The following is a 144,179-nucleotide window of genomic DNA, read 5'->3' on the forward strand; positions in this document are numbered from 1 at the left end:
GCGCAAAACTAAAAATTGTCACAAAACACGTAAAAAATACATTACAAAGTACACTTACACTCATAATAACACCATCTAATAAAAAATATTAAAAAAATTATTCCACGCAAAATTTACAAGGGCTCAAAGATATGAACTCTCAGGTGTTAGAAGTAAAAAGATTCAAAGGGCTTTAACATAGCGATATATACATATGCATCTCTAAAGATCTATATGTATGAATATATAGAATATCCGGAGAAAAAGCAGGCACTCACTGGACTTTGTAAAACATCCTTTTATTCCCAATACAAGACAGACAAAATGTTTCGGCACATAACACCTAAACCACCTAACACAAATTAAAACTAGCATTCCTTATATACATACAGAAATAAACAAATTTACCGCCAAACCTTCAAGTACGTGTTCAGGATGATATGTGACATCAGCACGTAACAACGTAATACTCGTCACGGCGCAGTTAGCACCGTAGCCATAACAACAAACCAAACAAATACGGAAGGCTGCGGCAGCATGATCACACGTCATGTACGCTTTCACCAATGCACATGAGCAACCAAACACCAAACAAAAGGTAGCTCAGTGGTTGTCATAGCTACAGCTATATACAACTAGCGCCCAGTGTTAGCGGACTGACATATGATCATGTCTATTGAATCAATGAGATGATCGCGTTGTAGACTTTAACACATTACCCCTTTGGGACAGAAAAACACATTTTAGTGGAGATTGAATAAAGCTACAATATCGTCTATCAACACGACATAGAGAGCAAGAAACATTACTACATAAAACACATATAAAATTTGAATACACACAATAAGCGACATGCTTGAAACAAAATCACTTGCTTCAGAAAAGTACAAATCGAAATAAAGCAATAGTTGTCACTGTTATAGCTAGATTCAGACACTTTTCAAGATCTTCTCCAAAGCATCAATGCAGCAAAATGTGAACATCCACATTCAAGAAGACTCTATATAAATAAATATCCCTCAAGCCTACAGGGAGTATGTTAGAAACCCAAATCAACAGCGAGACCCCACAATTTCATTACGATGTGTAGACAGTTCACTTTATTATAAGATAGTATCAAATCAATAGAATGGGCTAAAGTCCAAGTATGTGTTTAGACCTTTTGGTGCCAATGTGTCAAGGCGATAGATCCACCTGCTCTCACGTTGTAGAAGTCTTTTGGCCCGATTTCCTCCCCTAGTTGGAAGGGGTTCTTGATCAATGAGCATACTGTGTATACTAGAAACAGAATGCTTGTATTCAATGCAATGCCGGGCTACCGGCTGATCCAATTCACCCTGTTTCAGGGCCTCCCGTATGGCACACCTATGGTTGGCCATATGTTCACGAAAGGTGGTAACCATTTTGCCCATGTATACCTTAGAGCACTGACAAATCAGGATGTATATGATATAGGTGCTGGTGCATGTCAGGCGTTGATGGATTTTTTTTTTTTAAATATATTTTTTTATTGAGGTATCAAACAATAATACATCATCAGTACATATGTCCAGATATCAATCACATTTAACAATGAAAGAGAGAGCATCTTTACCATCCTATTACATTAGGTAGGTTAAGTTGAAATCTATAAGGTACTAATAACAAAAACCGTGAGTGCAATATCCCACTCTCAACTATACTAAGTAGCTGCAAGTGAGAGCTTGATCTGTAGAGGATAACAAATCAGCAGTTCTAGTCATGAGGGTATAGATTCAGGCATAAATTTTAGGGATATATCTGGGATATGAATTATAAGATGTATAATATATATGGCTGAAAGTGAGAAGGGAAATCTTACATATGGTAAAGATAACTAACTGGAACATATATTAGAGTTACCTCTTTTTATAACCTAGAATTAATACAGGTATGAATGGTCCCCAACTCACTATTTAAGTCACATGGCTGTTTATCTATTCAGAGAGTATTGTGGCGCGGAGGGGGATAGTATCATGGGTTAATTTTAAGGGGGGGGGGGGATTCAGCGGACCAGAGCCGCTCAGGTTAAGAGAAAAGAGAGGGAGAGAGGGAGGGGGCGTGTCCGGGAGCTAAGGGGGGTATAGTATTATCTCTATGATGTGGATATTAGTGTGGTCTCTATTGAGCTAATAATAAACTAATTGAGATAGGCTGATGGGCAGCTAAAGCACCTATAGTATGAGGAGGTCATAGTGTAGGCCAGGAATGGATTGGCTGGATATTAGGAACTGAAATAATGGAGCTGAGAATACGGTGGGTGGTAAATATATGTGTCATAACACTGGAATCTACATGAAGGTGCAACCATATAGACCAGGTAAAAATTGTCTAGTGAGGGTGATGGTATGTAATAGTAGAAGTGGATATCAAAATACGTCAGCTTATATTACTGTAGAGAGGTTGTGTGCTTCAAGTGAGTCGGTGATTAAATAGGTGATGGGGTGATAAATCAATATCTTCCTGCTGGAGATTTAAAGTAAGCTTAAACTTGCCATTTATGTCTCGTGTCATAAAATGCTAAACTTGTCTACTGTAAATAAAGATTTTAACAGGTTTACATGATAAGAGGGTCCTTATTCGAGGATTATTGTCCGGACCAAAGTCAGATGTAAATAGGAGCAGAGAGACTTATCATAAAGCTTTTTATGTAATCTATATCACTCAATAATATTATGTTGCCTGTACCTAGTCTGCAAGTAATATTTAAAGGTTAAACGATACATGGAGCTATCAAAAAGCAGCGGAAGACATTTTATAACATTGATTACAAATAACAGAACATTACTCACTACATTAGATGTATACCGTTTTTTCAAGCCTTATACTGAAGCGTGCACTAAAACCAAAAGCAGCCGAAAAGGATGCAAGGGAAATTATGTACAGTCCCTTAGCTAGGTCGTGCTCGAGGCTCAGATCTTTATCCTCTTAAGCAAACGTTTGCGAGGCTAGCATAACAATATAACCCTGGCAGGGAATTTAGGATGAGGGTTAAAAGTTATAAAATAAAGAGGGTTAGGGCATCCACTAGTGTTGCATCCCTGGTATGTCTTTATAAGCACACAGTTAACGAACATACTAACGATAGGGGAGTTATCTAGCAAGGTAACATCTATAAGCTGCTATGCAGAATTGCCAAAGCATGGGTACTGATAAAAGGGCTAAAAGTCCTGTTTTGTAGAAGGTTTGTATCAAGTTTTCAAGAGTATTATTAAGGCTGCTGCAGTAGCTAGTATCTCTCTAAGTAAGTATCTTAATCACCTGTAACAAGATATTTGACTACTCTGCGTGCTCTATAATGGCCTTTAAAGGGAGCTACTTATATGTTGTTATCTCTCTAGTGCAATGGAAAAAAGTGAAAACATATATATTGAATTACAATCATCCATAGTCAGCCCAACCCATGTGAGGCATATGCATTAAATTGAACTTCAAAGAACACACTCTGATCACCTTAGTTAAATAGTAGTGTGTGAATACTAGATTAAGTCTGCTGGGGTCCAAAATATAACAAATTATAACAAAACATAAAGTATATACATTTGAACATTTAAATTAGCATTTCTATGCGTAACCATCCATAGAGACCACATCTCAGAAAAGATATTCAAACTAAGTTGAACTTTGGTAGGAGAGTTCTGGGCATCCCTGTTAGACTGTGGTTCATAATTACTAAGGTCAAACTTTTAGGGCCCAAGATATATCGCAAAACAGCTAAGTGTGATAAACATCTAACGCTGCCACTGCAGGGAAGGAGCGCATCTCCCATTGTGAGATGTAAGATAGAGAATAGTGATGAGGTATTGCTCCAAATATGCTGGGAGTTCTCATGGGAAAGTGTCCAGGTGTCTTGCGCTGTAGTAGGCATAAATAGCGCTATATAATACTGAAAGCGTATTACTTAAAGCCATACCAACTTAAGCTTAATTGACACTATATCTATGGAGTGTACAGAGTCCATATAGCCCGGTCAGTGAACTGCTCGGACCCACTTGAGTTCACGGGGCTTCGGCAAAAACATAGTCATCATAGTCAACCAATTCCAGACCTGGGTCCGTCTGAATCTACTGACTGAGCAGCCTGCAGATTGAGGAAGACTGAGCGGAGCTTTGGACCTGGGGGGGCAAGTACGATTACCGCTAGGGTTGTGAGCAGAGTTACCAAGTCGGTGTCAGAAGTCAAGACTGAGTTCAAGGGATCTATAATCCAGTTGCGGCTAACAATTACGGGTCTCCGATGAGATGCCAGAGATAGCAGAGGAGTTTCCCCAACCGGGCGAGGAGACGGGCTGGTTTGTGAAGGTACAGTACTCTGCCTGGTGATGTGCCGCTTTTCTCCAGAGCTTTGAGTGAAAGCTGCGGATGTCTGCGTGACCCCACACGAAGTAAGTGAACTGACTGGGAATGGTGTCTTATGTATGTCCGCAGACCCCGCAGGCTGATTCAGACTTGCTCCCGCCTTCACTCTCCGAGACATTGTAAACTGCGCTGCCTCTAACTGTTCAGTACGTAACGGTTCAGTAGAGGGTCTCGAGCTAGCAGGCTGCTTGATTTCCATTTTCTGAGTAGCATGTCTCAATATCTCAGAGAGTTCGCCAAATTGCAGATCCATCTTGTGGGTTATATTTATTAGCATGAGGTGCAGCATCTCGTAATTCTCCTCCATTGTAAACAAATGGTTGACGAAGTCAGCTCTAATGGAGAGGAAATCTTAAGGCCGATAGTACTAGGCCAACACTTCGCCTTCGTCTAGATTCACTTCAGTTAGGTTGATTTCTACAATCTTGGTATCTGTGTGAGCGGTAATACCTCTGGGATCAAGAATAGATTATTTAAATGATATATTTACAGTCAATGTATAGGTAAACGACAGATTATCTCTGAAGACATTAAGAGCTTCTGTTTTTTCAGTCCATCATGGCTGCCGTCCGGACACGCCCCCCGCGTTGATGGATTTTAAACCTGTGGTTATTATGAGGGTGCTGGAAGGTATCTCCCCTCAACATACAATTACAGGTAACACAACTTGCACACGGGCAACATCCCTTCTTTGTGGATTTCAGCCAAGTATCCTTTTTGTAGTGTGTAATTGGGTCAGCCTTAACAAGAATGTCCCTCAGATTCCTCGCTCTGTGATAGACCATTCTAGGCGCCACCATCTTTTGAAACGGCAAGGAAGAGTCACTTTCCACCACAGGCCAATGTTTTCTTACAGCTCCAGTAAGATTTTCACACATAGGAACATAAGTTGTAATCATATTCAGTTGTTCATTAGGCTGTCTGTTCGGAATATCAATATTTACGTTTTTTTCCGTTTGTAACAGCCTCTCCTGGACATCACGTATCTCATTGGTGGCATAGCCTCTTTCTAAAAGTTTCTTCCCCATTTCTTCCATCTGGATCTGCATTTGGGGTATCTCGCTGTTGTTTTTGACTACGCGAGTGAGCTGTGAGGTGAGGACACCCTTCTTTTGGTGCCTGGGGTGAAAACTTCTAGCATCAAGAAGTGAGTTGCGATCGGTAGGTTTAGTATATAACGATGTGCCGAATCGCAGTTCACCGCCTGTACCAACCTTAAAGATATTCAAATCCAGAAAGTGTACACGCATACGGTCAAATTCCAATTTGAACCTAATTGGACTTGCCATGGAGTTCAAAACGGACACCCACTCACGCAACATAGCTTCATTACCACGCCATATCAGGAACACGTCATCAATATAGCGAGTATAATACCTCACATATGGATGATCAAAAGGTTTCATAATTTCTTGCTCGTACCAAGCCATGTAAATATTTGCGTAAGTGGGTGCCACGTTCGAACCCATGGCTGTCCCCGCTGTCTGTAAATAAAAACTGCTCTCGAATTTGAAATAATTCTTCTCTAAACAGAGAGAAAGTAATTCACATAGAAATTCTATTGGTGGTCCACAATAGTGTATATTATCAATCACCATGGACCTGACAGCCTCCACACCTCCCAGATGGGGAATAGAGGCTGTCAACGTCTATGGTAACCAAAATGTCATTCATGTGTAGGTCAGGGAATCCTAAGAAGACTCAGTGAATCCTTGAGATAGGATTTTGTATTTTTGACTACATTCTATAAATGTGAGTCAGCATAGATGGCCAGATTGGTGAGCAGTGAGCCACGGGCAGAAACAATAGGTCTGCCCGGTGGATTAGTAAGTGTTTTATGAACCTTTGGGAGCAAGTACAAAACTGGTATGATGGGATGATTGGTAGTCAAAAAAGATTGTTCATTCTCAGTTAATATGCCCGCTTCGAAATTGCGTTGCAGAAAGTTATCAATACTCATCTGATACTTAGTGGTAGGATTACCACTCAATTTTGTGTATGTATTGCTGTCAGAGAGTTGCCTAAGAGCTTCATTACGGTAATCAACATAATCTTGAATAACTATGGATCCGCCCTTTTCTGCTGGGCGGATAATAATATACGTGTCATTGCTTAGGTCTTTGAGTGCTGTGGACTCAGCCATAATTAGATTAGGGTACAGCTGGGTTTGTGGTGTAGCTTTGATGTTATTAGTCAATATTCGTGTGTAACTTCTAATTGAAGTGTGAGTATTTGGGGGCTAATAAGTAGAGGCTTTTTTGAAGGGTTCATGTTGATATGTTTGTCCCCTGAAGTGGTCCCTAAGTTTTAGCTGTCGCTGAAACCTGTGTACGTCTACAAGTTTGTCAAAAGGGTCAAATTTAGGAGTAGGAATATATGATAAACCCCGATTCAACAGGGAATTATCAGCATCACTGAGAGGCCTACTACTAAGGTTAAAGACAATATTCACCTCTTTTTTGTTTGTGTGAGATCTATGCCCTCCCCTTCTGATCTTTTGTCTTTTTGGCCTTTTTTGGCCTGAGGCATTATGGGAGGTTTTTTGGTGGAGCTTGTGGCTACCCCTAAAAAAGAGGAAGAAGAGTGTGTAGTTTGTATATTGTCAATGGCTTGTCCTTCGTGTGCTGTCCCCTCTGTACTAGAGGTATCACCTCCACTACTATCCACCACACTTAGAGTGTTTCTAGAACGCAAATTTCTGTGGCGTCTATTTTGTGGCATTTCAACTTTACCATATAACCACTTGTATACTTTTTTCTCCCGATAATCATTTTCCACATTATGCAATTTTTATTTTTAAATGCAATTAAATCACTGTGGTATTTAGTTACTAAGCCTTCCAATTTAGCCATCCAATCCTGTCCCACATCCTCAGTAAGCATGTGCAGACTATGTAGTTTAACCATCTCAATTTAATTTTTAATCTTGGTTTCTAACCTAGTCACTTCTTCAATAACTAAAAGTATGAGATCATATGCACATTTGTTAAGTATGGAACACCATCTTCTACAAAAATCAACATTTTGTCTGCCTAGAGTCTGTATATTCTTAACCCTAAAGCCTCTAGGGATAAAAAAATTTCTGTGATAACCAGACAAAAATACAACATGTAAATGATAATCTATCTCTTTCCTGCGTAGATTGAGCAACGTTATTTCTGTCTTGTATTGGGAATAAAAGAATGTTTTACAAAGTCCAGTGAGTGCCTGCTTTTTCTCCGGATATTCTATGTACTTCATAGCAGCGCACCTTGGCATTTCTAACTGATGGGGTAAGACTGTGCTGTCCTGTCTGGACTGTATGTATGAATATATATATATATATATAATTCTTTAAAATTATGGGGGGAGATTAAAAACTGAAATTAAAATCCTCCATGTCTCAAAATTAAATCAATGTAAATATTTGCATAGGAAATTAGCACACCTAGGCAAGAATCCCCAATCGCTTTTTCCCCAGAAATAACTCATATACAATGTTACCAATGCACAAGAGAATTCTGGGTAAGCTATGCAAATTAGATATGCAAATTCTCAGGGGGTTTTTTGCTTCTAAAATACTGTTTTAACACAGCTATCCTTTTAACAGGATTATAGCAGCAAATCAGAAATCACTCCTAGACAGCCTGTTTTGTTCTATTTGGAACTCATCAGTAGGAGATAGATTTCTGGTTGCTGCATTGATAAAGCTATTTTCAAGGTTAAACCAAAATTCATTAAAATTATGGGGGGAGATAAAAAACTGAAATTTAAATCCTCCATGTCTCAAAATTAAATCATTGTAAATATTTGCATAGGAAATTAGCACACCTAGGCAAGAATCCCCGCTCACTTTTCCCCCAGAAATAACTAATATACAATGTTACCAATGCACAAGAGAATTCTGGGTAAGATATGCAAATTAGATATGCAAATTCTCAGGGGTTTTTTTGCTTCTTAAATACTGTTTTAACACAGCTCTCCTTTTAACAGGATTATAGCAGCAAATCAGAAATTACTCCTAGACAGCCTGTTTCGTTCTATTTGGAACATATAATAAAAAAGGAGCAATGCATAATACATAAATGAGTTTTACCACAAATATCCTATATTTAAACAATGTCAAACAGGTTGTTAACAAATAACTTATATTTGAAATTTAATAGAAAATATTAGTATCCATATGGGAATTAAGACCCAATGGAATTCTGGTGTTTAAATAAAAAAATCTAATAAACCTCACTCTGATCAAGTAATCTTTCTCTATCTCCCCCTCTTATGGGCTTCGGTATGAAGTCAATGCCCTGGATATGGAGTAAACCAGTATCAGAACCATGATGGTCTCTAAAGTGTCTCCCCACAGGAGTCTTAGTGTCTGGATCCTCTATAGATCTTAAATATTGTAAAAAACGGTCCTTCATAGAACTTTTAGTAAGTCCTGTATACTGTTTATCATAGGCTTTACATGTAAGAAGTTAAACAACGTGAGTAGTGTTACAATAATACAATACTTCATTTTGTAGACCTTCCCTGTGGCAGTGGAAACCAATGTTTCTCCCTCTTTGACATAGTTACATGTCTTACATATCTTAGCTCTGCATTTATAGCAGCCTTTCTTTCTAGTTAGCCAATTGTGACTGGCCTCAAGTTTCAGAATCATAGATGGTGATAAGACATTTCCTATGGTCTTTGCTTTTTTAGATACAAAATTGCAACCATCTTTCAACAATTGTTTAAGAAACAGATCCTCATGTAAAATTGGTAAACATTGATTTATTATTCCACATACTTTATGATAATCTGTACTGTAACCAGTTACAAAACAGGGTTTACCTCTACCCTTAAAATTTTTACTTCTATCTTTGTAACCATTTTTTTTTTGTAGTTAAGAAGAGATTTTTTAGGGAGACTATCAACCTTACTCAGATTTTGCTCTAGTATCTGTTGAGTATAGCCTCTATCTTTTAACCTATTACAGGTCTTATTAAGATGTTTAGTACAAATTTCTCCCTGCATACAATTCCTCTTAACATGTATAAACTGCCCTTTAGGAATTGATTCAAGTAAATGTTTCAGATGACAAGAATCATATCTCAAAATGGTGTTACCTGATGTTGCTTTCCTAAAGAGCTAAAATTCCAATTTTTTTTTAAAACTGTTCACCTGTAAGGATATATCTAAAAATAATAATCCTACAGCAATCTTGTTCCAAAGTAAATTTTAGATTCATGTTATTACAATATATATATTCATGAAAACTCTTTACACTCTGTTCCCCTCCACTTCACACCACTATCAGGTCATCAATATATCTACCAAAAAAATATAATGTTTTCCTTGAAGGGGTTTCTATCCCCAAAGACATGGAACAGTTCCCAAAACCCCATAAAGAGGTTTGCATATGAGGGCGCAAATTTAGCCCCCATAGCAGTTCCACATCTTTGGAGATAGTATCGAGTAAGAAGATATTCAATGGACTGAATAAGAATTAACTTTAAATCCTTATCATATTCAGAAAAAATATCCAAAAAAACTCAATTGCTTTGATGCATAAGTGGTGTGGAATAGAGGTATGGTATAAAAAAATGAAACTATCAGTAGTAACAATCTATAATCCTCTTTCCATTCCAGATTTTCAACTCTATTGATTAATGAGGTAGTATCTTGAATGTAGCCTAAAAGACCCCTTGCTATTGGCTGCAAATATAGATCAACCAATTCTGACAGTTTTTCATTGAGAGAGTATATCCCTGTGATGATCGGTCCTCCAGGAGGTTTAACCTCATCTTTATGCAATTTAGGTAAATAATAAAAAATTGGAATAACCGGTTTCTCCACTAGAATAGACTCTCCCATAGCTGCAGATAATACTCCTCTGTGTATGAACGTATCCAGAAGATCTTTTAATATGGATTGATATCTGACTGTGGTATCAAAAGGAAGCTGCTCATAAACATCTCTATCAGAAAGTTACCTCATAGCTTCTGAAATGTAATCAGTCCTATCTAACACCACAATATTTCCTCCCTTGTCAGATTGTCTTATAACAATATTCACATCTCCCTGAAGGGATTTCAGGGCTAACCTCTCATCCAATGTAAGATTATATCTAACTCTGTGTTTACTTAATGTTTGTTTTTTGTCATCTAGTTGTCTTAGTTTAGTTTCAACTACTGACTGAAAAAATATCAAGGGATTTACCTCTCGAATGTACTGGATAGAAGTTACTTTTACCTTTAATATTAGAAACATTAATCATAGTTTTAGTGGGTCCTTTACAATCAACTTTACTAATGCAACAAACAAGGTAAAGAGAGCTCTGAATACTTTGTTTAAAAATCCTCAAATAATCTTTATTCTTTACAACAATATGCTCAATAGAACAGGATAAAAACAATCTGGCAACATTTACACAGCGCTCAGGGCTGCAGTACAGGATGGTGGTCACTAATGCTGATGCGTTTCAGCTTCCTTCACCGTAGTCATAGTTTAATTAGTGACCGTCATCCTTTCAGTTTAAGACAGAGTGAATCTCACACTATTGGTTAAAACAAAACCACACCTAACCAATCCTGCTCTTTATACAAAAATATTTTATGAACGCCCCCTAAACACCTTCAATCAGATACTGAATACCCTACTGCCATAATACTTGTTACTTGTGCAATGATCAGAGAAGCAAATACAACACAAGTCCCTAAAAGAAAAAGCTAATACGGAATTACCTGCCAATCCTCAAAGTCAGGGAAGTTGGCTTAGTGTTTAACTTTAAACATAGTTGTGTTTGCAAGCTTTCCATAATATCAACTTTACTACCCTCATTTTCACAAGCAAAGATTCCATATCACAAACAGTAGTATAATCTCTGAAATCCAAAGTTACACCCTGTTTGTTCATGGAAGCACTTTCTCCAATGTCCTGGGTGTTATTAATACCAAAAAAATGTTTTTTCAATGAGAGATTACTCACAAATTTGTTAATATCCAGGAAAGTAGAAAATAAACTAAAACCACACATAGGAGAAAAACCCAAACCTTTATTGAGTATATTGTATTCTGCCTCTGATAGTATCCTACTTGATAAGTTAACTACATTTTTCAGACTCAATTCTGTTTGTTTTGAAACTTCTTCCTTTGTGGGTAATGGTTTTGCCTCCCCCCCCTCACCTGCCCATATATAATTTCCTTTGTTGGGATCCTGAAAGTACTTAGTTAGTTAAACTTATCTTCTTCCATAAGTATTGACAACCATAAGATTTTGGTTACTTGATAAATGACCATTCATTTACTGGTTTCATAAACGATCCTTAACCCTCTCTTCAGTCACGCACATATATACGCTCTTAATAGGCAACACATTTCTTTCATAAGAACAAGCCTTACACAAGCCCAGCTGCTTACCGGCTCCTATCTATGGTGTTTCTTCAGTGTTGACACTTACAGAGTGGCTGGTCATGTGATCGGTGCAGGAGAACCGCCTCTAACACGGCGGTAAATTCAAATAGTGAAAAACTGGGGGTGTGTAGATATAGCGCCTTGACCCCTATTACCTGTAGCTTCAAACAAAGGCTACCTAGCCAGCCGGTGAATAAGAAATTATGTATGTGGTGTGTTCAAAGTGCCTGAATGCAAGATGGGTGTATAATCAATATCTATGGTACAATAGCTCTTTGTTTTGACACTGCAAATGGTTAAAATATCCAAAAATAGGTAGGAATACTGTTTATTACATACAATAAATTAGTGTGGATCCACACTTTAAAAACTTTAAAACCTTTGACTTCTTAAAGGGACAGTCTACACCAGAATTTGTATTGTTTTAAAAGATAGATAATCCCTTTATTACCCATTTCCCAGTTTTGCATAACTAACACAGTTATAATAATATACTTTTAACCTCTGTGATTATCTTGTATTTAAGCCTCTGCAAACTGCCCCTTTTTTCAGTTCTTTTGACAGACTTGCAGTCTAGCCAATCAGTGCCTGCTCCCAGATAACTTCTCGTGCACGAGCACAGTGTTATCTATATGAAATACGTGAACTAACACCCTCTAGTGGTGAAAAACTGCTAAAATGCAATCTGAAAGAGGTGGCTTCAAGGTCTAAGAAATTAGCATATGAACCTCCTAGGTTAAAGGGACACTCAACACCAGAATTTTTGTTGTTTAAAAAGATAGATAATCCCTTTATTACCCATTCCCCAGTTTTGCAAAGCCAACACTGTTATATTAATACACTTTTTACTTCTGTGACTAAGTTGTATTTAAGCATCTTCTGACCGCCCCTAATCACATGACTTTTAGTTATTTTGCATATAGTTGCATTTTAGCCAATTAGTGCAGTGTCTGCCACTAGCCACGGGCGTGATCACAATGCTATCTATATGGCCTACATGAGCTTTCTCTCCCCTGCTGTGAAAAGTAAATAAAATAGAGACGGCCTTCAAGGGCTTAGAAATTATCATATGCACCTTCCTAGGTTTGCTTTCAACTAGAATACCAAGAGAACAAAGCAAAATTGTTGATAAAAGTAAATTGGAAAGTTTTTTTAAAATTACGTGCCCTATTTGAAAAATGAAAGTTTTTTGCTTTCAACTAAGAATACCAAGAGAACAAAGCAAAATTGGTGATAAAAGTAAATTGGAAAATTGTTTAAAATTACATGCTCTATCTGAATCATGAAAGTTTATTTTGGCCTAGACTGTCCCTTTAATAATACTAATGAGATTGTATGTGTAAATTACACTCTGATAGAGGTTCCGGAATTGCAATTAGTGAAGGTAAACAATTGTATTAAAATTGTATCAATGTGTGGGCGTTATGTGAAAAATGCGCATGCAAAAACATAAAAATATAATAAAAATTAAAATATAAAAATATATATAAAAATGTTATTAAAAGATTGAAAAAAATTATATATATAGTGCAAAAATATTGTGCAAATGTATGAAACAAATATATATATATATATATTATTATCGGTTATTATTATCGGTTATTTGTAGAGCGCCAACAGATTCCGCAGCACTAGTATATATATATATATATATATCTATCTATATATATATATATATATATATGTATATATATATATATATATATATATATATATATATATATACAGTATATATATATATATATATATATATATATATATAATGGTGAAAAATGAAAAAAAATCAAATAATGTCGCAATCCAAGTGAATTATTTCCAAACAATATATAATGGAAGAGAAAAGTAAAAAAGTAAAACTTGTTTCCTGGTGGTGAGACGTTCGATGATGGTAATCCTGTTAAATCATGGTGATCTCTTTGTTATCCATTTTGAATCCTAATGCAGTGTCCTGTAAAAATATAAAAAATAGTGTACAACGGCCAAAATGTAGGCCTTTATCAAGACTGGTGTTATTTAGTGGTTGGCAGCTATACATACAAATTCAAAAACAAATGGCATAATTCGGGCGCCAAGTTAAACCGGATGTTGTAAACTGTAAGTGGGTAAATTGTTATAGCACTCGTTTTGTATATAAATACATTTTACATAAAAATATACCAGGTTAAAGGAAATTTGCTCTAAAAATTTTACGCTAAGTAGATACATGCTAATATCAAAGAAAGACTGACTTCTCCGTTCACGTTCAAGTCCAGATTCAGCTCATTCATAAATATCTGTGATTAGCTGGAGGACTCAGGCAAGCTGCTATTTGATTGGTGGTCGGTGCATGGCTAGTAAACAAACCTCTACAGCTGATCACTGGGTTTGTGTGCCGTATTCAACATTGCACCAGCAGCTCACAAGAGCCCCCTGCAGACTCGTGGCCAATGGGCCACCAGCAGGGGGGTGTCAATCAACCCGATCGTACTCGATTGGGTTGATTTCCGGCGATGTCTGTCCGCCTGCTCAGAGCAGGCGGACAGGTTATGGAGCAGCTGCTTCATAACTTCTGTTTCTGGTGAGCCTGCAGGTTTGCCAGAAACACGGGGTATCAAGCTCCATTCGGAGCTTGATATATAGGCCCCAAAATCTTAAAAGGCAGTGCGGCGCACTTTATGCACCATTCATTGCCCAGACACACTTCAACTTCTTAACAAGTTTATAGTAGTTTTCCCAAAGGTATAACAACTGCTCTCATTCTGTTTTGGCATTTATTAGCATCTTGGCCTCTACACTTCTAAGCATTGTATATTTCCCATTCTGCATTCTGAATTGTTACAGAATCAACTTCCCTGCAACCCATTGTGGAATTATGCAATGAGCACAAATAAATGTAAGAACATCGTACTGAGAATGTGAAATATCTGCCATTCTAGCTGTAATGTATCTGTCATAACACAGTTGAACAACAAATAATACACTTTCAAGCACTTTAGCTTTTTAGAAACGTTTGTTTCTCTCATGTAAACTGTTTATTGAAAAAGAAGCCGAAGAATGTTCTAATCAGAGCCTCGGGCGCCGCAACTGCCTCTGGGAACCTTACCATGGGTCTCAGCCCGCACGTCTTGAAATTCTCTGTCGGGGAAATTATCTATCTATCTATCGAATCTATAATAAATAGATAGATTCAATATATTATTTCCCAGAGAATTTCAAGACGTGTGGGCTGACACCCATGGTAAGGTTCCCAGAGGCAGTTCCGGCGCCCAAGGCTCTGATTAGATCAGAGCACTCTGGAGCATATCTGCCCTCGGCCGAAATTGGAACATTCTTTGGCTTCTTTTTCAATAAACAGTTTACATGAGAGAAACAAACTTTTCCAACTTTAACTACACGGAAGCAGTTAATGTGCACATTACCTAGGTAAAGTGCAGATTCTGCACTTTAACTGAGCAAATCAGTTAATATGCAGATTAGCTAGGTAATGTGCACATTAACTGTTTCTCCACTTTAACTGTAACATATATATATATTTGTTTCACATTTTTGCACAATATTTTTGCACTATATGTATAATTTTTTTCAATCTTTTTATAACATTTTTATATATATTTTTATATTTTTATTTGTATTATATTTTTGTTTTTTTGCACGTGCATTTTTCACATAACGCCCACACATTGATACAATTTTAATACAATTGTTTGCCTTCACTAATTACAATTCCAGAACCTCTATCAGAGTGTAATTTACACATACAATCTCATTAGTATTGTTAAGAAGTCAACGTTTTTAAAGTTTTTTTTATTTTTTCCAGTGTGGGTACACACTAATTTATTGTATGTAATAAACAGTATTCTTACCTATTTTTGGATAGTTTAGCCATTTGCATTGCCAAAACAAAAAGCTATTGTACAGAGATATTGATTATACACCCACCTTGCCTTCAGGTGCTTTAATCACACCACATACATAAATTCAAATAGAAGAAAGAAGACTCCGCACTCAGAAATCAAGTATATCCATTACTTGTAGTATAAATTTTCAAAAATGTATTTGTGCAGTTAAAAACACAGGACCCGGGGGCGTTTCCAAGCCGCAGCCGAGACCAGAGGCTAAAATCAACAGCTCCGATGGCATGCTACATAATATATGAGTTGTCACACGACTAATATGCCATCCACTAATAATAATTTGATCCTCCAATAAAGGTGAAGGTCAGGAGTTGAACGATACCAATATCTTTGAAATCAATTTATTAGAAGAACCAATCCGACTGAGATTGTGTTTGCGGATCTGAGACGCATTTCTAATATCTTCCCTCCCTGGGTCTACATTCAGCTGGGTAAAGTCACCTCTCTATTGTTTCACAATGGAGGAGTCCCATATGAGTATACTTATACTTTTGAAGGAGCTTGAGGACAAAGTAGACGAGAGATTCAACGATCTCCTGGCCATGGCCAGAAACACATGTATACAAGATGGCGCTCGACAAATGGCGAGTTGCAGATCTCCCATTACGGAGCAGACCAAGAGGTTATACAGCACTAAACAGCACTTGACAACAAGGGAGGAGAGTCTGGACATAGCTTCAGAATATCACACAGAGATTGGCAAAGATAGGGGACTGGATAATCCTCTAGTTATATACTATTATATACAGTATATGTCAGTGCAGGGCTGGGTATTTCTTTAGCGTTTACAGGGGTCTGTTGTTTCTTACTCTATACAACAAAATACAGATTCTTATGTTGCAGAATAGTCCACAGAGTGCAGAACTTATAGGTACGCTAGACTGGGTAACGGATTGCAGAACCTGCTTTTTTCTATTATATCATAAAAGCTAATCATACTAGATATCTAGCTCCCATATTATTACATCAAAATGACAGGTTTTTACCTACAAATAATTATATTCTTGAAGCCTAAAATGCATACATTGGTATACTGTTTAACCTAACTCTTCTGTTCTGACTATTGTTCATACTACTGTTTGGTTTGGTTTTGCCTCTATAACCTCACTTCTCACCAAGTTGCTATCTGTATATATTGAACCTGAATAAGGTAGCCCAGCTCTCCGTGGTAACCATTAGTTCTGTGGGTCAACTTGAGACACTGTTGAGGGGCTTGTGGATAGTTGGGGTTTTACAGTAGAGTGTTGGTTACCTGTCACTTTAGACTCCATACACTGGGGAGGCTGCAATTCACCCCATACCTTCTAGATAATGGGCCTCAGACTTTGCCAAATGTTACAATGCTAGAGTGAACATAAGCTGTTTGAACCAAGTTAATCTATAAATGGAAATGCCTCTATGGAACCCCTCCCCCCCTATTCAGTGGGTGCTAGTACACTAACTAATTACATAGACTTATAGCTCATGTGTCTAATCATAAGTTTACCCAGACTTCATATCTATAGTTACCCCTCTATCAACATATGCCAAACTCCTTCACAAACCAATATAATCCATAGCGGTATTCACCCGCTAGTAACTGTATCGCTCATTACTAAAAGTATGTTATTATACTAAAATGTGTAACTACTAGTATCTTTCTAGAAGGCAGTATATCTAAATAAAGAGGTACCATGATAATTTTGATAAAATATAGAAAATGAGGTCTCAATGTTATATGTTTCTTTGGAAATTTGGTTGACTATGCTTAAGCTTTTTATATTATGGTTTATATTTCCGTAATGGTTGATTATGTATCAGTACATATATTTTGTTTTATTGTGATGTATAAAAACCTCAATAAAAAATTTGGATTTAAAAAACACAGGATCCACGAAAAATACACAACAAGTAAAATCACCACTTGTAGCGAACTGCTTTATGCGTTTTGGGCTCCTCCCAGCCCTTGCTCACCAGCTGTATGCTAATGTCTGAAATGAGCACCTTTATAGAGGTATACCAGTTCTGTTAACCCTTTACTGCTCTCTCTCATAAAGCACATAGAAAAAATACATGCAATATGCACTTTTGAAAACCTATATATATTTATGGTTCTAAAGCCAAAGGCCTAGATTTAGAGTTGGGCAGTAGCCGTCAAAACCAGCGTTAGAGGGTCCTAACGCTGGTTTTTACCGCCCGCTGGTATTTGGAGTCAGTCAGGAAAGGGTCTAACGCTCACTTTGCAGCCGGGACTTTTCCATACCGCAGATCCCCTTACGCCAATTGCGTATCCTATCTTTTTAATGGGATCTTCCTAACGCTGGTATTTAGAGTCGTGGCTGAAGTGAGCGTTAGAAATCTAACGACAACACTCCAGCCGCAGAAAAAAAACAGGAGTTAAGAGCTTTCTGGGCTAACGCCGGTTTATAAAGCTCTTCACTACAGTGCTCTAAAGTACACTAACACCCATAAACTACCTATACACCCCTAAACCGAGGTCCCCCCACATCGCCGCCACTCTATTATAATTTTTTAACCCCTAATCTGCCGCTCGTACACCGCCGCCAGCTACGTTATCCCTATGTACCCCTTAATCTGCTGCCCCTAACATCGCCGACCACTATGTTATATTTATTAACCCCTAATCTGCTGCCCCCGCTATCGCTGACACCTGCATATTATTATTAACCCCTAATCTGCCGCTCCGTACACCGACGCAACCTACATTATCCCTATGTACCCCTAATCTGCTGCCCCTAACACCGCCGACCCCTATATTATATTTATTAACCCCTAATCTGCCGCCCCCAACGTCGCCTCCACCTACCTACAATTATTAACCCCTAATCTGCCGACCGGATCTCACCGCTACTATAATAAATGTATTAACCCCTAAAGCTAAGTCTAACCCTAACCCTAACACCCCCCTAAGTTAAATATAATTTAAATCTAACGAAATAAATTAACTCTTATTAAATAACTTATTCCTATTTAAAGCTAAATACTTACCTGTAAAATAAACCCTAATATAGCTACAATATAAATTATAATTATATTGTAGCTATTTTAGGATTAATATTTATTTTACAGGCAACTTTGTAATTATATTAACCAGGTACAATAGCTATTAAATAGTTAATAACTATTTAATAGTTGCCTAGTTAAAATAATTACAAATTTACCTGTAAAATAAATCCTAACCTAAGTTACAATTAAACCTAACACTACACTATCAATAAATTAATTAAATACAATACCTACAATTATCTACAATTAAACCTAACACTACACTATCAATAAATTAATTAAATACAATACCTACAATTATCTACAATTAAACCTAACACTACACTATCAATAAATTAATTAAATACAATACCTAAAAATAAATACAATTAAATAAACTAACTAAAGTACAAAAAATAAAAATATATTTACAAACATTAGAAAAATATTACAACAATTTTAAACTAATTACACCTACTCTAAGCCCCCTAATAAAATAACAAAGACCTCCAAAATAAAAAAATGCCCTACCCTATTCTAAATTAAAAAAGTTCAAAGCTCTTTTACCTTATCAGCCCTGAAAAGGGCCCTTTGCGGGGCATGCCCCAAAGAATTCAGCTCTTTTGCCTGTAAGAAAAACACATACAATACCCCCCCAACATTACAACCCACCACCCACATACCCTTAATCTAACCCAAACCCCCCTTAAATAAACCTAACACTAAGCCCCTGAAGATCTTCCTACCTTATCTTCACCTCGCCGGGTATCACACCGATCCGTCCTGGCTCCGATGTCTTGATCCAAGCCCAAGCGGGGGAGCTGAAGATGTCCATGATCCGGCTGAAGTCTTCATCCAAGCGGGAGCTGAAGAGGTCCATGATCCGACTGAAGTCTTCTATCAACGGCATCTTCAATCTTCTTTCTTCCGGATCCGTGTTCATCCTGCCGACATGGAAAATCCATCTTCACCGACGACTTCCCGACGAATGACAGTTCCTTTAAGGGACGTCATCCAAGATGGCGTCCCTCGAATTCCGATTGGCTGATAGGATTCTATCAGCCAATCGAAATTAAGGTAGGAAAATTCTGATTGGCTGATGGAATCAGCCAATCAGAATCAATTTCAATCCGATTGGCTGATCCGATCAGCCAATCAGAATCAAGTTCAATCCGATTGGCTGATCCGATCAGCCAATCAGATTGAGCTCGCATTCTATTGGCTGTTCCTATTAGGGATAACGTAGCTGGCGGCGGTGTACGGAGCGGCAGATTAGGGGTTAATAATAATATGCAGGGGTCAGCGATAGCGGGGGCGGCAGATTAGGGGTTAATAAGTGTAAGGTTAGGGGTGTTTAGACTCGGGGTTCATGTTAGGGTGTTAGGTGCAGACTTAGGAAGTGTTTTCCCATAGGAAACAATGTAGCTGCGTTAGGAGCTGAACGCTGCTTTTTTGCAGGTGTTAGGTTTTTTTTTCAGCTCAAACAGCCCCATTGTTTCCTATGGGGAAATCGTGCACGAGCACGTTTTTGAAGCTGGCCGCGTCCGTAAGCACCGCTGGTATCGAGAGTTGCAGTGGCGGTAAATATGCTCTACGCTCCCTTTTTGGAGCCTAACGCAGCCCTTCTGTGAACTCTAAATACCAGCGGTATTTAACGCACCCCTTTGGCCGCAGAACTCTAAATCTAGCCGATAGTTAAGCTATATTTTAATATAATAATACTTTGTAGACACTATTAATTTATAATACATAAGATATTCTCAAATAATATATGTGATAATAGTATAAGCATGGGACTGATAATTTACACATATGACACTCATGATGATATTAATGTAAAAACAAAGTGTAAAGTCATAATACAAAATCAAAAAGGAGCAATGCATAATACATAAATGAGTTTAACCACAAATATCCTATATTTAAACAATGTCAAACAGGTCGTTAAAGGGACAATATACACTAATTTTCATATAACTGCATGTAATAGATACTACTACAATGAATAAGATGCACAGATACTTATATAAAAATCCAGTATAAAACTGTTGAAAAACTTACTTAGAAGCTCTCAGTTTAGCTCTGTTGAAAAGGTAGTTGGAAAGCCCACTGCAAGTGGCAAATAAGACACTCCCCCCTCCCCCTTCTATTGCATATGTAAAGACCCTTTACACAAACAGGAGCAAGCTGGAGAAGGTAGCTGACGGTATTCTCATAAAACTTTGGGGCTTGGTTAGGAATCTGAAAGATCAGAGCAATGTTATTTAAAAATAAGCAAAACTATATAAAAAAATGTAAAAAAAAACTTTATGGGCTATATAAATAGATAATTTACAAAACATTTATGTAAAGAAAAAAATAGTGTATAATGTCCCTTTAACAAATAATTTATTTTTTAAATTTAACATAATATATGTATAAATGCATTAGAGCCCTTTGCAGGTAAAGGGACATTAAACCCAAAAATTTTCTTTCATGATTCAGATAGAGGACACAATTTTTAAAAAGTTTCCAATTTACTTCTATTATAAAATGTGTTTCATTCTCATGTTATTCTTTGTTGAAGAGATACCTAGGTAGGTAGCGTGCACATGCCTGAAGCACTACACGACAGGAAATAGTGCTGCCATCTAGTGCCCCTGCTAATGTATAACATTGTTGCAAAACTGCTGCTATATAGTGCTGTAGACACGTGCACACTCTTGAGCTTACATTTCTGCTTTTCCACAAAGGATAACATGAAAACTAAGATAATTTGATAATAGAAGTAAATTAAAAAGTTGTTTAAAATGTTATGTTATATCTAAATCATAAAAGAAAAAAATGGGTTTTATGTCCCCTTAAGTAGATGTAAACATTAAAAAAACGTATTTATGCAATACTCATATTTAAATAAAGTGTTATACTGCGTATTTACTTTAAATTACAATGTTCTGCACATAGCAAAATTTGTTATAAGTATTTATAAATAGATATTCGTATATTCTGTATACATCTATACCTATATCTAATCATCTATATATAGCTATAGATATATATTGTACCAAAATATCTTCAGATATATAAAGAAATATGTATTTATAAATAATTAGAACATATTCTGCTATGTGAAGTTCATTGGAATTTGAACATGAGAATATGCGATTGGGTTTGCGTGCAAATTGAGTGTTAGGTTTTTTTCCATTTTTTTCTCCATTAACTTTGATGGGGGAATAGCTTATCTCATGCGCAATATTGTAAGTTTGGGTTTTGTGCATGTCGGGTGCGCGCGAGCATGTTGTTTAGTTTCAACTCATAATACCAGCGCAATCTGACACGTGCAAAAAGTTTACTTCTACCGCAATAAGCGCTATAACGAAAACGCTAAATAGTGCTCCACTTGTAATCTAGCTTTGTTTGTTTTATAGATAAAAAAGCACAATGAAAGACAGATATAGATTACTATATCTAATAAAGCAAAATAAGGACACTTTCCTATAATTACAATTTTAAAGCAAAAAGTAAAGTGAGAGAAGGATTTCATCTTGTAGAAAAAAAAAGGGAACATAGCTGGGCATCTTGTGAGTGAACAAAAACTGTACTTCTGATACAGAAAGAATATCTGAAGGAAAGTAAGAGATAATGCAACTGGGACGACTAAATTAATGAAAAAGCCTCTGATGGGAACATATCTATGAAGACAAAACAGCTGATCTACAGTATGATTTAGACCTGAAATTTTCTCTGATTTTAAGAGAATTCTTTCTGACCTGTATTCAAAGACTTTATACTCTTTAGTACAAGTCCTGTATGTTAAGTGGTGACACAATCATACCCAAGATCAAACCTGGGTCTCTTGTCTGTGAGCCACTAGAAGGTTTAAAGGGACATTATACATCTCAAGATATTAATATAAATTGTTTATTCACATAAAGTAAAACAGCTTTCATATTTTATTTTGTTCTCCTTTCCCGTAATTTTATTCTGAATATTGCAGGCTTTCAAGTTTATGTTAAACATGGAAGTGCAGACATAGCTGTATTCCGCACAGTCATTGGTTGCACACCTTAGTAATCAGTTTATAACTATTCCTAATTGGCCTCAGCAGAAAATGTAACCTTAGTTACAATATAATGGCACCCACTGCTTTATGGTCATTAACTTTACACTTATTTTGTTCAATATGTAAACAACTTGCAGCCAAGTGTTCTGGGTCACAGCCAGAACACTTTGCTTCAAGTCAGGATACTCAGATTAAATCCTTAGCATGGGAGGATAGTGACAGTGTGGAGCTTAAAAGCTTTATTTGCACAAATGACCCCCAGAGTGGATAGTCCACAGCCAAATGTTAGTTTCTAACTATTTTACTTTTTTTCCTAGCTTTATTTTTTAATAATAAACAATGAATACTATGGTAAGTCTTTGCAAGAGATTTAGTAGTGGATTCTAACCAAAAATGGCCCGCCTCCTAAGCTTTACATTCCTGCTTTTTAAATAAAGATATCAAGAGAACGAAGAAAATTTAATAATAGGAATAAATTTAAAAAGTTGCTTAAAGTTACATGCTCTATCTGAATAATTAAAGAAAAAAATTGGGTTTAGTATCCCTTTAAGCATTAATCAGCTTACTTTGATTGCATGTATTGGACTGAACTCAACGCCATTAGGTATTTGTGTGATTTGAGACAGTGTCCTTGTGATTTGTGGGTAGGGTACACCTGATCATTGAATTTTTTGCATTTTTTTTTTCAATTGGAACATCCATTATATCTCCATTATCTCTAAAATTAGAGCAAATCTAATATCATTGGCAATAAAATCAGTATTGACCTGTGTTATTGATATAAGCTTTGGAAAACTAATTAAAATGCAAATACAGTAAAGTTGAAAGGTGGAATAGATGACAATTTTGCAGTCAAAAAAGTATGTTTCTATAGTTATACTTCATGAGCTTTAAAATAACAAAAACTGATTCACTCATATTATTTTCTAAGACTTTAATATTTGGGGAATGTAACATTGATTATGCATCAGTAGTTTAATTGAGAGGTCTGATGCTTTATACATACAAGGTTTCAAAGTTTCTGCTATAAATGGTTAATTAAAAGCCATAGTCAGGGTAGAAAAAATGAGGGCTAAGACCATCTGTAATGCAGAAACATTTTTACATCTCCATAGAGTCTTCCATATTCCTTTCAGAAATATAAGTTAATGAATCTGCAGGACAGCCTTATTCATAAATCAAGAATTCTTGGATTCCTTACAGCCTTTGTCCTTACTCCCTCTAATAAATGTTTAGTCCATGTAGCAACAAACCATTCTGTGATAAATTAAGCAGTTTAAATGAAGTTTTGACAACAGCACCAAAGCAAGAAGTCTCCCTATTTCCAAAGTCTTTGAAAGCATATGACACCCGAATAAACACATTATATAAAAATGTATACTTACAAAAGGTGTCCTTAAGTCTTCTAAGATCCTGTTGTCTGCCCCACTGCAGAGAGTTTAGGGGGAAAAAACTAAATTGAAGAAGCTTGTTCAGTTGTGTAGAAAAAAACCCCGGATATGATGTAAAGTTAAAATGACACTATAGGGACAGCTTATATTCCTATGTTTCAGTTAAAAGAGGGCATTTCAATAAGTATTTCATTTTGAAAAAAATATGGGATAGATAACGGGAAGAGCAATAATCTTATAACCCCTAACCTAAGTAGAGCTAACTCTGCTTGACTTAGGTTAGGGGTTTTTAGATTAGGGGGTTAGAATGCAAGTATGGGTGTTAGTTTTTTTCCACTTTTCTCTCTTCATTGAAGTCAATGGGAGAGTATGTTAACACGGTTGCAATATTCTAACTTCTGCTCTTTGCACGCGTCAATATTTATCGCTTGCGAGCCTACCTGAAAGAGCAGAAGTTATAATATTGTGTCCGCGTTTACATACTTGCCCATTGACTTTAATGGAGAGAGAAAAGTGGCAAAAAAAACTAACACCCATACTCGTATGCTAATCTAATAACCTCTAAGCCACCTCTTAGCCATCACAAAGTAACCCACTACACTATTAACCTCTAAACCTCCACAACACCCATCTCAAAGTAACCCACTACACTATTAATCTCTAAACCGCCACACCCCCATCGCAAAGTAACCCACTAACATCTAAACCCACTAACCTAACACCCCCTAAGTTACCCCAAAACATACTAACCTTACCGTTAAAATAAAACCTAACATTAGTTAAAAAAACAACATTACTTAAAAAACAAGCAAAATAAAACATTATTTAAAAATAAAACCTACCATTACGTTCCTAAAAAAAACTACTATTACAAAAAATAAAAAACAACCATTACAAAAAACAACAAACAAATGACCAAAAATAAAAAAATAAAGAATTATGCTTATTCTAAAACCCCACTGAAAAAAAACCCACCCTAAAATAAAAAGCCTATACTAACACTTAATTACAGATATAGCCCTTAAAAGGACCTTTTGTAGGGCTTTGCCCTAAAGTGTCAGCTCTTTTGGTGAAAAGCAAACCAAAAAAACTCTTCAATTAACCACCTCCCCTCAAAAAACATCTATTTAAAAATCCTGCAATTAAAAGTGCCCTTTGGCTGGGCATTGCCCTTAAAAGAACAGAGAAGCATGTTCTTAGTAGCTAGTGATTAGTAGGAAGTACAAAACTAATACTGCAGTTTTCAATTTACTTTTAAATAGCTTTTACTTAACATTAACAATCAGCATTTTTAAATGCTTCTCTTAAATATGCATAATACATATTGTTTGATTACAATGTCCCTTTAAAGAAAAATACACTTAATTAGTAGAGATTGTGGAATAAAATTAATTGAAAGAGTTTATTAAGTTGTCAGTATCACCATCCATAGTTGTCATGAGTGGCCTACCAGATACGGATACATTTCCTACTCTTTATGTGAATTAAAAAAGATCATTAGCATACTGTGATATCTACCATCACGAATATTTTTCCATTTACAATATACTTTTTACTTTATTACAAGAGAGCAATACTGGGTATAGGGATTTGGAACCTTTTTTTTAAACATTATTATAGTTCCTCAAAGTACACGATGGGTCACTCATGGACCCATTTGGTCATAGATTACACAAAGAGGAAGTGAAATTATGAATACGGTAACTTTTGGACCCTGAAAAAGTACTGTAAATATTAGGCTTGTGTGATATTATGCATAATTATAGTATAAAATAGCATATAATATACAAATCGCATGAACTCAATATTGGATAGTTAGCAAAATAGTCCTAACACAACTTCTTTTTTAGGACACACGGCCCAAGTGTACCTCAAAGTCCATCACCGCAAAGAGACATGAGGAAAAGAAGGGCTTCAGACAGAGAGGAAAGAGAGGAGGGAGTAGGAGATCCAAAAAATCATGTTTTTAAATAAGCCAAGCCCTAATTTGGGTATTTTTAATCTTAGCAAACAACCTATAAAGAAAGAACACGAGGAGATATTGAGTAAAGGACTATCATTTGCCCCAAGTAGTAGATTGAATAAGTTTGGAACTTATATTGACGCACACAAATTCATTAGGAAACTCACAGTGAAAAGATAGTTCTTAAAGTCAGGAGCAGAAAAGTTAGCAAATAAAACACTGACTAAAGATAATGACTATGTACACACTGACCTAAGAGAAAAATCAATTTTCTATCCGAAGCAGGATAAGGGCCCTATAGTAGAGACATTTTAAAAGTTAATTTTAAAGGATATTGAAAACCTGTCTAAAGATAAAATTAATAAAACATATAGCAATTTGACTAAAAAACAAATAAAAATTATCAAGGACCTGATGATATAATCATAAAGCCCGCCGATAAAGGTGGAGGCACAGTAATTCTAGAAACCATTGATTATCACAAAATATGTGATAATATTTTGAAAGATACTGATACATATAAGAAATTAGGAAATAATCCCACAAAAAGGTATATGGAAGAGTTAGCTAGTCTATTAGACTCAGCAAAAGATAAGGGAATACTTAAAGCCAAAGAAAGGAGTTACCTGTTGCCCAAATTCCCCAAAATTCCACTATTATACTGTTTACCAAAAATTAATAAATCTTTAGACCGCTGCTTCATAACTGCTGTTTCTGGCGAGTCTGAAGATTCGCCAGAAACACGGGCCCTCAAGCTCCATACGGAGCTTGATAAATGGGCCTCAATATGTTCATTCCATTCATTATAAATTATAGTAATAATAGATTTCTACTGGAAAGAATTTTAAATAGACATTGGGGGGTTTTAAAAAATGATGAACAAGTAGGACCCGTTTTACCATCTAACCCCCAAATTGTACAGGGAGTGCAGAATTATTAGGCAAATGAGTATTTTGACCACATCATCCTCTTTATGCATGTTGTCTTACTCCAAGCTGTATAGGCTCGAAAGCCTACTACCAATTAAGCATATTAGGTGATGTGCATCTCTGTAATGAGAAGGGGTGTGGTCTAATGACATCAACACCCTATATCAGGTGTGCATAATTATTAGGCAACTTCCTTTCCTTTGGCAAAATGGGTCAAAAGAAGGACTTGACAGGCTCAGAAAAGTCAAAAATAGTGAGATATCTTGCAGAGGGATGCAGCACTCTTAAAATTGCAAAGCTTCTGAAGCGTGATCATCGAACAATCAAGCGTTTCATTCAAAATAGTCAACAGGGTCGCAAGAAGCGTGTGGAAAAACCAAGGCGCAAAATAACTGCCCATGAACTGAGAAAAGTCAAGCATGCAGCTGCCAAGATGCCACTTGCCACCAGTTTGGCCATATTTCAGAGCTGCAACATCACTGGAGTGCCCAAAAGCACAAGGTGTGCAATACTCAGAGACATGGCCAAGGTAAGAAAGGCTGAAAGACGACCACCACTGAACAAGACACACAAGCTGAAATGTCAAGACTGGGCCAAGAAATATCTCAAGACTGATTTTTCTAAGGTTTTATGGACTGATGAAATGAGAGTGAGTCTTGATGGGCCAGATGGATGGGCCCGTGGCTGGATTGGTAAAGGGCAGAGAGCTCCAGTCCGACTCAGACGCCAGCAAGGTGGAGGTGGAGTACTGGTTTGGGCTGGTATCATCAAAGATGAGCTTGTGGGGCCTTTTCGGGTTGAGGATGGAGTCAAGCTCAACTCCCAGTCCTACTGCCGGTTTCTGGAAGACACCTTCTTCAAGCAGTGGTACAGGAAGAAGTCTGCATCCTTCAAGAAAAACATGATTTTCATGCAGGACAATGCTCCATCACACGCGTCCAAGTACTCCACAGCGTGGCTGGCAAGAAAGGGTATAAAAGAAGAAAATCTAATGACATGGCCTCCTTGTTCACCTGATCTGAACCCCATTGAGAACCTGTGGTCCATCATCAAATGTGAGATTTACAAGGAGGGAAAACAGTACACCTCTCTGAACAGTGTCTGGGAGGCTGTGGTTGCTGCTGCACGCAATGTTGATGGTGAACAGATCAAAACACTGACAGAATCCATGGATGGCAGGCTTTTGAGCGTCCTTGCAAAGAAAGGTGGCTATATTGGTCACTGATTTGTTTTTGTTTTGTTTTTGAATGTCAGAAATGTATAATAGTGAATGTTGAGATGTTATATTGGTTTCACTGGTAAAAATAAATAATTGAAATGGGTATATATTTGTTTTTTGTTAAGTTGCCTAATAATTATGCACAGTAATAGTCACCTGCACACACAGATATCCCCCTAAAATAGCTATAACTAAAAACAAACTAAAAACTACTTCCAAAACTATTCAGCTTTGATATTAATGAGTTTTTTGGGTTCATTGAGAACATGGTTGTTGTTCAATAATAAAATTAATCCTCAAAAATACAACTTGCCTAATAATTCTGCACTCCCTGTATATAAAAAAGCACATCATTTAAAATCAATTTTAGCACCCACTGAAGGTAGAAATAAAAGCAAAATTAAAAATATGTCCCAGATTGATCGTAGAGGCAATAAATTGAATGGATTTTTTCCATGTTTGACTTGTAAGTTGTGCAAAAACTCAAAAAAACAAAGAGAATTTAAATCTAACATTAAAGGGAAAACTTTTAAGATAAATGATTTGATCAGATGTTGAGATAAATTTGCAATATATATGATACAATGTCATTGCAGGAAACAATATGTAGGAGAATCCGAAAGACCCCTACGTGATCACATTCACAAACACATATGGTCTATTGAAAATCACCATTTAGACAGAAACAAAGACCTCCCTGTACCTAAGCATTTTGTTACCTGCAATAATGGGAATCTAGACTACTATTCTTTTGTAGGTATAGAAAAACATAAGAGCAATTGGAGGGGCGGTAATGCACAGATGGAACTCCTAAAAACTAATTACAGTTGGGTTAGATATTTTTTATATAGCTTAACTGATTAAAGTCAGGTTAGATATTCTTTAACATTTCATCTCTATTCATATGCCCTTTAAATAACTCCTTATTAATAATGTATTTATTTATTTTAAATTATTCCATTCATTTTTTACGAAATAATAATTAAAATTTTTATTATGTAATAGAATTGATAAATTCTATTTTTGTATATATTTTATGTCATAAGATATATGATATTAGCTCATAATGGTTACTGTGAGATATTGGCCTATATAAAAACTATCTATTTATTTAATACCTGAGATAGAGTAGTATTAGAATGTGTCTCTGTATTTCATTTATCCCTCCAAGAGTTTGTTACGGCATAACATATTGTAGCAAATTGTTTTAGTAGTTTTATAGTTGTTATGGTTTCAAATTTTAATATTCCTATAAGTATGTTTTCGTATGTGTAAGACGCTCCCTCTGCAGGAACCTATGAGATCAAGTGATCTGGTTTAAAATTCCTTTCTATTCTACTATCTGGAGCTTGACAAAGGCCCTGTACAGGCTGAAACACGTTGCTCTGCCCCCCAGCTGTTTTCTACGTGTTCCCTACTGGCTTCCGTTGTTTGTTGGATCCCCAGAGCTATTTGAAAACTCTGGTATCGATCTAAAAAGAAAAGAGGTACTCCGGTACAACCACTGCTCACAGAGGGATTTAAACTCCTTGCCGAAAGAAAAGAGAAAATCTTCAGCATAAGAGAACCATTCCGGTGTAAGTAAGAGTGTACACCTTATATGTGGTTCTTTTTCTGCTTTTGTGATTTGGGATCATTCTCATTTCAGCTTCTCCTGACTCCAAGGGAAACTTACAGTTTTCTGGATTTCCAGTGACTATAATCAGACCTTTCTGCTTTTACCTGCATTTGAATGTGAATGTTAATGTATTTATTATCATTGGATCATCTTTGGATGCTATACATATAGCATCAAGTACGCCTGATCAACGTATTTTTTGCTGATATTATGTGGATATGTTTTATATATTTTGTATGTTTTTTTCTAGACTGTCTAATTAATTAATAAATACATTTTTGCTACTTCTAGCATTTGTTTAGGCCTTTATATTACTAACTATATCTTATTGAGTCACTGTTATTGTCATATTTGACACATATTTGAAACATACACTGTATTTAGCTATCTAGCTGTGTTAATAGAACAATATCATATTTTAGTGACTATTTTAAGCTGTGGTAACAGTGCTGTGGGTTTAAGTATCCTTCTCTTTTTGATTGGGATCTTAATTATCATTGTTAGACTGTTTTTTGGAGGTTGGGGAATCTCCTTTTCCCACTTGCCTAATAATATTTCTTATATCAGCGCAGAGTGACATAACCTCTTTTTCTATAATATTTAACAAACAAACACGAAGATTTAGGAAATGTATGCATACATATAAAAATTGTGTAATGTGGGGTGGCGTGTCTATGCAGTGGCCATGACTAGTCGCAGATCCTGAAGTGCCTAAAGAAAAATTAGCTTTTTATGAAAGTTGAAAATATTTATCTTATAAACCTCCTACGCAACTATTTCTATTTTACTGGCAGAGATTAATGCTAAGGCAGAGAGAGGTTTTCTTGATCTCACAGCCACAATAAAACATGACCTCATGGAGGAAGACGCTGGAAACATCGCCCAACATGTGGTCACCACATCTGCGCCATTCTCACCTCTACTGACGACAGTGCTGACTACAGATCCTCCAACAGAGCTTATGGTGTCGTTCTCAGAGACTCACCACGAGACCCTGGAGCTCCCCCTGTCTACAACTGATGTGGCATCTGAGGAACATCTACAGCCCGTGCAATACCCACCAGGAGAGCTCCGGGATGTGACTACTACCCGGTTTGAGGTGGCCAATCATCCGGGCGGAGGTCAGCAAGCACCGACATCAAGCTTACCAGAGAAACCCATGACAGATGGAATTTTAGACTCCACCTGCACTGTAAGAGCTGTGACCTTTGGCGCTATATATCTCTTGATATTACTAAAGACTCAATGCCGCGATACACAGCTCCTCACTGGTCATGGCATTCAACCTCACTCTGGCTCCTGGCTGTTTTCGAGCCCCATATGTGGAAGACGGGGTCACTTCTATCCACCATCATGGTTGCCTTTTGTGGGACCGTTACCAGTATAGAATGAACTCCCTCTAACGCAGACATAGCGATTTGAGACCTAATTACCCAAAAACTATGACTAGCCAGCAGGCGGTAGGCTGTCGGAATCAGACTCAGGGCTAATAAACTTATATATTTTGGCCTTAATATTACTAGACAAGTTGCACCTTTTTCCTCCTATTTGTATGACACTCATGATGGCCACAGGCCTGATTCTCCATATAATAGGAGGAAGTTGTTCACTGTTAGTTTGGTCACACTGCACTGAAAACCTTAGCCTACATTATGTTCAGCAGATGTTGTATGCTACATTATATGTATTATGCTGTACTGTTAAATGTTTTATTCAGCCAGAAGTCACCTCTATAATGTTGGTATATCCTTTAAGTATTCTTCAATGCATGTATTTTTATGGTTCTATTCATGTTTATAATCCCTTTTCCCACTCCTAATATGATATCTCAGATGTTTGTGGACTGCCCTATGTGAACCTGCTAAACCCCTGGTCATCTTCCCTAGCAGATTGGAGAGTCTCATCTTTATTGCCCCCAGGCGACGCAACCACATATAAACTCTCCCCATACCAGATTGCACATATTTTTGGGCAACATTGCATGTTTAACTATAGTCAGCCATTTTTATCCGGTATCCTCTACTGCCTATTTTCCTCTTATTTTTGCTATCCAAGCTATAATAGCTCTTAATTGTATTTTATTGAGTGGACCTTATGTTTTAGATAGGCAACTGTGAGCACAAATGGACATATTTGACGCTATACCCAGAAATCTCTGTAGATGCATCTACTTACAGCACATCTTGCCGAACTGTGGGGTCATATCTTATGTATATAGCAAGATTAACCTAGGCCACAGGTTAATCCCATCAATTTTAATTTGAGTTATACACAGCCCACTTGGGGAACATTTAGATAAGATTCTGACTCAATTTATTGCCATAAGCCCCTACAGCTTTCTACCCCTGCTATATCATTTAAAATCAATTATACAACATGCATAACAACCTACTTCACCACTATTGACACATAGACCTTGTTAATTGCCCCACATGCATCATTATATCTTTAGAACATATAACCCCCAGTATGTACTCATCTCTAATTTAGTATACCCCTAGTGTTCACTCTATTTTAATAGGTGACTTACGGCTGAGACATGTATTACATTTTTAGTATCTCTTCTCCCTACACCATAATAAGCCAGGTTGCTCCACATTATCCTTATATCCTCCAGATTATGTTCCTATATGTATAAGCAAAATAGGACCAGCACACATTGCCAATTGTCCAGTATAATTATGTCCATTAGAGAGTGGTGCCCACCTGGAGGACCTCCCTTCCCAGGGTCTTGGTAAATAAAGTACAAAAAGAACACACAGGTGGCACTCAAATCAGCAACAGTGCTTTATTTGATAGAGCAATGTTTTGGGGCTTCTGCCCCTTTATCAAGCTAACATACACTGAAGCAAATCAAACGTTTATGCATGAAGGTGACCATATGTAGCTCTTCCTTGATCAACACCTACTAAGCTCAGTTACACTTTACTAATTTAATATACTTTAGAGCTGCTCTTGTCCGCTGGTTTATTATCTTATAACTAATATCTGATGATATCAATTAAGCTACTGTTCTCCACATTATATCAGCCTATTATTTCTAATTACCATCGGATACAATACTATTTCAATTGAGCAAAAAAAAAAAAGATGGAAAAAGAGAAAAAGAGCTCATATTACGATTATCCTAGTTAAAAGTCTTACTGTATGTACTGGTTGGAATGCTGCCTCTGTTTTGTTCTCTCTTTTTTTTTTTTTTTAAACATATATCCCTTGTAGCAGGTTATAATATTACTATTTATACATTTGGAATACAAATTGTAGTGCAATGGGTATCCCTTATTGTCCCTTTCATACTCTAGGAAATGAAGTATTATCCTATTACATTTATTTTCTCCTACAGATGTAAACTATATTTTCACTATATAACATTCCCATAGCATTAATCTATATATGAGGTGTAGTCACTGATTTCCTGTCCAATGGCTGTAAACCAGCCCTTTTTTAAAGTAGGTTGACTTAGCAGTCAGTAGGTCTATGAATACGGCACCAGCCGAAACGCGTAAGATCTGTCAACCATTTTCTCCCTGTTATGAACTGTGTTCATTAATTTTAATATTTTTTTTTCTTTATTAATTTTTTATTAGAATTTTCATAAATAAATCCAATACAGAATATAAAAGTGCAATAACAACGCTGTGATTACATATTGTTTGACATAGCAATGAAAGAGCAAACAAACTCAAAGTCATGTGTCCATTCTGGTAATTCAACTGCTGTGATCTGAGTCCTCTTTCATATTCCGCTAGGCTCATTGCTCCTCGAAACTTATTAGAATTACTACCTCAATGTGACTCTGATGCTTGGTTTAATCACGATCACAGCGTTAGTATGAGTATTAACATGTGAGGAACATATTTAAAATAACATAAATATAAACAAGAAACATCTACCTACTGCAGAGCATGTCTATTCTAATTCTTTACCTATCTAGTATTTGGGTTCAGCTATTCAGGTGATTATAGAACTTATTGTCTTCACTATATGTATTTAATGTTGTTTAATAGCTCTGAGATAAGACTCCAAATAAAACCCCATATCGTTGTATAATGCCATCTGGTTTGTTTTAAAATAATAGTATCTTTCTAACAACAGAGCTCCCTTCACCTTCTCTCTCCACTCAGCTATTGTAGGGATCTTGTCAGTTCGCCATGCAGCTGCTATGAGCTGTTTGGCTGAATTAAGCATAATATGTCCGATATTCCTTCTTATTTTACATTTGATATTACCTAGCATATTGAATAGGCAACCTTGAGGGGAAAAGCCAACATCGCATGCTAAAGCCAGTTTTATCTCATCTAGTATCTTCCCCCAATATGTGTTTATTTTAGGACAAGACCACCAAATGTGACCCATAGTACCCTCTTCCTTCTTACATCTCCAACATTTTTCATTGGCTGATGGGAAGAGATGTTTCATTCTATTTGGTGTTAGATACCAACGAAACAACACTTTGTAGTTTGTTTCTAATGCTGCAGTTGTGTGTGCTGAGTGAGCTATGGTCCTAAATATATTTTCCCATATCTTTGGGTCTTGGGGTCCCAGTAGGTCTCTCTCCCAACCTTTCACATAGTTATGGGGATTGGGTAGTGTGGCTGAGAGCAATAGTCTATAAATAGAACAGATAATCCCTTTCTGTTGAGAGCTAGATAGACACATTTGTTCAAATATCTTCAAGGGCCTTGTCATCATTGTTCTGTTCCTGTGTGTCATGATATAGTGCGTGTCTGGTGATATCTCATCCATTGACCAAAAAACCGGCCACCTACATCTTTTAAGTCAGCAACAGGTAGTAACTTCCCTGTTCTGAATAATATTGTGACTGGAATATGTCCTTGTAAACTGATGTCACCCCCTGTATTATGGTTCTGGCCTTCTAAAAACTCCGGATTGGCTAGGATTGGTGTCAAAGGTGAATGGGCACTGGAGATTCCCTTATACCTGTCTCGGACAAATTTCCAATCCGACATGGTCGACACTACTGTGGCAGTGAAGGTGTTTTGGGGTTTAGATAAAACTGTAGGTAACCAGCACAAACCCCCTAGTTGTGGTATCCCTGAGATGTCATGTTCCAATTGTACCCAGTGTTTAGGGTCACTACCATTATTTCTACTCCATTCTAATATTCTTTGTAGGGAAATAGCTTGTTTGTACAATAATAGATTAGGGACTCCCAGTCCTCCCAAATCTTTATGAGCATACAGTGAGGCCTTGGATACCCTTGGCGGTTTCCACTTCCATATAAAGCTGTGAATCATTTTTTTTATTTTTTGTATGTATATGAGAGTGTGTGGTAGGGGTAAGGTTTGTAATATATACAAGACTTTTGGTAAAAGTACCATCTTGACCGTATTCACTCTCCCTATCCAAGATATATTCTTAGACATCCAGGACGAGGCCTGGTTAGAAATTGTTTTTAATAGCCTAGTGTAGTTGATTGTGCGAATTGAGTCCACACTGCTTGTTAAATGTATACCCAAGTATTTTATGGCTTTCGTCTGAATCGCGAAGGCGCACTTATTTTGTATAATAGTGATAGTGTTGGGGATTATATGTAGTGGCAAAAGCTCCGATTTATTAGTGTTTACTGAAAAATTTGATACTTCCCCATAATCTTTCAGTTCCTTCTGCACCATGGAGAGAGACCTCAAGGGACTTGACAGAGACATCAGAACGTCATCTGCAAACATGGATAACTTATATCCTCTGTTTTCAACGATTATACCTTTAATGTTTTCATTTAGTCTAATTTTGCATGCAAACATTTCTAGTGATAATACAGGGAGTGCAGAATTATTAGGCAAGTTGTATTTTTGAGGATTAATTTTATTATTGAACAACAACCATGTTCTCAATGAACCCAAAAAACTAATTAATATCAAAGCTGAATAGTTTTGGAAGTCGTTTTTAGTTTGTTTTTAGTTATAGCTATTTTAGGGGGATATCTGTGTGTGCAGGTGACTATTACTGTGCATAATTATTAGGCAACTTAAGAAAAAACAAATATATACCCATTTCAATTATTTATTTTTACCAGTGAAACCAATATAACATCTCAACTTTCACAAATATACATTTCTGACATTCAAAAACAAAACAAAAACAAATCAGTGACCAATATAGCCACCTTTCTTTGCAAGGACACTCAAAAGCCTGCCATCCATGGATTCTGTCAGTGTTTTGATCTGTTCACCATCAACATTGCGTGCAGCAGCAACCACAGCCTCCCAGATACTGTTCAGAGAGGTGTACTGTTTTCCCTCCTTGTAAATCTCACATTTGATGATGGACCACAGGTTCTCAATGGGGTTCAGATCAGGTGAACAAGGAGGCCATGTCATTAGATTTTCTTCTTTTATACCCTTTCTTGCCAGCCACGCTGTGGAGTACTTGGACGCGTGTGATGGAGCATTGTCCTGCATGAAAATCATGTTTTTCTTGAAGGATGCAGACTTCTTCCTGTACCACTGCTTGAAGAAGGTGTCTTCCAGAAACTGGCAGTAGGACTGGGAGTTGAGCTTGACTCCATCCTCAACCCGAAAAGGCCCCACAAGCTCATCTTTGATGATACCAGCCCAAATCAGTACTCCACCTCCACCTTGCTGGTGTCTGAGTCGGACTGGAGCTCTCTGCCCTTTACCAATCCAGCCACGGGCCCATCCATCTGGCCCATCAAGACTCACTCTCATTTTATCAGTCCATAAAACCTTAGAAAAATCAGTCTTGAGATATTTCTTGGCCCAGTCTTGACGTTTCAGCTTGTGTGTCTTGTTCAGTGGTGGTTGTCTTTCAGCCTTTCTTACCTTGGCCATGTCTCTAAGTATTGCACACCTTGTGCTTTTGGGCACTCCAGTGATGTTGCAGCTCTGAAATATGGCCAAACTGGTGGCAAGTGGTATCTTGGCAGCTGCACGCTTGACTTTTCTCAGTTCATGGGCAGTTATTTTGCGCCTTGGTTTTTCCACACGCTTCTTGCGACCCTGTTGACTATTTTGAATGAAACGCTTGATTGTTCGATGATCACGCTTCAGAAGCTTTGCAATTTTAAGAGTGCTGCATCCCTCTGCAAGATATCTCACTATTTTTGACTTTGCTGAGCCTGTCAAGTCCTTCTTTTGACCCATTTTGCCAAATGAAAGGAAGTTGCCTAATAATTATGCACACCTGATATAGGGTGTTGATGTCATTAGACCACACCCCTTCTCATTACAGAGATGCACATCACCTAATATGCTTAATTGGTAGTAGGCTTTCGAGCCTATACAGCTTGGAGTAAGACAACATGCATAAAGAGGATGATGTGGTCAAAATACTAATTTGCCTAATAATTCTGCACTCCCTGTATAAACAGGAGAGGGGACAAAGGGCATCCCTGTCGGGTACCATTTCGGATTTCAAATTGTTCAGAGAGATTACCATTTATTCTAATTTGGGCCATGGGAAAGGAGTATAGAGCCATAATTTTGTTTATAAATGCTGTTGGTATATTAAATTTAGTGAGTACTGATTCCAGAAAGGTCCAATCTAGTCTATCGAACACTTTCTCAGCGTCCGTAGACAATAACACTGAAGGTATTTTGTTCTTATTGATGAATTCTATAATATTTAAAAGTTTCACTGTATTGTCCCGTGCCTCCCTCCGCGGCACAAAACCCACCTGGTCTGGGGAAATTAATGATGGGAGAAGAACATTCAGCCTAGTGGCCAAAACTTTGGCAAAAATTTTTAGATCAAGGTTCCGTAAAGAAATAGGTCGAAAATTAGCTGGGCTTTTTCCCGGGTTTGGGAAGGACTGTGATAACTGCTTGTAACATTGTTTCCGGCAGAACGCCCCCATTGTCAATTTGTTGAAAGGTGTTTAGTAAGTGGGGTGTTAATAGATGTGATTATAATTTGTAGTAAGAACCCGAGAGAAACTGTCGGCGATACGTGTCCGGAGTTACAGCGTACCGTCGCAACAGTGTCTCCTTAACTAGCTCATACTGTGTCACTTCCTCAGCACCCAGAGTACGAAAGGCTTCCAGGGCTCGCCCGGATAGTTTCCCAGACAATATCGTGGGCCACTCTCTGTTGGGAATCTGGTGCAGGGCACATTGCCTTTCGAAGTCCGCCAAATATTCATCAATCCCTGTCTCGCTCTCTAGGAAGGGTCGAAATGCCGCATAGGGTATCTTGGGCCTCCCAGCATTTTCGACAGGGATGATTACCTGCGGGGCTTCAGCATTGCGGTGTGCGTTCGCTAGGTTGAGTTCGTGGGCTCGAGTCTCTCATATATCCTCGTCCGCCTCCGCCATCAACTGCTGTACCAATTCCATGGAGGGGTTCGGCCCGTATAATGAGAGCCTTTCCCGAACAATCCTGGTTTTTCCGTCACTAATCGTGGTCGGTGTTTCCGCCATTGTGAAGCTCTGATCCAGTTCGGTCAATTCTGCGATCAGCTCTCTCCTCGGCCGGTTGCTGGCGTACCCCCCTCTGCTTTCAAGTAAATCCTTTAGGGTTGTACGCTTCAATTTTTCGTAAGCGCTCTCCATCCGTTCTGTACCTCTCCTAGGAAATCCAGGAAAATCCCGCCGCTGCCGCCAAATGTTACGGTTACCCTTAGTCTCGCTGAGAGATGGACCGCTTAGTAGCCTGGATCCCTATTGCTAAAGAGGGGAGAAGCTGCTTTCCATAGTATTCTATATGAGTCTCTCAAATATAGAATAATCTCCCTTAGCTGCAGTACAGCTAGGATACCCTTCTGCCCACAAAAACGAGTCAACGCTGCGATTGAGGGTCAAACAAGAACTCAGGACTGGGATGCCCAGCCTGCTTTTTATTAAGGTTACATGCACACAGGGCACTCCCAGGGGGAGAGGGGGGGAAGCACAAAATCCCCCATCACACATTTAGATAGAGAGCACTGTCCTTTGACAGGCCACAATAGGATTACAGTACTTAAGATAACAAGTTTACAAGTTCATCTTATCAATTAGCAGTCTGGCTCCAGAGGTGATTAGACAATGGGATTTGTTATCACTAAACTTAGAGCTGAGGCCAGCAAACGTGTATTTAGGCAATAGTTTCTAAAAGCTGAAAAAAAAGAGTTAACTCTTTATGAAATTATACTTGTTACGGTTTTCTTGGAGCCCTTCTTAGGCGCTGGCTTGCTGGTTCAGGCATTGCTGCTGGGAAATAAGCTCTTCACAACAAAATAACTAATGCTTCTGTAACAGCCCCCATTGTCAATTTGTTGAAAGGTGTTTAGTAAGTGGGGTGTTAATAGATGTGAGTATAATTTGTAGTAAGAACCCGAGAACCCGTCTGGGCCAGGGGCCTTCTCAGGTTTTAGTGATTTTATTGCCTCGCTAATTTCCTTATAGCTTATTGGGGCCTGCAGCATCTCGCTATCTTTTTCTGAAATTGTCGGGGCCTTAACTTTCTCTAGATATTTGTTGCATTTACTTTTGTGATCTATTTGGGACCTGTTAGGGAAGAGGTTATATAGTGTGTGGTAATAATTTTTAAATGCGTCTGCTATCTGTTTGGTATCTTTTACTCTTACCCCTCTGGAGTTATTAATTGTATGAATATAAGTTTTTGCTTGTTTGGTTTTAATCAATCTAGCCAACTGTTGGCCGGGCTTCCCGGCCTCACTATAAAATTTCTGTTTTAGTTTGAAAGCTATTCCTTGAGCTTTGATATGTAGCTGAGAAGTTAATTTAGATCTATAAAATTCTAATTGTTGGAAAATAGAGTCATCTTGTGGATGGAGTTTGTGCAAGTAATCCAGTTGTGGGATTTCCCTGGCAATATGCTGGTATTCCTCTCTCTGTTTTTTAATTTTTTTGGCTCTAATTTTGATCAGTATGGCCTAGATTTGGAGTTCGGCGGTAGCCGTCAAAACCAGCGTTAGAGGCTCCTAACGCTGGTTTTGGCCGCCCGCTGGTATTTGGAGTCAGTGATTAAAGGGTCTAACGCTCACTTTTCAGCCGCGACTTTTCCATACCGCAGATCCCCCTACGCCATTTGCGTATACTATCTTTTCAATGGGATCTTTCTAACGCTGGTATTTAGAGTCGTTTCTGAAGTGAGCGTTAGAGCTCTAACGACAAAATTCCAGCCGCCTGAAAATAGCAGGAGTTAAGAGCTTTCTGGCTAACGCCGGTTCATAAAGCTCTTAACTACTGTACCCTAAAGTACACTAACACCCATAAACTACCTATGTACCCCTAAACCGAGCTCCCCCCACATCGCCGCCACTCGATTAAAATTTTTAACCCCTAATCTGCCGACCGCCACCTATGTTATACTTATGTACCCCTAATCTGCTGCCCCTAACCCCGCCGACCCCTGTATTACATTTATTAACCCCTAACCTGCCCCCCACAACGTCGCCGCCAGCTACTTAAAATAATTAACCCCTAATCTTCCGACCGCAAAGCGCCGCCACCTACGTTATCCCTATGTACCCCTAATCTGCTACCCCTAACACCGCCGACCCCTATATTATATTTATTAACCCCTAATCTGCCCCCCTCAACGTCGCCGACACCCGCCTACACTTATTAACCCCTAATCTGCCGAGCGGACCTGAGCGCTACTATAATAAAGTTATTAACCCCTAACCCGCCTCACTAACCCTATCATAAATAGTATTAACCCCTAATCTGCCCTCCCTAACATCGCCGACACCTACCTTCAATTATTAACCCCTAATCTGCCGAGCGGACCTCACCGCTACTATAATAAATGTATTAACCCCTAAAGCTAAGTCTAACCCTAATACTAACACCCCCCTAAGTTAAATATAATTTACATCTAACAAAATTAATTAACTCTTATTAAATAAATGATTCCTATTTAAAGCTAAATACTTACCTGTAAAATAAATCCTAATATAGCTACAATATAAATTATAATTATATTATAGCTATTTTAGGATTAATATTTATTTTACAGGCAACTTTGTAATTATTTTAACCAGGTACAATAGCTATTAAATAGTTAAGAACTATTTAATAGTTACCTAGTTAAAATAATAACAAATTTACCTGTAAAATAAATCCTAACCTAAGATATAATTAAACCTAACACTACCCTATCAATAAATTAATTAAATAAACTACCTACAATTACCTACAATTAACCTAACACTACACTATCAATAAATTAATTAAACACAATTCCTACAAATAAATACAATTAAATAAACTAGCTAAAGTACAAAAAATAAAAAAGAACTAAGTTACAAAAAATAATAAAATATTTACAAACATAAGAAAAATATTACAACAATTTTAAACTAATTACACCTACTCTAAGCCCCCTAATAAAATAACAAAGCCCCCCAAAATAAAAAATTCCCTACCCTATTCTAAATTAAAAAAGTTACAAGCTCTTTTACCTTACCAGCCCTGAACAGGGCCCTTTGCGGGGCATGCCCCAAGGATTTCAGCTCTTTTGCCTGTAAAAAAAAACATACCATACCCCCCCCCCCAACATTACAACCCACCACCCACATACCCCTAATCTAACCCAAACCCCCCTTAAATAAACCTAACACTAAGCCCCTGAAGATCTTCCTACCTTGTCTTCACCATACCAGGTTCACCGATCCGTCCTGGCTCCAACATCTTCATCCAACCCAAGCGGGGGTTGGCGATCCATCATCCGGTGCTGAAGAGGTCCAGAAGAGGCTCCAAAGTCTTCCTCCTATCCGGCAAGAAGAGGACATCCGGACCGGCAAACATCTTCTCCAAGCGGCATCTTCAATCTTCTTCCATCCGGTGCGGAGCGGGTCCATCTTGAAGCAGGCGACGCGGATCCATCCTCTTCTTCCGTTGTCTCCCGACGAATGACGGTTCCTTTAAGGGACGTCATCCAAGATGGCGTCCCTCGAATTCCGATTGGCTGATAGGATTCTATCCGCCAATCAGAATTAAGGTAGGAATTTTCTGATTGGCTGATGGAATCAGCCAATCAGAATCAAGTTCAATCCGATTGGCTGATCCAATCAGCCAATCAGATTGAGCTCGCATTCTATTGGCTGATCGGAACAGCCAATCGGATTGAACTTGATTCTGATTGGCTGATTCCATCAGCCAATCAGAATATTCCTACCTTAATTCCGATTGGCTGATAGAATCCTATCAGCCAATCGGAATTCGAGGGACGCCATCTTGGATGACGTCATTTAAAGGAACCGTCATTCGTCGTTCAGTCGTCGGCCAGGATGGATGTTCCGCGGTGGAGGTCTTCAGGATGCTGCCGCTTCGCTCCGGATGGATGCCGCTTGGATGAACACTTCAATCGGATCGAAGAACTCTTCTGCCCCGCTTGGATGAAGACTTCAGCCGGATCATGGACCTCTTCAGCCCCCCACTTGGGCTTGGATCAGGACATCGGAGGAGCTCTTCTGGACCGATCGGTGAACCTGGTATGGTGAAGACAAGGTAGGATGATCTTCAGGGGCTTAGTGTTAGGTTTATTTAAGGGGGGTTTGGGTTAGATTAGGGGTATGTGGGTGGTGGGTTGTAATGTTGGGGGGCTTGGGTATTGTATGTTTTTTTTTACAGGCAAAAGAGCTGAACTTCTTGGGGCATGCCCCGCAAAGGGCCCTGTTCAGGGCTGGTAAGGTAAAAGAGCTTTGAACTGTAGTAATTTAGAATAGGGTAGGGCATTTTTTTATTTTGGGGGGCTTTGTTATTTTATTAGGGGGCTTAGAGTAGGTGTAATTAGTTTAAAATTGTTGTAATATTTTTCTTATGTTTGTAAATATTTTATTATTTTTTGTAACTTAGTTCTTTTTTATTTTTTGTACTTTAGCTAGTTTATTTAATTGTATTTATTTGTAGGAATTGTGTTTAATTAATTTATTGATAGTGTAGTGTTAGGTTAATTGTAGGTAATTGTAGGTAGTTTATTTAATTAATTTATTGATAGGGTAGTGTTAGGTTTAATTATATCTTAGGTTAGGATTTATTTTACAGGTAAATTTGTTATTATTTTAACTAGGTAACTATTAAATAGTTCTTAACTATTTAATAGCTATTGTACCTGGTTAAAATAATTACAAAGTTGCCTGTAAAATAAATATTAATCCTAAAATAGCTATAATATAATTATAATTTATATTGTAGCTATATTAGGATTTATTTTACAGGTAAGTATTTAGCTTTAAATAGGAATCATTTATTTAATAAGAGTTAATTAATTTCGTTAGATGTAAATTATATTTAACTTAGGGGGGTGTTAGTATTAGGGTTAGACTTAGCTTTAGGGGTTAATACATTTATTATAGTAGCGGTGAGGTCCGCTCGGCAGATTAGGGGTTAATAATTGAAGGTAGGTGTCGGCGATGTTAGGGAGGGCAGATTAGGGGTTAATACTATTTATGATAGGGTTAGTGAGGCGGGTTAGGGGTTAATAACTTTATTATAGTAGCGCTCAGGTCCGCTCGGCAGATTAGGGGTTAATAAGTGTAGGCAGGTGTCGGCGACGTTGAGGGGGGCAGATTAGGGGTTAATAAATATAATATAGGGGTCGGCGATGTTAGGGCAGCAGATTATGGGTACATAGGGATAACGTAGGTTGCGGTGGTTTACGGAGCGGCAGATTAGGGGTTAAAAAAATATGCAGGTGTCAGCGATAGCGGGGGCGGCAGATTAGGGGTTAATAAGTGTAAGGTTAGGGGTGTTTAGACTCGGGGTACATGTTAGAGTGTTAGGTGCAGACGTAGGAAGTGTTTCCCCATAGGAAACAATGGGGCTGCGTTAGGAGCTGAACGCTGCTTTTTTGCAGGTGTTAGGTTTTTTTTCAGCTCAAACAGCCCCATTGTTTCCTATGGGAGAATCGTGCACGAGCACGTTTTTGAGGCCGGCCGCGTCCGTAAGCAACTCTGGTATCGAGAGTTGCATTTGCGGTAAAAATGCTCTACGCTCCTTTTTTGGAGCCTAACGCAGCATTTGATTAAACTCTCGATACCAGAGTTAAATTTATGGTGCGGCCAGAAAAAAGCCCGCGGAGCGTTAACAGCCCTTTTACCGCTAAACTCCAAATCTAGGCCTATGCCTCTTATGTAACTTTTATGTGTTTCCCACACTGTTGCTGGTGGCATGCCTACTTGGACATTTCTATGAAAGAACTCTTGTAATTCAGCCTCCAGAGTCTCATGTGTCTCTGGATCCAGAAGTAAGGATTCATCTAATCTCCAGCTAAATTCTCTGATTGGGGCTGAGGGCCAATTGATAGAGCATCTAACCATAGAGTGATCTGACCATGCAGCTTGTGTAATATTCGTTGTGATTGCATGAGATAGAGTAATGTGGTCTAAAAAAATATAATCAATCCTAATAGGATTTATTCGGATTAGAGAAAAAGGTGTAATCTCTCCGTTCTGGGTTAGCAACTCTCCACGGGTCGTGTAGTCCAAGCGTCCTAACAAGATTCCACATGGCTTTAAGCGTGTTATTTGCAATGTGTATATTTGGGTTGGAGCTATCTAATTTAGGGTTAAAAGGCAGATTAAAATCTCCCATGACTATCAACTGGCCTTTTTGTATGTCTTGTATTAGGGGTATTATTGATTTATAGAAGGCTGCTTGTTTTTGATTGGGAGCGTAAATATTAACGAGAGTGACTACTTTGTTATAAAGGACACTGCACACCGCCAGGAACCTACCATCTGTGTCTTTTTTCTGGTCTATTAATTTGAAGGGTATGGAGCTACGTATGAGGATGCTAACTCCATTTATCTTTTTCTTAGAGTGAGAGCTGTGGAAGTGTTGAGGGAAGTTGTTATGGAAATATTTGGGGATGGAGCCTCTTTTGAAGTGTGTTTCCTGCAAACCTATGATTTCCCCTCCCTTTTGTGCTATGTCTCTTAAAGCTAGCGATCTTTTATTAGGAACATTAAAACCCTTTACATTTTGTGTTACAAATTGAATATTTTTGTCTGTCATGGTATTACCTTGCCAGCTCCTACTCTGTTCTCATAGAACATGCTGATCCCATGCGTGATGATTCGTCTCTGCAGTACAAAACCTATAAACAATCTAACAATAAAAACTATAACAACATAATATAACACAAAAACATAGAGAACATAAACATTTTTAACTCTATATAAACAATAGAGGGAAATGGCAATGAATTCCTGTGAGGAAAACATTCAGCCCTCGAAGTACTGTTGTACATATAACATTCTATCTAACCTGTCAATTATTCATTTGAAATGAGTTCTTAAGGTACAGATGAATAATTGACAGGTTAGATAGAATGTTATATGTACAACAGTACTTCGAGGGCTGAATGTTTTCCTCACAGGAATTAATTGCCATTTCCCTCTATTGTTTATATAGAGTTAAAAATGTTTATGTTCTCTATGTTTTTGTGTTATATTATGTTATTATAGTTTTTATTGTTAGATTGTGTCCATGATAAGACCTTTGAAGCCATCATGAGATCTCTTATTCTAATATACGTGAGGTTTTACTCACTTTGGTTACATAGATCACATAGAGGACATTTCTTATAAAAGGATACTGTCGACCTGCTTAGGCCTTAAAGTCCGATGAAGAAGAGTTCTTTGTATGTTTATTACGAACCATCTGCCATTCTTTACATTGCCGAAGAGGGGAAGTCTGTGAGATAGAAGTGGTAGTAGAGTCCTGCCCATTGACAGTGCCCATATCTGGTAGAGGAATTTCCAGCTTCCTGCAGCAATCTTCGATTTCTGTGATAGATGAACAACTTGCTCTCCTATTTTTCCAGATGGTTGTAAGCTGAAAAGGATGACCCCCATCTGTATGGTATGTTTCTGGCTTGAAGATGCTTTGTGAGGAATGAGAGTTCTTTTCTCCTGGCCAGAGTTCTAGCTGATAAGTCAGCGAAGAATTGTAAAGTGGCTCCGTCTTTTTGTATAGGTCTCTTATCTCTAGCTGCTGTCATGAGGCGTTCCTTCATTTGATAGTTGGTTATTTTTACGATCACATCTCTGGGAGGAGCCGCTTCAGGGGGTCTTGATCTTAAGGCACGATGTGCTCTGTCTATTCCTAATTCAGAATTATCTGTAGGGTCCCTGAGTTGAGAGAACAAGGATTGTAGATATTCTTGTAGGGTTGAGGAGTCGACTGCTTCTGGGATACCACGTATCCTGATGTTTTGCCTTCTGGACCTATTCTCTAAGTCCTCTAGTTTATCTTCTAGCTGCCGAACTGTTTGGTCCTGGAGGTCCATATGATCATTCACTTTTGAAATGCATAAGTCATGTTCTTGAACATGTTCTTCCAATATGTTAACTCTATTCCCTATTTCTGTGATATCTCTTTTCAACTCAGATATCTCATCTTTGATACACTGCTTTACTTGGGTAATGAGTGAAGAAAAATCTTGCTTTGAGGGTATAGAGGAGATCACTGATTGTGGAACAGAAACCATGTTTTCTTCCCCATCTGAAGCAGATTCAGAAGAGCTTGATGAGTGTAGGCGTTGAGATTTTTGCGGAGTGATAGGGTTATCTAGTGGTGTGAGCAAAGCTGCTGCTTTAAGGTATTTATCCATTGCTTCTGTTCCCATTTTTGGTTGGCTTGATTTTTTGTGGATTTATTTTTGGGCGACATCTTAACTGCAGATATTTCTGTGGCACTTGAAGTTTTATTCCAGGTATATAATAGATTCTATAGAGAACTCTTCAATACAATTTCTAAATGGCAACAGTAGTATAGATATATATTTAGACAGTCATAGAAACAGGAACATATATCTTTTGTTGAAAGATAGATTTTGAAGTAATTCACTGTTTGCAACTCTGCTATAGACAAAGGTTCCCCTTGCGGCATGACATAATAGATTCATACCTCAATGGTAATGTTGTTGTAGGACAAACACAGCTATTTAAGAATTATATCTACATACACATTTAGACTCTTGCTGTTATTTTGTTAATGCAGTCTCATCTTCAAACAATCCCATCAGGAAGGGCATAGGTTAACCTATCATTTGTTCTAGGTTTTTATATGAGAGGTCTATTGATAGGTGTATATATCTGAGTAGATATCCTCACATTTCTGTATATAATGAGTATAAGGGAGAGCCGTCTGAAACCTCTGTTTCCACCAAATATGTGCTGAGTGTTTTGTGCTTCTTTTAAAACATTGCCAGAGACTGTCCCTTTTTTTGTATGAGCCCATTATGCCCTTTCCTTTAAAGTCCCCTTTGTGTTTCACGCCTCAAGAAGCACTGTTCTGTCTGCCTTTATGCTGCTGTAGTGTATGTTCAGTGCGAGCTAAGCAGACAGCAGTGAATTTCTAGGTGCGTATGACTCACCAAAATGGCGCTCGCCAGCGGCGCTCAGGATTCTCCTGTGTGCATTGAAAGGCCGACTACTTCTCACGGCAGCATCTCTCACCCGGTGTAAGTCTTCTTTCGTGCTTGCGGCTCTAGCGATTCTATCCCATGATTTGTAGTGCACCTTTATGCAGATTACCTCTGCGGTTAGTGAAGCGGGGCCTGTGGTTATTAGGAAGTGCCCGCCGAGTCGCGTAACTCCCAGAAGTGGTCTTCTAGTGGTGATCCCCTGCTCAGACTTAGGTATGGAGCATTAGAGCTGCGTTTATCCGGCAGTAAAATCAGGTTTTAAGAGCTTGTAGTGTACTTTTTTGGGCTGAGGCTCCGGAGCTCACCTAATGTGTGGCCATCACTATCCAGTGCCGGCTCCGCCCATGTGTTCATTAATTTTAATTATAAAATGAATAAAGGATTGTTTTTTTTTTATCTACATGGATTGAGACTGCTTTCCGGACTATTCTTTCCATTTGTTTGTTTGCTTTCATATGTTTCTAAGGGACAGTGAGGAGTCCCTTTCAAGTCCGGATTGTCTCCTGCCTATGGTTCATATTTCAGCCCTACGGTATAGCAGTGTTCGGAGGATCTACGGAGGCATATGCAGAGGAATTGAACCCCACCCCCTATTGTGACCGACCAGTTACTTCTGTTCACAATTGGCTCCATAGAGGCACACGTCAGGATGCAGCATACCCCAATTGGCTGAGGTAGTTTGGGGTGTGGTCATACATGCTACTCCGCCACAGCTCACAGGATTGCTTTCCAAAGGATGGAGGCTCAGGATATGTGATTCTGCAAATCAAAGGAAAAGGAAATATACTGGTTTTACGGTCTAAAGATGGGTGAGTGCATATATGCCCTGTAGCTATCGGGACTTTTCTCTACGTGTGAAATAATACACGCTATTTGCTTTTGATACGTTACCTCACACCGGGTGTACTTCTCCTTTATGTTATTGAATACGCAATTTTTTCCTCTAAACACTCGGTTGAAAGTTCAGTATCATTTCATGAGTAGGACTGTATTGGACATTTTATAGAAATTATTCCTAATTTTCTTTTGGGATTGAATATTATTTACCTATTTCATACTAATTTCATACACAGTTCATTCATTTACTACGACTATTCTTCACAGTATAAGATGGAAGAAATACAGGTTATCACCTCATTTTATTCATTACTTGCTTTGGGAGATTAAGATCTTGATAATATCAATTTAGATTATTTTTTTACCTCTGAGTCCCTTGGGATCAAACTTGGAGATATGCTTCACAATATGGAACTTTTGAGATTAAAAGAAATCAGACTCAAGTTGGACACTTGGATACTTAAGAAGTATTTAGATTTGGGTATGATACCCAGTGGTTTAAGGGTTAAAACAATTCCTACCTTTGTTGCTACTGACACAGCCTTCATTAATGAATGGAATCAGATCCTGTCGGAATGCTCTTTGAGATTAATGGCTATGCTTGTTAAGTATAAAACTAAACAGCTTTTAATTGTTAGAAAAGATATTGTTGCATTACAACTAGAGTTAAATAAGTGTAAAGATGTTATTGAGTATATTGACTATGACAAAATGTTACAGGGTATTTTTGAATTGTCCAAACAACAGATTATACAAACTAAACATTTTAATTTTTTAAGAGATCAGAAGGATTATAGTACTGATAAGGTATTTCTTTGGCAGAAACCAATACAACAAAAAAACTGTTTAAAACAATCAAATAAAAACAACACTAATAACAACCATAATATTAGCTCTGAAATAAACTACACATCTGATGAATCTACAGGTATCAGCAGTAAGGGGAAACCACACAGGAGATGTAGAAACACAAAGGGACATTACAAAAAAAAGTGTCATTTTCTGATCCAAAGGTTACTGATGAGGAATTTTCCTCTCAAAATCTCTTTTCATCAGGTGATGAAGCATGCTCTTTAATCACTGAACAGAATATTACACTTATATCCACCGCTTCAAACTCAGCTGATACCTTTATGAGCAATACACCTTTAATTGATTTGGGAGCCAGGCCAAAAGAACAATTAGTGACCAATAAGGGGGGTAGTTATCAAGCCGTCTACTTTTCTGGCTTCGCCGGCCCAATACGCCCGCCTAAACTCGCCTACCTTACCTGAAAAAATACGCCTAAGTTATCAAATAAAGCTGTCAAAAAGCCGCGGGGCGATGAGCAGCGGACTGTGACAGTTATCACTCATCCGATCTCGCTGCTCTTCGACTTTTTCCCAGCTTTATTGCTAGCCTGTCACTAAGCACTCACACTAAACTACACTGTTCTATCCCTATACCGGCTCCCCCGGAGCCCCCCGCAACTCAATAAAGTTACTAACCCCTAAACTGCCGCTCCTAGACCCCGCCGCAACTCTTATAAATGTATTAACCCCTAAACCGCTGCTCCTAGACCCCGCTGCAACTCTTATAAATGTATTAACCCTTAAACCGCCGCTCCCGGACACCGCTGCCACCTACAGTATACCTAGTAACCCCTATCCTGCCCCCCCTACACCGTCGCCCTCTATTATAAAGTTATTAACCCCTATCCTTCTGATCCCGCACCTCTCCGCAACTAAATAAATAGTTTAACCCCTAAACCGCCGCTCCCTGAACACGCCGCAACCTATATTAAACCTATTAACCCCTATCCTGCCCCCCCTACACCGTCTTCACCTATAATAATTTCATTAACCCCTAATCTGCCTCCCCTACACCGTCGCCCCCTATAATAAATTTGTTAACCCCTATCCTGCCCCCCACTACGCCGCCGCCACTGTAATACAATTATTAACCCCTAAACCTAAGTCTAACCCTAACCCTAACGCCCCCTAACTTAAATATTAATTAAATAAATCTAAATAATATTTCTATTATTAACTAAGTTAATCCTATTTAAAACTAAATACTTACCTATAAAATAAACCCTAATATAGCTACAATATAAATAATAATTATATTCTAGCTATCTTAGGATTTATTTTTATTTTACAGGTACCTTTCAATTTATTTTAACTAGGTACAATAGCTATTAAATAGTAATTAACTATTTAATAGCTTACCTAGCTAAAATAAACTGAAATTTACCTGTAAAATAAATCCTAACCTAAGTTACAATTACACCTAACACTACACTATACTTTAATAAATTATTCCTATTTAAAAATAAATACTTACCTGTAAAATAAACCCTAAGATAGCTACAATATAATTAATAATTATATTGTAGCTATCTTAGGATTTATATTTATTTTACAGGTAACTTTGTATTTATTTTAGCTAGTTAGAATAGTTATTAAATAGTTATTAACTATTTAATAACTACCTAGCTAAAAGAAATACACAATTACCTGTAAAATAAATCCTAACCTAAGTTACAATTAAACCTAATACTACACTATCATTAAATTAATTAAATAAACTACCTACAAATAACTACAATTAAATACAATTACATAAACTAACTAAAGTACAAAAAATAAAAAAAGCTAAGTTACAAAAAATAAAAAAATAAGTTACAAACATGTTAAAAATATTACAACAATTTTAAGCTACTTACACCTAATCTAAGCCCCCTAATAAAATAACAAACCCCCCAAAATAAAAAAATGCCCTACCCTATTCTAAATTAAATAAAGTTCAAAGCTCTTTTACCTTACCAGCCCTCAAAAGGGCCATTTGTGGGGGCATGCCCCAAAGAAAACAGCTCTTTTGCCTGTAAAAGAAAAATACAACCCCCCCCAACATTAAAACCCACCACCCACATACCCCTAATCTAACCCAAACCCCCCTTACAAAAACCTAACACTAATCCCCTGAAGATCATCCTACCTTTAGTCGTCTTCACTCAGCCGAGCCACCGATGGAACCGAAGTGGACATCCGGAGCGGAAGAAGTTAATCCTCCAAGCGGCGCTGAAGAAATCTTCCATCCGATGAAGTCATCATCCAGGCGGCGCTGAAGAAAAGTCTTCGATCCGGCCGATGTCATCTTCAAAGAGGCGCTGAAGAGGTCTTCTATCCGGGCAAAGTCATCTTCCAAGCCGGGTCTTGAATCTTCCTTCCGCCGACGCGGAACCTCCTTCACCGACGGACTACGACGAATGAAGGCTCCTTTAAGGGACGTCATCCAAGATGGTGTCCCCTCAACTCCGATTGGCTGATAGGATTCTATCAGCCAATCGGAATTAAGGTAGGAAAATTCTGATTGGCTGATGGAATCAGCCAATCAGATTCAAGTTCAATCCAATTGGCTGATCCAATCAGCCAATCAGATTGAGCTCGCATTCTATTGGCTGATCGGAACAGCCAATAGAATGCGAGCTCAATCTGATTGGCTGATTCCATCAGCCAATCAGATTTTTCCTACCTTAATTCCGATTGGCTGATAGAATCCTATCAGCCAATCGGAATTGAGGGGACGCCATCTTGGATGACGTCCCTTAAAGGAGCCTTCATTCGTCGTAGTCCGTCGGTGAAGAAGGAGGTTCCGCGTCGGCGGAAGGAAGATTCAAGACCCGGCTTGGAAGATGACTTTGCCCGGATAGAAGACCTCTTCAGCGCCTCTTTGAAGATGACATTGGCCGGATCGAAGACTTTTCTTCAGCGCCGCCTGGATGATGACTTCATCGGATGGAAGATTTCTTCAGCGCCGCTTGGAGGATTAACTTCTTCCGCTCCGGATGTCCACTTCGGTTCCATCGGTGGCTCGGCTGAGTGAAGACGACTAAAGGTAGGATGATCTTCAGGGGATTAGTGTTAGGTTTTTGTAAGGGGGGTTTGGGTTAGATTAGGGGTATGTGGGTGGTGGGTTTTAATGTTGGGGGGGGTTGTATTTTTCTTTTACAGGCAAAAGAGCTGTTTTCTTTGGGGCATGCCCCCACAAAAGGCCCTTTTAAGGGCTGGTAAGGTAAAAGAGCTTTGAACTTTATTTAATTTAGAATAGGGTAGGGCATTTTTTTATTTTGGGGGGGTTTGTTATTTTATTAGGGGGCTTAGATTAGGTGTACGTAGCTTAAAATTGTTGTAATATTTTTAACATGTTTGTAACTTATTTTTTTATTTTTTGTAACTTAGTTTTTTTTATTTTTTGTACTTTAGTTAGTTTATGTAATTGTATTTAATTGTAGTTATTTGTAGGTAGTTTATTTAATTAATTTAATGATAGTGTAGTATTAGGTTTAATTATAACTTAGGTTAGGATTTATTTTACAGGTAATTTTGTATTTCTTTTAGCTAGGTAGTTATTAAATAGTTAATAACTATTTAATAACTATTCTAACTAGCTAAAATAAATACAAAGTTACCTGTAAAATAAATATAAATCCTAAGATAGCTACAATATAATTATTAATTATATTGTAGCTATCTTAGGGTTTATTTTACAGGTAAGTATTTATTTTTAAATAGGAATAATTTATTAAAGTATAGTGTAGTGTTAGGTGTAATTGTAACTTAGGTTAGGATTTATTTTACAGGTAAATTTCAGTTTATTTTAGCTAGGTAAGCTATTAAATAGTTAATAACTATTTAATAGCTATTGTACCTAGTTAAAATAAATTGAAAGGTACCTGTAAAATAAAAATAAATCCTGATATAGCTAGAATATAATTATTATTTATATTGTAGCTATATTAGGGTTTATTTTATAGGTAAGCATTTAGTTTTAAATAGGATTCATTTAGTTAATAAGAGTTAATTTATTTAGATTTATTTAATTAATATTTAAGTTAGGGGGGCGTAAGGGTTAGGGTTAGACTTAGGTTTAGGGGTTAATAATTTTATTACAGTGGCGGCGGCGGCGTAGTGGGGGGCAGGATAGGGGTTAATAAATTTATTATAGGTGGCGACGGTGTAGGGGGGGCAGATTAGGGGTTAATAAATGTATTATAGGTGGCGACGGTGTAGGGGGGGCAGGATAGGGGTTAATACATTTAATATAGGTTGCGGCGGGTTCAGGGAGCGGGGGTTTAGGGGTTAATACATTTATTATAGTTGCGGTGGGCTCCGGGAGCGGCGGTTTAGGGGTTAATATGTATAGAGTAGCTTGCGGTGGGCTCCGGGAGCGGCGGTTTAGGGGGTAATAACTTTATTTAGTTGCGGCGGTGTAGGGGGGACAGATTAGGGGTGTTTAGACTCGGGGTACATGTTAGGGTGTTAGGTGTAGACAGCTCCCATAGGAATGAATGGGATGTCTGTCAGCAGCGAACTTGTACTTTCGCTATGGTCAGACTCCCATTGATTCCTATGGGATCCGCCGCCTCCAGGGGTGGCGGTTTGAAAACCAGGTACGCTAGGCCGTAAAAGTGCCGAGCGTACCTGCTAGTTTTTTGATAACTAGCAAAAGTAGTAAGAATGTGCCGCACTTGTGTGCGGAACATCTGGAGTGACGTAAGAATCGATCTGTGTCGGACTGAGTCCGGCGGATCGAAGCTTACGTCACAAAATTCTACTTTTGCCGGTCTCGAGCCTTTGATAACTAAGGCGTATCAGCCTCGCCACAAATACGCTGCGGAATTCCAGCGTATTTGAGGTTGACGGCTTGATAACTAGGCCCCAATATCTCAAGTAGAAAAAACTAACTGAAGAAAAAAAGGCAACAGCTGCACAAAAGGTCCCAAATTAACAGCAATGTTTATTTTCAAACTTAGACCCAGACAGACATGAACAAAATGACTAGGCTAATGCGTTTCGTGCCCCCTAGTGGCGCTTCATCAAAGACTTAGTTTACACTGCACAACATTCATCTTTAAATTGGGACAAAATTGCCCACACATTTGTCAATACAAACATTTAATTTAAAAACAAACATTAATACAGATACTCTGCAATTATTTCATGCCAGTTAACAAAATGATGTAAAAGTTAATTTGATACATATACATTAAATTCATTATAATCATTATATTACACCTCTCTGTTATTTTACATTGTTGAATGTGCTCATGAATAATAAGCATATAATAGGTCATCAAATATATAGGTCCCTAGTTATCAATGTCTGTCGGACATGATTCGACAGTGCAGATCAGGTCCGACAGACATCACTGAATACGGCGAGCAATACACTCGCCGTATTCAGCATTGCACCAGCAGCTCACAAGAGCTGCTGGTGAAACGCCGCCCCCTGCAGACTCGCGATCAATCGGCTGCCAGCAGGGGGGTGTCAATCAACCCGATCGTACTCGATCGGGTTGATTTTCAGTGATGTCTGTCCGCCTGCTTAGAGCAGGCGGACAGGTTATGGAGCAGCGGTCTTTGTGACCTCTGCTTCATAACTGCTGTTTCTGGCGAGCCTGCAGGCTCACCAGAAACACGGGGCATCAAGCTCCATATGGAGCTTGATACATATGCCCCATAGTCACTACCATTGTACACAATTAGAATATTAAGGAGAAGAAAGCTTTTGCCCACTACTAGCTAGCAAAAAAAAATATTACATAGACTATTACATTAGTCCTATACCATTGTTACCCCAGGCTTACATTTTAGCAGCTGATAATGGAAATCCTCCTAAAGATATGTAAATTCAGAAACTCTTATTCCTATACTGTATTCCAAACTATATACATTACATTATTACTCCATCCTAAAGGGAATTACAACTATAATATGATGAAATATAGTTCAGGGTACAAGAACAACACAAATAAACAAGCAAACCAGACACTCCAAAAGGTACACTACAAAGGTAGTTCTACAATTTGCATAAAAATCTTTATTATATTTACAGTTATCAATTGATGAGTCGAACTCCATTCTTATATTACACTTATATCCACCACTTCGAACTCAGCTGATACCATTATGAGCAATAAACCTTTAGTTGATTTGGGAGCCAGGCCAAAAGAACAATTAGTGACCAATAAATCTCAAGTAGAAAAAACTAACTCACTGCCCTCTATTGATATCAGTAAACAACAGACTGTTAAGACTCAGGTTTTTCAGTCGGTACTGAAACAAACAGAAGGAGGAGGCACATAGCCCAAAACAAAAGTAAACCACAGATATGCGCTGAGGGAAAAAACTGAGAATTAGGTGTAAACACCAAAGTAATCAATCTTTCTAATCACATATTGACTGATACAGAGGAAAGAGTTTTAAGCTACGGGCTGGGTTTTTGCTCTACACGCAGCTTTAATCTCTTCAATACTGTTTTGGATGTTAACAAGTTCATAAGGAAACTGAATCTAAGAAAACATTTCTCTGATGAGAACATTGATACAATTAAAACACAGAATCAGCAGTCAGTAAGACAACATAAACACTCTTTCCAAGACATGTGATATAGCTATATTAGCAAAATTGGAAAGAGAGTCACAATATCAGGGGGAACATACTAAAAATAGAGTCTACCCCAAGTTTAAACAAGACTCCGATTTCTACCCAATACAAAGCAGGGGGAATGCCCTCGAGCTTTATCACAAAAAGAGTAGTTGAGGACTTACAACCCTACATTATAAAACTACACCTCCCAAGACTAATTTAACATTTAAAGAGAATCTGGCTATTAAACGACTGAGTAATAATGACCATTTAGTTATTCGCCAGTTACACAAGGGAGGAAGTATAGTGGTTATGATTCGCGACACCTATATAGCGGAGGCTAACAGACAGTTGGGCGACTCATTCACTTGTGTCCTACAAAGAAATCCTAGTTCTTCATTTCAGCGAGATCTTAGATCTTTGGTGGATGATGGAGTAAGTTTGGGGATCCTGGATTGGAATACCTACAAATTTTTGGTGGTCAAAAATCCAGTGGTCCCCATATTCCATCATCTGCCAAAAGTACATAAGTCTTTGGACAATGTGAGGGGTTGCTGTTCAGCCCCCTGTCTAAATGGTTGGATTCTATTCTACAGAGAACAGTTAAATCCCTTCACAGTTACCTAAGAGATACTACCCATGTCCTGTCCTTGCTCAGGGATTTCCAGTGGCTCGAGGGATATAGCTGGCTGAAAATTGATGTCATATCATTGTATTCTAGCATCGCACATGACAAGGGACTTCAGGCCATTGGTTATTTTTTGGATCTGGACAGAGACATGGGAAATGTGGAAAAAACATACATTTTGCATGTCACACAATTTCTCCAAGAACATAATTTCTTTATGTTCAAGGGATTTTTTTTACCTGCAGTTACAAGGCACTGCGATGGGGGCAAAATTTGCCCCATCGTATGCAAAAAAATGTATGGGTTGGCTAGAATGTAAGTTTTGTACTCTGATGCCAACCCCTTGCGGGAGGGCATCATTCTATACAAACGCTACATAGACAATTTTCTTATAGTCTGGAGATTTGGTGAACAAGAAGCCGATCAGTTTGTTCGGTACTTAAATGCACAAGATACAGGTGTTAAGTTCACCCACGAATGGAATAAGGAAAGAATGTTTCTCTTGGATATTGAACTTTCAGGGTCTGCAAAGACCGGGAAGATCAAAACAAACTTGTATCGAGAAAAGATTTCAGGTAATTCTGTCCTACATGCCAAAATTGCTCATCCTGAATATGTGTATAAAGGAATTTTTAAGAGTCAGTTCATTCGAACTTAACATCTATGTTCAGAAAATAATGATTTTCTTGAACAGTGTAATGAACTTAAAAAGAGATTCAAAAATAGAGGGTACAAACCCAAATTAATCAATAAGATCTTTAATGAGACATATACCCTTAAGAGGGAAGAAACTTTGCTGCCCAAATTGAAGAACACACAGACAAAACAACCACTTTTTATCACCAAATATTCAACAGAATATCCAGAAATTTGTACTATTATTAAAAAATATTTTCCCATTTTATATGGTGTCTAAAACTGAAAAAGGTGGTAGAAGATGGCTGTAGGTGTGTGTTCTCAGGAAATGTAACAATTGGCAACATACTCTCCCCAGGCAACCTTAAATCATCTAACAATGCACGCTCTTGGCTATCTACGAATGGCACATTTTGGTGTGGTTATCCACGATGCAAGTCATGTGACTTTTTATCGGTGGGCAAAGATTTTTACTCATGTGTAACAGGACAGATATTTCAAACAAAGGGCTGTATCAAATGTTCTACTACATACATTATCTATCTCATTGAGTGTACAGAACACAAACTTCAATATGTGGGAATGACAAGCAGAGAAGCAAGGACACATATCAGAGAACATCTTGGGTACATACACAATGAAAACAGATGTTCAGCCCTTTCTAGACATTTTCTGGACAATCCAGAACAGTAAATCCATTAAATGGAGGGCAATAGAACACGTTAAAACACCAAAAAGGGGAGGGGATAGAGATCGATTATTCTCCAGACAAGAAACTTTCTGGATTTTCAAACTGGATACACAAATCCCCAATGGGTTTAACTCTGAATTCAATGTCATTAATTATTGGGAATAAGTTTTCAATGTATAATTTTTTCCCCCATAATCCCATTACATATATCCATTTAGTGAACTGATTTTATCTTTCCAGTTGATAGTAGACTCATGATAGTCTCTCACTGGTAAAAAAAAATATATTTTTTATTATTCTTGATTGGTATCATCTTTCTACGAATTCCACACTATTTACATATTAAAAATCTTTTACAATCATCTATAATGCAAAAATAAGTACTTTAAAACGTACAGTATATAGTTATTCCAAGCCTAGTTATCTAGTAAATGATAATGAGTGAATGTAACAGAATAATTTGTACATATATTTATCCTTTACCTCATCTCTGCACTATTATTAAATTCTTTTATTAAACATTTATCAATACCTGCTTTAGAAAAGTATTGTATTTTAGTGTAAATAAGTGTAACAAATTAATTCTATGTTGGAAATAGTTTCACTATATCTAACATTCCCATAGCATTAATCTATATTTGAGGTGTAGTCACTTTAATCAATTGATTGTTGATTTCCTGCCCAATGGCTGTAAACCAGCCCCTTTTTAAAGTAGGTTGACTTAGCACTCAGTAGGTCTATGAATACGGCACCAGCCGAAATGTGTAAGATCTGTCAACCATTTGCTCCCTGTTATGAACTGTGTTCATTAATTTTAATTGTAAAATAAATAAAAGATCGTTTTTTATCTACATGGATTGAGACTGCTTTACGTACTATTCTTTCCGTTTGTTTGTTTGCTTTCAGAAGTAACTTTATAATGGTCTAGACATGATGCTTATTGCTACAATATAAGTATCACATTGTTTTTCTACTTTCCACCATATTTATGCATATTAACCTCACCTTAGAATTGTATACGGACAATCCTTATTACTGGTTGTAAATCCTCTAAACCTCAATAAAAAAGTTTAAATAAAAAAATAAAATAAAAAATTGTGTAACGTGTGAGGGCGATATAAAGGTAGAATAGTAAGCCATTCTTGAGAATAGACAGCCGTCAAAATACTTGTAGGTATGAGGATGAACTTGTGGATAAATGTGAACTATTGGAAATGTAGCTGTTAGGAAGAAATAGGTTGAAAGGATAAATTGCAGTATGCCGCTAAGGACATGTTGTCAGTCTAATTTGTATATGTGAATACTCCCAGTGAGTCTTGATTTTATCTCTATGGTCAGTGATCCAGAGTTAAGATATTAGTTACTAGTTGCAACTTTAATATTTTTCTCACAAAAGATATGCAATATGAGTATTATTTTCTGTTAAGTTAGTAGATGTGCAAAACTCTGACATTTATAGAAACAAATAAACAAGGTCTAGCAGATAATCAATGCCACACATATAATCTGGATTATAAGAAGAATTAAAGCTAAACCCAGCTATTCAATATCATGTATTGCAGGAGGACCCTTGATTTAGTTTAACCAAGCCGTGGGAATCATGTCTGGAATAAAACACATAATACAACAGCAACATTCTTATTTGACTCTAAAGGAACAGAACTAAAAAACAAAAAAAGGACCGCTAACTTGTTGCTGGGAGCATTATGAGCTTACATCTGCAGTGAAATAATGTGTTATAGAAAAGATAATTAGCCATAGTACATAACTGATCTAAAATCTGGGCATATCAAACTTTACAGTCTTCATTTGCACAGAAGTAAAGAAAATATCTTAGAACAGAGCAAGAGTACCTGCATGTGACATGATACCCTAACTAATGTCCAATAAATAAGGTTAGCCTATTTTCACAGGGTGATAAACACAGGAGGGAGGATAACGATCCTGTCACACATATTTTAATGGTGTTGGTCTGCATGTAGTGATGTTTTGTGGTGCGGCAGGACAAACACTCCTGGAAAAAAAGGGCTCTCCATCTACATGTGGAGCACCCATAGAAGACTGCAACTCACATGCGCCAGCAACAAGGGTAAGTTCTGGTGGTACAGAGACATCTCAACCCCAAATCTCTGTCGACAAGCTCACCCATCCGCTTTCCGTGGTGGTCCGCCTCTGAGTATTCCAATGTTGGATGATCTGCTCTAAGGGGCCAGCCGTATGTCCCGGAGTTAGGCTGTAAATTAATTGAGGCAGGTCTCCAATGGTCCTGGGTAGGCTAGTGCCAGGGTCAGCTATCACTGCCACGATCTGACCCTTCTGTACATGGGAGAGCACTCTGTGAAGCAGTAGAGTGGCGCTTATCCCCATTTCTTTAACCAGTGCTTCAAGCTGAGTATTAGTAGATCTTACAATATCAGATAAGCTGGTAAACTCGGCTAGCATCCTCATCTCGAACTCCTTCAAAGATGCAAGAATATCGGAAATAACTTCCCCCTCACTTGATGCCATTGCAGAGTTATAGTTTATATATAACGATAACGGGCTAGTAGCTGTTCAGCCCTGATAGACAGGGGGGGTGCCAAGGTCTTATAAATAGGCCACCGCCCAAGTCCTCAAAGGTCCAGATCAGATCCCAGGCGTTACAGATATTTCAAGTTTGATATCAAACAAATCAGCAGATCATGAAGGTGCTATATCTGTTCTTTCTGAGGGAGAATCATATATAAGTTATAAGATAATCAGCGGATTATCACCGTCTCTCTGGGAGCTTTTGATAATGCGGCCAGAGATGGCTGCCGCCCAGACACGACAATCATATATTTTTAAATCACACACTAATTTGTTCCTTGCATAATTATTTGCAATTTGTGAAATATGTCTAATTATTTATTTGGGCCAGATTACAAGTGGCATGCTATTTTGCATTTTTGCTCAAGTGGAAACCACCAAAAGTAATCTTTTTTGCGAGACATGTTGCACACAGTAACCTATTCTCACCAAAGGAGTCAATGGAGAGTGCAGAAGAAAAACCTAACACCTATTGCTCGTGCACTAACCTGACAGGAGTTATTCATATTTCACATTTCACATTCCAGTGTTCTTCACATTCAGAACAATGTAATTTTTATTGTAAATACAAATCCCCTAGCCTGGATATCACTACCAGGTGAATGTTGTTCAAGACCCTTAATAAAAGGAATGGTGCAGACCCTTAGACAAAAACATATAACATTTTATAAAGAAGCACTTGAGGAGAATATTTAACTCCTTCTATTTAAAGAAAGGGGATTCAGCACTCTTTTGTATCAAACACTATGTCTTTATTCATAAAGAACAAGATATATATAGTATAAAACACCAAAGAAGTCTATTTGCCACAAATTCTATAAAAAATACTTGCAAACCCTAATCTGATATACCTATAAAAATAGGATACATGTATAAGAGCTAATATGTAACTATATTAGTAACCATCTATTTCTTGCTGTAAAGAGACACAGATAATGTGAAACAAACATTCCTTCATATACAGACCAAATGACAACTGGTAAATAAATGTCCAGGTTGGAGTTTAAGAGCTATTACATGTACAGTTCACAATAGTAGTGCCCACTCATTCCGGTAATAAACCGCGGTTTGCACCGCACTTAAGGTAGCAATCGGACCAATGGATGCAGGCAAAGTCATAGATAGGTGCTTACGTGACTTCAACAGTAAATACGGCTTGTGTCACAATCCATGCTGTTTGCGTTAAAAGTGGGCGTGGCCGTGTCACACAAGCCATATCCACTGTTCAAGTCACGTAAGCACCTATCTATGACTTTGCCTGCATCCATTGGTCCGGTTGCTACCTTGAGTGCGGTGCAAACCGCGGTTTATTACTGGAATGAGTGGGCACTACTATTGTGAACTGTACATGTAATAGCTCTTAAACTCCAACCTGGACATTTATTTACCAGTTCTCATTTGGTCCTTATATGAAGGAATGTTTGTTTTACATTATCTGTGTCTCTTTACAGCAAGAAATAGATGGTTACTAATATAGTTACATATTAGCTCTTATACATGTATCCTATTTCTATAGGTATATCAGATTAGGGTTTGCAAGTATTTTTTATAGAATTTCTGGCAAATAGACTTCTTTGGTGTTTTATACTATATATATCTTGTTCTTTATGAATAAAGACATAGTGTTTGATACAAAAGAGTGCTGAATCCCCTTTCTTTAAATAGAAGGAGTGAAATATTCTCCTCAAGTGCTTCTTTATAAAATGTTATATGTATATATATATATATATATATATGTATATATATATATATATATATATATATATATATTATTTAGCAGATGGAGGGCACTCTCACTTCAAAACCAACTTGCCAGGGTGCAAACAGGAGACAAATAACAATAAACAATGGCTTGCACTTGCTGGTTTTTAAAAAAAACGTGCATTTAATGTAACTTTTCGGAGACCGTATCTGAGGAAGGGGATATGGCCCCCGAAACATTACATTAAAGGCACGTTTTTTTTTTAAAAGACCAGCGAGTGCAAGACATTGCTTATTGTTTATATATATATATATATATATATATTATATACTGTATGTATATATATATATATATATATATATATATATATATATTTGTATATACTTGTATACCTGTATATCTGTTCCTATAGATATATAGGTATAGATATCTAGTTTGCATTAACATTATCACATATATAAAAAATATATATTTAATCATAAAAATTATTTTTTTTTCTATGTGAAGAACAGAAATGTAAAACATGCGTAAAAACGATTTGTGTTTCCGATTTAGGTATAACGCGGTTACTAACTTCAGGCTAGCGCACATGAAGAATTACTAATCTTACATCATGTTATTGAAATATTAATTATAATTTTTTTTAAAAAAAATGGGTAATATATATATATATATATATATATATATATACACATTTATTCTATGTATTATTTAGAATTTTCTACAGTATCTATAATTATTTTTGAATAATTATTAATAATTTATATTTTATCCTATTATATAAAAGGCCAAGTGTGTTTGTCTGAAGCTGTCATGCGCAGTAGAGACAGTAAGAGGACAAACACACCATGCTGTTTGCGGTAAAAGTGGGCATGGCCGGGTGGGAGCGTGGGTGGGACCATCGACGTGGCCAGGTGGGACCGTGGCCATGCCCGGATGGGGAAGTGGTCGGGCGTGGTGGGGGCGTGGCCCGGGCCCGGTCAACACGACAGAGAGGGGAGAGAAATAGAAAGAGAGGGGGAGAGACCAAAAGAGATAAGAAAGAGCTAACGAGAGGGGGAAGAGCAGAAGAGAGGGGAAAGTGCAAATGAGAGGGGGGATAGAGAGCAAAATATAGGGGAAAGAGCAAAAGAGAGGGGAAAGAGCAGAATAGAGGGAAGAGAGAGAAAAAGAGAGGGGGTGAGAGAGCAAAAGAGAGGGGGGAGAGAGAGCAATAGAGCAGTCAGGGGAGAGAGAGATAAAGAGAAGGGGGAGAGAGAGCAATAGAGAGGGGGAGAGAGAGAGCAAAAGAGAGGTATGGAGAGAGAGAGATTAAAAGAGAGGGGAGATAGACAGAGCAAAAGAGAGGGGGAGAGAGAGAGCAAAATAGAGGGGGAGATAGGGGGAGAGAGCAAAAGAGAGAGGGGAGAGAGAGAGCAAAAGAGAGGGATAGAGAGAAAGAGCAAAAGAGAGGGATGGAGAGAGAGAGAGCAAAAAAAAGGAGAGAGAGACAGAGCAAAAGAGAGGGGGGAGAGAGAGAGCGCAAAAGAGAGGGGGAGAGATAGCGCAAAAGAGAGGAGTAGAGAGAGCGTAAAAGAGGGGGAGAGAGAGAGAATACAAAAGAGAGGGGGAGAGAGCGCAAAAGAGAGAGAGAACCAAAAGAGAGGGGGGATAGAGAGAGTGTAAAAGAGAGGGGGAGAGAGAGCGCAAAAGAGAGGGAGAGAGAGAGCAAAAGAGAGAGGGAGAGAAAGCAAAAGGGAGGGGGAGAGAGAGCACAAGATAGAGGGGGAGAGAGCACAAAAGAGAGGCGGAGAGAGCACAAAAGAGAGGGGGAGAGAGAGTAAAAGAGAGGGGGGAGAGAGAGAGCGCAATCAAAATCAGCCAATCAGAATTTTCCTACCTTAATTCCGATTGGCTGATAGAATCCTATCAGCCAATCGGAATTCGAGGGACGCCATCTTGGATGACGTCATTTAAAGGAACCGTCATTTGTCGTTCAAGTCGTCGGCCAGGATGGATGTTCCGCGTCGGAGGTCTTCAGGATGCTGCTGCTCCACTCCAGATGGATGAATATAGAAGATGCCTCTTGGATGAACACTTCAATCGGTTGGAAGACCTCTTCTGCCCCGCTTGGATGAATACTTCTACCGGATGGAGGACCTCTTCTTGCTCCACTTGGATGAAGAATTCGGCTCGGCTGGGTGAAGACGACTCAAGGTAGGGAGATCTTCAGGGGGTTAGTGTTAGGTTTATTTAAGGGGGTTTGGGTGGGTTAGAGTAGGGGTATGTGGGTGGTGGGTTTTAATGTTGGGGGGGTTGTATTTTTTTTTACAGATAAAAGAGCTGATTACTTTGGGGCAATGCCCCGCAAAAAGCCCTTTTAAGGGCTGGTAAAAGAGCTGATTACTTTGTAATTTAGAATAGGGTAGGGCATTTTATTATTTTGGGGGGGCTTTTTTATTTCATTAGGGGGCTTAGATTAGGTGTAATTAGTTTAAACTTCTTGTATTTTTTATTTTCTGTAATATAGTGTATTTTTTTTTTTTTGTATTATAGATTAGTTTATTTAATTGCATTTTAGTTTAGCTAATTGTAGGTAATTTATTTAATTAGTTTAATGATAGTGTAATGTTAGGTGTATTTGTAACTTAGGTTAGGATTTATTTTACAGGTAATTTTGTAATTATTTTAACTAGGTAGCTATTAAATAGTTATTAACTATTTAATAGCTATTGTACCTAGTTAAAATAAATACAAAGTTGCCTGTAAAATAAATATAAATCCTAAAATAGCTACAATGTAACTATTAGTTATATTGTAGCTATATTAGGGGATTTTTTTATAAGTAAGTATTTAGTTTTAAATAGGAATAATTTATTTAATTATAGTAAATTTATTTAGATTAATTTAAATTATATTTGTTAGGGGGGTGTTAGGGTTAGACTTAGGTTTAGGGGTTAATAACTTTATTATAGTAGCTGCTATGTTGTGGGCGGGAGATTAGGGGTTAATAATTGTAGATAGGTGGCGGCGATGTTAGGGGGGGCAGATTAGGGGTTAATACAATTTATTATAGTGTTTGCGAGGCGGGAGTGTGGCGGTTTAGGGGTTAATACATTTGTTATAGTGGCGGCAAGGTCCGGTCGGCAGATTAGGCGTTAATAAGTATAGGTAGGTGGTGGCGACGTTGAGGGGGGACAGATTAGGGGTTAATAAATATAATATAGGCGTCGGCGATGTTAGGGGCAGCAGATAAGGGGTTCATAGCTATAATGTAGGTTGTGGCGGTGTCCGGAGCGGCAGATTAGGGGTTAATAATATAATGTAGGTGTCAGTGATAGCGGGGGTGGCAGATTAGGGGTTAATAAGTGTAATATTATGTTTAGACTCAGTTCATGGGTGTTTAGACTCAGGGTTCATGTTAGGGTGTTAGGTGTAGACTTAGAGAGTGTTTCCCCATAGGAAACAATAGGGCTGCGTTAAGAGCTGAACGCTGCTTTTTTGCAGGTGTTAGGTTTTTTTCAGCCAGCTCAGCCCCATTGTTTCCTATGGGGATATCGTGCACGAGCACGTTTTTCCAGCTAACCGCTACCGTAGGCAACGCTGGTATTAAGAGTTGAAGTGGAGCTAAATTATGCTCAACGCTCCCTTTTCTGAGGCTAACGCAGCCATTCAGACAACTCTAAATACCAGCGTTGTCTTAAGGGTGCGCTGGAAAAAAAGCCTTGTTAGCACCGCGGGTCTTTACCGACAAAACTCTAAATCTAGGCAATAGGTTGCAATGTCGGTTGTGCCAACCCTTCTCTGGTAAATGGGATTTACCATGGACTTGTAATATCAAGCGTTGTCCAGCTATAAGGCTTTTCATGACTCGCACTATTATTAGCTTGCCACTTGTAATCTGGTCAAAATGTTTAATGATGCGTATAGAAAAGCTTTGCAACAGACTTTAATTATTTTGCCTATATTTTCTGTTTCCATTTAGGCTGAACATTGTTTTATTTTTATTTTTTTAAATCAGTGCAGGAGATAATCTATATCTGTTTTTAAAAAATTTAGGCTGCGTTTACATTGCCAGCGTTTGGTTGATTGTCATTAAAGGGACATTCAGGTCAAATTACATTTTCATGATTCAGATACAGCATGTCATTTTTAACAACTTTCCAATTTTCTTCCATTAAAAAAAATGTGCACAGTCTTTTATATTTACACTTTTTAAGTCACCAGCTCCTACTGAGCATGTGCAAGAATTCACAGACTATACGTATATGCATTTGTGATTGGCTGATTGCTTTTACATGGTACAGGGGGAGTGGAAATAGACATAACTTTGAAATTTGTTAGAAAAAAATCTACTACTCATTTGAAGTTCAGAATAAGTGCTATTGTGTTGTCTTGTTATCTTGCATTTGTTGATTATGCAAATCTACTGTGTTTACTGGTCCTTTAAAATGGCCACTAAAAAACATAACACCATGTGGCAATTATCAGATGTTTGAATTGTGTTAGCTACATTATGGACTAGATCACGAGTGGCGTGCTAACTGTTCTGTGCAAGCGAAAAGGAGTTTATCATGGCTGTTTGCGTGCATCTTAAGTAGTGCGCATATTACAGGTTGAAAGTAAATGTGATAGTTTGAGTTTAACTGATTTTAACGCACGCTGGAATATTGCAACTTTAGAGTGCTGGTTAAAAGGTATGCGTGTAAAAAAAGTGTCACAAACACATCAAGAATACATTTAAAAGTACATTTATAATCATAATAACACTATCTAATAACTAATAACTATTAACAAAAAAGTTATAACGACTCAAAGAGATGAGGTCTCAGGTGTTAGAAAAAATAAAGACTGCAAAGGGCTTTAACATAGAGATACAAACATACACATGTCTAAATATGTATGTGTTTGTATATACATATATATATATATATATATATATATATATATTTATTTGTAGAGTTGTAGAGAAAGGTGCACTCTCACAAACAGGTTTCCCAATGCCAGGGTGCTGAATGCAGGTTAAGGTATAGAAGATAAAAGACAGCACTCACTGGTTTTGAAAATAGCAACAACTGCTTTTATTGAAGTGACGTTTCAGGGATAGCTCCCCTTCATCAGACATCTATCCCTGAAATGTCACTTAAATTAAAGCAGTTGTTGCTATTTTCAAGATCAGTGAGTGCTATATATATATACTTAACACAGTCCAGTTTAACCCACCAAGTGTCGACAGCCTGGATGCAAAGATGAAGCAACGTACAGGAACAAACGTTTGCACTCACAGGTCTTTTTCAAATTTTTAATGTGGAACGTTTTCGGGGTATTAGAACCCCTTCATCAGCATACAACAGTGAACACATACAACCCTTTTATAGTGTTATTCAAATAAGTGAAAGAAACACAAACCTCTCATCTCCCCAAATTTTTGCTCAAAAAGAATATCGTCAGTGGAACGCATAATGTGTTTTACCATCAGGGCCGAAACCGGTAGTTCAAAGACGTCACTTCCGGTTTTCGCAGAAATTGAGATAAATAAATATAAGAAACAAGTGTACCAAAAACACACAGTGCAGGTGTAAAACAAACACATGAGATGCCCCAAAATTATTTAGTATAAGGCATCAATATAGAATGATCAGTGTGGCGTGACGAAACTCATGCTTGTATATGTTTGTATTGTCATGGCAACCACTGCCATGGAAACAGTGATAGTTGTGAACTTTAGTAGGTAAATACATTGTAGTTATTAGCATCAAACGTGCTACTTAAAACTTTATGAAGACATTCAAACTTATGATGCCAAAATGTATTTAAAAGTGGGATAAGAAGTGATTCATTTTCCCTAAATGAGAACATCACAATAATTAAAAACAAGCTTGGGTTACAACTGAGTGCCATTGTTAACAAAACCCCAGGAAGTTCTGAGTGCTGAGAGAACTGTGTGGGCCACCTCCAATGACGGAGAGGCACAACACAGTGCAACTACAGAGCCACTATGCCACCCTGACAGTACCCCAAGTATGTGGCACATTAAAGAAGATTCTTAAAATCTGGCATAGTATTGAGACCACCTGGTTGAATGGTCCCTAGGCGAAACATCCACTGTGCCTCACACTTGAGAAGCTGTTTGTTGCGATCTCCACCTCGTTCCAATGGGGGTACGTGATCTATCAATATATAGCAGATTGAGGAAACTGGATGTCCCTTGTTGGCGCAATGACGCGCCACAGGCTGCTCAGAAATCCCTTCCTTGAGGGCCATCCTTATGGCATGTCGATGGTTAGCCATCCTTTCACATAGCGTACCAGACGTCTTGCCTACATAGAACCTTGAGCAAGGGCAAAATAGAAGATACACTACGTGCGTCGTAGTGCATGTTATTGAGTGTCTGATTGTGAAAGACCAGTTTGTATGTGGATAGTGAAAAACCTTTGTGCCAATTAGGCCGTTGCACGTGGTGCAACCTAAGCACCTATATGAACCCTTGATGTTTCTTCTAATGCCAGTGTTGTAGCAAGCTTTGAGATCTGTTCTCATTAATAGATCTTTGAGATTAGTACCTCTCTTGAAACCCACCATGGGTCTTAGATTGTTGGTGAACGTCAGCTTTGGATCTGAGGACATGATGGGCCAATGTTGGCGTAGAATTTGGCCAGTACCCTTAGTAGCCGGAGTGAAGGTGGTAGACATGATTAGTTTGTCTGTAGTGTCCCGTTTAGGCTTGGGTTGTATCAATTCAGCTTGAGTCAAGGTGGATACAGATTCCATCAATTCTTGGATCACAGATGTCTTATAACCTCTTGAGCGGAACCTCTCACCCACTCCAACCAGTTGGGAGACCCCAGTCGGTGGATCTGAATTGTTTCTCATGGTTCTAATAAATTGTGATTTCACAATGCCCTTTAATAGTGCAGGGGGATGACAGCTGGACATCTGGTACGCTACATGAAAGGATGGCTAACCATCGACATGCCATAAGGATGGCCCTCAAGGAAGGGATTTCTGAGCAGTCTGTGGCGCGTCATTGCGCCAACAAGGGACATCCAGTTTCCTCAATCCGCTATATATTGATAGATCACGTACCCCCATTGGAACGAGGTGGAGATCGCAACAAACAGCTTCTCAAGTGTGAGGCACAGTGGATGTTTCGCCTAGGGACCATTCAACCTGGTGGTCTGAATACTATGCCAGATTTTAAGAATCTTCTTTAATGTGCCACATACTTGGGGTACTGTCAGGGTGGCATAGTGGTTCTGTAGTTGCACTGTGTTGTGCCTCTCCTTCATTGGAGGTGGCCCACACAGTTCTCTCAGCACTGTGGATTGGGATCGATATGGTTCCAATGCACAACGTGGAAGCCTGGCCTACATGTGTGAGTTACCCTTACCTGCACTAAACACCACAGCAATCTAGGCATTGAGGGTTGAAATACCCAATACTCCTTGGGACTTTCTCATATTATATGCTTACATATATTTCTGTTTACCCAACAGTACATATGTACTTAGTCTGCAAGTTTACACGCAGTACTTTCATCCTGATCCTTGAAATATATATATCAATAGATATAATTCACTCTTTATGATGGCTTTACTGTTTGGTCACAGATTTTGACCTTTATGCAAATATTGATTTGAAATGTGATTTATACAATGTTTCAGATTGATTGGCCTTATTTTTAAGTTTGGCTCTTTAATTACAATTCTATCTATTCAATCCCTGCAATTAAGTGTAGATTAACCCTTTAACTTCCTGGGGTTTTGTTAACAATGGCACTCAGTTGTAACCCAAGCTTGTTTTTAATTATTGTGATGTTCTCATTTAGGAATAATGAATCACTTCTTATCCCACTTTTAAATACATTTTGGCATCATAAGTTTGAATGTCTTCATATAGTTTTAAGTAGCACGTTTGATGCTAATCACTACAATGTATTCACCTACTAAAGTTCAAAACTATCACTGTTTCCATGGCAGCGGTTGCCATGACAATACAAACATATACAAGCATGAGTTTCGTCACGCCACACTGATTATTCTATATTGATGCCTTATACTAAATAATTTTGGGGCATCTCATGTGTTTGTTTTACACCTGCACTGTGTGAATAACATGTATGTATAGCGTGTTTTTGGTACACTCGTTTCTTATATTTATTTATCTCAATTTCGGCGAAAACTGGAAGTGACATCTTTGAACTTCCGGTTTCGGCCCTGATGGTGGAACGCATTATGCGTTCCACTGACGATATTCTTTTGGCGCAAAAATTTGGGGAGATGAGAGGTTTGTGTTTCTTTCACTTATTTGAATAACACTATAAAAGGGTTGTATGTGTTCACTGTTGTATGCTGATGAAGGGGTTCTAATACCCCGAAAATGTTCCACATTAAAAATTTGAAAAAGACCTGTGAGTGCAAACACTATATAAACATATAAACACATAAATACATATGTATACATATATAGACATATATATATATAAGTGCATTGGAGACCTTAGCAGTCAAGTAGATGAAAACATGTAAAATCCTATTTATGCGATATTCATTTTAATAAAGTGTTTAACTATGTATTTACTGTAAATATTAAACATCCTAATGTTCTTCACATAGAGAAATATGTTCTAAGTTTTTATAAATAGATATTCCTATGTATATCTGTATATATCTATACCTATATATAATCATATATATTTATAGGTATAGATATATATTTTACGAACAAAACATCAGCTATATATAAATATGTATTTATGAATAAATAGAACATATTTTGCTATGTGAAGAACATTGAAATGTAAAATATCTATATTTCATGTCGGGTTAGTGCACTTGAGAAAATGTGTTTGGGTTTGCGCATGAGTAGGGTGTCCACTTTTCCCAATCCATTGACATAGGTTAACGTGGTCGTGATATTGTAACTTCGGATTTTGCTCCCGTTGGGTTAACGAGTGAGTGAAAACTTTTTACTTTCCACCTGTGATACGCGTGATACCCGGCGTGCATAAAGCTTACTTCCAGCGGAGTTAGTGCGTGAGCGTGAGCAATAAATAGAGTTCTACTCGTAATACAGCCCTATGACAGCAGACAGTTGTTTAAAAAATAACTCTAAAAGTGATGTTAATTAACTTTTTTTGCCTAACTGTAACTGTACTATGTGTACACAGATGTATGAATATAAAATATATTCATTCCTGAAATATGGGATATTAATGAATTAATAAATATATACAGGTGAAACTCGAAAAATTAGAATATTGTGTAAAAGTTCATTTATTTCACTAATGCAACTTAAAAGGTGAAACTAATATATGAGATAGACTCATTACATGCAAAGCAAGATAGTTCAAGCTGTGATTTGTCATAATTGTGATGATTATGGCTTACAGCTCATGAAAACCACAAATCCACAATCTCAGAAAATTTAAATATTACATGCAATCAATAAAACAAGGATTGTACATAGAACAATATCGGACCTCTGAAAAGTATAAGCATGCATACTGTATGTACTCAGTACTTGGTTTGGGCCCCTTTTGCAGCAATTACTGCCTCAATGCGGCGTGGCATGGAAGCTAACAGCCTGTGACACTGCTGAGGTGTTATGGAAGACCAGGATGCTTCAATAGCGGCCTTCAGCTCTTCTGCATTGTTCGGTCTCATGTCTCTCATCTTTCTCTTGGCAATGCCCCATAGATTCTCTATGGGGTTCAGGTCAGGCGAGTTTGCTGGCCAATCAAGCACAGTAATCCCATGGTCATTGAACCAGGTTTTGGTGCTTTTGGCAGTGTGGGCAGGTGCCAAGTCCTGCTGGAAAATGAAGTCAGCATCCCCATAGAGCTTGTCTGTGGAAGGAAGCATGAAGTGCTCCAAAATCTCTTGTTAGACGGCTGCGTTGACCCTGGACTTAATGAAGCACAGTGGACCAACACCAGCAGATGACATGGCTCCCCAAATCCACACAGACTGTGGAAACTTCACACTGGACTTCAAGCATCTTGCAATGTGTGCCTCTCCATTCTTCCTCCATACTCTGGGTCCTTGGTTTCCAAATGAGATGGAAAATTCGCTCTCATCAGTAAAGAGGACTTTGGACCACTGAGCAACAGACCAGGTCTGTTTCTCTTTAGCCCAGGTAAGTTGTTGTTCAGGAGTGGCTTGACAAAAGGAATACGACATTTAAAGCCCATGTCCAGGATCTGTCTGTGTGTGGTGGCTTTTGAATGGCCTTTTCCTGACAATCCTCTCCAGGCTGCGGTCATCTCTGCTGCTTGTGCACGTTTTTCTTCCACACTTTTCCCTTCCACATATCTTTCTATTAATGTGCTTTGATACAGCACTTTGGGAACATCCAACTTCTTTTGCATTTACCTTTTGCGGCTCTCCCTCCTTATGGAGGGTGTCAATGATTGTTTTCTGCACAACTGTCAGGTCAGCAGTCTTTACCATGATTGTGATTCCTACTGAACCAGACTGAGAGACCATGTAAAGGCTCAGGAACCCTTTGCAGGTGTTATGGCTTAATTAGCTGATTAGAGTGGGACACTTTAAGCCTAGAATATTGCACCTTTTCACAATATTCAAATTTTCTGAGATTGTGGATTTGGGGTTTTCATGAGCTGTAAACCATAATCATCACAATTATGACAAATCACGGCTTGAACTATCTTTCTTTGCATGCAATGAGTCTAACTCATATATTAGTTTCACCTTTTAAGTTGCATTAGTGAAATAATTGAACTTTTGCTCGATATTCAAATTTTTCGAGTTTCACCTGTATACTGTATATATATATATATATATATATATATATTAAATTCATGATATTCATGATAACATTTTGTTTTTGAGTTTCATATCCATTTAAGGCTGTCTCTTATTAACCCAAGGACATAATAAGAATGCAAAATGCACATTAATTCTTTCTTGCACTTTGATATTTAATGCCATAAATGTGTCTGATTTACTGACACTAATCCCACACTTTCTGCATGCTAATGCTACTAATGCTGCTAAATCATGGAGAAAATGTCTTAGGAAGTATGATTATTTCATAAAGGCTCTAGAGATGACATCTGATGACAGGATGAAAAAAAAAAAAAAACTATGTTGTTCATCAGTGCTAGTCCCAAGATTTATGAGTTGTATAAAAATATGTTTGAAGCAGAGACTAAAGAATATTGTAGACACAGATATACTTTAACTGCATATTTTGCACTAATTTACAGATTATCACATGCAAAATATATTTTCATATTAACCCAAAATATGCAAACAGAATATGTGGATGAATAGAAGAATGAGCACTCTGGTTTGCAGATATCAATTTTTAATGTTCTCAGTAATAAAATATATTGCATTTGGAACGTGGTCTGATTAGATGTTCAGGCAAACTCTCTAGTTCTAAAATTGCACTTATAGAATAACAAGCCTGTGCTATTGGAGTCTTGAACTTTCTGAGATATACACCAAAATATGGAAATGAGCCTAATCCAGCTACAAGTGTATAAAAATTATATACATTTCAAGAGAAAGTGAATTTTACTGGGAGAAATAGATTTAAATCATTATACTTCAACTGTGGGCAATTTTACCCACACAGGGATGCCTGTTTAGCGAAAGGTAAAATTGCACTGATTGAAGGTAAAAAAGGCACAATTACTTAAAGGGCCATAATACCGAAATGTTTAAACACTTGAAAGTGATGCAGCATAGCTGTAAAAAGCTGACTAGAAAATATCACCTGAACATCTCTATGTAAAAAAGAAAGATATTTTACCTCAAAAAATTTTCAGTAGCCACATCCCATTGTAAAGGACTTCTAAGCAGCATATCAGTATGTCTGTCCCGGGACAGCCGAACGGATGAGCCTCATGCACTCTAATGTTATTTCCCTATTCAGTGTAAGGAAGTTTACAATGAAATTTCATGAGAGTTAAGTGAAATCTCATGAGATCACAGTAAAAGAGTTCATGACCTCAGCACTGCTGATGCTGATTGGCTGCAGTTCATTTCTTCAGCTGGGAGCAGCTGAGTATAACTTTTTACACAGAACTTACTCTATTGGTCTGAGGAAATTGTGAGGTAAAATATCTTGCTCAGGTGATATTTTCCTGTCAGCTTTTTACAGTTATACTGCATCAGTTTCAAGTGATTTAGCCTATGAGTATTATGTCCCTTTAATAATTTAAAGCAGATATACTGTATTTAATAGTAAATATATAAATCTCTAGAGATTGTAAATCAAAGTTTTTCACAGTACACTGTGTAACATGGATACACAATCTATCGCCTAGATTTAGAGTTTTGCGGCCAAAGGGGTGCGTTAGCTACGCGTGCTTTTTTCTGGCCGAACCTTTTAAATACCGCTGGTATTTAGAGTTCACAGAAGGGCTGCGTTAGGCTCCAAAAAAGGAGCGTATAGCATATTTACCGCAACTTCAACTCTCGATACCAGCGGTGCTTACGGACGCGGCCAGCTTCAAAAACGTGCTCGTGCACGATTCCCCCATAGAAAACAATGGGGATGTTTGAGCTGAAAAAAAAACCTAACACCTGCAAAAAAGCCGCGTTCAGCTCCTAACGCAACCCCATTGTTTTCTATGGGGAAACACTTCCTATGTCTGCACCTAACACCCTAACATGTACCCCGAGTCTAAACACCCCTAACCTTACACTTATTAACCCCTAATCTGCCGCCCCCGCTATCGCTGACCGCTACATATTATATTTAACCCCTAATCTGCCGCTCCATACACCCCGCCACCTACATTATCCCTATGTACCCCTAATCTGCTGCCCTAACATCGCCGACCCCTATATTATATTTATTAACCCCTAATCTGCCGCCCCCAACGTCGCCTCCACCTAACTACACTTATTAACCCCTAATCTGCCGACCGGACCTGAGCGCTACTATAATAAATGTATTAACCCCTAATCTGCCTCACTCCCGCCTCAATAACCCTATAATAAATAGTATTAACCCCTAATCTGCCCTCCCTAACATTGCCGACACCTAACTTCAAGTAATAACCCCTAATCTGCTGACAGGAGCTCACCGCTACTCTAATAAATTTATTAACCCCTAAAGCTAAGTCTAACTTTAACCCTAACCCCCCCTAAATTAAATATAATTTAAATCTAACGAAATAAATTAACTCTTATTAAATAAATTATTCCTATTTAAAGCTAAATACTTACCTGTAAAAAAAAACCTAATATAGCTACAATATAAATTATAATTATCTTGTAGCTATTTTAGGATTAATATTTATTTTATAGGCAACTTTTTATTTATTTTAACCAGGTACAATAGCTATTAAATAGTTAATAACTATTTAATAGTTACCTAGTTAAAATAATTACAAAATTACCTTTAAAATAAATCCTAACCTAAGTTACAATTAAACCTAACACTACACTATCAATAAATTAATTAAATAAACTACCTACAATTATCTACAATTAAACCTAACACTTTAGGGGTATGTGGGTGGTGGGTTGTAATGTTGGGGGGGGGTATTGTATGGTTTTTTTTACAGGCAAAAGAGCTGAATTCTTTGGGGCATGCCCCACAAAAGGTCCTTTTAAGGGCTGGTAAGGTAAAAGAGCTTTGAACTTTTGTAATTTAGAATAGGGTAGGGCATTTTTTTATTTTGGGGGTCTTTGTTATTTTATTAGGGGGCTTAGAGTAGGTGTAATTAGTTTAAAATTTTTGTAATTTTTTTCTAATGTTTGTAAATATTTTTTTATTTTTTGTAACTTAGTTCTTTTTTATTTTTTGTACTTTAGTTAGTTTATTTAATTGTATTTATTTGTAGGAATTGTATTTAATTAATTTATTGATAGTGTAGTGTTAGGTTTAATTGTAGATAATTGTAGGTATTTTATTTAATTCATTTATTGATAGTGTAGTGTTAGGTTTAATTGTAACTTAGGTTAGGATTTATTTTACAGGTAATTTTGTAATTATTTTAACTATTTTAGCTATTAAATAGTTCTTAACTATTTAATAGCTATTGTACCTGGTTAAAATAAATACAAAGTTACCTGTAAAATAAATATAAATCCTAAAATAGCTATAATATAATTATAATTTATATTGTAGCTATATTAGGGTTTATTTTACAGGTAAGTATTAAGCTTTAAATAGGAATAATTTATTTAATAAGAGTTAATTTATTTAGTTAGATTTAAATTATATTTATATATATTTAAATTAGGGGGGTGTTAGGGTTAGACTTAGCTTTAGGGGTTAATCTATTTATTACAGTAGCGGCGAGATTCGTTCGGCAGATTAGGGGTTAATATTTGAAGTTAGGTGTCGGCGATGTTAGGGAGGGCAGATTAGGGGTTAATACTATTTATTATAGGGTTATTGAGGCGGGAGTGAGGCGGATTAGGGGTTAATAACTTTATTATAGTAGCGGTGCGGTCCGCTCGGAAGATTAGGGGTTAATAAGTGTAGGCAGGTGGAGGCGACGTTGAGGGGGGCAGATTAGGGGTTAATAAATATAATATAGGGGTCGGCGGTGTTAGGGGCAGCAGATTAGGGGTACATAAGGATAACGTAGGTGGCGGCGCTTTGCGGTCGGCAGATTAGGGGTTAATTATTGTAGGTAGCTGGCGGCGATGTTGTGGGGGGCAGGTTAGGGGTTAATAACTTTATTATAGTAGCGGTGCGGTCCGCTCGGAAGATTAGGGGTTAATAAGTGTAGGCAGGTGGAGGCGACGTTGAGGGGGGCAGATTAGGGGTTAATAAATATAATATAGGGGTCGGCGTTGTTAGGGGCAGCAGATTAGGGGTACATAAGTATAACGTAGGTGGCGGTCGGCAGATTAGGGGTTAAAAAAATGTAATCGAGTGGCGGTGATGTGGGGGGACCTCGGTTTAGGGGTACATAGGTAGTTTATGGGTGTTAGTGTACTTTAGAGCACAGTAGTTAAGAGCTTTATAAACCGGCGTTAGCCCAAAAAGCTCTTAACTACTGACTTTTTTCTGCGGCTGGAGTTTTGTCGTTAGATTTCTAACGCTCACTTCAGCCACGACTCTAAATACCGGCGTTAGAAAGATCCCATTGAAAAGATAGGATACGCAAATGACGTAAGGGGATCTGCGGTATGGAAAAGTCGCGGATGGAAAGTGAGCGTTAGACCCTTTCCTGACTGACTCCAAATACCGGCGGTAGCCCAAAACCAGCGTTAGGAGCCTCTAACGCTGGTTTTCACGGCTACCGCCCAACTCTAAATCTAGGCCTTTGTCAGCTAATAATGCGTAACAAGAGCTTATCAGGATAAAAGAAATGAATGTCAGCCCACAGATGACATTTTCTTATATTACAAAATAATTTAACATTAGGGTTATCAGTAAGCCTGATAGATTTTTTGAGCTTTAAAGGGACATGAAGCCTAAATTTCTCTTTCATGATTCAGACAAGCATAAGATTTTAGAAAATTTACAATTTACTTATATAATCAGATTTGCTTTGTTCTCTTGGTATCCTTGGTTGAAGGAGCAAACATGCACTAATGGGCAAAAGTTGAACACATTGGGGTAGATTTAACAAGAAGTGGATGCTGCTTTATACCCCCAACGTTTTAGGTCCATCTGAAATTTAAGTTAAGAAGCAGCGGTCTGCCTTTTAGGTAGCGGACTGCAATCACGTAAATTAAATTTTGTTTTACAGGTAATTTCTAAATTTTTTTAAGGTAGTTTTGATAGTTTTTATTTAATTTATGGGTATTTTATTGAAATTTATTTAGATAGTTTGTGATGTGGTGGAATGGCAGGTTAGGGGTTAATAATTTATTTAGATTGCTTGTGATGTGAGTGGATGGCAGATCCAAAGCATATCTACCTAGCATGAACTAAGTTTATAAATGATCACATTTTATTTCAAGTCAAAACAAAGAAACTTAGGGCATAGAATCAATCTTGTAAATTGGAAAAGGTCCAGCCAAGATTTAATATGTAAAGCTAAATATAAGACCACTCAACCACTAGGGATCCTTAACTTCATCATGACAGTTATACCCTCCATCATTGGGACTGCCCCCTATTTTTGGTGTTGTATCTAGTTAATGGTATAAGATATCTGTGTTATAAATATATGTTCTGTAGTGGTTACTATATATTTTCTTGACTCAAACAGTCCTGTTTGTTAAGAGGCAACTACATAGATCCTCATTTGATCATCAAGGCAACTTATCAATGTTACGCCCCAAATGACACTCATCCTTTCTTTAAATTACCCCTAACATAAATTTGAACTTAAATAAAGACACAACACTATATAAAATTGGCCGCAGTTCCTTTTATTTAAATACATATATTTATTAAATAAACTTTAAATAACCATATAAACCTCCAATAATAATAAATTATTAAAACTTCTTCTCCAGATCATCCTTCATAGACTTTATCCAAACTGCGGTGCTAGTTCCTCCCTAATAATACTAATATGGCTGTGAGCCCTCTGGACACAACTTACTAGCTATTGAGCCTGTCAATCCCATCTTTACAACACCTGGCTCTAAGGGACCCCTTGCCCCTAGAAGCCCTACAACTGCTCTTTCACACCGTGGAGAGGCAACCAACTTCCCCCTTTTCTACTTGACCATATTTACCGACCTGTGTAAAGAACTAGCACCCCTACCAAAGACTGGACTGATACCATCATTCAAGTCCCGCCAACCTCCTCAAGTAAAATTCCTCTTGACCCACTTCTTCTAAGTCAAGGTGATGAGACACCGACCCCCCTAGTTTACGGATAAAGGATCCAACCAAATAATCCTCATTCGAGGATACAAGTCCTGCAATCAACCAAAATCCCTCTTGATTTTCCTGACTAGTTCTTGCTGTGACATGAAACCCAAGTAGTTTCCCCCAGCATGAACCAACAAAACATCTGGAGTCAGAAATTGCCGGCAATATTCCAGAACCATAAACAACACCCTTTCCCACCTGAGACCCCTGACCCCAAACCATTTTACCTCCCAGTCTGCTGTAGGAAAGCCTAACAATAAACCGTCCTCCTTCATAGAAGCCACTCTCCTTGCTCAATAGATGAAAGAATGTCCCACCAACCATATCCATCTCAAACCTAGGACAATGAGAAGAGACACATTAGGGAACTTAAAACAAACTCTAAACTTTCAAATCAGGACAAATATACAAACAGTACCTATATCCGGAACGAGTGGGACCCAAACTCTGCGGGTATTAAGCCCAAACACCTCAAAGTTTTTACCAACACTGCCCTAAACTAAAATTGGGACAGGAAAAAACCATTCAAGTGCATAAACAAAGGCCCCTTTACAGAAGGCTGTAACCTCATGAAATCATCAAAACTTCTGCATGGGCACACTTCGCCACCATTAGCAAACAATACAATTGTGCTACCTTTACCATACTGATCTGTTTTTACTTCTTCTCAGCAAAATATCCATCCTTGAACGAGAGACAGACGTGTCTTCCATCAATAAACCCCCAGGAGACACTCTACTCCTGCTTACCAATTCCAATATCCTGAAAGCCCAGCACCTTCTTTTTCATACCTTTCAGAATCTGGCGAACACAAAAAAATTTTTGTCACATCCTGCAAACCTAATAACTTAAGTCTAAACGCCAGAGCAGCCATTTTTTTCTCCACCGCTAATGCAGACAAACCTAAGGAGCTCAAATGCCATAACCATTCCACAGAGGAGGACATAAATCATCAACCAATTCACACACCCCTTTACTCCGAAGCCAACCTTCCCAATCGCACCATACTTTAGCGTATGAAGCCCAAGTACCTGGGGCCAAAGAGTATTTTACCATTCCAGCCAATCCTCCATTCCAAGCCTCCAGAGGCGAACCGGACACTGAAGTCCCACTGCATCGGCCTATGGCGCCAAGTCTCGAATCCGCTGCCACTGGAAACGAGACAGAGAATCGGCTATGGAATTACATACTCCAGGAATCTGTTTGGCCCTAACCATCACATTCATGTGCAAACATTTCAGAACCAACAGCCTAAACAATCTCAGGACAGGTAGAGAGGATGCTGACAGTCCATTTAAAGCCGCCACCACCCCCAAGTTTTCGGTATAGAAGAGGACAGATTTGTTCACTAGCTCCTTTTCCCAAAGAAACAATGCCACCACAATTGGGAATAATTCCAAGAATACTACATTCCGGACAAGATCACTCCCCTCCCATGAGTCCGGCCACACAGCTGAGCACCAATGGCCCTGAAAATAAGACCCAAACCCGCAAGAACCTGAGGCATCAGTGAACAAACCTATTTCCTCATTAGACAGCCTCGCCTCCTGGAACAAAGCAGCCCCGTGGAACTCCCTCAGAAACCTACCCCAAACTTTCATATCATCCTTAAGCTCCCTAGTCAACCTCACGAAATGGTGGGGGTGCACAACCCCAGCCGTAGCTAAGGACAATCTCCTACAAAACACCCTCCTAATGGGAATAATTTTGCAAGCGAAGTTCAGTTTCCCAAATAGGGACTGTAATTCCCTCAACGTCACTTTCGTGGAAGCCAGAAAATGCTCAATAATACTTAATATGTCAGCAATCTTATCGAGAGGGAGCCTGCACTCCATTTTTTCTGAGTCAATGACTATACCCAAAAAACTGAGGGCCGTCAAGGGCCCCTCAGACTTTTCTATCGAAATGGGTACCCCAAATTCGTCCGCCATCTGATAAAAACTGTCACGCAACCGCCTACACCTCTCAGACCCAGCCGGGCCTAAGAATAAAAAATTGTCAAGGTAGTGCACTACTGAGTGGCAACCTGAAAAAACTTGGACAACCCACTCTAGAAATGTGCTAAAGCACTCGAACAGGGAACATGCTATGGAACACCCCATAGGGAGGCAAAGATCTACATAGTATGACCCTTCAAAGAAGCATCCCAACAGGTGATGGGACTTAGGGTTCACAGGCAAAAGGCGGAAGGCTGTCTCAATATCAATTTTTGCCAGCAAGGCAAAAGCCCCCGCTTCCTTAACCAATCTAATGGCCTGATCGAAAGACGTGTACGATACAGACACCATTTCCTCCGGGATCCCATCATTTACCGAACGACCCTTGGGGAACGATAAATGATCATCCTAAACTTGCCAGGATCCTTTTTGGGAAAAACCCCTAAAAGAGAAACCTTCAAGTTAGGAACAGGAGGGGCCCCAAAAGGACCAGCCATCCTGCCCAGGGCCACCTCCTTTTTTATCTTTTCTCTCACCACCCCAGGTGCTCAACCCCACCCTCAGAAGTAATCAAAAACCTGAATTCAAAACCTTGCAAAAGCAGGATTGCCTTGTCTCTACAACCCCTCCTAGCGTACTTGGCAAGCCACCGTTCCATTGCCCTTACTCTCACTGGGGACACCCCCTTTTTTAAAGGATGCAACGTTAACACCTGTCTTGCCCCTAAGGAAGCATTTAGCATAAGGGTGGGAACCTCCACACCCAGAGCATTCATGCCGGAATTTACATGTGGCTCCCCACTTACACACCTTCTCGTTAAAGGTGAAACAAAACCTTTTTTACCCAAAGCCGGCGCCCTACCAGAGGTTTGGCTGCCGGCGCTTGCTCAAAAGGGCTAGGAGGACCTAAGAGTAGTCATCATCTTAAGCTATAATTCCATGTCCCGATCGTCCCACTTCATCTCAGGCTTAACCGCTAACCTTTGCCTGAACTTTTCATCATAAGCCCACCAGGCCATGCCCCCATATGTCCTCTGGGCTGCCACTATCTCATCCAGATAGCAAAAAAGTGCAGCCCCTTGCTCAGGAAACTTCCCAGAAAACACACTGGCGTATATCACAAACGCTTGAAACCAATTTGTAAAAGTTTTCAGAAGTTTCCTGTAACGTTTCTTCCTCTCCTCCTCCACCTTTTTCACAGAATCCTTTTTAGAATCCTCAGGAACTTCAAAAGATTGTTCCAAAGGAAGGAAGGAAAAAAGTTCTAAAAATTCCCGTTTGCAAATTTTTTATCTCAACATGCCCAAAGGACCAATGGAGCAAAAGGCACGATCTGGCCATGGCAGTGTCGGCCACTTTAATCTCCGGCCCACCCACAGTTTTAGCAGTGGTCTCCACCACTGACACGACCACGCCAACCCCATGTTCACTCCCAGTTTGCCCAAGAGGAACAGCTAAGGTGGGACTCTTCTCTTGCGGTGAGGCTCCATCCGCCATTCCACTATTTACAATCCCGCCTCCTTAAACCTTAGCTACGGCCCCTGTAAGGGAGACCACAGACCTAGCATTGTCAAATGTATCTAGCAACTCCCGTAAGCTGTTAACTAATATCTGAGACATAGGGTCCTCATTCACAGCAGCACCACAAACAGCACTGACCCCACTTCCCACAATGTTAACACAATTCTTACCCGTCCATGAATCCACTGCCTGCTGACCCCGTGCAATGACCTCTATGTTCTCCGACTGGCTAGGATGCCTAAGCCTTCTCCCTTCCAGCTCTGGAGCCTCCAGCAGTCGACCAACACTCCTAACAGCCACAACTCTTCCCGCCTCTCCTGGCTGCTGTGGCTGCCGTGTAGAATTCTGCAAAACAGAGACACATGAACCCTTTCCCATCCCAGCAAAACCTTCCCTAATATCCTCATTCAGGTTGGATACTCCAACCGTGGCAGAACCTCTACCCCTCTTAGGTACATTAGCCCCAGCACCACCCTGCCATACCCCCTCTGGCCCATTCCTCCTGCGAGATCTGCCCCTAGCAGGACCCACCCCTACTTGTGACCTACTGGGGTGTTCCCCAGAAAAATTAATATTCCTAGCCCCACCACCCCCTATGTACCCCATGGCCAGTTGACCCTGGCAACAACCTAGGGCCATACTTACCCTTGCCCCCCGACTTCCAGTCCTTGAACGCCATCATCTGGATCCAGATGTATGGACTCTGTCCAAGAGTCTTGCAGGCCAAAGAAGTCGCCTTCCTGGCCGTCAATCCCTTCTTCTTGTACTTGTGGCCCCAGAGGTTCCGCAGTCCATGATGCAGGGACCTTTAAATCTGCAAAAGATAAAGCCACACATGAGGGACTCCCCAAAGGCCCACCCACACCATGGGAGGAAACAGGAGGCTTAAACTGAACTGCGGGGCCCAAAACTGAAACTGAGGAGAGGAAATCCCTAGACCCCCCAGGACAAACCAATCTACTGGCAGGCCTATTTTTTTAGGGGTAGGGGGGATATATTTCTCGTCTGATGGGTCTAAATATAGGGACTTAGCCCACAACTCATCCTCCATGTACACCTCATCAATCTCCCCTTCCTCAACCAAAACACATTCCAAATCACCATCAACCACCCCCAAAGATCCCCTAGGCTCATGAACAACAGACAAATCCCCCCCTTGCCCAGGACCTCCTCCCCACATTAAGAGCCAAGTCCACCACAGCTCCTTCTGGGCTACCATATTGCTTGCTACCAGTTCCAATAATTACAGGCCCCTCTGGGCCATGAAACTTTTCTAGAGATCTCTGCTGTAATGCTCCACCCCTCTGACACTCAGGCTCATCCGGACTGTGAATCAAGGCCTGCACCACAATCTTACCCCTCAAAGCTGGAACAGGTGCAGCCTCCACCTCCGGATCCCTGCTGTCTTCTTGAAAACTCCGCTCCACCTCAGCCACCTGACTAGAACCAGGCACCGGACCGCAGCTCCTTCTGCCTGCACTCACACTCCTTCTCCTCTGCCCACTGGATCCTTCATTGGCCACAGGACTCAAACGCTGAGGCGGCCGGGATCTCCTCACAGGGCGACCTTTTGTAGGAGCCACCTCTACTTTCCCTCTTTCTTCAGCAAACAAGGAGCGGACCTTCTCCGCTATCCAGGAAGGGTCTCTACCGTCAGCTGCCTCCTGCAATTGAACCAGCAGTTCATCAAAGTCCGCCATAATGAGACTGGGCGGGAAGAAACACGCAGCTCCACCAGCAGAGGAGATTTCTGTAACAGTTACCTCACAATTTTCTGCCTGTTTTTTCCCGCTCAGCCTCCTTATATAGCGGCACCTTTGGCTCCTCCACCTTCCACCAGAACAGCCAACCCAGGGGCTCTTTCTTCCCATAGGTCAAGACAGAGCCCCTCCAGCACAGCTATGTGTACTTCCAGAGCTGTCCCTATTGTGGGGTTGCCCTCTGATGGAGGTGTTGTAATTTTCCTCTTAATAAATTATGCTTTTGACTATGTACAACAGGTTCAGTTTGAACTATTTAATTATGTTTCGTTTTTAAGGTCAATACATAGATCCTCATTATTACTCATGACAATATATCCCTTATATACATTTTGGGGTTGTCCTCTGATATAGGTGTTGTAGGGTTCCTCTTTTTCTAATCTATTATATACATTTCAAGCTCCTTAATTTTGAATTATGCCCAAAGAGACATCTCTCATTGTATTTATGAACTTAACCAAATTTTGGTTTTTATTTTGTTTTTCTTTGTTTATCGTTATTGTTTAAGATTTGCATAATAAATATTCAGTGACCTTCCATTCCGCACGCAAAGGCCAATTTTCCAGCAGTATAGATGTACCGCAACACTTGTAATTTAGGTGTATGGTTGCTTTACATTGAATGTTATGATCCGTTTTTAATCGCATAGTTTTTCACTCTGAACACACTTTTTATAGAGATAATGTTACTTATCCCTATATATTAGACACATTGGCAACTGATGTTTTGAATATGATTCAAATGGACACTGACCATATTGTTTTGATTTATCTATGTAAACCATGTTGATCACATGATTGAATGTTGATGTCACTTAATACTGGTTGCCATGACTACACATTTTTGCAGGTTTTTTTAACAGTGGGAGGGGCTAGTTGAATATATAATGTTTCTTCTCACTTCATTTTGGTCAGTCAGATGAAGGGGTAAAAAACCTTAAACGTCACTGGTATGTGAAAAAAGGATTACTTCACCTTTTGCATAAATCCAGTGAGTGATGTTTTCTACAGATTATATACTGTATATACATACATACATACATACACACACACACACATATATATTGCAAAAGAACTCTGTGGAGCGAAGAAACCAAACTGGAACTATTTGGCCCAATGGATCAGCGGTATATCTGGAGAAAGAAGAATGAAGCATACGCTGAAAAGAACACCCTGCCTACAGTTAAGCATGGTGGTGGCTTGGAGATGCTCTGGGGCTGCTTTGAATCATCTGGCACTGGAAACCTGTAGAGTGTGGAAGGCAAGATGGATTCAATGAAGTATCAGGAAATCCTCAGAGAAAACGTCATGCCGTCTGTGAGGAAGCTGACACTTTGGCATCATTGGACCTTCCAACAGGGCAATGATTCCAAGGATACCTCAAATTCTACCAAGGCTTGGTTGCAGAAGAATTCCTGTAAGATTCTACAGTGGCCATCACAGTCACCTAACTTGAGCCCCATAGAAAATCTCTGGTGGGATAGGAAAAAGGCAGTTGCAGCCTGGAGGCCTTTGCTCATGAGGAATTTTCTAATATTCCTCAGGAACACTGCCAGAAGCTGGGGCCCGATCCGATATGCAGTGTCGCCCGCAAAAGCCGGCGACACCAAATTTTGCGCTGGTTTGGTATCCTATATACGGCGTAACATAGAAGTTATGCTCGTATATTTCACCCTTCGGACGTAGTTTTTTGGCCAATAGAGTGATATACCAAACCCGCGCAGTTTGGTATCCAATATACAGCGTAAGGACTGCCACACCGCAATCCAGCGCAATCCCCCACCGCAATCCCTAATAAAGTGCTTAACCCCTAAACCGCCACTCCCGGACCCCGCCGCCACCTACATTAAATGTATTACCCCCTAATCTGACCCTCCTACACTGCCGCCACCTATATTATATGTATTACCCCCTAATCTGACCCCCTTACACCGCCACCACCTATATTAAATTTATTAACCCCTAATCTGATCCCCCTACACCGCCGCCACCTATATTAATTTTATTAACCCCTAATCTGAGCCCCCTACACTGCTGCCACTTATTTTAAATATATTAACCCCTAATCTAATCCCCCTACACCACCGCCACCTATTTTAAATATATTAACTCCTAATCTAATCCCCCTACACCGCCGCCACCAATTTAAATATATTAACCCCTAAACCTAAGTCTAGCCCTAACACCCCCTAACTTAATTATTATTTAAATAAATCTAAATAATATTAATATTATTAACTAAATTGTTCCTATTTAAAACTAAATACTTACCTATAAAATAAACCCTAAAATAGCTACAATATAATTAATAATTACATTGTAGCTATTTTAGGGTTTATATTTATTTTACAGGTAACTTTGTATTTATTTTAACTAGGTACAATAGATATTAAATAGTTAATAACTATTTAATAGCTACCTAGTTAAAATAATTACAAAATTACATGTAAAATAAATCCTAACCTAAGTTACAAATTCACCTAACACTACCAATAAATTAATTAAATAAACTACAATTATCTCAACTAAAATACAATTAAATACACTAAACTATATTACAAAAACAAACACACACTAAATTACAAAAAATAAAAAAATATTACAAGAATTTTAAGCTAATTACACCTAATCTAAGCCCCCTAATAAAATAAAAAAGCCCCCCAAAATAATACATTTTTTCTACCCTAAACTAAATTACAAAAGTAATCAGCTCTATTACCAGCCCTTAAAAGGGCCTTTTGTGGGGCATTGCCCCAAAGTAATCAGCTCTTTTACCTGTAAAAAAAGAACAACCCCCCCCCACCCACCTGATCCCCCCTTAAAAAACCTAAGTCTAACCCCCAAGTGGTCCTTACCTGTCCTGAAGACTGGCGGAGAAGGTCCTTTTCCAGGTGATGAAGTCTTCTTCCAAGCGGCGACATCTTCTTCTTCCAGGAACCAGCCGGCGCGGAGCAGAGCAGTTGAAGACCGATGGCCGCGGAGCTGAAGACCGTCCACTCTGGTACCGAAGACCAGCGATGCTGGAACTGAAGATTGGCGATGCTTGAACTGAAAACCACGGAGCCATGGAGCGTGAAGGATCCTCTTCATACGATCTCCACCAGGAATTCAAGGTACGTGATTAAAAATGGCGTCCCTTGAATTCTTATTGGCTGATTTGAGCCTTCAAATTCAAATCAGCTGATCGGATGAGAACTACTGTAATTCTATTGACTGATTTGAATAGGTAATAGAATAAGAGCTACTGTAATTCTATTGGCTGATTAGAATAGAATCTTTGAAGATTTTTCCTTCATTTAAAAATATATACATTTGTTATAAAAAATCTAAACAATTGGTAATACTATTAAAAATTTGTTTTTTAAAAAATTATATGAATATATATCTATAAATAGCATTGTACATAAATTGTATAGTATTAATAGAAAGTTGAAAAACATCTTTCTATTGGTGAAAAACACAATCCAATGAGAAACGAATTGAACAACCAATGAAAGAAGGTCCACAATGGTTTAAATAGTACCGCCAAACACAGATAAGCAGTATGATTGAAAAAGGCTGCAAGTGACAGCCGAAACACGTTACTTTAAGCTCTGCTTCTTGAAAATTTGGACCTACAACTATTGCGCTATAGACGCTACACGCAGACGCCATTGCAGGAACCAACAAGGGTAATGTAGCCCTCCGGGAACCAAACTATACGGAATTACACTCGTCTGGAGACTGCTAACAGCAATTCCTTTGAGCTGTAGTCAGAAGGAAGGTAAAGAAAATATTCCTTTGGCCCCGAGGACGTACCCAGGTCTGCATACATCTACATAAAAGGAACAATCTATACCGGTATAAAGAAGACTAATCAATAACCTCAAAGAAATCAAAGGTAACATTGAATTGTTATAAGCCCTGTACAATAAAAACTTTCATATCTATCTGGGACTAGTGATGTCGCGAACCTAAAATTTTGCGTTCGCGAACAGCGAATGCGAACTTCCGCAAAAGTTTGCGAACGGGCGAACCGGGTTAACTGCCATTCTTCAATAGGCAGGCGAATTTTAAAACCCACAGGGACTCTTTCTGGACACAAAAGTGAAGGAAAAGTTGTTTCAAGGGGACTAACACCTGGACTGTGGCATGCCGGAGGGGGATCCATGGCAAAACTCCCATGGAAAATTACATAGTTGATGCAGAGTCTGTTTTAAATCTATAAAGGGCATAAATCACCTAAAATTCCTAAATTGTGTGGAATAACGTGCTTTAAAACATCAGGTATGATGTTGTATCGTTCATGTAGTGTAAGGGTTACGCCCGCTTCACAGTGACAGACCAAACTCCCCGTTTAACGCACCGCAAACACCAGCAAACAGTCCATTTGCACAATCACAAACTCCCCATTTGCACAAGGTTGGATACCAAGCTAGCCATGTCCCGTTCCTTGTCCTCACTGATGTCACTGCGCATGCAATCACTTCCTGGGGTAACAGAAAATGCTCCACCAACAAGATGCTCCTATTATATTACAGCACTGAGGATGCTGCCTGTATCTGTGTGTTCTGCTCCCTGGCCGGAGATCACAGGGGACACCAGGTCGAGCTGCTGAATGAGGCTTCTGAGAAGAAGAAAAAGAAACTGAGAAATGTTCTGCAGAAACTGACCACAAAGAGAGAGGAGACTGAGAAAAGAGTCCAGAGTCTGCAGAAGCACAGGAGAGGGGTGCAAGAAAAAGCAACTGGTGTAACAGAGAGACTCACTGCCCTGATTAGGGACATCAGGAAACAGCTGGAAGACCTAGATAAGCGAGTCCTGAGTGAGATCACCCGGCAGCAGGAGCAGGTTTTACTCACAATCTCTGATCTGATCCAGCAGCTGGGAAAAAGAGAACGACGAGCTAACCAGGAAGATTTGTCACATTGAGGAGCTGTGCAACATGACTGACCCATTAACTGTCCTACAAGAACAGGAATCACACAGAGATGAGATGCTTGGTCGGTCCTCCTACTTTCAAGTTCCAATTTAGGGCACTGCGCGTGCAATCTACTGTGCCACCAGATATGAGTGGTGTGTTAAGTAGTAGTATTCTTAGCAGTTTAATCCCTGTTATGTGCCTTTTTTTTGGTTTGGGTTTTGAAGCCACAGTGCAGCACCAGAGGCCAGAAAAAGTAGGCATGTACACATGCCTGAAAAAATAGGTATTGTTGCAGAAAAATTGATGTTTGTTTGACAGTTAGAAAGTGCCCTAAAACATTGCGGCTTGAACCCTAGTTGTTGGCGGATAAGTCACGCAAGTCATCCGGCATTCGAAGATAAAATACAGCAGCGTGTGGACCATTTTTAGCCCAAGGCAGCTCATCTCATCAGACCTTTTTTTACTTGAATGTATCGCCCAATGTCAGTCCCTTTGGGATCCATCCCTCATTCATTTTAATAAAGGTGAGATAATCAAGACTTTTTTGACCTAGGCGACTTCTCTTCTCAGTGACAATACCTCCTGCTGCACTGAAGGTCCTTTCTGACAGGACACTTGAAGCGGGGCAGGCCAGAAGTTCGATTGCAAATTGGGATAGCTCAGGCCACAGGTCAAGCCTGCACACCCAGTAGTAGAGTGTCGAGATCTGCAGTTAATGCGAGGTAGTCTGCTACCTGTTGGTTGAATCGTTCTCTGAGGCTGGATCCCAAAGGGCTGTGGCGATGCATAGGAGTTAAAAAGGTCCGCATGTCCTCCATCAACAACACGTCTGGAAAGCATCCTGTCCTTGCCGGCGTGGTCGTGGGAGGAGGAGTATTACTTTCATCTCTTCCCCTGTTAGATTCCCGTTGTGCTGTGACATCACCCTTATACGCTGTGTAAAGCATACTTTTTAATTTATTTTTGAACTGCTCCATCCTTTCCGACTTGCAGGAATTCAGTAACATTTCAGTCACTTTATGCTTATACCGGGGTTCTAGTAGCGTGGACAGCCAGTACAGTTCGTTCTCCTTCAGCTTTTTTATACGAGTGTCCCTCAACAGGCACGACAGCATGAAAGACCCCATTTGCACAAGGTTGGATGCCGAGCTACTCATGTCCAGTTCCTCGTCCTCACTGATCTCACTGATCAGCCACGTCTCACAGCCACGTACAACACCACGGGTACCAGATAGGTGAAAACAACGAGCAACCTGGGAGGCCTGTTGTGCTTGGTCTTCCTCCTCCTCCTCAAAGCCACATTCCTCCTCTGACTCCTTTTCCTCACAATACTCTTCCTGCGTTGCCGCTGGTCCAGCAAGCGATGCTGATAAGGCTGTTTCTGGTGGTGATAGAGACCACAACTCTTCCTCTTCACGCTCATCTACGGCCTGATCCAGCACTCTTCGCAGGGCACGCTCCAGGAAGAAAACAAATGGTATGATGACGCTGATTGTGCCTTCGGTGCGACTGACTAGGTTTGTCAAATCCTCAAAAGGACGCATGAGCCTACAGGCATTGCGCATGAGCATCCAGTAACATGGCAAAAAAATCCCCAGCACCTGAGAGGCTGTCCTAGCACCCCTGTCATACAAATACTCGTTAACAGCCTACTTCAGGACATCCTGTAAGCCTGGGTACTTATGTACAAAGCATTGTACAATCAGATTACACACATGTGCCATGCACGGCACATGTGTCAACTTGCCCAATTTCTATGCCGCCACCAAATTACTTCCGTTGTCAGAAGCCACTTTGCCAATCTCCAGTTGGTGCGGAGTCAGCCACTGATACACCTGTGCGTTCAGGGTGGACAGGAGTGCTGCTGCGGTGTGACTCTCTGCTTTCAGGCAAGTCAACCCCAAGACACTGCCGTATCCGGGATGTGGAATAGTACCTTGGGAGCTGGGAGGTTGCCGTTGATGTGGAGCAAGACGCAGCAGCAGAAGAGGACACAGCCGAGGAGGTTATGTAAGAGGATGGAGTAGGAGGAGTAGAGGAGGTGGCAGCAGGCCTGCCTGCAAGTCGTGGCGGTGTCACCAACTCCTCTGCAGAGCCAGGCATTCCATGCTTGGCAGCCATCAGCAGGTTTACCCAATGCGCAGTGTAGGTGATATACCTGCCCTGACCATGCTTTGCAGACCAGCTATCATTAACACTGTGTGCCAGACATGCCATTACTTCTTTCGCACAATCGAGTACAGGTTAGGGATTGCCTTTTGTGCAAAGAAATTTCGCCCAGGTACCTTCCACTGTGGTGTCCCAATAGCTACAAATTTTTTGAACGCCTCAGACTCTACCAGCTTGTATGGTAAAAGCTGGCGGGCTAAGAGTTCAGACAAGCCAGCAGTCAGGCGCCGGGCAAGGGGGTGACTTGGTGACATTGGCTTCTTACGCTCAAACATGTCCTTGACAGACACCTGACTGTGGACAGATGAGCAGGAACTGCTCCGGAAGAGAGACAGATTGGCGGATGGTTGAGAGGGGGCAAGGAGCACAGCAGTGGTTGACAAGACTGAAGATGCTGGACCAGGAGGAGGATGGCGGCTTTGAGTTTGTGTGCTGCTTGTCCTCATGTGTTCATCCCATAGGCGTTTGTGATGTGAGATCATGTGCCTTTGCAAAGTAGTTGTACCTAGGTGGGTGTTGGACTTCCCATGACTCAGTTTCTTTTGGCACAGGTTGCAAATGGCATTGCTGTTGTCAGAGACAGACACATAAAAAAATGCCACACTGCTGAGCTCTTGCGATGACGGCATTCTGGTGGTGGCAACAGCATGCGTTGATTGGCGTGCTGTCTGGCTGACCCCGGGTGCCAATGCATGCTGTCTGACTGTGCCACTAGCTCCTTGCGACGACCTCCCCCTGCTTCCAACTCGTCTCCTCCTCCTGCTCCTCTCTGTCTCCCCATCTGAACTTTCCACCTGTTCTTCTTCTCTTCTACCGGGCGCCCACGTGACATCCACGGACGCATCGTCATCATCAACCTCTTCACTTGTATCTGACAACTCAACAACGGAAGCAACGATGGGTACAACATCATCATCACACCGTGCATCGTCAAAATCTGTAATGCTGCCTGACTGAGACATATCACAGTTATCTACATCCTCTGTCAATGATGGTTGCGCATCACTCATTTCTTCACACTGAGGTGTAAATAACTCCTCTGACAAATCAAGTGAGGCGGCTGTGGTGCTAGTGTCGGTGGTGGCGGCAGGCGGGCGAGTGGTAAGTTGAGAGGTGCCCGAAGCTAAGCTAGAGGAGGAGGATGGTGCGTCAAGGTTACGAGCGGAAGCTGTAGAAGATTGGGTGTCCTGTGTTATAAAGTCAACTATTTCATCAGAACTTTTCGTGTTCATGGTACGTGGCCTAACACTGGGCATTATTCTATGGCAAAAGGGAATCACAGCACCACGACCACGACGGCCCCTGCGGGTTGGCCTGCCTCTGCCTGTCATTTTTTTTCAATTAGTGCTACTATGCGTGCAAGCTACTGTGAGTAGGCACAGTATACGCTGTGAGCCTGACACAAAAAAGCAGACTGATGTTTCACAGTCAAAATAGTTTTTTTATTTTTAAAATGTACACTTAGACTACTATTAAACAAGATAATGTGATTGGTGGCACTGGACAAGTGGGCAGAGTATACGCTGTGAGCCTGACACAAAATAGCAGACTTATGTTTCACAGTCAAAATAGTTTTTTTATTTTTAAAATGTACACTTACACTACTATTAAACAAGATAATGTGAGTGGTGGCACTGGACAAGTGGGCACAGTATACGCTGTGAGCCTGACACAAAAAAGCAGACATGTTTCACTGTCAAAATATTTTTTTTATTTTTAAAATGTACACTTACACTACTATTAAACAAGATAATATGAGTGGTGGCACTGGGCAAGTGGGCACAGTATACGCTGTGAGCCTGACACAAAAAAGCAGACTGATGTTTCACAGTCAAAATAGTTTCTTTAGTTTTAAAATGTATACTTAAACTACTATTACACAAGATAATATGAGTGGTGGCACTGGGCAAGTGGGCACAGTATACACTGTGAGTCTGACACAAAAAAGCAGACTGATGTTTCACAGTCAAAATAGTTACTTTAGTTTTAAAATGTACACTTACACTACTATTACACAAGATAATATGAGTGGTGGCACTGGGCAAGTGGGCAAGGTGTACGCTGTGAGCCTGACACAAAAAAGCAGACTGATGTTTCACAGTCAAAATAGTTTTTTTATTTTTAAATTTACACTTACACTACTATTAAACAAGATAATATGAGTGGTGGCACTGGGCAAGTGGGCACAGTATACGCTGTGAGCCTGACACAAAAAAGCAGACTGATGTTTCACAGTCAAAATATTTTTTTTATTTTTAAATGTACACTTACACTACTATTAAACAAGATAATATGAGTGGTTGCACTGGGCAAGTGGGCACAGTATACGCTGTGAGCTTGACACAAAAAAGCAGACTGATTTTTCAGAGTCAAAATAGTTTTTTTATTTTAAAATTTACACTTACACTACTATAAAACAAGATAATATGAGTGGTGGCACTGGACCAGTGGGCACAGTATACGCTGTGAGCCTGACACAAAAAAGCAGACTGATGTTTCACAGTCAAAATATTTTTTTTTATTTTTAAATGTACACTTACACTACTATTAAACAAGATAATATGAGTGGTGGCACTGGGCAAGTGGGCACAGTATACGCTGTGAGCCTGACACAAAAAAGCAGACTGATGTTTCAGAGTCAAAATAGTTTTTTTATTTTAAAATTTACACTTACACTACTATAAAACAAGATAATATGAGTGGTGGCACTGGACCAGTGGGCACAGTATACGCTGTGAGCCTGACACAAAAAAGCAGACTGATGTTTCACAGTCAAAATAGTTTTTTTATTTTTAAATGTACACTTACACTACACTTAAACCACATAGTATGAGTGGTGGCACTGGGCAAGTGGGCACAGTATGCGCTGTGAGCCTGACACAAAAAATCAGACTGATGTTTCAGAGTCAAAATAGTATGATACTTTGGAACAGAATAGAACATGCCAGTCCATACCACTAACTGGGTTTTGTTTAGAGGATATCAGGAAAAAACTGGAAAATATTAAGGTAAATAAAACTCCAGGCCCAGATGGAATACACCCAAGGGTGTTAAGGGAACTTAGCACTGTTATAGACAAACCTTTACTCTTAATTTTTCAAGACTCATTATCCTCAGGCATGGTACCCCAGGATTGGCGTAAAGCTGATGTGGTGCCACTCTTCAAAAAGGGAAGCGGGGATGATCCAGGAAGCTATAGACCAGTTAGTCTGACATCAATAGTGGGGAAGATATTTGAAGGGATTATAAGGGATTATATTGATGAGCATATTTGTGTAAACAAGATTATGAGTTCTAATCAGCATGGCTTTAGGAGAAATAGATCATGTCAAACTAATCTAATTAGATTCTACGAGGAAGTAAGTAAAAATATAGATAAAGGGGAATCAGTTGATGTGATATACTTAGATTTTGCAAAGGCATTTGATACAGTGCCACATGAGAGATTAATGCACAAAATTAAGGGACTGGGAATAGCTGAAAATGTTAGCTCATGGATAAATAACTGTATAAAAGATAGGGAGCAACGAGTAGTAGTAAATGGATCATACTCAGATTGGACAAAGGTAATCAGTGGCGTCCCCCAGGGATCAGTACTGGGCCCTGTTCTTTTTAATATTTTTATAAATGACTTGGAGCAAGGATTAAATAGCGACATCTCTATTTTTGCAGATGATACTAAGTTAAGTAAGGTCATTAGGTCAGAGCAGGACAAACTCTCTTTACAAAGGGATTTGCTAAAATTAGAACTATGGGCAAGTGAATGGAAAATGAGATTTAATACAGAAAAATGCAAGGTTCTACATTTTGGAAGTAAAAATAAGCAGGCTACGTATTTTTAAAAGGGACAAGACTTAGCCAAACACAGGAGGAAATGGATTTGGGAGTAGTAATAGATAACAAGCTAAAGATGGGTGCACAATGAGTACTGTTACACCAGATATGAGTGGTGGCACTGAGCAAGTAGGCACAGTATATGCTGTGAGCCTGACACACATGCTGGTAGTGGCAGGCTGGCCTGGCAACTGAAATTAGATTACACTAGCAGACTGATGTAAAAGTTTTTTTTTTTAAATTTACACTAATGTTACAGCAGATATGAGTGGTGGCACTGAGCAAGTAGGCACAGTATATGCTGTGAGCCTTACACACAGGCTGGCAGTGGCTGGCAGGCAATTGCTATTAGATTACACTAGCAAACTGATGTAAAAGGTTTTTTTTTAAATTTACACTACTGTTACACCAGATATGAGTGGTGGCACTGAGCAAGAAGGCACAGTATATGCTGTGAGCCTGACACAGGCTGGAAGAGGCAGGCTGGCCTGGAAACTGAAATTAGATTACACTAGGAGACTGATGTAAAAGTTTTTTTTTAAATTTACACTAATGTTAAACCAGATATGAGTGGTGGCACTGAGCAAGTAGGCCGAGTATATGCTGTGAGCCTGACACACAGGCTGGCAGTGGCAGGCGGGCAACTGCTATTAGATTACACTAGCAAACTGTTGTAAAAGTTTTTTTTTTAAATTTACACTACTGTTACACCAGATATGAGTGGTTGCACTGAGCAAGTAGGCACAATATATGCTGTGAGCCTGACACACAGGCTGGCAGTGGCAGGCTGGCATGGCCACTGAAATTAGATTACACTAGCAGACTGATGTAAAAGTTTTTTTTTTTTAATTTACACTACTGTTAAACCAGATATGACTGGTGGCACTGAGCAAGTAGGCACAGTATATGCTGTGAGCCTGACATACAGGCTGGCAGTGGCAGGCAGGCAACTGCTATTAGATTACACTAGCAGACTGATGTAAAAGTTTTTTTAAAAAATTTACACTATTGTTACACCAGCCAGATATGAGTGGTGGCACTGAGCAAGTAGGCACAGTATATGCTGTGAGCCTGACACACAGGCTGGCAGTGGCAGGCTGGCCTGGCAACTGAAATTAGATTACACTAGCAGACTGATGTAAAAGTTTTTTTTTAAAAATTTACACTAATGTTACACCAGATATGAGTGGTGGCACTGAGCAAGTAGGCACAGTATATGCTGTGAGCCTGACACACAGGCTGGCAGTGGCAGGCTGGCCTGGCAACTGAAATTAGATTACACTAGCAGACTGATGTAAAAGTTTTTTTTTTAAATTTACACTAATGTTACACCAGATATGAGTGGTAGCACTGAGCAAGTATGCACAGTATATGCTGTAAGCCTGACACAGGCTGGCAGTGGCAGGCGGGCAAGTGCTATTAGATTACACTAGCAAACTGATGTAAAAGTTTTTTTAAAAAATTTACACTACTGTTACACCAGATATGAGTGGTGGCACTGAGCAAGTAGGCACAGTATATGCTGTGATCCTGACACACAGGCTGGCAGTGGCAAGCTGGCCTGGCAACTGAAATTAGATTACACTAGCAGACTGATGTAAAAGTTTTTTTTTTTAAATTTACACTAATGGTACACCAGATATGAGTGGTGGCACTGAGCAAGTAGGCACAGTATATGCTGTGAGCCTGACACACAGGCTGGCAGTAGCAGGCTGGCCTGGCAACTGAAATTAGATTACACTAGCAGACTGATGTAAAAGGTTTTTTAAATTTACACTACTGTTACACCAGATATGACTGGTGGCACTGAGCAAGTAGGCACAGTATATGCTGTGAGCCTGACACACAGGCTGGCAGTGGCAGGCTGGCCTGGCAACTGAAATTAGATTACACTAGCAGACTGATGTAAACATTTTTTTTTTAAATTTACACTAATGTTACACCAGATATGACTGGTGGTGGCACTGACTAAGTAGGCACAGTATATGATGTGAGCCTGACGCACAGGCTGGCAGTGGAAGGCAGGCAACTGCTATTAGATTACACTAGCAGACTGATGTAAAAGTTTTTTTTAAAAAAAATTACACTACTGTTACACCAGCCAGATATGAGTGGTGGCACTGAGCAAGTAGGCTCAGTATATGCTGTGAGCCTGACACACAGGCTGGCAGTGGCAGGCTGGCCTGGCAACTGAAATTAGATTACACTAGCAGACTGATGTAAAAGTTTTTTTTAAAACATTTACACTACTGTTACACCAGCTATGACTGGTGGTGGCACTGAGCAAGTAGGCACAGTATATGCTGTGAGCCGGACTCACAGGCTGGCAGTGGCAGGCTGGCCTGGCAACTGAAATTAGATTACACTAGCAGACTGATGTAAAAGTTTTTTTTTTAAATTTACACTAATGTTACACCAGATATGAGTGGTGGCACTGAGCAAGTAGGCACAGTATATGCTGTGAGCCTGACACACAGGCTGGCAGTGGTGGGCTGGCCTGGCAACTGAAATTAGATTACACTAGCAGACTGATGTAAAAGTTTTTGTTTTTTATAAATGTACACTAATGTTACACCAGATATGACTGGTGGTGGCACTGAGCAATTAGGCACAGTATATGCTGTGAGCCTGACACACAGGCTGGCAGTGGCAGGCAGGCAACTGCTATTAGATTACACTAGCAGACTGATGTAAAAAATTTTTTTAAAATTTACACTAATGTTACACCAGATATAAGTGGTGGCACTGAGCAAGTAGGCACAGTATATGCTGTGAGCCTGACAAACAGGCTGGCAGTGGCAGGCTGGCCTGGCTACTGAAATTAGATTACCCTAGCAGACTGATGTAAAAGTTTTTTTTTTAAATTTACACTAATGTTACACCAGATATGAGTGGTGGCACTGAGCAAGTAGGCACAGTATATGCTGTGAGCCTGACACACAGGCTGGCAGTGGCAGGCAGGCAGGCAACTGCTATTAGATTACAAAAAAAAAACAAAAAAAACAACTGATGTAGACCTAAAAAGGTCTTTTTGGGGTGCTGTCCTTACAGCAGAGATCAGATGAGTCCTTCAGGACTATAGTGGACACTGAATACACTAGCCTAGCTATCGATTTCCCTATTAAATTAGCAGCAGCTATACTGTCCCTCCTCTCACTAGTAATGCAGCTTCCGAATGAATCTAAAATGGCTGCTGTCTGGGAGGGAGGGTCTGCTGCTGATTGGCTGGAATGTGCCTGCTGACTGTGAGATTCAGGGTCAAAGTTTAGGCAATGATGACGAATAGGGGGCGGATCGAACATCGCTTTGTATATAGAAATAACGACTGACTTTGTGCTTATTTCAAAAAATAGATATAACAATCTCCATATCTTGTTATTATTGTTGTGCACCAATAAGGCATTATTATGCACTAAATATATCATTTTCTTTCCGTATGTTACTATAATATGTACTTATAATATGTTATCTGGTGTTTTTCATTTAAGAACCTTGACGAATATTTGATACAAAGATTAACCGTTCCCAGATAAAACATATACACGTAAATCACATACATACAATTGGATTAAATTTGTATCAATTTGTCCTTATATAGTCTAACAGACAGTTTTTATACAGATACAATAATATAGTATACATAACTCATACATACACAATTGAGAGAGTGTTATGTGGAATTTTTATTTAAGGTTTTAGGAGTAAATAAACAGATCCGTTTTAACCCTGCTTAGGTTTTTTGCAAATAACGATTTTTATTTTGTGTATTTCATAAATTTTACCTATTCGAATCTTATCCAATTTTAACTATTCAAATCATATCCTTTCTAATATGAATTACCTAAACAAGGTATATCAAAAGAAGATCAATTTTAAATGTTTTAAATGTATGTTAATACTTAACTTCTTCTCCCGTAGACTTATATATAAAAATATTAATAACCCATATAGAGAGAATGTCATCAAGTAGTATAGATTCATTGATCATGTAGTGATCATCTGGAAAGGTGACACTCAGGAGATTGAGTAATTTGTGGATTATGTTAACATCTACACAATCTTAGATTCACACATCATAAAGATATGAATAGTGTCACCTTTCTAGATCTCACCCTTTAACATGAGGGCGAACACATAATAACCAAATTATTTAGGAAAGAAACAGACACCAATGGGTTATTACATGCAGGGAGTGAGCTTGTGACAAATGAATAAAGAATGTCCCTTATGGGTAGTTTCTAAGAATCAGACAAAACTGTTCTAAACTTGAGGACTATGATGCAGCCACTGACACCTTGAAACAATTTTTAAGTAAAAAATATCCTAAAGATCTAGTGGAAGAAGCGAGTATAAAGGCTGGAAACACAGATAGGAATTGCTTGCTAAAAGGGAAAAAACATGGTGTAGGAATTAGGAGTAATATAATATAAAAATTTATAATAGGTCAACAGGAAATTTTTAAAAAGCATTGAAGAAAGCATGGCCCATCTTGCTGAAAGATCCATTGTTAAAGGATGTCATTGAGGAATGACCCAGGGTTACCATCAGGAGAAATAGAACCAGTAAAAACATTGTACTAGGAAGAAAAGGCAAAGAGAGAAATAGAAACAAAACTTTAGTGGCAAGGTTTTTCAGATGTGGTAGGTGTGAAACATTGTGTATGTTGTAAGCATAAGGATAAAGAAAATAGGTAAATAAAAGCCACGTCCGATGGGAAGACCTTTCCCATTAAAGGACATATTAATTATAAGTCCAGTTTTTGTGAATGTTTCCTGAGGTATATAGGTAGAATGGAAAGGTTCTTTAAAACCCAGGTTGCCGAGCATATATGCAATATTTAAGGGGGATATATGAAACATAGTGTGTCTGTACATTTTGCAATGGTTCATGGAAAAAAATCCTGCGGGTTTGAAGGTAAAAGTGTTTGAACATGTGGAGAGAGAAATGAGATGAGGTGAACACTTACTGGCCCTTTCTTGGACCTAGGAGAGGGGTATAGGGTGGGAACGAAATGTATGGATTACCCATTTTTTAAAAAGAAAGCTCCCTGCACACGCCTACTACCATTCCCAACTCCTGAAAATGATCCCCTTTTCCCCCTTATTTCACTACCCCCCCCTTGTTTTATATATTCCCATCCCCTTTTTCCCACTCTGGGTATGCTTACACTAGAAAATTTCCATATAAATACTCTATTAGGGGTAAACTACCAGTTCATCTGGTAGCTGGGGAGGAGTCTCCATAGTTAGAATAATCCTATTGGCTACTTACGCACCATGTGAGCGGAATATTCGGGCTGCATAAGAAGCTATCGATCTCATTAAAAGACCTTATTTTAGAAATAGGGAGGATGCAGGAAGAATATGCTAAGACACAAGAAATGGTATGAATGGATGTATTTATTGTGCATTTTAAGGGAGCTTTTGGAGAAATGTGTGGCTAAGGGGCACAAAGCGGGACTGCACCTGAGAAATGCATAAGGCCACACCCACTAGTAGCATCATCTCTGTGTGATAGATTATTGCTACTATTTGCAATTTATTACTTGTTTTATTTGGATCCCAGTAAATTTTACTTGGGACTACACCTTTGAATTGTGGATACCTGTAATAAGGGACACCTGGAAGAACCTTTATATCTGAATGCTCTGTAACGGAGCCGAAACACCTGGATCAGGCTGCCAGGAAGTGGGACTGGTTCTCTTCTTCTGAGGAAAAAAATAGTGCTTCAGTGCTGAGTATAATTGTATATAAAACAGTAGTAAAGCTAAGGAGTCCCTATTTCCTCAGTAAAAACAATATTACAAGGAGAGATATCAGCAGTCAAAGAGTAAACTGATATACAATACCACTGCGCTGCGAAAGCGGCCTAATATATGCAGTAATAGGCTAAATGTATAAAAGATGTATATAGGCTAAGTGGATAATAAAAGAATATATATATATATATATTAAATCAGCTGATATTCAGAAATCCTGCACTATAAAAATACTGTGCTATACAATTAGCTAAGAGAGAATAAATGTTTATAATATTAACTGATAGTTAATGAACTGCGCTCTAGTAAGAGCCAAAAATATCCAGAAATATGTAGTATCCAGGCAAAGAGTATATACAAAAATCTATTTAATTAAAAACTATTTAATTAAAAAGATGACATCAATTAATAAAAGACATGCCATAGACAGTTGAGAAAAAACACTTACAACAATATACACATAAAGAATGTTAACATATAGTTAAAAAGTTTAATTTGTCAGATTCATAAGACAAGCAGACACGTTCATTACTCTGTGATCAAAGTCAGTTACGCTGCAGGGGCTGTCTCATAATCAACAACAGAATATAGATAGGTTTAATAGAAATTATAACGAGAGGGAAAGAACTAATAGGGACTATTACAATAATGAAACGGAGAGATCTAATAGGGACTATCACACCAACAATTCTAATAATTCAGGCTTTAGGAACCAGCAAAACTAGAACGATGGAAGATAAAACTTTAAGAGGCATTATAATAATTATAATAACAGATACTATGATAATTAAAATAGAAATGTCAACATACAGTTAAAAAGTTCAATTTGTCAAATTCATAAGACAAGCAGACAAGTCCATTGAGCTGTGATCAAAGTCAGTTACACTGCAGGGGCTAAGTGGTGATAAAGACAAGTCGGTTGTTTTAGACCAGATTCTGTAGATCTATCCTTCATGTCTGTTTGGATCCTCCAACTATGAAGCCACTCACTATATTTTGCTTCCTGTAATTTAAGTTTGTTTCTGTGTGTAGAATGTGGCCATGTGATCCATATGCAACTACTGTGGCCGGACAAGTTAAAAAATAGAGTAACGTTTTTCGGCTTAGTAACAGCCTTTCTCACACTCTATAGATCTGACACTTCTATGCTTTATTTATACCCAAAGCATTAAAGGGGTATGCTAATAAGAGGGGAAATAGCTAATATTAATAATTAATGAATAAAGGGGAAATATAAATGTACACAATTCAACAATATGTAATTAAAGGGCCAGTTTAAATACAATAATAAGACTGAGGATGAAAAATAAAGCATAGATATGCTTATAAGGTATAAATACAAAACATAGAAAATAAATCATTTATAATTTTGAAAATCAACAGAAATCTAATACACAATATAAAAATGGGTTTACGCATATATAAATCCAACAATATTAATAGAATAAATAGTACATTAAACAGTAAAAAAAAAGTTTATATATATATTAAATTCATTATTCCTTAGACAAAAAATAATTATCTAAAAATACATTTATATGAAATAAAAACCCAAATTTGTATCAAAAACTACAATTTGTATCAAAATATATAGACAAATATATTAAAATGGCAGAAGGTAAAAAAAAACTATATTAGAGGGGCAGATGATTTATTCTTTCAAGTGGCATCCTAAATCTAATTCAAGATTTAGACCTTTTGGAGTAAGGGTACCTAGCTGAAATATCCATTTCCCTTCCCTTTTAAAAATTTCATTATGTAAATCTCCACCTCTCCAGTGCAATGAGACTTCCATAAATTTAAAACATTTAAGATAAGCCTCATTGCAAGTGGAAAAGTGTTTTGTAATGGGAAGATCTTTGTTTCTTTCTTTATCGTGGTGCTCAAAAGACAGGATATGTTCCCTTATCCTGTCCCGTAGGGGTCTTTCAGACTCACCTACATATTGAGCACCACATCTCTATTCAATAATATAGATGACATTTTTATCTGTACATTTAATCATATGTTGTACTTTGTAAATTTCACCTGTAACATTAGATTTTAATTTCTTTCTTTTTCATTGCATATTGGCAAGATTTACATTTATGACAGGGAAAAAAAAACTCCTTCCCCCACAGGTCTTAATCTGTCCCTATCCATTTTTTCTTTTTAAATTCAGATGGCGCCAGTCTACTTTTTAGATTTTTTGCTTTTCTATACACCATCTAAGGTTTTTGGGGCAGGAGATTAACTATTTTGTCATCACTTTTAAGGACCTCCCAATGTTTTTTTATAATTCTTTGTATCAGATATTTATTTCCACTATAAGAGGTTATAAATGGTAGAAAGAAAGAGCCCATATTAATTTTTCCTTTATTAGAATTTACTTTCCTTAAAATATCTTCTCTATTTACTAGGCAGACTGTTTCCCTCACTTGTTCTAATTCCTCATTTGCATAAACTCTATTTAAAAATGTATCTTTGAGAATATTTGATTGGATATCATAGTCCGAGATATTACTGCAATTTTTCTTCATTTGGAGAAACTGCCCTTTTGGAATATTCTTTTTCCATTGGTTATAGTGACAGCTCTTTTGGTGTATATAATTGTTAGCGTCAACCTGCTTAAAAAAAGTTTTTTTAATACAGTTTATTTTCTTGGACGAAGATCTCCAAATCTAAAAAGTGTATGACAGACTTATTTTTTTCACAAGTGAATATTAAATTATTTGTGTTAATGTTTATGAATATAAAAAAATAATTAAAACTACTTTCATCTCCTCACCAAATTATTAAAATGTCATCTATGTACTGTCTATAGGTGACCAGTCTTGTCCCCAGTATGCTATTGGTCAGAAAATTCTTTTCCCACAGACCCATAAATAAATTGGCGTAACTGGGGGCAAACCTGGTCCCATAGCAATACCTTGTTCTTGGTTATAAAAATCCCCTTAAAAGAAAAATAATTATGTCTTAAAATAAATTCAATGCAATCTAAAATTAAATTAAATTTATAGCACCAGTGGAGTCCTACAAGTATGATGGAAGTTGCTTCACGTATTTCTGTAGAAATAGATCGATATATTTGGATACATTGGCTGTGATAGAACCAATGCCCGAAATGATGGGCCTCCCTGGTGGATTAGTGATGGATTTATGAATTTTTGGCAAACTGTATAAGAGCGGTATTTTTGGATATTTTGGCATTAAGTAATTAATTTCTCTATATGTCAAAATTTCTTTACCTAGCTCTAAAAGTGACACTAAATTTTGACCATATTTTACAGTAGGATTAGTATCCATTTTTTTATAGGTATTGGGATCTCCCAGAATGTCATGACAGATTTTTATATAGTGATCCCTATCTAACACCACAATCTCACCACCCTTGTCCGCTGATTTTATAATAAGATCCTTGTCCCTTTCTAATTCTTCTATTATTCTTATAATTTATTGTTATGTTATTTTTGACATTGGGCTCCATGTACTAAGCAGTCAGCGAGCTGCCCGCAAATATTTTTGCGTCAAAACTCGCACACTGATATGTACAAAGTCGTCAACTATGTTCAAACCCGCATTTTAAACTGTTGGGCACACTTATCCGCCAAAACTTGCTACCACTCAATTTTTCACTGTAAATAGACCGATTTGATCACCAACTCACAATAAACTAATGTACTAAAAAAACTATTTATCTGTTCGCTACATTTTCCACTCCCACCTCGTTATTTTTGCATCGCCACCTTTTAGGTGGCGGGCAAGGTACAAAACAATAGGAAAATCAATGTAGATGCCAGTCTAGACCTATATGAAAGGCAGTAATATCATAATTGTACTTACATTATTTATTTCAGCAGCTATGGAGACACTTCACTATTTGTTTCTTCTCCGTGTGATGCAAATCTGGTCTAGAAGACAGAATACTGAAGAAAATGATATAAATTGATTAGTTAGAAGAAGGAGAGTTGGTGTACCTCGTGTATTCCTTCCACAGGTTGGTTTGCACAGCCTTTCAGACCAAGAGATCATACAAAGATTCTGGCTTGATTGTGAATCCATATTACACTTGTATCAAGAGATAGAAGATTATTTGGAGCTGATGATTGCACATTCACAAGCTATTCCAGGACTATTGAGACTATTAGCTGCATTGCATTTTATGGCAACAGGCTCCTTTCAGGCGGTTTCTTGCATCATTATTGGAATAAGTCAATCAGCATTTTCAGGTCACTTAACAAAAGTCATAGAGGCTATGATGATTATTTTTCCAAGATATGTTTGCTTACCATCTAACCAAGAAGAATGGCAATCTATAAAACCTAATTTCTATAAGATGGCTTGGATGCCCAATGTCCTAGGGGCCATCGACTGTACCCATGTTGCAGTAAGACCACTTCAAGCTTGTGAGGAGATCTATAGGAATAGAAATCATTTCCATTTCTTGAATGTTCAGATGGTCTGGGACCCCAACATGAGGATTAATGAGTGTCCGTTCAAACTACCCAGGCTCATGTCATGATTCTTACATCTTAAGGCAGATTGGCCTATATCAGAAGTTCGCGGACAGAGATATGCCCGAAGGATGGCTTCTAGGTAAGTATAAGTGGCGTCTAATTTGTCTTTTTTAATTTCCATTTGCATAAATTGTGCCAAATTTGTCTTCTCTAATTAAATTGAAATGTATTGTATATTTGTCATTACTACCATATTATTTATCAATCATTCTGACTATTGTAATTTTAATATTAATATTTTATTTCCTATTAGTAGATGGAGGGTACTCATGTACAGAATGGCTTTTGACTCCCTATAACAACCCACAAACCATAAATCAAGTTTGTTTCAATGAAGCATATCAATCTACTAGGGGTATAATTGAGAGGACTTTCGGCCTTTTGAAAATGAGATTTCGCTGTCTTGATTGTTCTGGTGGCACAATACAGTATGCACCTGAGAAAGTTGCTAGACTTACATTGGTTTGCTGCATATTATTATTATTATTATCATTTATTTATAAAGCGCCAGCATATTACGCAGCGCTATACAAAGAATAAAAACATTACAGGGATACAGTAATACACAAGCAAGAACAGTAGGGGTAAATAACAGTTGTAGGTGCAATAATTGAGTTATACAAAAGGAGAGGAGAGCCCTGCCCTTGAGCACAATCAGTAGTAGTTCACTTTAAATACAAAGTGGCCTACAGGTAGTAAGGCTCTCAAGCTTACAAAATAAAGGAGAGGGAATGGACACAGAAGGTAAGGCAGAATGGAAATAAGTCTGATATAAGGCAGTGTAAATGGAGAGTGAGTGATGATATAGGAAAAAAAAGTATATGGTGACTTAGCAAAAGAGGTTTTGAAAAGTGTAAAAGAATGTGGTAAAATGTCAGTACAAAGGCTGTGAGTCTGAAGTGGTTTCTTTATCCTGGATTATTAGTGACTAGTGATGTCGCGAACATAAAATTTTGCGTTCACAAACTGCGAACGCAAACTTCCGCAAAAGTTTGCGAACGGGCGAACCACCATTAACTTCAATAGGCGGGCGAATTTTAAAACCCACAGGGACTCTTTCTGGCCACAATAGTGATGGAAAAGTTGTTTCAAGGGGACTAACACCTGGACTGTGGCATGCCTGAGGGGGATCCATGGCAAAACTCCCACGGAAAATTACATAGTTGATGCAGAGTCTGGTTTTAATCCATAAAGGGCATAAATCACCTAACATTCCTAAATTGTTTGGAATAACGTGCTTTAAAACATCAGGTATGATGTTGTATCGATCAGTTAGTGTAAGGGTTACGCCCACTTCACAGTGACAGACCAAACTCCCCGTTTAACGCACCGCAAACAACCACAAACAGTCCGTTTGCACAACCGCAAACTCCCCATTTGCACAAGGTTGGATACCAAGCTAGCCATGTCCCGTTCCTTGTCCTCACTGATGTCATTGAAGGTCTCTTTCTCCACCCAGCCACGTACAACACCAAGGGTCCCTGAAAGGTGACAACAAGCCCCCTGGGATGCCTGCTGTGTTTGGTCTTCCACCTCCTCAAAGCCACCTTCCTCCTCTGACTCCTCTTCTTCAGACTCCTCTCTCTGCATTGCCTCTCTCTGCGTTATTATAAGGTGTGTTAATTAGTACTATTCCTATCAGTTTAATCCCTGCTACGTCCCCTATCAGGGGACGTGTATATGGCATGGATTTTAGGAACCGGGAGATGGAAAAAGATGCTTGGTCGGTCCTCCTACTTCAAATTTGGGGCACTGCGCATGCAATCTACTGTGCCACCAGATATGAGTGGTGTGTTAAGTAGGCTATTCTTATCAGTTTAATCCCTGTTACGTCCCCTATCAGGGGACGTGCATATAGCATGGATTTTAGGAACTGGGAGATGGGAAAAGATGCTTTGACGGTCCTCCTACTTCAAATTTGGGGCACTGCGCATGCAATCTACTGTGCCACCAGATATGAGTGGTGTGTTAAGTAGTACTATTCTTATCAGTTTAATCCCTGTTACATCCCCTATCAGGGGACGTGTATATGGCATGGATTTTAGGAACCGGGAGATGGAAAAAGATGCTTGGTCGGTCCTCCTACTTCAAATTTGGGGCACTGAGCGTGCAATCTACTGTGCCACCAGATATGAGTGGTGTGTTAAGTAGTACTATTCTTATCAGTTTAATCCCTGTTACATCCCCTATCAGGGGACGTGTATATGGCATGGATTTTAGGAACTGGGAGATGGAAAAAGATGCTTGGTCGGTCCTCCTACTTCAAATTTGGGGCACTGCGCGTGCAATCTACTGTGCCACCAGATATGAGTGGTGTGTTAAGTAGTACTATTCTTATCAGTTTAATCCCTGTTACGTCCCTATCAGGGGACGTGTATATGGCATGGATTTTAGGAACCGGGAGATGGAAAAAGATGCTTGGTCGGTCTTCCTACTTCAAATTTGGGGCACTGCGCGTGCAATCTATTGTGCCACCAGATAGGTGTGGTGTGTTAAGTAGTACTATTCCTATCATTTTAATCCCTGTTATGTGCCTTTTTTATTGGTTTGGTTTTTGAAGCCACAGTGCTGCACCAGAGGCCAGAAAAATTAGGCATGTACACATGCCTGAAAAATTAGGTATTGTTGCAGCCGCTGCTGTAGCAGCGGCCAGAAAAATTAATGTTTGTTTCCCAGGCAGAAAGTGCCTGAAAATATTGCGGCTTGAACCCTAGTTGGTGGCGGATACGTCACGCAAGTCATCCAGCATTCAGAGATAAAATACAGCAGCGTGTGGACCATTTTAGCCCAAGGCAGCTCATCTCATCAGGCCTTTTTTACTCAAATGTATCTCCCAATGTCAGTCCCTTTGGGATCCATCCCTCATTCATTTTAATAAAGGTGAGATAATCAAGACTTTTTTGACCTAGGCGACTTCTCTTCTCAGTGACAATACCTCCTGCTGCACTGAAGGTCCTTTCTGACAGGACACTTGAAGCGGGGCAGGCCAGAAGTTCTATCGCAAATTGGGATAGCTCAGGCCACAGGTCAAGCCTGCACACCCAGTAGTCAAGGGGTTCATCGCTCCTCAGAGTGTCGAGATCTGCAGTTAAGACGAGGTAGTCTGCTACCTGTCGGTTGAGTCATTCTCTGAGGCTGGACCCCGAAGGGCTGTGGCGATGCATAGGACTTAAAAAGCTCTACATGTCCTCCATCAACAACACGTCTGTAAAGCGTCCTGTCCTTGCCGGCGTGGTCATGGGAGGAGGAGGATTACTTTCACCTCTTCCCCTGTTAGATTCCCGTTGTGCTGTGACATCACCCTTATACACTGTGTAAAGCATACTTTTTAATTTATTTTGGAACTGCTGCATCCTTTCTGACTTGTGGTAATTCGGTAACATTTCAGGCACTTTATGCTTATACAGGGGGTCTAGTAGCGTGGACACCCATTACAGGTTGTTCTCCTTCAGCCTTTTTATACGAGGGTCCCTCAACAGGCACGACAGCATGAAAGACCCCATTTGCACAAGGTTGGATGCCGAGCTACTCATGCCCCATTCCTCGTCCTCAGTGAACTCACTGAAGGTATGTTCTTCCCCCCAGCCCCGTACAACACCACGGGTACCAGATAGGTGACAACAAGCACCCTGGGATGCCTGTTGTGGTTGGTCTTCCTCCTCCTCCTCAAAGCCACATTCCTCCTCTGACTCCTCTTCCTCACAATCCTCTTCCATTGTTGTCGCTGGTCCAGCAAGCGATGCTGATATGGCTGTATCTGGTGGTGATGGTGACCACAACTCTTCCTCTTCATGCTCATCTACGGCCTGATCCAGCACTCTTCGCAGGGCACGCTCCAGGAAGAAAACAAATGGTATGATGTCGCTGATGGTGCCTTTGGTGCGACTGACTAGGTTTGTCACCTCCTCAAAAGGACGCATGAGCCTACAGGCATTGCACATGAGCGTCCAGTAACGTGGCAAAAAAATTCCCAGCTCCACAGAGGCTGTCCTAGCACCCCGGTCATACAAATAGTCATTAACGGCTTTTACTTGTTGGAGCAGGCGGTCGAACATTAGGAGTGTTGAATTCCAACGTGTCGGGCTGTTGCAAATCAAGCGCCTCACTGGCATGTTGTTTCGCCGCTGGATATCTGAAAAGTGCGCCATGGCCGTGTAGGAATGCATGAAATGGCCACACACCTTAATGGCCTGCTTCAGGACATCCTGTAAGCCTTGGTACATATGCACAAAGCGTTGTACGATCAGATTACACACATGTGCCATGCAAGGCACATGTGTCAACTTGCCCAAATTCAATGCCGCCAACAAATTTCTTCCGTTGTCACAAACCACTTTGCCGATCTCCAGTTGGTGCGGAGTCAGCCACTGATCCACCTGTGCATTCAGGGCGGACAGGAGTGCTGGTCTGGTGTGACTTTCTGCTTTCAGACAAGTCAAACCCAAGACTGGTGACACTGCCGTATCCGGTATGTGGAATAGTACCTCGGGAGCTGGGAGGGTGCTGTTGATGTGGAGCAAGACGCAGCAGCAGAAGAGGACTCAGCCGAGGAGGTTATGGAAGAGAATGGAGTAGGAGGAGTAGAGGAGGTGGTAGCAGGCCTGCCTGCAAGTCGTGGCGGTGTCACCAACTCCTCTGCAGAGCCACGCATTCCATGCTTGGCAGCCGTCAGCAGGTTTACCCAATGCACAGTGTAGGTGATATACCTGCCCTGACCATGCTTTGCAGACCAGGTATCAGTGGTCAGATGGACCCTTGCCCCAACACTGTGTGCCAGACATGCCATTACTTCCTTTTGCACAATCAAGTACAGGTTGGGGATTGCCTTTTGTGCAAAGAAATTTCATCTGGGTACCTTCCACTGCGGTGTCCCATAGCTACAAATTTTTTGAACGCCTCAGACTCCACCAGCTTGTATGGTAAAAGCTGGCGGGCTAAGAGTTCAGACAAGCCAGCTGTCAAACGCCGGGCAAGGGGGTGACTTTGTGACTTTGACTTCTTACGCGCAAACATGTCCTTGACAGACACCTGACTGTGGGCTGATGAGCAGGAACTGCTCAAGGCGAGAGACGGAGTGGCGGATGGTTGAGAGGGGGCAAGGAGGACAGCAGTGATTGACGTGGCTGAAGATGCTGGACCAGGAGGAGGATGGCGGCTTAGAGTTGGTGTGCTGCTTGTACTCATGTGTTGATCCCATAGGCGTTTGTGATGTGCGATCATGTGCCTTCACAAAGAAGTTGTACCTAGGTGGGTGTTGGACTTCCCACGACTCAGTTTCTTTTGGCACAGGTTGCAAATGGCATCGCTGTTGTCAGAGGCAGACACACAAAAAAAAGCCACACTGCTGAGCTCTGCGATGACGGCATTCTGGTGGTGGCAACAGCATGCGTTGATTGGCGTGCTGTCTGGCTGACCCCGGGTGCCGATGCATGCTGTCTGACTGTGCCACTAGCTCCTTGTGACGACCTCCCCCTACTTCCAACTCATCTCCTCCTCCTCCTCCTCTCTGTCTCCCCATCTGAACTTTCCCCCTGTTCTTCTTCTCTTCTAGTGTGCACCCACGTGACATCCACGGACGCATCTTCATCATCAACTGCTTCACTTGTATCTGAAAACTCAACAAAGAAGCAGCAGCGGGTACAACATCATCATTATCACACCGTACGTCCATGTCTGTAATGCTGCCTGACTGAAACATATCTCTGTTATCTACATCCTCTGTCAATGATGGTTGCGCATCACTCATTTCTTCAAACTGATGTGTAAATAACTCCTCTGACAGATCAAGTGAAGCGGCTGTGGTGCTAGTGTTGGTGGTGGCAGGCGGGCGATTAGTAACTTGAGAGGTGCCCGAAGCTAAGCTGGAGGAGGATGGTGTGTCAAGGTTCCGAGCGGAAGCTGTAGAAGATTGGGTGTCCTGTGTTAGCCTGTCAACTATGTCCTCAGAACTTTTCAAGTTCATGGTACGTGGCCTCTGAACACTGGGCATTATTATAGGGCTAAAGGGAATCACAGCACCATGACCACGACGGCACCTGCGGGGTGGCCTGCCTCTGCCTGTCATTTCTTTTTAAATATACACTTACACTACTTTTAAACAAGATATGAGTGGTGGTACTGGGCAAGTGGGCACAGTATACGCTGTGAGCCTGAGACAAAAAAGCAGACTGATGTTTCACAGTCCAAAAAGTTTTGTTTTTTTTAAATGTACACTTACACTACTATTAAACAAGATATGAGTGGTGGCACTGGGCAAGTGGGCACAGTATACGCTGTGAGCCTGACACAAAAAAGCAGACTGATGTTTCACAGTCCAAAAAGTTTTTTTTTTTTTAAATGTACACTTACACTACTATTAAACAAGATATGAGTGGTGCCACTGGGCAAGTGGGCACAGTATACGCTGTGAGCCTGACACAAAAAAGCAGACTGATGTTTCACAGTCAACAAAGTTGTTTTTTTTAAAAATGTACACTTACACTACTATTAAACAAGATATGAGTGGTGGCAATGGGCAAGTGGGCACAGTATACGCTGTGAGCCTGACACAAAAAAGCAGACTGATGTTTCACAGTTCAAAAAGTTGTTTTTCTTTTTAAATGTACACTTACACTACTATTAAACAAGATATGAGTGGTGCCACTGGGCAAATGGGCACAGTATACGCTGTGAGCTTGACACCAAAAAGCAGACTGATGTTTCACAGTCAAAAAGTTTTTTTTTTTTTTAAATGTACACTTACACTACTATTAAACAAGATATGAGTGGTGGCACTGGGCAAGTGGGCACAGTATACGCTGTGAGCCTGACACAAAAAAGCAGACTGATGTTTCACAGTCCAAAAAGTTATTTTTTTTTTAAATGTACACACTTACACTACTATTAAACAAGATATGAGTGGTGGCACTGGGCAAGTGGGCACAGTATACGCTGTGAGCCTGACACAAAAAAGCAGACTGATGTTTAACAGTCCAAAAAGTTTTTTTTTTTAAATGTACACTTACACTACTATTAAACAAGATATGAGTGGTGCCACTGGGCAAGTGGGCACAGTATACGCTGTGAGCCTGACACAAAAAAGCAGACTGATGTTTCACAGTCAAAAAGTTTTTTTTTTTTTTTAAATGTACACTTACACTACTATTAGAAAAGATATGAGTGGTGGCACTGGGCAAGTGGGCACAGTATACGCTGTGAGCCTGACACAAAAAAAGCAGACTGATGTTTAACAGTCTAAAAAGTTTTTTTTGTTTTTTAAATGTACACTTACATTACTATTAAACAAGATATGAGTGGTGGCACTGGGCAAGTGGGCACAGTATACGCTGTGAGCCTGACACAAAAAAGCAGACATGTTTCACTGTCAAAATATTTTTTTTTTTTAAATGTACACTTACACTACTATTAAACAAGATATCAGTGGTGGCACTGGGCAAGTGGGCACAGTATACGCTGTGAGCCTGACACAAAAAAAGCAGACTGATGTTTAACAGTCTAAAAAGTTTTTTTGTTTTTTAAATGTACACTTACATTACTATTAAACAAGATATGAGTGGTGGCACTGGGCAAGTGGGCACAGTATACGCTGTGAGCCTGACACAAAAAAGCAGACTGATGCTTCACAGTCAAAAAAGTTTTTTTTTTTTTTAAATGTACACTTACACTACTATTAAACAAGATATGAGTGGTGGCACTGGGCAAGTGGGCACAGTATACGCTGTGAGCCTGACACAAAAAAGCAGACTGATGTTTCACAGTCCAAAAAGTTTTTTTTTTTAAATGTACACTTACATTACTATTAAACAAGATATGAGTGGTGGCACTGGGCAAGTGGGCACAGTATACACTGTGAGCCTGACACAAAAAAGCAGACTGATGTTTCACAGTCAAAAAAGTTTTTTTTTTTTTAAATGTACACTTACACTACTATTAAACAAGATATGAGTGGTGGCACTGGGCAAGTGGGCACAGTATATGCTGTGAGACTGACACAAAAAAACAGACTGATGTTTAACAGTCCAAAAAGTTTTTTTTTTTTAAGTGTACACTTACACTTACTATTAAACAAGATATGAGTGGTGCCACTGGGCAAGTGGGCACAGTATACGCTGTGAGCCTGACACAAAAAAGCAGACTGATGTTTCACAGTCAAAAAAGTTTTGTTTTTTTAAATGTACACTTACACTTCTATTAAACAAGATTTGAGTGGTGGCACTGGGCAAGTGGGCACAGTATATGCTGTGAGCCTGACACAAAAAAGCAGACTGATGTTTAACAGTCCAAAAAGTTTTTTTTTTTTTTTAAATGTACATTTACACTACTATTGAACAAGATATGAGTGGTGCCACTGGGCAAGTGGGCACAGTATACGCTGTGAGCCTGACACAAAAAAGCAGACTGATGTTTCACAGTCAAAAAAGTTTTGTTTTTTTAAATGTACACTTACACTACTATTAAACAAGATTTGAGTGGTGGCACTGGGCAAGTGGGCACAGTATACGCTGTGAGTCTGACACAAAAAAGCAAACTGATGTTTAACAGTACAAAAAGTTTTTTTTTTTTTAAATGTACACTTACACTACTATTAAACAAGGTATGAGTGGTGGCACTGGGCAAGTGGGCACAGTATACGCTGTGAGCCTGACACAAAAAAGCAGACTGATGTTTAACAGTCCAAAAAGTTTTTTTTTTTAAACGTACACTTACACTACTATTAAACAAGATATGAGTGGTGGCACTTGGCAAGTGGGCACAGTATACACTGTGAGCCTGACACAAAAATGCAGACTGATGTTTCACAGTCAAAAAAGTTTTTTTTTTTTAAAAATGTACACTTACACTACTATTAAATAAGATATGAGTGGTGGCACTGGGCAAGTGGGCACAGTATACGCTGTGAGCCTGACACAAAAAAGCAGACTGATGTTTCACAGTCAAAAAAGTTTTTTTTTTTTTTTTAAATGTACACTTACACTACTATTAAACAAGATATGAGTGGTGGCACTAGGCAAGTAGGCACAGTATACGCTGTGAGCCTGACACAAAAAAGCAGACTTATGTTTCACAGTCAAAAAAGTTTTTTTTTTTTAAATTTACACTACTGTTACACCAGATATGAGTGGTGGCACTGGACAAGTGGGCACAGTATACGCTGTGATTCTGACACACACGCTGGCAGGCAGGCAACTGCAATTAGATTACACAAGCAGTCTGATGTTTCACAGTCAAAAAAGTTTTTTTTTTTTAAATTTACACTACTGTTACACCAGATATGAGTGGTGGCACTGGGCAAGTGGGCACAGTATACGCTGTGAGTCTGGCACACACGCTGGCAGGCAGGCAACTGCAACTAGATTACACAGGAAAAAAAAACAGACTGATGTTCTAGCCCTAAAAAGGGCTTTTTGGGGTGCTGTCCTTACAGCAGAGATCAGATGAGTCCTTCAGGACTGTAGTGGACACTGAATACACTAGCCTAGCTATAGATTTCCCTATTAAATCAGCAGTAGCTACACTGTCCCTCCTCTCACTAAGAATGCAGCTTCCGAATGAATCTAAAATGGATGCTGTCCAGGAGCTGGGAGGGTCTGGGAGGGAGGGTCTGCTGCTGATTGGCGGAATGTGTCTGCTGACTGTGAGATACAGGGTCAAAGTTTACTCAATGATGATGAATAGGAGGCGGATCGAACATCGCATATGTTCGCCCGCCGCTGCAAACACGAACAAGCTATGTTTGCCGGGAACTATTCACCGGTGAACTATTCGCAACATCACTATTAGTGACAGCTGCACATAATTACTGTTAGAAGGTGTGTGTATATATTAAGGTAAAAACTAGGGTGGCTTGGTGGTGGGAAGGGACTGAAGGGCTAGTGCTTGCAAATCTCTGGAGTCTGATGTTAGGCTTTGCAAATCTGATGTTAGGTGTGAGGCTGTGGAAAGAGAAAGAGGGTAAACATGCCTGATGAGAATGTTTATGGGGGGGGTTTGAAGCGCAGCAGGGTGGGAGAAAAGGTTTAGAAACAAAGTTTGGAGAACAAAAGATTGGAATATTAATATGATATTTAAAAATAATGATAGCCCAACAGAAATAAGAAAAAATTATCTCAGTGTCTTGATTGGAGAGAGACCAGTCAGGAGAATTACCTTATAAAATGCTTTTTTCAAATCTCTGGAGTCTGTTAGGCTTTGCAAATCTGATGTTAGGTGTAAGGCTTCTAAAATGTTTTTTCAAATCTCTGGAGTCTGATGTTAGGCTTTGCAAATCTAATGTTAGGCGTGAGGCTTTTAAAATGTTTTGTCATATCTCTGGAGTCTGATGTTAGGCTTTGCAAATCTAATGTTAGGCGTGAGGCTTTTAAAATGTTTTTTCAAATCTCTGGAGTCTGATGTTAGGCTTTGCAAATCTGATGTTAGGTGTATACTACATAATATAGCAATAAAAATAGGCTGCCCATTAGAGCAAGAAAACACAATACCTGCTGATGATTGGGCCGAATAATTTTGTAGAGAACAATATTTTGATGAATAAATTTGATTATTTTATATTTTTTTATATAAATATACGGCTAGATTTAGAGTTCTGCAGCCAAAGGGGTGCGTTAGCTACGTGTGTATTTTTCCCCCCGCACCTTTTAAATACCGCTGGTATTTAGAGTTCACAGAAGGGCTGCGTTAGGCTCCAAAAAGGGAGCGTATAGCATAATTTACCGCCACTGCAACTCTCAATACCAGCGGTGCTTACGGACGTGGCCAGCTTCAAAAACGTGCTCGTGCACGATTCCCCCATAGGAAACAATGGGGCCGTTTGAGCTGAAAAAAAACCTAACACCTGCAAAAAAGCAGCGTTCAGCTCCTAACGCAGCCCCATTGTTTCCTATGGGGAAACACTTCCTATGCCTGCACCTAACACCCTAACATGTACCCCGGATCTAAACACCCCTAACCTTACACTTATTAACCCCTAATCTGCCACCCCCTCTATCACTGACCCCAGCATATTATTTTTAACTCCGAATCTGCCGCTCCGTACACCGCCGCAACCTACGTTATCCCTATGATCCCCTATTAATTAAGGTAGGAATCATCTGATTGGCTGATGGAATCAGCCAATCAGATTCAAGTTCAATCCGATTGGCTGATTAGATCAGCCAATCAGATTGAGCTTGCATTCTATTGGCTGATCGGAACAGCCAATAGAATGCAAGCTCAATCTGATTGGCTTATTGGATCAGCCAATCGGATTGAACTTGAATCTGATTGGCTGATTCCATCAGCCAATCAGATTATTCCTACCTTAATTCCGATTGGCTTATAGAATCCTATCAGCCAATAGGAATTCGAGGGACGCCATCTTGGATGACGTCCCTTAAAGGAACCTTCATTCGTCGGGAGTTCGTCGTGGAGGAAGGATGTTCCGCGTCGGCGGGATGAAGATGGAGCCGGAAGAAAGAAGATTGAAGATTCCGCTTGATAGAAGACTTTAGCCGGATGATGGACCTCTTCAGCCCCCGCTTGGATGAAGACTTCAGCCGGATGATGGACCTCTTCAGCCCCCGCTTGGATGAAGACTTCAGCCGGATGATGGACCTCTTCAGCCCCCCCTTGGATGAAGACTTCAGCTGGATGATGGACCTCTTCAGCCCCCGCTTGGATGAAGACATCGCCCGGATTGGATGAAGAATTTGGCTCCGCTGAGTGAAGATGACTCAAGGTAGGAAGATCTTCAGGGGGGTAGTGTTAGGTTTATTTAAGGGAGGTTTGTGTTAGAGTAGGGGTATGTGGGTGGTGGGTTGTAATGTTGGGGGGGTATTGTATTTTTTTTTTTACAGGCAAAAGAGCAGAATTCTTTGGGGCATGCCCCGCAAAAGGCCCTTTTAAGGGCTGGTAAGGTAAAAGAGCTTTACAATTTTTATTGTAGTATAGGGTAGGGCATTTTTTTATTTTGGGAGGCTTTGTTATTTTATTAAGGGGCTTAGAGTAGGTGTTATTTATTTTTTGTAACTTAGTTCTTTTTTTCTTTTTGTAACTTAGTTCTTTTTTTATTTTTTGTACTTTAGTTAGTGTATTTATTTGTATTTATTTGTAGGTATTTGTATTTAATTCATTTAATGATAGTGTAGTGTTAGGTTTAATTGTAACTTAGGTTAGGATTTATTTTACTAGTAATTTTGTAATTATTTTAACTAGGTAGCTATTAAATAGTTATTAACTATTTAATAGCTATTGTACCTGGTTAAAATAAATACAAAGTTGCCTGTAAAATAAATATTAATCTTAAATAGTTACAATATAATTATTATTTATATTGTAGCTATATTAGGGTTTATTTTACAGGTAAGTATTTAGCTTTAAATAGGATTAATTTATTTAATAAGATTTATTTTATTTTGTTAGATAAAAAATTATATTTAACTTAGGGGGGTGTTAGGGTTAGGGTTAGACTTAGCTTTAGGGGTTAATACATTTATTAGAGTAGCGGTGAGGTCCGGTTGGCAGATTAGGGGTTAATAATTGTAGGTAGGTCGCAGTGACGTTGGGGGGGGGCAGATTAGGGGTTAATAAAAATTATGTAGGTGTCGGCGGTGTTAGGGGCAGCAGATTAGGGGTACATAGGGATAATGTAGGTGGCGGCGGTGTGCGGTCGGCAGATTAGGGGTTAAAAAAATTTAATAGAGTGGCGGCGATGTGGAGGGGCCTCGGTTTAGGTGTACATAGGTAGTTTATGGGTGTTAGTGTACTTTAGAGCACAGTAGTTAAGAGCTTTATGATTATGAACCGGCATTAGCCCAGAAAGCTCTTAACTCCTGGCTTTTCTCTGCGGCTGGAGTCTTGTCGTTAGATTTCTAACGCTCACTTCAGCCAAGACTCTAAATACCGGCGTTAGAAAGATCCCATTGAAAAGATAGGATACGCAATTGACGTAGGGGGATCTGCGGTATGGAAAAGTCGTGGCTGGAAAGTGAGCATTAGACCCTTTCCTGACTGACTCCAAATACCAGCGGGCGGGCTGGTTTTGACGGCTAACGCAGAACTCTAAATCTAGGTGAGAAATTGCTTTAAAATAACATATAAAAGACAAAAAATAATCATGGTTCTCATCAACAGACATAAAAATGGTAACAAACCATGCTATCCAACAACTAACCAAAAATATTTCAAATGATATGTATACTTAAGGGTATAAAAAAGGACTGTTGATAAACATCTAACTATATAAAGTTGTTTGTATTCAATTATAAATCGTTAAATATAGCAATTATAAATCATTTTTATGATAAAGATCATACAAAAAAATCTTTATTGACAATATATTGTCTTTGTGACATAAAAGTACTGTCTATAGCCTCTATAACTCTATTAGATAATGTTATTTGGTTTAGTTAGCCTCTCAATAGCTGGTGTTAATCCATTTAACTGTCTCATTGAATTTGACACGTAAATTGATAGTCTATTCAAAATTATTATTTCAGGATTAAGATAGAACTTTTAATTTAAATCAACCTTTTAAAAGACTTAAACCAGGAAATTGTCTTTGTTTTATTGTAATTTAAAGTTAAAACAGCTCCTAGGTAGGCCAATATTCAAATTCCTAATCGCTTGAAGGCTTACTCTTATCACTTATTTTTTGTTAACTTTCCCTTCAATAGTTTTTGAAGTTCTTGTGGCTCATATAGATCAAATGTTGTCATTGTACATGTAATTTATGTAACATTAATTAAATTAGCTGTTTGTAGGAAGCAAATTGTCACAATCGTTGTGCTACAAATTGTAAATAAAGAAAAACAAAACATTTGTCAACAAATAATGCAAAAAATAATTATTTATTAAAATATTAAAATTAATTATAAAAAATTGAATTTGTAACTTTGAAAACGTACTGTAACCAAAAAAATTTGGTATAGCTAGGCCTAATAGAAATTATAAAAAGAGGGAAAGAACTAATAGGGTCTATTACAGTAATGAAAGGGAGAGATCTAATAGGGACTATCACACCAACATTTCTAATAGTTCAGGCTTTAGGAACCAGCATAACTGGAACAATGGAAGAAATAACTTTATGAGGTGTTATAATAATTATAATAACAGAAACTATAATAATCAAAATAGAAATGGTAACATAGATAATTGGAGGCAACAACATAACAGCAATTGGAATAATAGATATAATAGAACTAATAAATCACAGTATTGGCAACAACCAAACTATAGAAATTCTAACAGACACTACATACCCCTCACTGAGAGACAATTAGAAATTTCTACAAACAATAGATATAAAGTCCTGTCCAATGTAGATCCGGTACAAGAAACGTCTAATAGCTCTGAAGGACTAAAAGTAAAATAAAAAACAAAATATCTTAATGATACACAGACACCTTTTTTTAGAATTAGGCCCCACTACAAATACAAAACAACTACCACAAAGGGAGGGAAGAAAAAGAAGGGCATCAGAAAGAGCGGAAAGATGGGAGGAATTAGGATACACAAAAAAAGACAAAAAAAAAATCCTAAATGTTGATGATAAAAAGAACAATGGAATTTTTAATCTAAGTAAAAAACCTTTAACAAAATCACAGGAGGATTTTCTAAATAAGGGTTTGACCTTTGTCCCTACCTCTAAATTAGATACATTTGGCACCTATATAGATGCTCATAAATGTATCTCTAAACTGACAGTTAAAAGGTGGTTTGTAAGAAATGGACCTGAACTAAATTTACAAGAAAATAAAAAAGTCAATTATAGTTTTATTCATACTAACCTAAAAGACAAATCAAATTTTTATCCAAAGTATGACAAAGGTCCTTCAATAGAAATTGAGAAATTAATTTTTAAAGACATTGAAATTTTACAGAAAACAAAAATACACAATATCAAAAATAACTTACCTAAAAAAATAAGATCAATACAAGAATTAGAAAGGGACGAGGATCTTATTATAAAACCCGCGGACAAGGGTGGTGGGATTGTGGTGTTAGATAGGGATCACTATATAAAAATCTGTCATGACATTCTGGGAGATCCCAATTGGATACTAATCCTACTGTAAAATATGGTCAAAATTTAGTGTAACTTTTGAAGCTAGGTAAAAGTAAAGGAATTTTGACAGATAAAAAAATGAATTACTTAATGCCAAAATATCAAAAAATACCGCTCCTATATAGTTTGCCAAAAATTCATAAATCCATCACTAATCCACCAGGGAGGCTCATCATTTCTGGCATTGGTTCTATCACAGCCAATGTATCCAAATATATTGATCTATTTCTACAGAAATACGTGAAGCAACTTCCATCATACTTAAAGGACCCCACTGACGTTATAAATTTAATTTAGAGCATAAATTGGGAAGAAGAATATATGTTTATCAGGTGTGATGTGCCCACTCTTTATACCTGTATAGCACATAACTACGGTATTGAAGCCACCAGGCATTTTTTAGAATTGGATGAGATGATAGATTGTGCAAAGAAAGATCTTATTTTAGATTGCACTGAGTTTATTTTAAGACATATTTTTTTTTTATGGGGGATTTTTATAACCAAGAACCAGGTACCGCTATGTGGACCAGGTTTGCCCCAGTTACTCCAATGTATTTATGGGTCTGTGGGAAAATAATTTTCTGACCAATAGCGTACTTAGGACAAGAAAATAAACTGCATTAAAAAAAAATTTTAAGCAGGTTGACACTTACAATTATATACACCAAATGAGCTGTCACCATAACCAATGGAAAAAGCATATCTCAAAAGGGCAGTTTCTCTGAATTAAGAAAAATTGCAGTAATATCTCGGACTATGATATCCAATCAAATATCCTCAAAGATATAATTTTAAATAGAGGTTATGCAGAAGAGGAATTAGAACAAGTGAGGGAAACAGTCCGCCTAGTAAATAGAGAAGACATTTTAATGAAAGTAAATACTAATAAAGGAAAAACCAATATGGGCTTTTTCTTTCTACTATTTATAACATCCTATAGTGAGAATAAATATGTGATAGAAAGAACCATAAAAAAACAGTGGGAGGTCCTTAAAAGTGACAACACAATAGTTCATCTCCTGCCCCAAAAACCTCAGATGGTGTATAGAAAAGCAAGAAATCTAAAAAGTAGACTGGCGCCATCTAAACTTAAAAAGAAAAAACAGATAGGGACAGATCTGTCATAAATGTAAATCTTGCCAATATGCAATGAAAAAGAAAGAAATTAAATCTAATGTAACAGGCACAAATTTACAAAGTACAACATGATTAAATGTACAGATAAAAATGTCATCTATCCCTACGAAAACTCTTGACCCTGTTAGCATCCGCAGATACCTCTCCTCCCTAGATCTCCCTCAAATGGACCAAACGGATACATTGACTCTGACATCCCCTATCTCCCTTGAAGAAGTTACCTTAGCTATTAGGGACCTTAAAATTGCGAAATCCCCGGGTCCAGATGGCTTCACGAGTCAATTCTATAAATCCTACTCTCCTCAAATCTCCCCAATTCTCTGTAAGGTATTTAACGAAGTGTTCAGCAAAGGCAGTTTCCGAAAGGAATTCCTTGAGGCCTCCATCACCACCATACTAAAGGTAGGCAAGGACCCTCAGGACTGTGGGAGCTATCGCCCGATCTCTTTGCTTAATATAGACACTAAACTCTACGCCAATATACTAGCAAATCGGCTTGCCCAAATCACCCCCACTCTGATACACCCAGATCAAGTGGGATTTATTCCCCGAAGAGAAGGCCCGGACGCCACAAGGCGCGTCTTAGACATACTACTGGAAAGTGCAAAAGGAGATATCCCCACGTTAGCCCTATCATTGGACACTGAGAAAGCCTTTGATAGGGTGAGGTGGGAGTACTTATGGGAAACTCTGCGTGCCTTTGGGATCCCAGAAAAATTTATTGTTGCGATTCAGGTTCTATATTCCAGTCCATCTGCCAGGGTTAAGGGAATAGGGTTTCAATCCAATAGTTTCGATATAACCAATGGGACGAGACAGGGCTGCCCCCTTTCCCCGCTCCTGTTTGCTTTCTCCATCAAGCCACTAGCTCAAGCCATGAGGACAGACCCGGATATTTCCAGCTTTCCTATTAGTTCCCATCAACACACCATTTCTCTATATGCGGACAATGTAACTCTCTTGCTCACTGATCCTCTTAGGTCACTCCCTGCTGTGTTCAAAATCATCTCTAAGTTCAAGACCCTAAGCTACTATAAACTAAATTTTGCTAAAACCGAAGCTCTACATATCAATGTCACACCTCAAGATCTCCTCATTCTATGAGAAAGATATTGGTTTCAATGGTCACCCCACTCCCTAAAACTACTAGGTATCCATCTCTCTCCAAATGTCTCCACTGTCATCCTTAAGAATTTTACGGAGAGACTTCCTGACTGGAAAAAACTACTGGACTCATGGGACTTTTGGGACATTTCCTGGACTGGCAGAATTGCTGCCATTAAAATGTCTTATATTCCAAAAATTATCTATCTATTCCGCACTATCCCACTTAATCTGCCCCAACCAATTTTGAATAAGCTTCAGAGCCTCATTACCAGCTATGTCTGGAAGGGCAAGCAACCTCGAACGTTGAGACAAACCCTTCAAAGATCTAGCGATAGAGGAGACCTGGGAATGCCTAATAGCATTCTCTATTATCAAGCGGCGCACCTAGCCCATTTGATCGAATGGGGTTGCAGTGATAGCTCAGCCCTATGGAGGGAAGTTGAACAGTCTCTCCTCCCTTCAGGAGTGAGATTACCAGACCTCCCTTGGATTCCCTCTCATTATTGGAAAAACCTCTACACCACGCACCTGGTGATACTAGATACCCTTAAGTTCTGGGATCAGGCGAGACACTTAGATTCGATTGCTCCCCACCATAGCTAGTGTTATCTTCTGCTTACCTGATACTCATGTCTCCAGCTGGTTGGTCCTCTCTTGGAGCTGACCGTGTTGCTGACCTCTATGGTCATACCGGAGGTATCTCTCATGCATCGATTTGTAATAAATTGCGGATTCCAGCCCCGTTGAAGTTTGAGGCCTTCCGACTCTCTTCCATTGTCAGATCATGGGGATTCCCCAGAGAGCACCTTAGATCTGACACAAAATGGGAACAGCGATGGTCCCTACCTCACAAGCTTAAAGGAACCTTATCGTTCCACTACGAGATACTACTGAATCCCTCCTCTCAACAAAAAGTTTCGCAGTTTATAGCTTGGGAAACCGAACTTAACTTCACAGTTGACGCCGACTCCTGGTACAGAGAACTTAAGTCTACTAGAAAGTTATTACATTGCACATCCCTCTGGGAACTCCATTACAAAATAACAGTGCGGTGGCACCTAGTCCCAGTAACCCTTCATAGGATATATGATTCTCACTCCCCTGTCTGCTGGAGGGGCTGCGGACAGCTTGGAACTCAGGCGCATATTTGGTGGTTCTGTCCCAGACTCTCCTCTATATGGCTCTGGGTAACTAACTTACTACACTCCCTAGGCATAATTGTTCAGCTTAGTCCCCAAATTGGTCTGCTCCATCTCAACTTCCCAGCCCTCACCCCTACACATAAAGCCTTATCCATTTATTTGCTGATGGCCACTAAATTAGAAATTGCAAAAGCTTGGAAACAAACCTCTCCTCCTAATACCTCACAGATTTTAGCTACAGTCAACTACTTATCGAAAATGGAGGCTTACTCCCACTCAGCCCTAGATAAACTAGATATCTATCACGCAACTTGGGCCCCTTGGTTGGAAAATTTTTCTAATTAAACAAGTTTGACATTGATTAGACCTCGGTCACTTCTATCTAATATAATACGCCACTAACATAATATATAACTGCTTTTGTTACTGTATTCACCTATTTCTCACTCCCCTTTCTGACTCAATATTTTTATTTATCCTTCTCTCCATTCCTTACCCCATTACCCTTTGCGAGGCTACCCTATGAGAGCATATATTCCCACTTAAGTATTTGTTGTAATGTACCTTATTAATATAAAACTGAGGAAAATGTTATCTGAGATGTCATGCAACATTGGAATATCGTTTATATTGAAATTTTTGAAACTACTCTAGTGGTTGTTACTATCTCCTTTGGTCCGTATCATTGAAAATGTTTCATTTGTATGATATTCTTGTATTATGTGTTTTTCTCAAATAAAAATTTATTTAAAAAAAAAAAAAATGTCATCTATGTTATTAAATGCAGATGTGGTGCTCAATATGTAGGTGAGTCTGAAAGTCCCCTATGGGACAGGATAAGGTAACATATCCTGTCTATTGAACACCACGATAAAGAAAGAAACAAAGATCTTCCCATTTCAAAACCCTTTTCCACTTGCAATGAGGCTAATCTTAAATGTTTTAAATTTATGGGAATAGATAAAGTCTCATTGCATTGGAAAGGTGGAGATTTACATAACACAATTCTCAAAAGTGAGGGGAAATAGATATTTCAGCTAGGTACCCTTACTCCAAAAGGTCTAAATCTTGAATTAGATTTAGGATGCTACTTGAAAGAATAAATTATCTGCCACTCTAATATAGTTTTTACCTTCTGCCCTATTAATATATTCTTCTATATATTCTGATACAAATTGTGGTTTTTATACAAATTTGGGTTTTTATTTCATATACATGTATTTTTAGATAATTATATTTTGTCTAAGGATTTTTTTGTGTTAATGAATTTAATATATATAAAACATGTTTTTTATTGTTTGTTACTGTTTTTTTTATTACTCCTTATTTATAATCCAACAATGTGAACAGATAAGACAACTCACATTTTACATTTTCATTGGACATCACAGGATGTTTTAAATAAATCAAAACAGATAAATCAGCACAACATCGCAGTGGTGTACAAAAACAATATAGATCAAACTGGTCCTTCTTAGACCATAGTACAATTACAATGTGAGTCAAACAAATCCTAATATGACTCTCATATAGGAGGGAGGAAGGCCCTATATATGTATACAGGGAGTGCAGAATTATTAGGCAAGTTGTATTTTTGAGGATTAATTTTATTATTGATCAACAACCATGTTCTCAATGAACCCAAAAAACTCATTAATATCAAAGCTGAATAGTTTTGGAAGTAGTTTTTAGTTTGTTTTTAGTTATAGCTATTTTAGGGGGATATCTGTGTGTGCAGGTGACTATTACTGTGCATAATTATTAGGCAACTTAACAAAAAACAAATATATACCCATTTCAATTATTTATTTTTACCAGTGAAACCAATATAACATCTCAACATTCACAAATATACATTTCTGACATTCAAAAACAAAACAAAAACAAATCAGTGACCAATATAGCCACCTTTCTTTGCAAGGACACTCAAAAGCCTGCCATCCATGGATTCTGTCAGTGTTTTGATCTGTTCACCATCAACATTGCGTGCAGCAGCAACCGCAGCCTCCCAGACACTGTTCAGAGAGCTGTACTGTTTTCCCTCCTTGTAAATCTCACATTTGATGATGGACCACAGGTTCTCAATGGGGTTCAGATCAGGTGAACAAGGAGGCCATGTCATTAGATTTTCTTCTTTTATACCCTTTCTTGCCAGCCACGCTGTGGAGTACTTGGACGCGTGTGATGGAGCATTGTCCTGCATGAAAATCATGTTTTTCTTGAAGGATGCAGACTTTTTCCTGTACCACTGCTTGAAGAAGGTGTCTTCCAGAAACTGGCAGTAGGACTGGGAGTTGAGCTTGACTCCATCCTCAACCCGAAAAGGCCCCACAAGCTCATCTTTGATGATACCAGCCCAAACCAGTACTCCACCTCCACCTTGCTGGCGTCTGAGTCGGACTGGAGCTCTCTGCCCTTTACCAATCCAGCCACGGGCCCATCCATCTGGCCCATCAAGACTCACTCTCATTTCATCAGTCCATAAAACCTTAGAAAAATCAGTCTTGAGATATTTCTTGGCCCAGTCTTGACGTTTCAGCTTGTGTGTCTTGTTCAGTGGTGGTCATCTTTCAGCCTTTCTTACCTTGGCCATGTCTCTGAGTATTGCACACTTTGTGCTTTTGGGCACTCCAGTAATGTTGCGGCTCTGAAATATGGCCAAACTGGTGGCAAGTGGCATCTTGGCAGCTGCACGCTTGACTTTTCTCAGTTGATGGGCAGTTATTTTGTGCCTTGGTTTTTCCACACGCTTCTTGCGACCCTGTTGACTATTTTGAATGAAACGCTTGATTGTTCGATTATCACGCTTCAGAAGCTTTGCAATTTTAAGAGTGCTGGATCCCTCTGCAAGATATCTCACTATTTTTGACTTTTCTGAGCCTGTCAAGTCCTTCTTTTGACCCATTTTGCCAAAGGAAAGGAAGTTGCCTAATAATTATGCACACCTGATATAGGGTGTTGATGTCATTAGACCACACCCCTTCTCATTACAGAGATGCACATCACCTAATATGCTTAATTGGTAGTAGGCTTTCGAGCCTATACAGCTTGGAGTAAGACAACATGCATAAAGAGGATGATGTGGTCAAAATACTCATTTGCCTAATAATTCTGCACTCCCTGTATATACTGTATATATAAGTATGATATTTTACACCTTGAACCAGAATAGGCTGTTGGGGTATTTTTCTTTTAAATAAAATGATCCAAACAAAACAACACAGACAACAAGACAAAACACAAAGAAAAAAAGGAAGAATAAAAAAAATAAAATAAAGAAATTAGAGAAATTAGGATACGGCAGATTACCATACGCCCAGCAATACCAGTTCTGTGTTTCTAAAAGGATATATGAGATGTCCAACCTCTCTAGGGGGAAGAGCTTTGATAAATGATGACCATTTGGAGAAAAAAAAACTTATATCATGATCACTATTTAAATTAGTATCAAATTGTTTGATAATACATTGTTTTTTCAAACAGTTCTTTACTTCTAGGATGCTGGGGTTGCTTTTGTTTTCCATTTTTTGAATATTAGATATCTAGCCGCTAAAATCATGAGGTTAATAATCTTATACTTGTACTGATGCTCTCCAGTTTCAGAACAAAAAAAACTACTTTCACCGCTGATAAGATCAAAGGAGGGGCAGCTAGTGAATTGGTAAGCCAGTATTGTAACTTGGACCAAAAATTTCTGATTTTCGGAAAAATTCCAAAGCATGTGGAGTAGATTAGCTGATGGAAATGAGCATTTCGGGCATTCACTGAAATTGGTACTCCGACATTTAGACCCTTTATCTGGAGTAAAATAGGCCGTATGGAGTAGTTTGACATGTGACTCCCTCCACGAGGCAGAGAGGGTCACACAAAAAACCTCCTGTAGTAAAAAAGAGGGTAATCTAGGGTCGAGAGAGTTTTGCATTGTCATTGTTGTCCATTTAGCATGGATTTTTGCCAGGTTATCTGGACCCTTAGCCGAGGTCAGAGTTTGATAGATATAAGATACTGACATCTGACCATTTTTAGTTAGAAGAAGCCAATACTCAACAACCCCCAAGGTCCAGTTCCAGCCATGATCAGTGACAAGTTTAAGTACAAAATGTCTAGCTTGAAGATAAGCAAAAAAGTTTTTATGCGAGAGAAGAAATTCCTCCTTAAGAGAGTCAAATGATTTAATACATCTTCTCTTGAAATCTAAAAATTGATAAGCGTTGATGAGACCTAAATATTCCATTTAAGAAAAAGTAATGAGTGTAGACCTGCTTGAAACTGGGGATTACCACATAGAGGGATGTATTTTGTGGCTCTAGATTCAATACACAAAGAGTTACATATCTTCTTCCACATCTGAATTGGATTGTAGATAGATCTTAATTTTTTTATTTCAGAGGGGATTGCACTATTGTTGCAGTGTATTAAAGCAACCGCAGAAAAAGGGTAAGTTATATTGTTTTCCAACTCATTATTTGTTACATAGTCCCTAAGACATATCCAATCTGTGACAATTCGTGCAAGAAAAACTTGATTATAGGAGCGAAGGTCCGGAAGGGCAAGCCCTCCAAACTTCGTAGGTAAAAATAATTTAGAAAGTGAGATTCTGGGTTTTTTGTTTTGCCAAATAAAGGATCATAATGCTGAATTGAAAAGATTAATGTCCTTTGTCTTAATATTCAATGGGGTGTTCTGGAGAATATAAAGGATTTTAGGAAGAAGGATCATTTTATAAATAGCTATACGCCCAGAGAAAGATAGAATGAGATTCTGCCAGTTTTTAAAAGTTTCTTTTATTTTATTAAGGGCTGGCAAAATATTCAAAGTATAGCAATTGTCGGGATTAGAAGATATTCTAATACCTAAGTACTTAAATGAATCCTGAACTATACTAAAAGGTATAGCTGAAGGAGAGTCTTTGGTCTTTTTAATTCAAAGAAATTCCTACTTTGTAGTATTAACCCGATAGCCAGAAAAGGATCTGAACTGTTTAATTATTTGGAGAAGCTTTGGAATATTTATAGATGTATTCGACATATAAATTAAAATGTTGTCGGTATAGAGTGCTATTTTAAGTTCCTTCCTCTCAACTTTGATTCCTTCAAGTTCCTGTCTGATTAAAATAGCCAAGGGTTCAATATAGAGGTCAAAGAGGAGCAGGGAGAGAGGGCACCCCTGTCTAGTTCCCCTCTCCAATAGTATGTTGTGAGACATGGAGCCATTCACTAACATTCTCGTAGAGGCATTTTTATAAAGATTATTAACAAACTGAAGAAAATTACCTCTGAGACGAAATTGGTATAGGGTGAATAAAAGATGGTCATGGTGCACCGAGTCAAAGGCTTTTTCAGCATCTATGGAAATGATTGCTATATCACAGGTGCCCTCTCCCCCCACATACCCCGCGGCCTCCATTGTTTTGAAGTAATCTATAGTGAGGAAAGCTTCCCTTATTTTAGCTGAGGAATTGCAATTCAGCAGAAACCCGGCTTGATCTTTGTGGATTAAAGAAGAGAGAAGAGGTTGGAGCCTTTGCGCTAGGATAGCAGTGAGCAGTTTGTAGTCCGTGTTAAGAAGTGCAATAGGTCTATAGGACTCTTTCCTAGCTGCTTTAATATTAACACAGTGTGTGAAGCAGCAAAATTAGCCGTGGGCTCAGTGCATTTTATGTATATATCATTAAATAAAAGAGCTAAATGTGTTATTATTGAGGGAGATAATATTTTATTTCATTTGGGAGGGCATCAGGGCCCAGAGCCTTATTAGAAGAGAGGTTCTGAATTGCAGTTACCACTTCTAGCTCAGAGATAGGAGAGTAAAGAGATCCCAATAGATCAGGGGTAAGGGACATACACGTTATTTTATGCCAAGAGTTTTCCTGTTCAAGATTGTCTGAAACCTTAGAAGAGTATAAAGTCTTATAATATTCCGAGAAGACTTTCAACAGTTCTTCTGGTGAATTAAGATGCTTACCTTCAAAACATATGGAGTCTATCATAGAGGGAGTTTTATCTCGTTTAACCAGTTTTGCTAAAAGCTTGCCTGATTTATTTCCATAGCGATACAGCTTAGCTTGAAATCTGAGATCCCTCTAAGTAGCCCTATATAATAAAAATGAATCTCTTTCCTCTAGCGCAGAGATATATCTAGTCCAGTTCTCTGGGTTTATTTTATATAAATATCGGTTATAGGCATTCGTGACTGCTTTCAATAGTTCCCTCTCCCTTGTTTTAAGTTTTTTGGATCTGGTGATGCTGTATGCTAAGATTTCCCCCCTAAGAACAGCTTTTGCTGTTTCCCAGAACAGTGCCGGGTGGGAGATATGTTGCTGATTGAATAGGGTAAACCCGTGATATTTGGCAGTGAGATATTTTTTAAACTTGATATCAGAAGCTAGGTATGAAAGGAAGGAAAAGCAAGCATTCCGATTAGCCAGAAGGTTTGACTGAAATTTAAGAAAAATCGGAGAATGATCAGATATGCTAATTGGTAAAATCCCTGCTATAACGTTAGATTTACATAGTCTTTCATCTAGCAAAAGAAGGTCTATTCTTGACAATGATTTGTGAGCCTTAGAGAGGCATGTAAAATCTCTCATATCTGGGTTTTGTGATCTCCAGATGTCACAAAGCCTCAGATTGCGAAAAAGCCTAATAAATAGTTTTGATTCTAAGCTATCCCTTTTTGTTTTCACGAGTAGAGAATTCTGTCTCATCCTATCCAAAGGATATTGTGGAGCCATGTTGAAGTCCCCTCCTAGAATCAGATAACCTTCAGCGAAGGATATAATTTTATTTTGTAGTGTTTCCCAAAAGGCAAGATTAAAGATATTAGGAGAATAAATATTACTCAAAGTATCAATATTTTGGCTATCTTAATTTTTACCAATACATATCTCCCCTCCTGATCTGTATCAACATGCAACACTTCATAGGATAATTTTTTTCCCAGGAGGATCGCTACACCGCTTTTCCTCTTAGAACTAGAAGAAAATAAAACCTCCTTAACCCAGGAGGATTTAAGCTTGAGAACTTCATCTGATTTTAAATGAGTTTCCTATACAAAAGCAATATCAGTATTAGTTTTCCTAAGATGGGATAATATTAATTTTCGTTTGATGGGAGATGTAAGACCTCCGATATTCCAGGAGGTCAGATCAAAACTGCCTGCCGTATCCATCAACTAGAAGCAAGAGGAGAGGAGAAAAAAAAATAAAAAGGAATAACATAAAATAGCCCATTTAAAAATTAAACAGTTCAGGGGACCATTACCCTGATTCCCTCCAAACCCATGTGCTCAAAAAGACTGGACATCTATAAAAAAAAAAGGCATACATGCAAATATTTATATTTGAGTTCAATTTTAACCTGAGGGATACATCTCAAGATATAATTTTTCTGCCTCTTGGGCGGATTCAAAGAAATGTGTGTGGCTATCTATCTGCAGTTTCAGCCTTGCTGGGTATAGCAAGGTTGCCCAGAGACCCTGATTTTCTAATTTTGTACAGGCTGGAGCAAGCTCCCTTCTCTTTACTGCTGTCTCTGCAGAGTAATCCTGGAAGAAAATAATTTTTGCATCCCCTAGGTATATGGGCTGATGTTTGCGATAGGCTTGTAGCAGCATGACTTTATGTTGGAAATGTTAAACCTTAGCTATAATTGGCCTAGGTCTTATGTTGATTTTGTTCTGAATAAATGCACCTAACCTGTGAGTCCTTTCTAAGACTATCTGAGGTTGGAACTCCGGGATCTGCAATAGCTGGGTAAGCGTAACTGTAAAAAAATTATCTTAATCCTCATACTGCTTCTCTTCTGGAACCCCAATAACTCTGAAGTTATAACTTCTTGAGCGGTTTTCTAGATCACGAGTTTGGCATTAGCCTTAAAAAGCAGAGTTGAGAGGTCCCAACGCTGCTTTTTAACGCCCGCTGGTATTACGAGTCTGACAGGTACAGGTGTACCACTCACTTTTCTTCCGCGACTCGAAGCTACCGCAAATCCCCTTACGTCAATTGCGTATCCTATCTTTTTAATGGGATTTGCCTAATGCCGGTATTACGCGTCTTGGAAGAAGTGAGCAGTACACCCTCTCCTGTCCAGACTCCTACTGCATTTAAAAGTCAGTAGTTAAGAGTTTTATGGGCTAACGCCGTAACATAAAACTCTTAACTAAAGTGCTACAAAGTACACTAACACCCATAAACTACCTATTAACCCTTAAACTGAGGCCCTCCACATCGCAAACAGTAAAATAAAAATTTTTAACCCCTAATCTGCTGACCTACATTATACCTATAAACCCATAATCTGCTGCACCTAACATCGCCGAATCGCTGCCATTTTAATAAATGTATTAACCCCTAAACCGCCGCACTCCCACCTCACAAACACTTGTTACATTTTATTAACCAATAATCTGCTCACCCCAACGTCGCCGACACCTACCTACATTAATTAACCCCTAATCTTCAAACCCCAACGTCGCCGCTACTATAATACATTTATTAACCCCTAAACCTAAGTCTAACCCTAACCCCCCCTAATTTAAATATAATTTAAATTATACGAAATAAATTTAACATAATTAAATAAATTAATCCTGTTTAAAACTAAATACTTACCGATAAAATAAACCATAAGCTACCTACAATATAACTAATAGTTACATTGTAGCTAGCTTAGGGTTTATATTTATTTTACAGGCAACTTTGTATTTATTTTAACTAGGTACAATAGTTATTAAATAGTTATTAACTATTTAATAACTACCTAGCTAAAATAAGTACAAAATTACCTGTAAAATAATCCCTAACCTAAATTACAATTACACCTAACCCTACACTATCATTAAACTAATTACCTAAACTACCTACAATTAATTACAATTAAATTAAATAAACTAAATTATGAAAAAAAAACACTAAATTACAGAAAATAAAAAAAGAATTACAAAAATTTTAAACTAATTACACCTAATCTAATCCCGCTAATAAAATAAAAAATCCCCCCAAAATAATAAAATTTCCCTACCCTATACTAAATTACAAATAGCCCTTAAAAGGGCATTGCCTCAAAGTAATCAGCTCTTTTACCTGTAAAATAAAAATACAATACCCCCCAACATTACAACCCACACCCCTACTCTAAAACCCACCCAATCCCCCCTTAAAAAAACCTAACATTAACCCCCTGAAGATCACCCTACCTTGAGCCGTCTTCACCCAGCCAGGCACAAGTGGTCCTCCAGAGGGTCCGAAGTCTTCATCCCATCGGGGCAGAAGAGGTCCTCCAGACGGCAGAAGGCTTCATCCAGGCTGCATCTTCTATCTTCATCCTTCCGGAGCGGAGCGGGTCCATCTTCAATCCAGCCGACACGTAGCATCCTCTTCAAATGAAGTCCTAGCGAAGAATGAAGGTTCCTTTAAATTACGTCATCCAAGATGGTGTCCCTTGAATTCTGATTGGTTGATAGAATCCTTTCAGCCAATAGGAATTAAGTTCAATCCGATTGGCTGATCCAATCAGCCAATAGGATTGACCTCGCATTCTATTGGCCGTTCCAATCAGCCAATAGAATGCGAGGTCAATCCTATTGGCTGATAGCATCAGCCAATAGGATTTTTCCTACCTTAATTCTGATTGGCTGATAAGATTCTATCAGTCAATCGGAATTCAAGGGACGCCATCCTGGATGACGTCATTTAAAGGAACCTTCATTCTTCGTTAGGACTTCGTTTGAAGAGGATCCTCCGCGTCGGCTGGATTGAAGATGGACCCACTCCGCTCCGGAAGGATGAAGATAGAAGATGCAGCCTGGATGAAGCCTTCTGCCGTCTGGAGGACCTCTTCTGCCCCGATCGGATGAAGACTTCGGATCCTCTGGTGGACCACTTGTGCCTGGCTGGGTGAAGATGGCTCAAGGTAGGGTGATCTTCAGGGGGTTAGTGTTAGGTTTTTTTTAAGGGGGGATTGGGTGGGTTTTAGAGTAGGGGTGTGGGTTGTAATGTTGGGGGGGAATTTTTTTTTTTACAGGTAAAAGAGCTGATTACTTTGGGGCAATGCCCCACAAAAGGCCCTTTTAAGGGCTATTTGTAATTTAGTATAGGGTAGGGAAATTGTATTATTTTGGGGGGCTTTTTTATTTTATTAGGGGGATTAGATTAGGTGTAATTAGTTTAAAATTCTTGTAATTCTTTTTTTATTTTCTGTAATTTAGTGTTTGTTTGCTTGTTTTTTTAAATTTAGTTTATTTAATTTAATTGTAATTAATTGTAGGTAGTTTAGGTAATTAGTTTAATGATAGTGTAGTGTTAGATGTAATTGTAACTTAGGTTAGGGTTTATTTTACAGGTAATGTCATACTTATTTTAGCTAGGTAGTTATTAAATAGTTAATAACTATTTAATAACTATTGTACCTAGTTAAAATAAATACAAAGTTGCCTGTAAAATAAATATAAATCCTAAGCTAGCTACAATGTAACTATTAGTTATATTGTAGGTATCTTATGGTTTATTTTATCGGTAAGTATTTCGTTTTAAATAGGATTAATTTATTTAATTATGTTAAAATTATTTCGTATTATTTAAATTATATTTAAATTAGGGGGGGTTAGGGTTAGACTTAGGTTTAGGGGTAAATAAATTTATTATAGTAGCAGTGACGTTGGGGTCGGAAGATTAGGGGTTAATTAATGTAGGTAGGTGTCGCAAAGGTTGGGGTGGGCAGATTAGGGGTTAATAAATTTAATATAGTTGCGGCAACGTTGGGGGGGGCAGATTAGGGGTTAATAAATATAATGTAGGGTTCGGCGATGTTAGGGGCAGCAGATTAGGGGTTCATTAGTATAATGTAGGTGGCGGCGGAGTCCGGAGCGGCAGATTAGGGGTTAACAGTATAATGCAGGTGGCGACGATGTCAGGGGTGGCAGATAAGCGGTTAATAAGTGTAAGATTAGGGGTGTTTAGACTCAGGGTTCATGTTAGGGTGTTAGGTGCAAACATAACTTTTATTTTCCTATAGGAAACAATGGGGCTGCGTTAGGAGCTGAACGCTGCTTTTTGCAGGTGTTAGGTTTTTTTCACCCAGCTCAGCCCCATTGTTTCCTATGGGGAAATCGTGCACGAGCATGTTTTGACAGCTTACCGCTACCGTAAGCAACGCTGGTATCGAGGTGAGATGTGGAGCTAAATTTTGCTCAACGCTCACTTTTCTGAGGCTGACGCCGACCTAAAGAAAACTCGTAATACCAGCGTTGGCTTAAGGGAGTGGTAAGAAAAAAAGGAGCGTTAGCCCCGCAAGCCTTACCGACGAAAACTCGTGATCTAGCCGTAAGTCTTCTAATTTGCCCTGTATTTTCAGAAGTGTAGTGTTTGTGGATTCAAGGTTAGAATTATGACCTACAGTAAGATCTTCAAGATCTGAGACTCTTTGTTCAGCCTCAGTAAGTCTACAAGCAAATAATTTTACTTCATTAGATAGGGATGCAATATCTTGTTTAATCTCGCTCTTAAGTATGTCAAATTTGGGAGCCAAGGCTTCTGAAATGCTAGAGACTAGTGACTGAATATCTAATGTCCCTGGTAAAAAATTAGAGCTGGTTGATTGCATATCTGTTGAAGTCTCCGGAGGGGCTTTATTCCTCTTATCTCTTTGTCTACCTGTCATGACTGAAGGTGAAGTTTTGGGAATACTGTGAAAATATTTATCCATGTGTTTGTGAATAGTGAAAAAATAATGAAGAAGTGGTGATTTGTGAAGAAGAAGGAGAAAAAAAAAAGAAAAGAAATAAGAAGGGGAAGAGAACAGACCCTTTAGACAAAGGGATAGAAGGAGGAGTGCTTCCCTCTAGCGATGAACTTGCTATGAACTTGTGCCTAAGTGCAGGAGAGTTTATCCAACTATGTTGTAAAAGGTGAAATCAATGTGTGGTAGTGGTTAAGAAAAAAGTGCAATCTACTGATGAAACAGTGAAGTAAAGTCTAAGAATTCTCTAAGACAGTGATGAGGGGAGACAAAGGACGAATATATGCCGCCGCGACTGCTACATCTATTTTAAGATCTCCAGCAGAATCTATCTCAGTCAATAAAGACTCATCTCTTCGTAGTGAGCGAGAACAATATTACTAAAAATAGAAAAGAGTTAGTTTGAACAACTCTTTTATAGATATACTTAGGGTCATAAAAAAAAAAACACAAAGCAATACAAAAAAAAAAAAAAAATTGCTGCAATAGATAGTATCAAATTGGTAAGAATAGAGGCAAGGGACAGGGAGCAAACTTATAAATATGCATAGGACTTCGAAAATCCAATCCTCCTCATTTTCACCTCTTTCAGTCCCTTTTTCTCTTTCCGCCTTTAATCCTTTTTAATTGAGGAGAGAGGGGGGTTTCAATAATGCAGAGCTAAGGTTCGTATAAGCATAGCACAGAAGAAAATATGGGGGCAGAGAGCCCAAGCTAGGGCCTTTAATTTCAGTTTGACTTTGCAAAAGGTAATGAATATGAGAAAGATAGACCAATAATAAAGATTACCAGGAACCTCAGGGAATAGTACTTTTAAATAAAGAAATTTTGTTTGAAAAAAACAGGGGTAGAACTGAGTACCAGAGCTACTGAGGTTCTAAAAATGCACTCCTGCTTTTGTTCTTTCCCCCTCTTCTGTTCCTTTCCCTTCCCTATCCTTTCCCCTTCCACCTCTTTATTTTCCCCTTTCTTTATTCTCCTTCTACTGCTCAGATGAAAAAGCGGTAAGAAAATAATTAGATTAGAAGGATATATATAAACAAAAACAATCATGCTTTACATATAACGTTAGAATAGAGGGCATAATTTCAGTAGGATAATTTTCATGTTGACAGTGCTGACATGTATAATAAGGAGAAAAAAAAATGTCCCTTTATGTAATGGTCATCAACATAAAGGAAAAACAGCCCAGATCTCAGTAATGATACTAAGTCCAGTGATGGAAATTTAGTGACAGCTTACCGACAGTTACCTTTCAAGGGAGCCCCTAGAAGGTGATGCACTAGGCCACTTAGCACAGAGAGAGCTCCTCTATGTCTCTTATTACAGCAGAAGAAAAAAAATAAAAAAAATTGAAGAAGCCAAGCCTCCGCAATACAGGGGAAAAATAGACATCTTCTATTCCATAAATGATGCCTTGGGAGCCAGAGAGAAGGAGATCACTCTTGCCACTTTTAGTATGAAGCAGGTTCAGCTTGTGAGTAGACTTGCACTGACAGCCCCGGTGCTCAACCTAGGCCGGTACCAGAGGATTCCCCCTCTCGCAGCACCGGTGGTAGGGGAGATGATAGAAAGCATACAGGAGTGGCGGACTCAGTCAGCGGGCCGAAGGGAGAAATCGACAAGGCAGCTCCAGGTGATGGTCATTTCAAAGGGCCATATGCAGCAAGCGTAGAGCAGAAACCACTAGCACAAATAGGTTCCAGCTCTCCAGAAGACACTCAGCTGCCGCCTCGAAATCCAAGTGTGCCAGACACCAAGAAAGCCCCCCTCATGCAGCACCGGTGGGAGGGGGGAAGGAACAGTTCAAACCGGACCGGGGCAGCAATCTCCGATGAGAAGTCGACATAGAGACTACAATCAAGTAAGCGGAGGGGGAAGTAATGATGTAAGAATGATGTACTCACCCCACGGCTTCCGTGGAGAAAACAGCAGGTCACAGGAAGAGACAAGTACCCCACTGGAGCACCCTCCAGAGTATGCAAGGACAGTGGCTGGTTGCAATGCTCCCTTCGGTTACCAAGCTAAAGTCGCCAGGCGTGGTGGAAACAAGCCGCTTCTTTATGGGGCTCCTATCCAGAGCACTGCCAGGTAGATCTTTTGTTTTTTTTCCAAGCGGGGAAAGTTATAGGCATTAGCCGATGAAGTAGAGAATATCCCCCCTCACGCAGCACCCGTGGGAGGGGGGGAGAAGGTGATCCCGTTTTGACAATCTTTACACCTGGAATTGTAATTCTATGCAGCAAGTAGACAAAGAACAAAAGGGGTGATGTGCAGCGGGGTGATAACAACAGCCAGTCCTTTCAAGAGCTGTATTAAACAGCTTAGTGCGGTGGCTCCGGTAGTGATAGTAGAAAACTAGGCAAGCCCCCCAAGTTCTGGGTTTTTCTGGCACAAAAGTCCTCCGCCAACAGCTCGCAGGGGAACATAGAGCATGTGTTTCACCTGAGCTTACACACATGCTCCTCCCCCCGGATGCACCAGAGAGACAGGGCATGCCTGTTTTTTACTGTTTAATGTACTATTTATTCTATGAATATTGTTGAATGTATATATGTGTAAACCCATTTTTATATTGTGTATTAGATTTTTGTTGTTTTTTAAAATGATAAAAACATAATTTATGCTTACCTGATAAATTCCTTTCTTCTGTAGTGTGATCAGTCCACGGGTCATCATTACTTCTGGGATATTACTCCTCCCCAACAGGAAGTGCAAGAGGATTCACCCAGCAGAGCTGCATATAGCTCCTCCCCTCTACGTCACTCCCAGTCATTCGACCAAGGACCAACGAGAAAGGAAAAGCCAAGGGTGAAGTGGTGACTGGAGTATAAATCAAAAAATATTTACCTGCCTTAAAAACAGGGCGGGCCGTGGACTGATCACACTACAGAAGAAAGGAATTTATCAGGTAAGCATAAATTATGTTTTCTTCTGTTAAGTGTGATCAGTCCACGGGTCATCATTACTTCTGGGATACCAATACCAAAGCAAAAGTACACGGATGACGGGAGGGATAGGCAGGCTCTTTATACAGAAGGAACCACTGCCTGAAGAACCTTTCTCCCAAAAATAGCCTCCGATGAAGCAAAAGTGTCAAATTTGTAAAATTTGGAAAAAGTATGAAGCGAAGACCAAGTTGCAGCCTTGCAAATCTGTTCAACAGAGGCCTCATTCTTGAAGGCCCAAGTGGAAGCCACAGCTCTAGTAGAATGAGCTGTAATTCTTTCAGGAGGCTGCTGTCCAGCAGTCTCATAAGCTAAACGAATTATGCTACGAAGCCAAAAAGAAAGAGAGGTAGCGGAAGCTTTTTGACCTCTCCTCTGCCCAGAGTAAATGACAAACAGAGAAGACGTTTGTCGAAATTCCTTAGTTGCCTGTAAGTAAAATTTTAGAGCACGGACTACATCCAGGTTGTGCAGTAGACGTTCCTTCTTTGAAGAAGGATTTGGGCATAAGGAAGGAACAACAATCTCTTGATTGATATTCCTGTTAGTAACTACCTTAGGTAAGAACCCAGGTTTAGTACGCAGGACTACCTTATCCGAATGAAAATCAAATAAGGAGAATCACAATGTAAGGCTGATAATTCAGAGACTCTTCGAGCCGAGGAAATAGCCATTAAAAATAGAACTTTCCAAGATAACAACTTTATATCAATGGAATGAAGGGGTTCAAACGGAACGCCCTGTAAAACATTAAGAACAAGGTTTAAACTCCATGGTGGAGCAACAGTTTTAAACACAGGCTTAATTCTGGCCAAAGCCTGACAAAAAGCCTGGACGTCAGGAACTTCTGACAGACGTTTGTGTAACAGAATGGACAGAGCTGAGATCTGTCCCTTTAATGAACTAGCAGATAAACCCTTTTCTAAACCTTCTTGTAGAAAAGGCAATATCCTAGGAATCCTAACCTTACTCCAAGAGTAACCTTTGGATTCACACCAATATAGGTATTTACGCCATATCTTATGGTAAATCTTTCTGGTAACAGGTTTCCTAGCCTGTATTAAGGTATCAATAACTGACTCAGAAAATCCACGTCTTGATAAAATCAAGCGTTCAATTTCCAAGCAGTCAGCTTCAGAGAAGTTAGATTTTGATGTTTGAAGGGACCCTGTATCAGAAGGTCCTGTTTCAGAGGTAGAGACCAAGGTGGACAGGATGACATGTCCACCAGGTCTGCATACCAAGTCCTGCGTGGCCACGCAGGTGCTATTAGAATCACTGATGCTCTCTCTTGTTTGATTCTGGCAATCAATCGAGGAAGCAACGGGAAGGGTGGAAACACGTAAGCCATCCTGAAGTCCCAAGGTGCTGTCAGAGCATCTATCAGGACTGCTCCTGGATCCCTGGATCTGGACCCGTAACGAGGAAGCTTGGCGTTCTGTCGAGACGCCATGAGATCTATCTCTGGTTTGCCCCAACGTCGAAGTATTTGGGCAAAGACCTCCGGATGAAGTTCCCACTCCCCCGGATGAAAAGTCTGACGACTTAAGAAATCCGCCTCCCAGTTCTCCACTCCCGGGATGTGGATTGCTGACAGGTGGCAAGAGTGAGACTCTGCCCAGCAAATTATCTTTGATACTTCCATCATAGCTAGGGAGCTTCTTGTCCCTCCCTGATGGTTGATGTAAGCTACAGTCGTGATGTTGTCCGACTGAAACCTGATGAACCCCCGAGTTGTCAACTGGGGCCAAGCCAGGAGGGCATTGAGAACTGCTCTCAATTCCAGAATGTTTATTGGCAGGAGACTCTCCTCCTGACTCCATTGTCCCTGAGCCTTCAGAGAATTCCAGACGGCACCCCAACCTAGAAGGCTGGCGTCTGTTGTTACAATTGTCCAGTCTGGTCTGCTGAATGGCATCCCCCTGGACAGATGTGGCCGAGAAAGCCACCATAGAAGAGAATTTCTGGTCTCTTGATCCAGATTCAGAGAAGGGGATAAGTCTGAGTAATCCCCATTCCACTGACTTAGCATGCACAGTTGCAGTGGTCTGAGGTGTAAGCGTGCAAAGGGTACTATGTCCATTGCCGCTACCATTAAGCCGATTACCTCCATGCATTGAGCCACTGACGGGTGTTGAATGGAATGAAGGGTGCGGCAAGCACTTTGAAGTCTTGTTAGCCTGTCCTCTGTCAGGTAAATCTTCATTTCTACAGAATCTATAAGAGTCCTCAGGAAGGGAACTCTTGTGAGTGGAACGAGTGAACTTTTCTTTTCGTTCACCTTCCATCCATGTGACCTTAGAAATGCCAGCACTAACTCTGTATGAGACTTGGCAGTTTGAAAGCTTGAAGCTTGTATCAGAATGTCGTCTAGGTATGGAGCTACCGAGATTCCCCGCGGTCTTAGTACCGCCAGAAGAGCACCCAGAACCTTTGTGAAGATTCTTGGAGCTGTAGCCAATCCGAATGGAAGAGCCACAAACTGGTAATGCCTGTCTAGGAAGGCAAACCTTAGGTACCGATAATGATCTTTGTGAATCGGTATGTGAAGGTAAGCATCTTTTAAATCTACAGTGGTCATGTATTGACCCTCTTGGATCATAGGTAAAATTGTCCGAATAGTCTCCATCTTGAACGATGGAACTCTTAGGAATTTGTTTAGGATCTTTAAGTCCAGGATTGGTCTGAAAGTTCCCTCTTTTTTGGGAACCGTGGAGCTGGATGGATTACTCCCATTAACAAGAGCTCTTGTACGCAGCGTAGAAACGCCTCTTTCTTTGTCTGGATTGTTGACAATCTTGACAGATGAAATCTCTCTCTTGGAGGAGAGTATTTGAAGTCCAGAAGGTATCCCTGAGATATTATCTCTAGCGCCCAGGGATCCTGAACATCTCTTCCCAAGCCTGGGCGAAGAGAGAAAGTCTGCCCCCCACTAGATCCGATCCCGGATCGGGGGCCCTCAATTCATGCTGTTTTAGGGGCAGCAGCAGGTTTCCTAGTCTGCTTGCCCTTGTTCCAGGACTGGTTAGGTTTCCAGCCTTGTCTGTAGCGAGCAACAGCTCCTTCCTGTTTTGGTGCAGAGGAAGTTGATGCTGCTCCTGCTTTGAAATTACGAAAGGAACGAAAATTAGACTGTCTAGTCTTGGCTTTGGCTTTGTCCTGAGGCAGGGCATGGCCTTTACCTCCTGTAATGTCAGCGATAATCTCTTTCAACCCGGGCCCGAATAAGGTCTGCCCTTTGAAAGGTATATTAAGCAATTTAGACTTAGAAGTAACATCAGCTGACCAGGATTTTAGCCACAGCGCCCTGCGTGCCTGAATGGCGTATCCTGAATTTTTCGCCGTAAGTTTAGTAAGATGTACTACGGCCTCCGAAATGAATGAATTAGCTAGTTTAAGGACTCTAAGCCTGTCCGTAATGTCGTCCAGAGTAGCTGAACCAATGTTCTCTTCCAGAGACTCAATCCAGAATGCCGCTGCAGCCGTGATCGGCGCAATGCATGCAAGGGGTTGCAATATAAAACCTTGTTGAACAAACATTTTCTTAAGGTAACCCTCTAACTTTTTATCCATTGGATCTGAAAAAGCACAGCTATCCTCCACCGGGATAGTGGTACGCTTAGCTAAGGTAGAAACTGCTCCCTCCACCTTAGGGACCGTTTGCCATAAGTCCCTTGTGGTGGCGTCTATTGGAAACATTTTTCTAAATATCGGAGGGGGTGAGAACGGCACACCGGGTCTATCCCACTCCTTAGTAACAATTTCAGTAAGTCTCTTAGGTATAGGAAAAACCTCAGTACTCGTCGGTACCGCAAAATATTTATCCAACCTACACATTTTCTCTGGTATTGCAACTGTGTTACAATCATTCAGAGCCGCTAACACCTCCCCTAGTAATACACGGAGGTTTTCCAGTTTAAATTTAAAATTTGAAATATCTGAATCCAGTCTGTTTGGATCAGAACCGTCACCCACAGAATGAAGTTCTCCGTCCTCATGTTCTGCCACCTGTGACGCAGTGTCTGACATGGCCCTAATATTATCAGCGCACTCTGTTCTCACCCCAGTGTGATCACGCTTACCTCTTAGTTCTGGTAATTTAGCCAAAACCTCAGTCATAACAGTAGCCATATCCTGTAATGTGATTTGTAATGGCCGCCCAGATGTACTCGGCGCTACAATATCACGCACCTCCCTCTGAGCGGGAGATGTAGGTACTGACACGTGAGGCGAGTTAGTCGGCATAACTCTCCCCTCGTTGTTTGGTGAAATTTGTTCAATTTGTACAGATTGACTTTTATTTAAAGTAGCATCAATACAGTTAGTACATAAATTTCTATTGGGCTTCACTTTGGCATTGCAACAAATGACACAGGTATCATCCTCTGAATCAGACATGTTTAACACACTAGCAAATAAACTTGCAACTTGGAAATACAATTCAATTAGAATAATATTAAAATGTACTGTGCCTTTAAGAAGCACAGAAGATCTATGACAGTTGGAAATTAATAAATTGAAACAGTTATAGCCTCAATCCTTGTAAACAACACAACTTTAGCAAAGGTTTAATCCCATTAGCAAAGATAACAAATTCTGAAAGCAGGAAACAAATTACAGAATAAACGTTTTTTATCTCAGTCAAACTATAATTCTCACAGCTCTGCTGAGAGAAATTACCTCCCTCAAAATAAGTTTTGAAGACCCCTGAGCTCTGTAGAGATGAACCGGATCATGCAGGGAATACAATGAGTTGCTGACTGAAATATTTGATGCATAGAAAAAGCGCCAAAAAACGGCCCCTCCCCCTCACACACAGCAGTGAGGGAGAACAGAAACTGTCAGAAAAACAGATTAAGCAACTGCCAAGTGGAAAAATAGTGCCCAAACATTTATTCACACAGTACCTCAGCAAATGAAAACGATTTTACATTCCAGCAAAAACGTTAAACATAATCTCTAGTTATTAAACAGCTTTATGTATTTCTTACAGTGTAATTCTAGTGAAGTACCATTCCCCAGAATACTGAAGTGTAAAGTATACATACATGACATTATATCGGTATGGCAGGATTTTCTCATCAATTCCATTGTCAGAAAATAAAAACTGCTACATACCTCTATGCAGATTCATCTGCCCGCTGTCCCCTGATCTGAAGTTTACCTCACTCCTCAGATGGCCGAGAACAGCAATATGATCTTAACTACTCCGGCTAAAATCATAGCAAAACTCTGGTAGATTCTTCTTCAAATCTGCCAGAGAGGTAATAACACACTCCGGTGCTATTTTAAAATACCAAACTTTTGATTGAAGATATAAAACTAAGTATAATCACCATAGTCCTCTCACACATCCTATCTAGTCGTTGGGTGCAAGAGAATGACTGGGAGTGATGTAGAGGGGAGGAGCTATATGCAGCTCTGCTGGGTGAATCCTCTTGCACTTCCTGTTGGGGAGGAGTAATATCCCAGAAGTAATGATGACCCGTGGACTGATCACACTTAACAGAAGAAATATGTATTTTCTATGTTATGTATTTATACCTTATAAACATATCTATGTTTTTTTTCATACTCAGTCTTATTATTGTATTTAAACTGACCCTTTAGTTACATATTGCTGAATTGTGTACATTTATAATTCCCCTTTATTCAACAATTATTAATATTAGCTATTTCACCTCTTATTAGCATACGCCTTTACAGGGAGTGCAGAATTATTAGGCAAGTTGTATTTTTGAGGATTCATTTTATTATTGAACAACAACCATGTTCTCAATGAACCCAAAAAAATCATTAATATCAAAGCTGAATAGTTTTGGAAGTAGTTTTTAGTTTGTTTTTAGTTATAGCTATTTTAGGGGGATATCTCTGTGTACAGGTGACTATTACTGTGCATAATTATTAGGCAACTTAACAAAAAACAAATATATACCCATTTCAATTATTTATTTTTACCAGTGAAACCAATATAACGTCTCGACATTCACAAATATACATTTCTGACATTCAAAAACAAAACAAAAACAAATCAGTGACCAATATAGCCACCTTTCTTTGCAAGGACACTCAAAAGCCTGCCATCCATGGATTCTGTCAGTGTTTTGATCTGTTCACCATCAACATTGTGTGCAGCAGCAACCACATCCTCCCAGACACTGTTCAGAGAGGTGTACTGTTTTCCCTCCTTGTAAATCTCACATTTGATGATGGACCACAGGTTCTCAATGGGGTTCAGATCAGGTGAACAAGGAGGCCATGTCATTAGATTTTCTTCTTTTATACCCTTTCTTGCCAGCCACGCTGTGGAGTACTTGGACGCGTGTGATGGAGCATTGTCCTGC

Source organism: Bombina bombina, chromosome 5 (genome assembly GCF_027579735.1).
Source record: "Bombina bombina isolate aBomBom1 chromosome 5, aBomBom1.pri, whole genome shotgun sequence".
NCBI classification, from domain to species: Eukaryota; Metazoa; Chordata; class Amphibia; order Anura; family Bombinatoridae; genus Bombina; species Bombina bombina.